This window comes from Bombina bombina, chromosome 6, assembly GCF_027579735.1.
Source record: "Bombina bombina isolate aBomBom1 chromosome 6, aBomBom1.pri, whole genome shotgun sequence".
Classification (NCBI taxonomy): domain Eukaryota; kingdom Metazoa; phylum Chordata; class Amphibia; order Anura; family Bombinatoridae; genus Bombina; species Bombina bombina.
This window is the reverse complement of record NC_069504.1, coordinates 1,107,228,370-1,107,372,548: the sequence shown is the minus strand read 5'-3', so window position 1 is coordinate 1,107,372,548 and position 144,179 is coordinate 1,107,228,370.

The window sequence follows — 144,179 nt, the reverse complement described above, 5'->3', positions numbered from 1 at the left end:
ATATGGAAGGGGAGGAAACCTAGAATTGCAACACATAGATTGCGCGCCTCCTTTTTAAACGGCGGTCTGGGCTTGCCACATATCCAGTATTACAACTGGGCTTCCCTTATACGAATAGTACTGGACTGGCAGCTAAACACAGAGCACTTCTCTGATAGGCAATTAGAGGATAACGTGATTGGTGTATGCAGTTTTAATTACCTTCCTTATTATCCCTGGGGAGACTTGCCCCAACATATTCGTAATAACCACCTGTATAGAGACCCCCTTAGGATCTGGCTGCAGGCACATAAAGTGCTGGGACCCTCGCACCCTTCACCCAAATACATACCCATTAGTGGCAACATTGACTTCCCGGGGGGGACTGATCAGGCTCCCTTCAGTATGTGGCACACAAGGGGACTACAGAGGGTGGGGGACGTTCTGGATCCGTTGTCGCACACCATCAGGTCATTCCAGGACTTGAAAACCGCCTATGAGCTTCCAAACCAACATTTTTACGCATATCTACAGCTTAGACACTATGTCAACACATTAATGGGTGCCAATCCAAAATTCTGGAGTCAAGCCCCATTCTCAATTCCCCAGCTTGCTTTTAAGATGGGGAGCTTTTCCATGTCAGGAATTTATCAAGAAATACTCCGAAAACATACCACCAAAGTTCAGGGAGAGTTACTGGAGAGACTGAACTCAGACACTACCCATGAGATTTCCATCCAGGATATCCAAACCAGTCTCACAAAAGCCAAATTGGCGACTTTGGCACTGACTTTGAGGGAAGCACAGATCAGATTGATCAATAGAGATTACATCACTCCTAGTAGAAGAGCTAGATGGAACCCTGAACTCCCTAACAAATGTGGGAAATGTCAGATTCCCGACCCCTCCTTAGCACATTACTTTTTTGATTGCCCTTTGATCAGGCGATTTTGGGGTCGTCTGCAATATTGGCTTAAGACCAACTTGGGTATTGAAATCTCCTTCGACCTCACAAATATATACTTTTTTACATGGTCCACTGTACCTAACAGAACACAACCTATATTGACACTTTGTAAACTACTAGCAAGACACTGCATACTAACGTTGTGGTGCTCTAACCGCGCCCCCACTATACCACAATTTAAGAAAACACTATTTAAACACCTATTCATTGAGAGACAGGATGTCTGTTGGGACACCAGACATAGATTATTACCTTTTTTAAAGAAATGGACATGCTTTTTGGAAAAGCTGCCCTCTGGACAACAGAGCCAAATTCTCAAACCATTCGCACATCATGAGATATTGCTAGAAGCAACACTTAGGGGTGAGTGGACAGCAGTGATAGCGGAGAGATCCTCCCAAAATAGAACTGGAGACGCGGAGACAATTCTCATTGAATCCTTATTCTGATCCTCTCTTCCCCTCCCTCCTGAAACCCCCGCCCTCCCTTTTTTCTTTTTTTTTTTTTCTTTTTTTCTCTCTCTCCCCCCCCCTCCCACCCCTGCAGATGTACCTGCCCAAATACCTTCTTCATATTTCACATAATTGGGACGTATCAGAAGCCACTGGGATGAAACTTCTCAACCTTAGTTTAGTTAAGTTGTTATAAGTTAGAGATTTAGGTTTAGGATTTTCTCTGCATTAAATTACAAAATTTACTGAGGGATACGTGCAAACCAACGGTAGAAAGGTGCACATTTAAGTTTACAGTCAACAGATCGACAACGCATCACTAATATGTAAGCAGCTTACTGTACAGGTTCAGATGATATATTGTATATTACTGCTATCTTAATTTTCTCTTTATTGTGAATTTCAAGATGACCGGAAGCATGTACTCATTTCTCTGCTGTAAGAAACATGGATGTATTTGTGGATTATGTAACATTTTGTTGTATCCTCAGTATTAATAAAAAGAATTTCAAAAAAAAAAAAAAATTAACTTCAGCATTAGTGTCCAGTTCCTAGTAATTAACACAAATTGAAATGCCAAAAAAACAAAACAAAAACAAATTAGGCTTATTTATGTGAAGCAGTAAAAAACATACCTAATAAATAAACACCTAAAACCCTCAGTTCTGCTGAAGTCTTACCCCTCCAGAAGTTGCTGTGCCACTAGCACAGAAAACCGGACACAACGGAGCAAAGATCACCTCCTTGTTACCGGAACAGCCCAAATCCACTTGAAAAACAACTGCAGTCAGAGGAAACTGCAACCTCCACACTCGCCGCGGCAAACTCCAATCTGAACAGAGAAGCCAAAAAAACGGAAGTGCGAAGGAGCAGTCACATGACCAAAATAGGACAAAAATTGGGCCAAACAAAAATGGTGCAAAAACCGGCAGCCACAGCAAAAAGTGATTGGGCCAAATAAGCTGAACTGAAAAGTGATTGCAACAAGTAAGAAGTAAAACAAACACCTGTCAAACACTTCATACACTCTCCATCTCTGAGCCCCAATAAAATATGATGACTCCTTCACATATAAGCAGTGCCCCTAAAACAGTATTCAAATGCTTTCCACAAGCATTTAACCCCTATAGTGCTGGTACCTTCTAACCTAGAAGGGAAATAACTTTCCTGTGGATCCTGCTCTGTCAGGCAGGAGATGTTTACTGAGGTGTGACAGCTTCTCCACTTCTACCAGGGACCTATAGAAAGGAAAGAACAGAGTAACCAACCCTGGCTTTCTATAATGGGGTTAGTAATAATGTTAGAAGTTAAGCAAAGATCACCTCGCCGTCTTCTAACTTCTATTAGCCACCATTACTCTTACTAAAGAGATTGATATGGACACAGCTAGACCCCAATCCTTTCTTGCAGGGAAAAGTACCCATAAAAGGATTTAAAAATCACCATCTTCGCCATCCTCAGGGCCGAATTGGGCCACTGGATTTAAGCAGCTCTTATTCTACCAATAGAATGAGATCTGCTTAAATCCTATTGGCTGATTTGAATACCCAATAGGATTTTAGCATCCCTAATTCCTATTGGCTGATTCAATTTTTTCAGCCAATAGAAATGCAAGGGACGCCATCTTGAATCACGTCCCTTGCATTGAGGATTCAGTGTACTGCGGCGACCGTATTAAGAAGAGGATGCTCCACGCCGGATGTCTTCAGGATGGACCCACTCCGCGCCGGCTGGATGAAGATAAAAAAGGCCATCTGGATGAAGACTTCTTGCCACCTGGATGAGGACTTCGCTGGCTGGATGAAGATCGAAGAGGCCGTCTGGATGAAGACTTCTTGCCGTCTGGATGAGGACTTCACCGGCTAGATGAAGATCCTTCAAGTGGGACTTCAACAACTGTAAGTGGATTGTCAGGGGTTAGTGTTAGGTTTTTTAAGGGTTATTTAGGTGGGGGGGTTTAGATTAGGGTTTGGGCAATGTAAAAAAGTTAAATGCCCTTTTAAGGGCAATGCCCATACAAATGCCCTTTTCAGGGCAATGGTTAGCCTAGGTTATTTTAGATAGTTTTTTTTTATTTGGGGGGGCTGGTTGGGTGGTGGTTTTTACTGTTGGGGGGATGTTTGTATTTGTTTTACAGGTAAAAGAGCTGATATCTTTGGGGCAATGCGCACTAAAGGCCCTTTTAAGGGCCATTGGTAGTTTATTGTAGGCTAGGGTCTTTTTAATTTTGGGGGGACTTTATTATTTTGATACGGCTATTAGATTACGTGTAATTCTTTTTTATTTTTGATAAATTGTTACTTTTCGTAATTTAATGTTTTTTTTTGTAATTTAGTTAGTTTTTATTTTTTGTAATTAGATACTTTTTTAATTTTTAGAGTAGTGTTAGAATTTTTTATTGGTCGTTTAGTTTTATTTAATTGGTAGTTAGTTTAATTTTAGTTTAATAATTACAATAGTTTGCTAATTTAAAATAAAAAAAAATAATTTGACAGGTAAGCTTTAAATTAAGCTAGGGAAATTGTAATTTTAATATAAAGTTAGGGGGTCATTAGGTTTATGGGTTACTAGTTTAAATTAGTTTATTTCGTTGTGGGGGGGCTTTCTGTTTAGGGGTAAATAGTTTATTTTAGTATATTTCGTTGTGGGGGGCTTGCGGTTTAGGGGTTAATAGGTTTATTATAGCTGCAGTGTGGGCGGACGGCAGATTAGGGGTTAATAATATTTAAATAGTGTTTGCAATGCGAGAGGGCGGCAGTTTAGGGATTAAGTTTATTATAGTGGCGACAATATTGGGGAGTTCTTGTGACCATGTATGGGTCACAGACAAGTTTTATTCATCAAATCGTTTGGAAGAATATGAGACAAGAGACTGCGTTAACTGCATGAGTAAGTTTGTAGTCTATCTAATAGAAAATGAAAAAAGGAAGAGAGGGCGCCATAATAGCGTAATATTGTCTAGTAGTGTAGGTAAAAATATACAGACAGGTAATATGCTTACCAGAGCAAAAGGCACTGTACTATGACCAGTGCATGACAGCTTGCTAGCACTTAACAGTGGCTAGTACACTGGGGAGAAGACGTTCCTTGGAGTCTTTTCTGATACCCCCTAGGCGAACTCCTCTTGGTGCTTGTAATTACAAATGGATTGATGGACTTAAAGTGTTGTTAGTATTGGAAATGGGATACCACAAACACAAACAACTTCTCTGTTAAAATAGCTAATAGAATGCACCATTTGTTTACGGCAGTACGTGGGAAGAACCACCCGAGAGGTGGGTATACGGATAAAGGAACATTTATCAAACATCTCAGGTGAGAGACCATGTTCAGCACTCTCCAAGCATTTTATAGAGATACATCATGGCAATGTCAAAACCTTTAGGTGGCAGGCTATTGAAAAACTAATGAGACCACCCAGGGGTGGAGATAAGCTACAAATTCTTAGTCGTCAGGAAATATACTGGATCCATAAGTTAGATATTTTGGTACCGAAGGGATTCAATTTTGAATTTGATATAATCAATTTTTGGCAGAAAAGGTGAGGTGTATTTAAACCTATGACATCTCTGTCGATAGATTAAACACCTAACAACTAGAATTATATATACACTTTTATATACCTCAATTGATTGTGTTTGATAATGTAGAGATATGAGATAGGACATTAGTATACATGGGAGTAACTGTCTCTCCTTGGCACGGCCGAGGTCAGGAGAGGAGACAATGTAACAATGCTCTCCTGGGACATAGTTCAGGTTCAAACAGTAAACCCCTGATATGCCCTATATATACACTATATAAATTGTACACCACAGAGTATATATATATGACATAGGATCAAATGACAATATATTATATATATATATATGTATGTAATATAAACACATACATGTATATAGAGAGTATTTACACAGGGTATGATTAAAACTATATTTATATGGTTCTGATATACTACTTTGTGCATAAATAATATAATATATGTAAGTCATCTAGAGTGTTAAATATGAACATGGACTAGAGATAGGGTTGCAGAATCACAATTGTCTGTTCAATATGTTCAATATGCTATTGCAGATGGTGTATTTATTTACCATAGAAATAGTTCTGTCAAGCTCTTTTAAGGGTTAATATTTGAAACAAACAATTAACTAATTAAGTCGAACAATCAATGATAATGCTTTTACTTGTCTTTTTAAACTCACTAATCAGGAAGTAATGTAGGTCTATGATTACGGTCGGAAAGACCGAAACCGGTCAGACCATTTTCACTTTGGCTGATCACCTTGCTGAGTTCAGCTAATCTTTTTCTGTGATGCCGTGTGTTGTTTCTTTTTTAATATTACTGGAATAAATTTAACTGTTTTAATTCTATTGGAGCCTGTTTCGTCTTGGTTTATTTCCTTTTCTACAATATCGGGGAGCGTTGGAATATGGGTTAATACATTTTTTTAGTGGCGGTGATGTTGGGAGTGTCAGATTAGGGGTTAATGAGTTTATTATAGTGTTTGCGATGCGTGAGGGCCTCGGTACGTGGGAAGAACCACCCGAGAGGTGGGTATACGGATAAAGGAACATTTATCAAACATCTCAGGTGAGAGACCATGTTCAGCCATTATTATAGTGTTTGCGATGCGTGAGGGCCTCGGTTTAGGGGTTAATAGGTAGTTTTTGGGTGTTAGTGTACTTTTTAACACTTTAGTTATGAGTTTTATGCTACAGCTTTGTAGCGTAACACTCATAACTACTGACTTTAGATGGTGGTACGAATCTTGTTGTTTTAGGCTGTAATGCTAGCTTTTTAGTCGTACCGCAAAACTCAAAATACTGGCTCTATGGGAATCCCATGAAAAAACACCATTTTTACGTGTGCGGGACTGACGTTGCGTTACAGGCTAAAAGGTGTGCAGTACAGCTATACCGACAATACTTGTAATAGCTGCAGTGCTGTTTTAACGCTGAAAATGCCATATTTTCAGCGTTAAAAGCCACAATGCAAAACTTGTAATCAAACTGATATACAGCTAATACTATTTAACTTATCCCTAAAAATGTTTAAATTGTAAACAATATTCATTTACTTCATTGTAGTAAAACAACACATTGCAGTACAACCATATAATATATTTTTTTATATTTTTAGACCCAAGCATAAGAAGTGAGCTCAGTTTACAAATCTAATACACTTCTTAAGTAGATACGTAACTATAGGGGTCTCAGAGGTCTCACTTGACTTGGCCCAGACCCCTAGGACATGACGCTGCTAAGAGTTGTATTGTCACTATACGTGGGCCTGTGTTGTCGCCTGTGCATCTTATGCACCATGTCTGGCTTCACTTAGTGTGTCCCCCTCCAGCAAAACTGGGCTCAGAGTTTAAGGATGGTGTATTGATTTGTCTTTAGTGTTTCCAAGATAGCCACCAAAGTTTAGCTGTACAGAAATATCTGCCAGCATATTCATATAGGAAGGCTACACATGTGCATAGACTAACCAATGGGGAAGGATGACTCACAGTTACAGATAAGCAGATCCCCTTGTTTATGTGGCTACTGGCTTAGCGTCTGCTGATTGTACTGTTGCAATAGGATACCCCACCACAACCTTTACCCTGGGCCCAAGAGAGGTCTAGTTATGCCCCTGTTCTTAGGAAATTAGAATTTGCTCTATGTGGTTAGCCTTAATATTCATTAAACACATTTTTTTTTTAAGCGTAACATTGTTGTGGTTCATGTTTCTGTGTTTGTTGCATATATTTGAATGATAAACAATGTTCCCTTTACAAAAAAACTAACGGCTAGATTTAGAGTTTGGCGGTAGCCATGAAAACCAGCGTTAGAGGCTCCTAACGCTGGTTTTAGGCTACCGCCGGTATTTGGAGTCAGTCAGGAAAGGGTCTAACGCTCACTTTTCAGCCGCGACTTTTCCATACCGCAGATCCCCTTACGTCAATTGCGTATCCTATCTTTTCAATGGGATCTTTCTAAGTGAGCGTTAGAAATCTAACGACAAAACTCCAGCCGCAGAAAAAAGTCAGTAGTTAAGAGCTTTCTGGGCTAACGCCGGTTCATAAAGCTCTTAACTACTGTGCTCTAAAGTACACTAACACCCATAAACTACCTATGTACCCCTAAACCGAGGTCCCCCAACATCGCCGCCACTCGATTAAATTTTTTTAACCCCTAATCTGCCGACCGCCACCTACGTTATACTTATGTACACCTAATCTGCTGCCCCTAACACCGCCGACCCCTATATTATATTTATTAACCCCTAACCTGCCCCCCACAACGTCGCCGCCAGCTACCTACAATAATTAACCCCTAATCTGCCGACCGCAAAGAGCCGCCACCTACATTACAGGGAGTGCAGAATTATTAGGCAAATGAGTATTTTGACCACATCATCCTCTTTATGCATGTTGTCTTACTCCAAGCTGTATAGGCTCGAAAGCCTACTACCAATTAAGCATATTAGGTGATGTGCATCTCTGTAATGAGAAGGGGTGTGGTCTAATGACATCAACACCCTATATCAGGTGTGCATAATTATTAGGCAACTTCCTTTCCTTTGGCAAAATGGGTCAAAAGAAGGACTTGACAGGCTCAGAAAAGTCAAAAATAGTGAGATATCTTGCAGAGGGATGCAGCACTCTTAAAATTGCAAAGCTTCTGAAGCGTGATCATCGAACAATCAAGCGTTTCATTCAAAATAGTCAACAGGGTCGCAAGAAGCGTGTGGAAAAACCAAGGCGCAAAATAACTGCCCATGAACTGAGAAAAGTCAAGCGTGCAGCTGCCAAGATGCCACTTGCCACCAGTTTGGCCATATTTCAGAGCTGCAACGTCACTGGAGTGCCCAAAAGCACAAGGTGTGCAATACTCAGAGACATGGCCAAGGTAAGAAAGGCTGAAAGACGACCACCACTGAACAAGACACACAAGCTGAAATGTCAAGACTGGGCCAAGAAATATCTAAAGACTGATTTTTCTAAGGTTTTATGGACTGATGAAATGAGAGTGAGTCTTGATGGGCCAGATGGATGGGCCTGTGGCTGGATTGGTAAAGGGCAGAGAGCTCCATTCCGACTCAGACGCCAGCAAGGTGGAGGTGGAGTACTGGTTTGGGCTGGTATCATCAAAGATGAGCTTGTGGGGCCTTTTCGGGTTGAGGATGGATTCAAGCTCAACTCCCAGTCCTACTGCCAGTTTCTGGAAGACACCTTCTTCAAGCAGTGGTACAGGAAGAAGTCTGCATCCTTCAAGAAAAACATGATTTTCATGCAGGACAATGCTCCATCACACGCGTCCAAGTACTCCACAGCGTGGCTGGCAAGAAAGGGTATAAAAGAAGAAAATCTAATGACATGGCCTCCTTGTTCACCTGATCTGAACCCCATTGAGAACCTGTGGTCCATCATCAAATGTGAGATTTACAAGGAGGGAAAACAGTACACCTCTCTGAACAGTGTCTGGGAGGCTGTGATTGCTGCTGCTGCACGCAATGTTGATGGTGAACAGATCAAAACACTGACAGAATCCATGGATGGCAGGCTTTTGAGTGTCCTTGCAAAGAAAGGTGGCTATATTGGTCACTGATTTGTTTTTGTTTTGTTTTTGAATGTCAGAAATGTATATTTGTGAATGTTGAGATGTTATATTGGTTTCACTGGTAAAAATAAATAATTGAAATGGGTATATATTTGTTTTTTGTTAAGTTGCCTAATAATTACTCACAGTAATAGTCACCTGCAAACACAGATATCCCCCTAAAATAGCTAAAACTAAAAACAAACTAAAAACTACTTCCAAAAATATTCAGCTTTGATATTAATGAGTTTTTTGGGTTCATTGAGAACATGGTTGTTGTTCAATAATAAAATTAATCCTCAAAAATACAACTTGCCTAATAATTCTGCACTCCCTGTATAGCTATGTACCCCTAATCTGCTGCCCCTAACACCGCCGACCCCTATATTATATTTATTAACCTCTAATCTATCCCCCTCAACGTCGCCTCCACCTGCCTACACTTATTAACCCCTAATCTGCCGAGCGGATCTCACCGCTACTATAATAAAGTTATTAACCCCTAATCCGCCTCACTAACCCTATAATAAATAGTATTAACCCCTAATCTGCCCTCCCTAACATCGCCGACACCTAACTTCAAATATTAACCCCTAATCTGCCGACCGAATCTCGCCGCTATTCTAATTAATGGATTAACCCCTAAAGCTAAGTCTAACCCTAACACTAACACCCCCCTAAATTAAATATAATTTAAATCTAACGAAATAAATTAACTCTTATTAAATAAATTATTCCTATTTAAAGCTAAATACTTACCTGTAAAATAAACCCTAATATAGCTACAATATAAATTATAATTATATTATAGCTATTTTAGGATTTATATTTATTTTACAGGTAACTTTGTATTTATTTTAACCAGGTACAATAGCTATTAAATAGTTAAGAACTATTTAATAGCTAAAATATTTAAAATAATTACAAAATTACCTGTAAAATAAATCCTAACCTAAGTTACAATTAAAACTAACACTACACTATCAATAAATTAATTAAATAAAATACCTACAATTACCTACAATTAAACCTAACACTACACTATCAATAAATTAATTAAATACAATATCTACAAATAAATACAATTAAATAAACTAACTAAAGTACAAAAAATAAAAAAGAACTAAGTTAGAAAAATATTACAACAATTTTAAACTAATTACACCTACTCTAAGCCCCCTAATAAAATAACAAAGACCCCCAAAATAAAAAAATGCCCTACCCTATTCTAAATTACAAAAGTTCAAAGCTCTTTTACCTTACCAGCCCTGAACAGGGCCCTTTGCGGGGCATGCCCCAAAGAATTCAGTTCTTTTGCCTGTAAAAAAACCACATACAATACCCCCCCCCAACATTACAACCCACCACCCACATACCCCTAATCTAACCCAAACCCCCCTCAAAAAAACCTAACACTACGCCGCTGAAGATCTTCCTACCTTATCTTCACCATACCAGGTTCACCGATCGATCCAGAAGAGCTCCTCCGATGTCATGATCCAAGTCCAAGCGGGGGGCTGAAGATGTCCATGATCCGGCTGAAGTCTTCATCCTATCCGGGAAGAAGAGTAGATCCGGACCAGCAACCATCTTCTTCCAAGCGGCATCTTCTATCTTCATCCGATGAGGACCGGCTTCATCTTGAAGACCTCCACCGCGGACCCATCTTCTTCTTCCGACGACTTCCCGACGAATGACGGCTCCTTTAAGGGACGTCATCCAAGATGGCGTCCCTCGAATTCCGATTGGCTGATAGGATTCTATCAGCCAATCGGAATTAAGGTAGGAAAATTCTGATTGGCTGATGGAATCAGCCAATCAGAATCAAGTTCAATCCGATTGGCTGATCCGATCTGCCAATCAGATTGAGCTTGCATTCTATTGGCTGATCGGAACAGCCAATAGAATGCGAGCTCAATCTGATTGGCTGATTCCATCAGCCAATCAGAATTTTCCTACCTTAATTCCGATTGGCTGATAGAATCCTATCAGCCAATCGGAATTCGAGGGACGCCATCTTGGATGACGTCCCTTAAAGGAACCGTCATTCGTCGGGAAGTCGTCGGTGAAGATGGATGTTCCGCATCGGCGGGATGAACACGGATCCTGAAGAAAGAAGATTGAATATGCTGTTGATAGAAGACTTCAGCCGGATCATGGACCTCTTCAGCTCCCGCTTGGATGAAGACTTCAGCCGGATCATGGACCTCTTCAGCCCCCCGCTTGGGCTTGGATCACGACATCGGAGGAGCTCTTCTGGATCGATCGGTGAACCTGGTATGGTGAAGATAAGGTAGGAAGATCTTCAGGGGCTTAGTGTTAGGTTTATTTAAGGGGGGTTTGGGTTAGATTAGGGGTATGTGGGTGGTGGGTTGTAATGTTGGGGGGGGGGTATTGTATGTGTTTTTTTTACAGGCAAAAGAGCTGAATTCTTTGGGGCATGCCCCGCAAAGGGCCCTGTTCAGGGCTGGTAAGGTAAAAGAGCTTTGAACTTTTGTAATTTAGAATAGGGTAGGGCATTTTTTTATTTTGGGGGTCTTTGTTATTTTATTAGGGGGCTTAGAGTAGGTATAATTAGTTTAAAATTGTTGTAATTTTTTTCTAATGTTTGTAAATATTTTTTTATTTTTTGTAACTTATTTCTTTTTTATTTTTTGTACTTTAGTTAGTTTATTTAATTGTATTTATTTATAGGAATTGTATTTAATTTATTTATTGATAGTGTAGTGTTAGGTAACTTAGGTTAGGATTTATTTTACAGGTAATTTTGTAATTATTTTAACTATTTTAGCTATTAAATAGTTCTTAACTATTTAATAGCTATTGTACCTGGTTAAAATAAATACAAAGTTACCTGTAAAATAAATATAAATCCTAAAATAGCTATAATATAATTATAATTTATATTATAGCTATATTAGGGTTTATTTTACAGGTAAGTATTTAGCTTTAAATAGGAATAATTTATTTAATAAGAGTTAATTTATTTTGTTAGATTTAAATTATATTTAATTTAGGGGGGTGTTAGTGTTAGGGTTAGACTTAGCTTTAGGGGTTAATACATTTATTAGAATAGCGGTGAGCTCCTGTTGGCAGATTAGGGGTTAATACTTGAAGTTAGGTGTCGGCAATGTTAGGGAGGGCAGATTAGGGGTTAATACTATTTATTATAGGGTTATTGAGGCGGGAGTGAGGCGGATTAGGGGTTAATACATTTATTATAATAGCGCTCAGGTCCGGTCGGTAGATTAGGGGTTAATAAGTGTAGTTAGGTGGAGGCGACGTTGGGGGCGGCAGATTAGGGGTTAATAAATATAATATAGGGGTTGGCGATGTTAGGGCAGCAGATTAGGGGTACATAGGGATAATGTAGGTGGCGGGGGTGAACGGAGCGGCAGATTAGGGGTTAAAAATAATATGCAGGGGTCAGCGATAGCTGGGGCGGCAGATTAGGGGTTAATAAGTGTAAGGTTAGGGGTGTTTAGACTTGGGGTACATGTTAGAGTGTTAGGTGCAGACGTAGGAAGTGTTTCCCCATAGCAAACAATGGGGCTGCGTTAGGAGCTGAACGCAGCTTTTTTGCAGGTGTTAGGTTTTTTTTCAGCTCAAACAGCCCCATTGTTTTCTATGGGGGAATCGTGCACGAGCACGTTTTTGAAGCTGGCCGCGTGCGTAAGCAACTCTGGTATCGAGAGTTGAAGTTGCGTTAAATATGCTCTATGCTCCTTTTTTGCAGCCTAACGCAGCCATTCTGTGGACTCTCAATACCAGAGTTATTTAAAAGGTGCGGCCAGAAAAAAGCCAGCGTTAGCTTTGCGGGTCGTTACCGACAAAACTCTAAATCTAGCCGTAACAAACCATATGCATGTAAAACGTTTAGCTGATTTAATTTACTTGATCAGGTTATATTGCAGGCAAGAGACTGAAAAAAATAAAATGTACACTATTCAATAACAATTTATAAACGTTATTGTCACTTGACTTATTCTGGTGTCAGCCAATAAGTATGTAAGCTACAGTTTTGTTCTTGGCCAGTCCTGACTACTTAAAAAAGTAAATAGCTTGTAGCAGTAGCATTAGCTACTAATTTAACTTTAAATTTAGCTGCTGTTTAACTGCTCCTCTGCTTGCCTGAAGACTCCCTTAATATCATGAATATCAGATGAAAGTCATTTTTTCATAAAAAAAATATGTATGGCTAAGCGCATGCTTTACAATTAATATATGAATTAATTGAGCGTATGAAATAATTGATGAATGGAAAACATCATTGACATCTGTAAAGCAATGGGAATTACAATTACTGACTCTCATGCATGGCTCATGAATATGATGTGCTGGATTATGCCTTAAAATACTGTTCCTTATGTTTCCTTTCTATAATTTGCACTTTTAATAAACGCTGTAATGTCTTCAATTAAACCAAGGTCTATAAAATAAACAATGCAGTTAAATTCAATTGAAATCAAACGGTATAATTTAGTGAATTACGAAATTGTCTAGCATGAATAACCCCTTAATGAATATTAAACTATACAAATCAAAATGTTGATAGATAAATGGATAGATAGATGATAGATAGAAATATAGATAATAGATAGACAGACAGGCAGAAGATAGACAGAATATAGATTGATAGACAGAAGATAGATTGATAGATATAGATAGATAGATAGATAGATAGATAGATGATAGATAGATAGATAGATAGATAGATAGATAGATATAGATAGATAATAGATAGATAGACAGACAGGCAGAAGATAGACAGAAGATAGATAGATAGATAGATAGATACATTTCCAGGTGTTGCTTGAGATTTCATTGTATTTACAGCTTGTTGACATTATTTCTTTTTTTATTCAGACCATGTTCATGCATTGAGTCAGTATTTTATGATGTATATAAGTACTGAAGCTATCACCTACACAGGTGGTCTACAGGTGGTATATTACTCATCTTCCTTGCTCAGAAGTTCTGATGCCTGATGATACATTGATGATTCCAGATGAAGAAATTCCAAGGTTGTTCTTTTCAAATTCAGATACCTTGGCAGCTAATTTAGCATTGCAATTGTCACCCTCTTGTTTGTGGACAGCGGGCTCCCCCAGCATACTCTAATGCAGGCTCTCACATTATTATCTCACTTATACCTCATGCCTCCTGCTTTACACTGTTTGAAAAGACAGTTTTCACTGTTTAACCTTTCATAGCACCTGTAAATATTCTTCTTATTGGTTGACTATAACGTTTTAAAGGGGTAGGGAAATAAGCAGTACTTTTGCAAGGCAGCTCACAATGTAAAGGTACAGTAAACAATTTGTACCTACAATTGTTTTTCTGCAACCTACCAATAGATTAACATGTCAGAGACTGAATGTTGTAAGATACATATTGTTTGCTGCAGTTGTATTTCAATGCTCAAACTACACCCACCACTTTTGGTTTTTCGAGTAGCAAATTGAGACTTGAGTCTAGAGAATACAGGGCTTGCCACTGCTATTGTGTTAACAAAATCTCCATTATTTATCTTCAGCAGAAAAGATCATATGTGGCAGGGTTAGGCATGTGAAGTCTTGTATGTGCTCTTTCAATTTTCTTATATTACACGAAAAGAAGGAAAAATAATAAAAGTATATTGCAAATTATTTGTACTGTGTGTAATTAGCATTTTATATTACAGCCTCTAAGTGTCCTTTAATACTTTGGTCTAAATTCCACTCTGTCACAAACAAAAACATTCCAAACTTTTTGTGCAGCCTGACTACACAAATTTTTCATGTGAGCTTACCAGACATGACTTATTAAGTACTGTTATATATTCATTAATTATAAAATACTGAAAAAATATTAATAATGAATGTATATAATTATAATAGATGTTCTTAAACATTCTAAAAAATCAATAGAATATATATGCATATTTTTTCTATATTTTATATTTAATATTTACTTACTGCACCCTTAAGATAACTATTTCTTCATGTGTGCTAAAACAACACTGCGTTACACCTACAGTGTCTATATACAGTATCTATACATGTGTATATATGTGTTTATATGTATGAATATATGCATATACATATATTAACACATAAATACACAAGTATATACTTATATATGCACAACCCCAATTCTGAAAAAGTTGGGATAGTATTGAAAAGGCAAAAAAAAAAAAAATTCAATTCACCCTGTACTATATTAAAAACACAATATTAACACATTATTTAAAGTTTTACTTTGTGAATTTAATGTATTTTTTAAAATATACACTAATTTCAAATCTGATGACTGCAACACACTCCAAAAAAGTAGGAACAGTCGACTGTTTACCACTGTGTAACATCACCTTTTCTTTTAATAACACTTTTGGGCACTGTTGGTTAAGTTAGCAAGCAAACTACACACAAACAGCATTGTGAGCTGCTGGTGCAACGCCGCCCCCTGCAGACTCATGGCCAATCGGCCGCCAGCAGGGGGGTGTCAATCAACCCGATCATACTCGATCAGGTTGAATTGTGGTGATCTCTATCGGCCTCTGTTGTTTCTGGCGAGTCTGAAGACTCGCCAGAAACACGGGCCCTCCATTCGGATCTTGATAGATAGGCCCCATAGATATACTATAGCCCTTTTCAGTCAAATACATGGCCATATACAAAATATATTTAAACCCTTATAAAAAAAAATATTAATATTTTTATGAATTATTTTTCTCAGATAGTGTATATATGATTGAAACTGTTTATTTTAATATATGTTTGTTATGTTTGGTGCACATTTATTTTTAAGCCTTAGCATATACGTAAAGTCTTCAGTCACGCTGACAGGCGTTAAATTCTATTGCCATCGATCAATCGTGTTTATGATTTTTATGAATATTAATAATTAATAAAAAAATTACAATTATTATGAAATATTAATATTTAATCCAGATTAATCATAACTAAGTTCTGACAGGTGTAATATTATGAACACAATTAATATATTTATACAGTAACAAGGGCTTAATTATGATTAAATATATTAGAAATGTATTACAATACTAAAGTGCAAAACAAGCTATAGAGATATTTAGGTTAATTCAGCTTTGACCAAATCATCTATTACACTATGAATATGAGCACAATATTGTATAGTGAAGCAAAATATCGATTAGAATGAAAATAACATTGAATACTACAGCTAAGATTTTCTAGAACAATTCAAATTAAACAATAATATTAACACATAGTCAGTAGTAGTCAGTGTATTGAAATGTCACCTAAAATGATTTCAGTGTCAGAGCAGGAGTGTAGTTCCGCAGCCTAGAAAAAGCAGGAAGCACAAATGCTCCAAAAGCTTGCCAGCCCATCTAGTACTGAAGACTTGCCCCCTCCTTTGCTCATCAGCCAATGAAATCATTAGGGTGGGGTTGACAGTTCTCATATAAACACATACATGTATATAGAGAGTATTTACACAGGGTATGATTAAAACTATATTTATATGGTTCTGATATACTACTTTGTGCATAAATAATATAATATATGTAAGTCATCTAGAGAGTTAAATATGAACATGGACTAGATATGGTTGCAGAATCACAATGGTCTGTTCAATATGTTCAATATGCTATTGCAGATGGTGTATTTATTTACCATAGAAATAGTTCTGTCAAGCTCTTTTAAGGGTTAATATTTGAAACAAACAATTAACTAATTAAGTCGAACAATCAATGATAATGCTTTTACTTGTCTTTTTAAACTCACTAATCAGGAAGTAATGTAGGTCTATGATTACGGTCGGAAAGACCGAAACCGGTCAGACCATTTTCACTTTGGCTGTTACCCTTGCTGAGTTGAGCTAATCTTTTTCTGTGATGCCGTGTTTTGTTTCTTTTTTAATATTACTGGAATAAATTTAACTGTTTTAATTCTATTGGAGCCTGCTTCGTCTTGGTTTATTTCCTTTTCTACAATATCGGGGAGCGTTGGAATATGGGTTAATACATTTTTTTAGTGGAGGTGATGTTGGGAGTGTCAGATTAGGGGTTAATGAGTTTATTATAGTGTTTGCGATGCGTGAGGGCCTCGGTTTAGGGGTTAATAGGTAGTTTTTGGGTGTTAGTGTACTTTTTAACACTTTAGTTATGAGTTTTATGCTACAGCTTTGTAGCGTAACACTCATAACTACTGACTTTAGATGGTGGTACGAATCTTGTTGTTTTAGGCTGTAATGCTAGCTTTTTAGTCGTACCGCAAAACTCAAAATACTGGCTCTATGGGAATCCCATGAAAAAACACCATTTTTACGTGTGCGGGACTGACGTTGCGTTACAGGCTAAAAGGTGTGCAGTACAGCTATACCGACAATACTTGTAATAGCTGCAGTGCTGTTTTAACGCTGAAAATGCCATATTTTCAGCGTTAAAAGCCACAATGCAAAACTTGTAATCAAACTGATATACAGCTAATACTATTTAACTTATCCCTAAAAATGTTTAAATTGTAAACAATATTCATTTACTTCATTGTAGTAAAACAACACATTGCAGTACAACCATATAATATATTTTTTTATATTTTTAGACCCAAGCATAAGAAGTGAGCTCAGTTTACAAATCTAATACACTTCTTAAGTAGATACGTAACTATAGGGGTCTCAGAGGTCTCACTTGACTTGGCCCAGACCCCTAGGACATGACGCTGCTAAGAGTTGTATTGTCACTATACGTGGGCCTGTGTTGTCGCCTGTGCATCTTATGCACCATGTCTGGCTTCACTTAGTGTGTCCCCCTCCAGCAAAACTGGGCTCAGAGTTTAAGGATGGTGTATTGATTTGTCTTTAGTGTTTCCAAGATAGCCACCAAAGTTTAGCTGTACAGAAATATCTGCCAGCATATTCATATAGGAAGGCTACACATGTGCATAGACTAACCAATGGGGAAGGATGACTCACAGTTACAGATAAGCAGATCCCCTTGTTTGTGTGGCTACTGGCTTAGCGTCTGCTGATTGTACTGTTGCAATAGGATACCCCACCACAACCTTTACCCTGGGCCCAAGAGAGGTCTAGTTATGCCCCTGTTCTTAGGAAATTAGAATTTGCTCTATGTGGTTAGCCTTAATATTCATTAAACACATTTTTTTTTTAAGCGTAACATTGTTGTGGTTCATGTTTCTGTGTTTGTTGCATATATTTGAATGATAAACAATGTTCCCTTTACAAAAAAACTAACGGCTAGATTTAGAGTTTGGCGGTAGCCATGAAAACCAGCGTTAGAGGCTCCTAACGCTGGTTTTAGGCTACCGCCGGTATTTGGAGTCAGTCAGGAAAGGGTCTAACGCTCACTTTTCAGCCGCGACTTTTCCATACCGCAGATCCCCTTACGTCAATTGCGTATCCTATCTTTTCAATGGGATCTTTCTAAGTGAGCGTTAGAAATCTAACGACAAAACTCCAGCCGCAGAAAAAAGTCAGTAGTTAAGAGCTTTCTGGGCTAACGCCGGTTCATAAAGCTCTTAACTACTGTGCTCTAAAGTACACTAACACCCATAAACTACCTATGTACCCCTAAACCGAGGTCCCCCAACATCGCCGCCACTCGATTAAATTTTTTTAACCCCTAATCTGCCGACCGCCACCTACGTTATACTTATGTACACCTAATCTGCTGCCCCTAACACCGCCGACCCCTATATTATATTTATTAACCCCTAACCTGCCCCCCACAACGTCGCCGCCAGCTACCTACAATAATTAACCCCTAATCTGCCGACCGCAAAGAGCCGCCACCTACATTACAGGGAGTGCAGAATTATTAGGCAAATGAGTATTTTGACCACATCATCCTCTTTATGCATGTTGTCTTACTCCAAGCTGTATAGGCTCGAAAGCCTACTACCAATTAAGCATATTAGGTGATGTGCATCTCTGTAATGAGAAGGGGTGTGGTCTAATGACATCAACACCCTATATCAGGTGTGCATAATTATTAGGCAACTTCCTTTCCTTTGGCAAAATGGGTCAAAAGAAGGACTTGACAGGCTCAGAAAAGTAAAAAATAGTGAGATATCTTGCAGAGGGATGCAGCACTCTTAAAATTGCAAAGCTTCTGAAGCGTGATCATCGAACAATCAAGCGTTTCATTCAAAATAGTCAACAGGGTCGCAAGAAGCGTGTGGAAAAACCAAGGCGCAAAATAACTGCCCATGAACTGAGAAAAGTCAAGCGTGCAGCTGCCAAGATGCCACTTGCCACCAGTTTGGCCATATTTCAGAGCTGCAACGTCACTGGAGTGCCCAAAAGCACAAGGTGTGCAATACTCAGAGACATGGCCAAGGTAAGAAAGGCTGAAAGACGACCACCACTGAACAAGACACACAAGCTGAAATGTCAAGACTGGGCCAAGAAATATCTAAAGACTGATTTTTCTAAGGTTTTATGGACTGATGAAATGAGAGTGAGTCTTGATGGGCCAGATGGATGGGCCTGTGGCTGGATTGGTAAAGGGCAGAGAGCTCCATTCCGACTCAGACGCCAGCAAGGTGGAGGTGGAGTACTGGTTTGGGCTGGTATCATCAAAGATGAGCTTGTGGGGCCTTTTCGGGTTGAGGATGGATTCAAGCTCAACTCCCAGTCCTACTGCCAGTTTCTGGAAGACACCTTCTTCAAGCAGTGGTACAGGAAGAAGTCTGCATCCTTCAAGAAAAACATGATTTTCATGCAGGACAATGCTCCATCACACGCGTCCAAGTACTCCACAGCGTGGCTGGCAAGAAAGGGTATAAAAGAAGAAAATCTAATGACATGGCCTCCTTGTTCACCTGATCTGAACCCCATTGAGAACCTGTGGTCCATCATCAAATGTGAGATTTACAAGGAGGGAAAACAGTACACCTCTCTGAACAGTGTCTGGGAGGCTGTGATTGCTGCTGCTGCACGCAATGTTGATGGTGAACAGATCAAAACACTGACAGAATCCATGGATGGCAGGCTTTTGAGTGTCCTTGCAAAGAAAGGTGGCTATATTGGTCACTGATTTGTTTTTGTTTTGTTTTTGAATGTCAGAAATGTATATTTGTGAATGTTGAGATGTTATATTGGTTTCACTGGTAAAAATAAATAATTGAAATGGGTATATATTTGTTTTTTGTTAAGTTGCCTAATAATTATGCACAGTAATAGTCACCTGCACACACAGATATCCCCCTAAAATAGCTAAAACTAAAAACAAACTAAAAACTACTTCCAAAAATATTCAGCTTTGATATTAATGAGTTTTTTGGGTTCATTGAGAACATGGTTGTTGTTCAATAATAAAATTAATCCTCAAAAATACAACTTGCCTAATAATTCTGCACTCCCTGTATAGCTATGTACCCCTAATCTGCTGCCCCTAACACCGCCGACCCCTATATTATATTTATTAACCTCTAATCTATCCCCCTCAACGTCGCCTCCACCTGCCTACACTTATTAACCCCTAATCTGCCGAGCGGATCTCACCGCTACTATAATAAAGTTATTAACCCCTAATCCGCCTCACTAACCCTATAATAAATAGTATTAACCCCTAATCTGCCCTCCCTAACATCGCCGACACCTAACTTCAAACATTAACCCCTAATCTGCCGACCGAATCTCGCCGCTATTCTAATTAATGGATTAACCCCTAAAGCTAAGTCTAACCCTAACACTAACACCCCCCTAAATTAAATATAATTTAAATCTAACGAAATAAATTAACTCTTATTAAATAAATTATTCCTATTTAAAGCTAAATACTTACCTGTAAAATAAACCCTAATATAGCTACAATATAAATTATAATTATATTATAGCTATTTTAGGATTTATATTTATTTTACAGGTAACTTTGTATTTATTTTAACCAGGTACAATAGCTATTAAATAGTTAAGAACTATTTAATAGCTAAAATATTTAAAATAATTACAAAATTACCTGTAAAATAAATCCTAACCTAAGTTACAATTAAACCTAACACTACACTATCAATAAATTAATTAAATAAAATACCTACAATTACCTACAATTAAACCTAACACTACACTATCAATAAATTAATTAAATACAATATCTACAAATAAATACAATTAAATAAACTAACTAAAGTACAAAAAATAAAAAAGAACTAAGTTAGAAAAATATTACAACAATTTTAAACTAATTACACCTACTCTAAGCCCCCTAATAAAATAACAAAGACCCCCAAAATAAAAAAATGCCCTACCCTATTCTAAATTACAAAAGTTCAAAGCTCTTTTACCTTACCAGCCCTGAACAGGGCCCTTTGCGGGGCATGCCCCAAAGAATTCAGTTCTTTTGCCTGTAAAAAAACCACATACAATACCCCCCCCCCAACATTACAACCCACCACCCACATACCCCTAATCTAACCCAAACCCCCCTTAAATAAACCTAACACTACGCCGCTGAAGATCTTCCTACCTTATCTTCACCATACCAGGTTCACCGATCGATCCAGAAGAGCTCCTCCGATGTCATGATCCAAGTCCAAGCGGGGGGCTGAAGATGTCCATGATCCGGCTGAAGTCTTCATCCTATCCGGGAAGAAGAGTAGATCCGGACCAGCAACCATCTTCTTCCAAGCGGCATCTTCTATCTTCATCCGATGAGGACCGGCTTCATCTTGAAGACCTCCACCGCGGACCCATCTTCTTCTTCCGACGACTTCCCGACGAATGACGGTTCCTTTAAGGGACGTCATCCAAGATGGCGTCCCTCGAATTCCGATTGGCTGATAGGATTCTATCAGCCAATCGGAATTAAGGTAGGAAAATTCTGATTGGCTGATGGAATCAGCCAATCAGAATCAAGTTCAATCCGATTGGCTGATCCGATCTGCCAATCAGATTGAGCTTGCATTCTATTGGCTGATCGGAACAGCCAATAGAATGCGAGCTCAATCTGATTGGCTGATTCCATCAGCCAATCAGAATTTTCCTACCTTAATTCCGATTGGCTGATAGAATCCTATCAGCCAATCGGAATTCGAGGGACGCCATCTTGGATGACGTCCCTTAAAGGAACCGTCATTCGTCGGGAAGTCGTCGGTGAAGATGGATGTTCCGCATCGGCGGGATGAACACGGATCCTGAAGAAAGAAGATTGAATATGCCGTTGATAGAAGACTTCAGCCGGATCATGGACCTCTTCAGCTCCCGCTTGGATGAAGACTTCAGCCGGATCATGGACCTCTTCAGCCCCCCGCTTGGGCTTGGATCACGACATCGGAGGAGCTCTTCTGGATCGATCGGTGAACCTGGTATGGTGAAGATAAGGTAGGAAGATCTTCAGGGGCTTAGTGTTAGGTTTATTTAAGGGGGGTTTGGGTTAGATTAGGGGTATGTGGGTGGTGGGTTGTAATGTTGGGGGGGGGTATTGTATGTGTTTTTTTTACAGGCAAAAGAGCTGAATTCTTTGGGGCATGCCCCGCAAAGGGCCCTGTTCAGGGCTGGTAAGGTAAAAGAGCTTTGAACTTTTGTAATTTAGAATAGGGTAGGGCATTTTTTTATTTTGGGGGTCTTTGTTATTTTATTAGGGGGCTTAGAGTAGGTATAATTAGTTTAAAATTGTTGTAATTTTTTTCTAATGTTTGTAAATATTTTTTTATTTTTTGTAACTTATTTCTTTTTTATTTTTTGTACTTTAGTTAGTTTATTTAATTGTATTTATTTATAGGAATTGTATTTAATTTATTTATTGATAGTGTAGTGTTAGGTAACTTAGGTTAGGATTTATTTTACAGGTAATTTTGTAATTATTTTAACTATTTTAGCTATTAAATAGTTCTTAACTATTTAATAGCTATTGTACCTGGTTAAAATAAATACAAAGTTACCTGTAAAATAAATATAAATCCTAAAATAGCTATAATATAATTATAATTTATATTATAGCTATATTAGGGTTTATTTTACAGGTAAGTATTTAGCTTTAAATAGGAATAATTTATTTAATAAGAGTTAATTTATTTTGTTAGATTTAAATTATATTTAACTTAGGGGGGTGTTAGTGTTAGGGTTAGACTTAGCTTTAGGGGTTAATACATTTATTAGAATAGCGGTGAGCTCCTGTCGGCAGATTATGGGTTAATACTTGAAGTTAGGTGTCGGCAATGTTAGGGAGGGCAGATTAGGGGTTAATACTATTTATTATAGGGTTATTGAGGCGGGAGTGAGGCGGATTAGGGGTTAATACATTTATTATAGTAGCGCTCAGGTCCGGTCGGTAGATTAGGGGTTAATAAGTGTAGTTAGGTGGAGGCGACGTTGGGGGCGGCAGATTAGGGGTTAATAAATATAATATAGGGGTTGGCGATGTTAGGGCAGCAGATTAGGGGTACATAGGGATAATGTAGGTGGCGGGGGTGAACGGAGCGGCAGATTAGGGGTTAAAAATAATATGCAGGGGTCAGCGATAGCTGGGGCGGCAGTTTAGGGGTTAATAAGTGTAAGGTTAGGGGTGTTTAGACTCGGGGTACATGTTAGAGTGTTAGGTGCAGACGTAGGAAGTGTTTCCCCATAGCAAACAATGGGGCTGCGTTAGGAGCTGAACGCAGCTTTTTTGCAGGTGTTAGGTTTTTTTTCAGCTCAAACAGCCCCATTGTTTTCTATGGGGGAATCGTGCACGAGCACGTTTTTGAAGCTGGCCGCGTGCGTAAGCAACTCTGGTATCGAGAGTTGAAGTTGCGTTAAATATGCTCTATGCTCCTTTTTTGGAGCCTAACGCAGCCATTCTGTGGACTCTCAATACCAGAGTTATTTAAAAGGTGCGGCCAGAAAAAAGCCAGCGTTAGCTTTGCGGGTCGTTACCGACAAAACTCTAAATCTAGCCGTAACAAACCATATGCATGTAAAACGTTTAGCTGATTTAATTTACTTGATCAGGTTATATTGCAGGCAAGAGACTGAAAAAAATAAAATGTACACTATTCAATAACAATTTATAAACGTTATTGTCACTTGACTTATTCTGGTGTCAGCCAATAAGTATGTAAGCTACAGTTTTGTTCTTGGCCAGTCCTGACTACTTAAAAAAGTAAATAGCTTGTAGCAGTAGCATTAGCTACTAATTTAACTTTAAATTTAGCTGCTGTTTAACTGCTCCTCTGCTTGCCTGAAGACTCCCTTAATATCATGAATATCAGATGAAAGTCATTTTTTCATAAAAAAAATATGTATGGCTAAGCACATGCTTTACAATTAATATATGAATTAATTGAGCGTATGAAATAATTGATGAATGGAAAACATCATTGACATCTGTAAAGCAATGGGAATTACAATTACTGACTCTCATGCATGGCTCATGAATATGATGTGCTGGATTATGCCTTAAAATACTGTTCCTTATGTTTCCTTTCTATAATTTGCACTTTTAATAAACGCTGTAAAGTCTTCAATTAAACCAAGGTCTATAAAATAAACAATGCAGTTAAATTCAATTGAAATCAAACGGTATAATTTAGTGAATTACGAAATTGTCTAGCATGAATAACCCCTTAATGAATATTAAACTATACAAATCAAAATGTTGATAGATAAATGGATAGATAGATGATAGATAGAAATATAGATAATAGATAGACAGACAGGCAGAAGATAGACAGAATATAGATTGATAGACAGAAGATAGATTGATAGATAGATAGATAGATAGATAGATAGATGATAGATAGATAGATAGATAGATATAGATAGATAATAGATAGATAGACAGACAGGCAGAAGATAGACAGAAGATAGATAGATAGATAGATAGATAGATACATTTCCAGGTGTTGCTTGAGATTTCATTGTATTTACAGCTTGTTGACATTATTTCTTTTTTTATTCAGACCATGTTCATGCATTGAATCAGTATTTTATGATGTATATAAGTACTGAAGCTATCACCTACACAGGTGGTCTACAGGTGGTATATTACTCATCTTCCTTGCTCAGAAGTTCTGATGCCTGAAAAGCATTATATTCAGTTCATGACATTACTGGGAACTGATGATACATTGATGATTCCAGATGAAGAAATTCCAAGGTTGTTCTTTTCAAATTCAGATACCTTGGCAGCTAATTTAGCATTGCAATTGTCACCCTCTTGTTTGTGGACAGCGGGCTCCCCCAGCATACTCTAATGCAGGCTCTCACATTATTATCTCACTTATACCTCATGCCTCCTGCTTTACACTGTTTGAAAAGACAGTTTTCACTGTTTAACCTTTCATAGCACCTGTAAATATCCTTCTTATTGGTTGACTATAACGTTTTAAAGGGGTAGGGAAATAAGCAGTACTTTTGCAAGGCAGCTCACAATGTAAAGGTACAGTAAACAATTTGTACCTACAATTGTTTTTCTGCAACCTACCAATAGATTAACATGTCAGAGACTGAATGTTGTAAGATACATATTGTTTGCTGCAGTTGTATTTCAATGCTCAAACTACACCCACCACTTTTGGTTTTTCGAGTAGCAAATTGAGACTTGAGTCTAGAGAATACAGGGCTTGCCACTGCTATTGTGTTAACAAAATCTCCATTATTTAGCTTCAGCAGAAAAGATCATATGTGGCAGGGTTAGGCATGTGAAGTCTTGTATGTGCTCTTTCAATTTTCTTATATTACACGAAAAGAAGGAAAAATAATAAAAGTATATTGCAAATTATTTGTACTGTGTGTAATTAGCATTTTATATTACAGCCTCTAAGTGTCCTTTAATACTTTGGTCTAAATTCCACTCTGTCACAAACAAAAACATTCCAAACTTTTTGTGCAGCCTGACTACACAAATTTTTCATGTGAGCTTACCAGACATGACTTATTAAGTACTGTTATATATTCATTAATTATAAAATACTGAAAAAATATTAATAATGAATGTATATAATTATAATAGATGTTCTTAAACATTCTAAAAAAATCAATAGAATATATATGCATATTTTTTCTATATTTTATATTTAATATTTACTTACTGCACCCTTAAGATAACTATTTCTTCATGTGTGCTAAAACAACACTGCGTTACACCTACAGTGTCTATATACAGTATCTATACATGTGTATATATGTGTTTATATGTATGAATATATGCATATACATATATTAACACATAAATACACAAGTATATACTTATATATGCACAACCCCAATTCTGAAAAAGTTGGGATAGTATTGAAAAGGCAAAAAAAAAAAAAAAAATTCACCCTGTACTATATTAAAAACACAATATTAACACATTATTTAAAGTTTTACTTTGTGAATTTAATGTATTTTTTAAAATATACACTAATTTCAAATCTGATGACTGCAACACACTCCAAAAAAGTAGGAACAGTCGACTGTTTACCACTGTGTAACATCACCTTTTCTTTTAATAACACTTTTGGGCACTGTTGGTTAAGTTAGCAAGCAAACTACACACAAACAGCATTGTGAGCTGCTGGTGCAACGCCGCCCCCTGCAGACTCATGGCCAATCGGCCGCCAGCAGGGGGGTGTCAATCAACCCGATCATACTCGATCAGGTTGAATTGTGGTGATCTCTATCGGCCTCTGTTGTTTCTGGCGAGTCTGAAGACTCGCCAGAAACACGGGCCCTCCATTCGGATCTTGATAGATAGGCCCCATAGATATACTATAGCCCTTTTCAGTCAAATACATGGCCATATACAAAATATATTTAAACCCTTATAAAAAAAAATATTAATATTTTTATGAATTATTTTTCTCAGATAGTGTATATATGATTGAAACTGTTTATTTTAATATATGTTTGTTATGTTTGGTGCACATTTATTTTTAAGCCTTAGCATATACGTAAAGTCTTCAGTCACGCTGACAGGCGTTAAATTCTATTGCCATCGATCGATCGTGTTTATGATTTTTATGAATATTAATAATTAATAAAAAATTACAATTATTATGAAATATTAATATTTAATCCAGATTAATCATAACTAAGTTCTGACAGGTGTAATATTATGAACACAATTAATATATTTATACAGTAACAAGGGCTTAATTATGATTAAATATATTAGAAATGTATTACAATACTAAAGTGCAAAACAAGCTATAGAGATATTTAGGTTAATTCAGCTGTGACCAAATCATCTATTACACTATGAATATGAGCACAATATTGTATAGTGAAGCAAAATATCGATTAGAATGAAAATAACATTGAATACTACAGCTAAGATTTTCTAGAACAATTCAAATTAAACAATAATATTAACACATAGTCAGTAGTAGTCAGTGTATTGAAATGTCACCTAAAATGATTTCAGTGTCAGAGCAGGAGTGTAGTTCCGCAGCCTAGAAAAAGCAGGAAGCACAAATGCTCCAAAAGCTTGCCAGCCCATCTAGTACTGAAGACTTGCCCCCTCCTTTGCTCATCAGCCAATGAAATCATTAGGGTGGGGTTGACAGTTCTCATTGCTTAATCAGCTTGCCCTCCACTTGTGAGTTAATATGAGTTAATTCCTTTAATGTTAAAATATAATAAAATAGTCTGTCGGCATTTAGCAATGTCAGGCGGACATGATTCACTACAGCGAATCATGTCCGTCCTCCGCTTGACAATTCGGCCCCTTGGTATCATGTACTGGGTATCAAATATACATTGTAATATATTGTATGGGAAAAGCAGGACCAGCACACACTTGACCAAATGTCCTGTATAGCTTAAATCGAATGGAGTGTGGTGCACACCTGATGGACCTCCCTTTCCAGGGTCCTGTAACATGCAGCAAAAAAGAACACTCAGGTGGCACTCAAACACACAATAAGGTCACGCCTGACCTAATGAACATATTAACCATTTCTAACATCTATTATAGAGTCTAGTTGACTATATAACTTTATTCAGCCCAAATAATGTAATAGGCTTGATACAAATGATATACTGTTTAGACTTTATTATATAGTATATATAGCAACTTGCTGCACTTGTTTTTAATCAGATGATTTTTTTCACAGCAGGAGGGTAAGGGGTTAATAATAGATGTTAGAAATGGTTAATATGTTCATTAGGTCAGGCGTGACCTTATTGTGTGTTTGACCCCTCCCCATGGCTTAGTGATTGGTTACCTACGTACATAAATGTTTGAGTTTTTTCATTATAGGTTAGCTTGATAAAGGGGCAGGAGCCCCGAAACGTTGCTCAGTTTAATAAAGGCACTGTTGCCATATTCTGAGTGCCACCTGAGTGTTCTTTTTTGATACATTATAATATAAATATATATGTAAGCACCACAAGTCTCTAAACCAGTTAGCCTCTCGCAACATAGTATTCAAAACATTACACTGTGTACAGTGCACGGTGAGTGGTGAAAAATATTGTATAAGAAAAAGAGCGCAGACCGCTCATATCCAGCAAAGGGCTATTTACTGAAATTTTCTACAAAAATGACAGTCCTGGGCTTCTTTCGGCTCTGATCTCAGTTAGAGACCATGCTTATAAAAGAGAAGCAAATTAGCACATTTAAATATTTTATGAATTAAAAAAGGTTAAAGAGATGAAACTGTCATGATTCAGATAGAGTATGCAGCTGTAATGTGTACATTTGCTTATAAACTGGATACCATTTTAAGCATTTATTTTTTGATGTTTAGTATCCTGGTCCTCTCTTGCTCCCACTCTCTTTTTTGGTACCTTGAATTATTGTAAACTATCAGTTTCTTTTTTGTTGCAGCACAAGATTTATGATTGATTATTCCATTTTGATGCATTAACTTCACCTGACAGTTTTGTTACAAATTTCAGTAAATAGCCCTGTGCTGGATATGAGGGGTCTGTGTGCTCTTTTTCTTTTACATTATAATATATACACACATTAACTATGGGTAGTTGGTTATCCTAGTAATCCTTATTGACTGGTACATTTATACAGCACTGATACAAATGCTAGAATGACCATTGAAACAAATAAAGGGGACTTTTATTCATGAGATATAAAATACTTCATACTGAAATCTCCTTTATTTGTTTCAAACATTGCTGCACTGAGCTGCTCAGGCAGCCCAAGGCAGATCACTGTTTGATGAGAGGTGACATTTCTACCTCTAAGCCAATAGCGTGCAAAAAAATCCGGTGCCACAGGGCAACAAGCCGGATTTCCTGCATGGCTATTGGCTAAGTGGTGAAAACGTCAAAACAGCATTCTTCTGTTGGCTGTCTGAACGCTTTAAACAAATAAAGGAACTTGCATCATGAAGTATTTTATACTTCATAAATGAAAGTCTCCTTTATTTGTTCCAATGGTCAATCCAACGTTTCACAAATGCTAGGATCGAGTTTCACTTTAAAGGTACAGTCAAGTCAAAATTAAACTTTCATTAATCAAATAGAGCATGCAATTTTAAACATCTTTCCAATTTACCTCCATTAACAAAATGTGCACATTCTTTTCATATTTATACTTTTTTAGTCACCAGCTTCTACTGAGCATGTGCAAGAATTCACAGAATATACATATATCAATTTGTTATTGGCTGATGGCTTTCACATGGTATAGGAGAAGTGGAAATAGACATAACTTTGAAATTTGTGGGATACTCATAAAAATCGACTTCTCATATGCACAAGTTATTTCATGAAACATCACAGTCCCCATGACAAGTTAAGAATTGTTTCTTAAATACAGAATAGTCATGGAGTATGGACTTTCATATACTGACCCAGCATGTGTTAATTAATTCTTGGGTGCAACATGGTTCATGGCTTCCTGTGAATATAAGTTCTCAAGACTTAATGTCTCCCTCACCACTGAGTTTTGGTTCTTGAAAACTGTTGTTCCCTAGACAGAAAACCTTTGAAGGTGATTTCATTAGTAGATCTTAATCTTTAGAAGATGAGTGAAAAAGGGGTCTTCTGAGGTAATTTTTTTTTACAATTTGAGCAAATGAATTCCCTAATAAATAAGTTATTTCATATATATAGACATGTAAAGTTTTACTCACAAATAGCGTAACACTTTAAATTTTTATAAACATAACAGGTTATGCAGTAAACACAATGTTTCAGTTTTACGTGGTATATAAACTGTATTTAGGTACACAGTGAGAGATTTTCATGAACATAATTGTAATTTTATAGGACACAATACTGGTCATTAGTAACTTCTTACATTTTTTTACCAGAAACTTATAACAAAAGATCCATAAGTAACATTGGCAAGCACCTATAAGTGTTTGTTATTTATTTCTTATAAGCGAAAAGGAAACTACATAAGAGCGGGTTTATATGTTGCTATTAAAGTATTCTTCCCAAATGAATGAATGAATGAGTAACTTGTATAGCGCTACACCGCAAACTAAATCTCCTCAAGGCACTTTTCAGCAAGAAGCAGCCTGAGCCTTCAGAAAAGGTGGGCCTTGAGCTTCTTCCTGAAGGCTAGATGATTTTCTTCTGAGCGGGTGTCCGTGGGTAGTGCATTCCATAGCCAGGGTCTTTGGACTGTGAAATTAATAAAGATCATATTAGGAAAATCCTCCATTTGTGTATTGTTATTATTATATTGGTACTTCTCTAATGATCTTGCGTTAGGGTTAAAAAGCAGCGTTAAGGGGTCCTAACGCTGCTTTTTAACACCCGCTGGTATAACGAGTCTGGTAGGTACAGGTGTACCGCTCACTTTTTTTCTGAGATTTTAGCATACCGCAAATCCCCTTACGTCAATTGCGTATCCTATATTTGTAATGGTATTTGCCTAACGCCGGTATTACGATCTCTTTAAAAAGTGAGCGGTACAGCTTCTACCTCCAAGACTCCTACCACATTTTAAAGTCAGTAGTTAAGAGTTTTATGGGCTAACGCTGTAACATAAAACTCCTAACTAAAGTACTATAAAGTACACTAACACCCATAAACTACCTATTAACCCCTAAACCGAGGCCTCCCCCACATCACAAACACTATAATAAAATTATTGAACCCCTAATCTGTCGACCGGACATCGCCGCCACTGTAATAAATGTATTAACCACTAAACCGCCACACTCCGCCTCGCAAACACTAGTTACATTTTATTAACCCCTAATCTGCCCCCCCCAACGTTGCCGCAATTATATTAAATTTATTAACCCCTACTCTGCCGCCGCCAACGTCGCTGCAACTATAATAAATATATTAACCCCTAAACCTAAGTCTAACCCTAACCCCCCCTAACTTAAATATAATTTAAATACATCTAAATAAATTATTCCTGTTTAAAACTAAATACTTACCTATAAAATAAACCCTAAGATAGCTACAATATAACTAATAGTTAAATTGTAGCTATCTCAGGGTTTATTTTTATTTTACAGGCAACTTTGTATTTATTTTAACTAGGTACAATAGTTATTAAATAGTTATTAACTATTTAATAACTATCTAGCTAAAATAAGTACAAATTTACCTGTAAAATAAACCCTAACCTAAATTACAATTACACCTAACACTATACTATCCTTAAATTAATTACATAAAATACCTACAATTAATTACAATTAAACTAAATTACGAAAAACAACAAACACTAAACTACAGAAAATAAAAAATAAATTACAGATATTTTAAACTAATTACACCTAATCTAATCCCCCTAACAAAATAAAAAATCCCCCCAAAATAAAAAAAAATCCCTACCCTATACTAAATTACAAATAGCCCTTAAAAGTGCCTTTTGCGGGGCATTGCCCCAAAGTAATCAGCTCTTTAACCTGTAAAAAAAAAATACAATCCCCCCCAACATTAAAACCCACCACCCACACATCCAACCCTACTCTAAAACCCACCCAACCCCCCCTTAATAAAACCTAACCCCCTGAAGATCACTCTACCTTGAGTCGTCTTCACCCAGCCGGGCACAAGTGGACCTCCAGACCAGCAGAAGTCTTCATCCGATCCGGCCAGAAGAGGAAATCCAGACCATCAGAAGTCTTCATGCAGGCGACATCTTCTATCTTCTTCCATCCGGAGCGGACCGGGTCCTTCTTGAAGACATCCGACGCGGAGCATCCACTTCCATCAAAGATGGCGTCCCTTCAATTTCCGATTGGCTGATAGAATCCTATCAGCCAATCGGAATTAAGGTAGGAAAAATCCTATTGGCTGATGCAATCAGCCAATAGAATTGAGCTCGCTTTCTATTGGCTGATTGGAACAACCAATAGAATGCGAGCTCAATCCTATTAGCTGATTGGATCATCCAATAGGATTGAACTTCAATTCTATTGGCTGATTGCATCAGCCAATAGGATTTTTGCTACCTTAATTCCAATTGGCTGATAGGATTCTATCAGCCAATCGGAATTGACAGGAAGTCATCTTGGATGACGTCACTTAAAGGAACCTTCATTCTTCAGTCGCCGTTGGATGGAAGAGGATGCTCCACGTCGGATGTCTTCAAGATGGATCCGCTCCGCTCCGGATGGAAGAAGATAGAAGATGCCGTCTGGATGAAGACTTCTGCTGGTCTGGATGTCCTCTTCTGGCCGGATCGGATGAAGACTTCTGCCGGTCTTGAGGTCCACTTGTGCCTGGCTGGGAGAAGACGGCTCAAGGTAGGGTGACCTTCAGGGGGTTAGTGTTAGGTTTTATTAAGGGGGGATTGGGTAGGTTTTAGAGTAGCGTTGGGTGTGTGGGTGGTGGGTTTTAATGTTGGGGGATTGTAATTTTTTTTACAGGTAAAAGAGCTGATTACTTTGGGGCAATGCCCCTCAAAAGGCCCATTTAAGGGCTATTTGTAATTTAGTATAGGGTAGAGATTTTTTTTTATTTTGGGGGGCTTTAGATTAGGTGTAATTAGTTTAAAATATCTGTAATTTCTTTTTTATTTTCTGTAATTTAGTAATTTTGTTTTTCGTTATTTAGTTTATTTAATTTAATTGTAATTAATTGTAGGTATTTTATGTAATTAATTTAAGGTTAGTGTAGTGTTAGGTGTAATTGTAACTTAGGTTAGGGTTTATTTTACAGGTAAATTGGTACTTATTTTAGCTAGGTAGTTATTAAATAGTTGTATATTGTACCTAGTTAAAATAAATACAAAGTTGCCTGTAAAATAAAAATAAATCCTGAGCTAGCTACAATGTAATTATTAGTTATATTGTAGCTATCTTAGGGTTTATTTTACAGGTAAGTATTTAGTTTTAAATAAGAATAATTTATTTAGATGTATTTAAATTATTTTTAAGTTAGGGGGGTTAGGGTTAGGGTTAGACTTAGGTTTAGGGGTTAATAAATTTATTATAGTGGCGGCGACATTGGGGGGGCAGATTAGGGTTTAATAAATATAATGTAGGGTTCGGCGATGTTGGGGGCAGTAGATTGGGGGTTCATAGGTATAATGTAGGTGGCGGCGGTGTCCGGAGCGGCAGATTAGGGGTTAATAATATAATGCAGGTGGTGATGATGTCGGAGATGGCAGATTAGGGGTTAATAAGTGTAAGATTAGGGGTGTTTAGACTCGGGGGTCATGTTAGGGTGTTAGGTCAAATTCTATGTTTCTATCTGTAAAGGAATTTAAAAATGCCTGGGACATGCATAAGGCTATCCTAAGGAAAAAGTAACATGTAATAAGGGTAGACTTGATGGGCCTTTTTGGTCAAATTCTATGTTTCTATGTTTCTGTAAAGGTGCAGACGTAAAAAGTATTTCCCCATAGGAAACAATGGGGCTGCGTTAGGAGCTGAACGCTGCTTTTTTGCAGGTGTTAGGTTTTTTTCAGCTGGCTCAGCCCCATTGTTTCCTATGGGGAAATCGTGCATGAGCACGTTCAGCCAGCTTACCGCTGACTTAAGCCACGCTGGTATTGAGGTGAGATGTGGAGCTAAATTTTGCTCAATGCTCACTTTTCTGAGGCTAACGCCAGGTTGCAGAAAACTCGTAATACCAGCACCGCACACCATTACCGACAAAAACTCGTAATCTAGCCAAAAGTGTTTGTGATTAGGGATTTCCATTCATTGAGAGAAGGTATAACAGCTGATTTCCAATGTTTTGGAATTAACCTCCTAGCACAATTTAACATAATTAAGAGTAACCTATATCTTAGTTTACATTTAATTTTTGGGAGATTGTTCATTAGGATAATAGTAGGGTTAAATGGTATTACTATATCCAAGGTTTGTTCAGCAGCTTTTTTTTAATCTCTTGCCAGTATTGCATGATGGTAGGGCATGTCCACCAAATATGTTGAAAATCCCCCACTCCTCCACGTTTTCTCCTGCATGGGGTATTTGTGTTTTTAAATATAACTGCCAATCTGGCAGGTGTGTAATACCATCAATATAGAAGTTTGAGGTTTGTCTCTAATTGGGCAATAGAGGAGGTGTTACTACTCATGTTTGTGAAGACCTTGGTCCATTCTTTTGGTGATATCTGTGTTTGTAAGTCATTTGGCCATTTGGAAGTGTAATTAGGTAGGCTTCTAGAGTGATGGTCAAGGAGTATTTTATAAATAAGGGACAATGAACCTTTAGAGCATGTAGTTGAGTTGCAAACTGTCTCAAATAACGTTAAAGGTCTGTGAAATTAAGTGTTGTTAGCATGTGAAGTAATATAGTGGTTAATTTGAAAATATCTAAACCAAGGAGCAAAATATTTACCATAATATTACTGTAAATCTGATTTGGTTTTGAGTTTACCATTTGATAAGGTGTATGACATGGGATTGTATCTTGTAATTTTAACATGTGCAAGAAAGGTTTGGTAGGAGATATCTGTATTTCTGGATTGTCTTTTAGTGGTGTCAATGGGGATGGGGTGGATGAGATGTTTGGGGATTTAATTATATATTTATCCCAGGTGTCAAAAGTTAATTTAGAGATTGTAGTTGTTAATGGGCCTAATGATCCATGTATTTCTCGGATCCAACAACTTTTTGAAGGTGAGCTTTATATGTGATGAATTCGCCTCTGAGTGTACATTTATGTGGATCCCACACTGTGAAGGGATTTGTTACCGAATTTGTGTTAATGTCAAAGCATTCTATCATTGTGTTGGATAGTTTATCAACAAAGGGTTTATGTGATCAAAGATATTCGTCCAAGTGCCATTGAAATGGGTTTGTGGGTGTATTGGGCCAATTAATTTGTACAGAGACAGCTGAGTGGTCTGACCATGCTGTGGGTATAATGACAGAATCCATTATTAGAGAGAGACCAGATTGATTAGTCAGGTCGTAATCTATCCTACTGTAGGAGTTTGATGGATGAGAATAGAATGTGTAATCTCTAGATAGTGGATGTACAAATCTCCATATATCGTACAGATTGTGGTCTTTCAGGTTTTTCCATAAATAGGAGGACGTACGTTTCCAGATTTTGGACACTGGGTTAGAGTTATCGATTTGTGGCTGGAATGGAAAATTAAAGTCTCCTCTTATATAAACTGGTCCTTTAGAGATATCCAGTATTCTGTGAAAAAGTGATCTAAAAAAGGGAATGTGATTGGTATTGGGTGTGTAAACATTAATCAATGTGATTGGTCTGCCATACATGAGACCTGAGATTCCTAAGAATCTGCCATCATTATCTTTCATTATTTGTGATAATGTGAAAGGGATATGTTTACAGAGTAGGTTGCTAACTCCACAATGTTTCGTGGTTGCAGTACTATGAAAATGCTGAGTATAGTGCATTCTAAAGTATTTAGGGATTTCAGTATTTTTAAAATGTGGCTCTTGGAGGAAGAGAATATCTACCCGTTTCTTAAATAAATCTGAGAGGGCTTGGACCATTTACATGGAGAGTTGAACCCTTTTAAATTCTGAGTTACATATGAATAGGATTCTTTTAAGATTCCATTTAAAGTTTTACAAATAAGTTTACCAGAAATAGAATAACATTGTGTCCATACCATAAGTATAGTATAAACATTGATTTGAGTAGGTTACAGCGTATGACAACAATAAACTTAACAAATAAAAATGAACAAAATAAACTTAATGAACATAAATAATAACAGCATTAAGAGCCCGGCACATTTTGCCAGAGGAGGCGGTTCAGGCAGTTTGTTTCAAACCTCAGTTACTGAATACACAAACAAACAAACAATGGGGGGTAAAGGGTAGGGAGCAAGTGAAGCATATGATGAATATAGGGTACATTATGATGAAGGGGCACATGTTCATCTAAAGTCCATTCCAGTATGAGAATAACAGAGTTAGGAAAGACAAACTTAAGTCTCAGGTTTATGGTTGAGTAACCTAACAAAGTCTTTGAGTTTTCAGTTTTCAAATGATTTTTCCATATCTAAAGTTCTTTCTAGGGGGACTATGAATTGTAGGCCAAATCTCAATAGGTACTAACATGTGTTTTACTAATGTGAGATGGTTGAGAATGTACGTTGATGTATTGTTACTCTCTGTTAGATGATCAGAGTTGAGTTTCAGTGTTGTCCTCTTCAAATCAGAGTTACCACCAGCATACGTACAGTAAGTATTAGTGGTATAACAGAATGTTCCTTTAATGTTTAAGGTTTGGATTAAGACTTCGATCAAGGAGGTTTAGGTTGTGACAGTCCTAGATTTGTATGTGTCATATCTTTAGAGGTTGCAGATTACTGTGTTTGTTTCATCGAAATTGTAGACCATGTATGGGTGTTATCTTGATTTTAGTTTCTAGGAGGTTCAGACGCTGATAATGTGTGCAAATCCAGGCTCAAGGCCTCACAAAATCTCTGTACATCTGATGAGTGCCTGCAAATCAAGCGTCTATCTTCATGCATAACCAATAAGTGCATTGGAAAGCCCCACCTGTATGGGATTTGTCTTTTTCGTAATAGCTGGGTGAGAGGTGAGAATTATTTCCTCTTTTGTAAAGTCCTTTGTGAAAGGTCTGCATAAATCTGGATAACTGTATCTCAAAATCTAATTGGTTGTTTTTTCCTGGATAAGTTGAGAAGTTCTTTCTTACCTCTGTAGTTTTTAAACTTGTTAATGATATCTCTAGGTGGTTCAGAATCAGGAGGTTTAGCTCTTAATGCTCTGTGAGCTCTGTCCCAAGGTATTTCATCTTGTGAAGAGTTGCCTTTGACGTGTAGAAACAGAGCAGGTAGGTATGTGGGCAGACCCGATTCAGGAACCTCCCTTATACGGAGGTTTTTCCTCCTACTTCTGTTTTCTAAATCTTCTATTCTGTTATGTAAGGTATTCATGGTTGTTATATGAATCCACTTGGGATTGTAGTTCATGGAATTCCTCTCTCATATTATCGTCTCCATCTTCCAAAGCTTCAACTCGAAAGCCCAGAGTATTAATGTCTTATTTTAGGTCTATTAATTCTTCACGGATACATGCTCTGACTATATCTGCAATCTCCTGTTTAGAAGGCAAGGTAAACAATATTGTAGATTGGATTTGTACCATTTCTTGCAGTGATATATTCGCCTGAGTATTTTAAGTTGGGGAAGGTATCTTTAAAGATGAAGAATTTTGAGAGGTAGATAGAGGAGGTCCTTCTGTGGTATGAAAAAAAGTTGCCACTGATTGTCGCACTGGCGTTGCTTTAGGTAATTTGTCTTGTTTCCCTGCCCTTTTTGAGGCCATGATAAACTTGGATTTCTTGAAGGGTATATCAGTATGGCTGTTTTGTAAAAGTTGGATCCTTTTAACTTTAAGTAATGTCAGCCTAGGGTTATTGTACCGTAGATAATATACCAAAATTATAAGACTGTCTTCCAATCCTAGTAGTTTTATAGGATGTGAGAATCCTGTATACAGAGAGGTCTGATCAGTGAGAAATTCCCTCTATGTAAATTGTGGCCTATTCCCTGTATTTGGCATTTCAGGCTCCTTCAGGGCTGTGTATGTACACTAGATATTGGTATTTATATAGACCCGGATGTATAATTGCTATGCGTTATTAATCTCTTTTGTGTTGGAGGGGACAGATTTATAGAGAGTCCATTAAATCTGTGTTTGTTGTATCCCTCTTTGCTAGGAGCGGGTGATGTAATATGTGCATGATGGCTATAATTTGTGGAACTCAGCCGAGAGGTTTACTCGCTCTGTGTCTATTGTACAGGAGATGCAGTCTATTGTTTTTACTTACGCATCCAAGTTGTGGCGAGTTATTCTCTGATGCGTCTGGGGAAATTCAGGCTGCACCGTTGCGTTCTTTCCTTTGATTAGGCTAGGCCCAACTCTCTCTGTTTGGGAGTTCCATGACATCTGATACTTTCCTAATCTCCCGTTTCACAGTGATGGGAGTGAGTGATACCGTTGCGTGCAGCGCACATTCCGGTTAACAGTGATATATTTTTTCCCCTTCAGGAGTCATTATTTATTGCTTTTGTACCCCTTTGTAGTGACTGCCTACATGGAGCTGAGGATTTATGCGGCCATCTTAACCGCTACCGGCTCCAACCCCCGCCCCCCCCGTAACATAACTGTTCCCCTTTCATTTCTACTACTATTTAAAGGGATAGGAAACCCCAAAAATTCATAGACAGAGCATGCAAATTATTATTTTTAATCAAATTGGCTTTGTTCCCATGCTATTCTTTGTTGAAGAGATATCTAGGTAGGCGTCGGGAGCACCGCATGGCAGTAAGTGGTGCTGCCATCTAGTGCTCTTCCAAATAGATAACATTCTTACAGACCTGCTGCCATCTAGTGCTCCAGACACGTGCACGCTCCTGAGCTTGCATCTTTGCTTTATTAACAAAAAATACAAAGAGAATGAAAATTTGGAAATAGAAGTAAATTAGAAAGTTGTTTAAGATGGAATACTTTTCTAGAGACCATGCTTATAAAAGAGAAGCAAATAAGCATATTTAAATATTTTATAAATTAAAAGGTTAAGATAAAGCGCTTTACACTGATATTGAAACTAACAACAAATTCTTAAGACCGATTTCTTACTGGCTGCAAATCTCACAGCTATACTGAGTGACCATGACTTGTCTTTAAAACCAAACAATAAATTCAGGGCATGAGCATTTGTCTCTCCAAAAAAAATAAAATATGATGAACTTTAATATACAACTTATAGATACAACAAAGAGAATAGTTAGACGTATTTACAGATGTGATGGAGATTAGAGTCAGCGGTGGCTTGTATGACACTGAGACGCTACACGCCATATTTGAGCTACGGTAGAGTTTGAATTATGGAGCACAGACCAGGCACAGCATATGTGCATATGCTGCTGAAACAGTGATTTTGCTAGAAGCATTTTTGATCATGAAAGTATATTGCAAAAAGTTTGAAAAGCAACCATGCACGTCTTAAGTTTGACTGTTCTTTCTTGATTAAGAAAATACAAACTATAAGATTCATTGCTGAAGGACTCTCGCCTAGATTACGAGTTTTGTGCTTTAGAGGGTGCAAAACGAACGCAACAAAAGTTGTGTTCTTTCAACCACCATAGTACTGCCATTACGAGTTTCTGAAAAGCCTCCTTGTGCATGCGATATGGTGGCGATAATCTCCATACCGCACAAAATCCAAGGGCTGCTTTGACGTGCTTGTGCACGCTTTCCCCATAGACAATGGGGAGAGAGTGTTAGAAAAAAAAATAACACCTGAAGCGCGGAATGAAAAGCTCTGTAACAAAACCCCACTGATTTCTATGGGGGAAAAAAGTTAAGTTTAAACCTAGCACCCTAGCATAAACCCCTAGTCTAAACACCTCTAATCCGCTGTCCCCGACATCTCTGACACCTAAATAAAGTTATTAACCCCTAATCTGCCGCTCCTGACATTGCTGCCACTAATAAAAGTTATAAACCCTTATTCCGCTGCTTCCAAGACATCTCTGCCACTAATAAATGTTATTAACCCCTATTCTGCCGCTCCCTGACAACGCTGCCACTATAATAAATTTATTAACCCCTAAACCTCTGGCCTTCCACATCACTGCCGCTAAATAAACCTACTAACCCCTAAACCGCCAGCCCCCCACATCGCAAAAAACTAAATTAAACTATTAACCCCTAAACCTAACAATCCCCTAACTTTATATTAAAATTACAATATCTCTATCTTAAAATAAATAAAAACTTACCTGTGAAATAAAAAAAAAACTAAGTTTAAACTATAAATTAACCTAACATAACTATTATACTAATCTATTATACTAAAATTAAAATAACTACCAATAAAAAAAACTAAATTACACATTAAAAAAAACCTAACACTGGCTAAAAAAATGTAAGTCTAAAACTACAAAAGTAAAAAATACTAAACTATGAAAAATATCAAACGAAATTATCAAAAATAAAAACAATTGCCCCTAATCTAATAGCCCTATAAAAAATAAAAAGCCATCCCAAAATAAAAAAAACCCTAGCCTAGAATAAACTACCAATAGCCCTTAAAGGGGCCTTTTGAAGGGCATTGCACTAAAAAAATCAGCTCTTTTACCTGGAAAAAAATACAAAGACCCCCCAACAGTAAAACCTACCACCCAACCAACCCTCAAAATAAAAAACCTTTTACATTGTCATGAAAAGAGCATTCAGCTCTTTAACTTAAAGCCCAAAACCCTAATCTAAAAAAAAAAACACCCAAAAAGATAAAAAAAAAACTAACACTAACCCCTGAAGATCCACTCATAGTTTCTGAAGTCCGGACATCCATCTTCATCCATTCGGTGCGAAGTCTTCACCCATAAACTACCTATACTATGTACTATGTAACGCTTTAGTTATGAGTTTTGTGAGACATTTTTGTTACACAAAATCCACAACTACTGCTCTCAGATAGCGGTATGATCGTGTCGGTATAGGCTGTAACGCAAGCTTTTTAGCCTCACCGCACAACCTGTAATACCAGCGCTATGGAAATCCCACACACAAATGTCATTTTTTTGAGTGTGGGATTGACATTGCTTTACAAGCTAAAATGCTTGCGGTATAAAGGTTGCGTTACTGTTTTTACGCTGAAATTGCCATTTTTTCAGCGTTAAAACCGTAACGCAAAACTCGTAATCTAGGTATATATGAATACTGACATGAAGGATCACATTTCATATTCTTATACTGCCACCTAGTGGATTTTAAAAGAATATGGCATCCCATTATATTCCAATAACATTCACAGTTTTTATCAGTAGTAATATTATTTAAACCTCTGTCCATATTTCCTTTTGAAATGGAAGCTTAATTATCCCATAGGATATCCGTATGCAAATCACAGGTATTGCTGAATTACAATATAGTTTCCTTGTCACTTCAGTTGGAACTTGCTTCTATGACTTAACCACCCTTTCTATACAGAAGTGATTCGGGAGATTATTGTTGAATCTTCTACCTTCCAGTTTGATTTCATAACCTCATTTTCTGAAGTTGCTCTTTTTGTAAATTATTATTATTAGGTTTTTATTATACATATTTATAAAATGGGTGACACAACCTTGTTCTGTGGTTTGCCCTATTTTACAGACTTTAATAGGTCTAATGATCAAAAACGCACTGGCATAGAGAGAGTTGAAATCCTGCAAAATCTTTGACGGCATTTTTTTTAGCATTTTATTTTTGGGGGACTTTCACAAAAAAAATTCTATACAATAATAGAGAATTTCCTTTTAAAGAGGCTTACATGTTATTTTTGAGAAAGCCTGTGTGACTAAACAACTGCTGTATATGTTTCATCTACTGGCACGTCACCACATGGCCTGGGGCTCTAGTAAGATACTGTGCTTACTATAGACTTGCTGAGTTAACAGCATTATGCTATTCCAGTCGGAAGTTACACACCAAGGAACTCCTTTGACTCTATATACTGAGCCTTTAAAGGGATAATAAACCCCCATTTTTTTCTTTTATGATTCGGATAGAGCATGCAATTTTAAGCAACTTTCTAATTTACTCCTATTATCAATTTTTCTTCGTTCTCTTGGTATCTTAATTTGAAAAAGCAGGAATGAAAGCTTAGGATCCGGACTATTTTGCTGTCTCCTACTATTTAAAGGAACACAAATTTAATACTATTGGCTGTATGAGATTGCTTGTTAAAAATATATACAACTGTTGTGAAAATTAACCCTCTCATTGTAAACACTTATATGCAATATAATTACATGGAGTCTATCTGTGATTTATAACCATAAACATTCTGCTAAATATGTGACCACACTAAGTGAACATAATAATTGAACAAGAGGAACGCCTTACAGAAATGTCAGGGATATAGATTGAATGATGCGTGATGTTAGACCAATAGAGATTGTATAAATAATAATACCATACTTTTGAATGCACTCACTTGTAACAATAAAACCGAAACAAAAAGGATAATTTGAATTAAAGTCTATACCTTATACATGTGAATACGCTCTGTAGCTAAGATCAAACAATAGATGTTACAATTTACCAATATAAATTACACCCAAAGCTACTCTGCACAATTGTATAAATTGCACTAGATATATTTCTTCTGTTAAGTGTGATCAGTCCACGGGTCATCATTACTTCTGGGATATTACTCCTCCCCAACAGGAAGTGCAAGAGGATTCACCCAGCAGAGTTGCATATAGCCCCTCCCCTCTACGTCACCCCCAGTCATTCTCTTGCACCCAACGACTAGATAGGATGTGTGAGAGGACTATGGTGATTTTATTTAGTTTATTTCTTCAATCAAAAGTTTGTTATTTTTTAATAGCACCGGAGTGTGTTATTCCTTCTCTGGTAGAGTTTGAAGAAGAATCTACCAGAGTTTTTTACTATGATTTTAGCCGGAGTTGTTAAGATCATATTGCTGTTTCTCGGCCATCTGAGGAGAGGTAAACTTCAGATCAGGGGACAGCGGGCAGTTTATTCTGCAAAAAGGTATGTAGCAGTTTTTATTTTCTAACAATGGAATTGCTGAGAAAATCCTGCCATACCGACATTATATCATGTATGTATAATTTACATTTTAGTATTCTGGGGAATGGTACTTCACTGGAATTACACTGTGTATATAAGATTTTAGCCTAATAGAAATACAACAGGCTTTTTAATAATTCTTAATTATGTTAAACGTTTTTGCTGGAATGTAAAATCGTTTTCATTTTCTGAGGTACTGGGTGAATAAAATGTTTGGGCACTATTTTTCCACTTGGCAGTTGCTGGATCTAATTATGACAGTTTTTAATCTCTCTCACTGTTGTGTGTGAGGGGGTGGGACCTTTTTTTGGCGCTTTTGCTACGCATCAAAAATTTCAGTCAAAAGCTCATTGTTTTTCCTGCATGTTCCAGTTTATCTCTACAGAACCTAGGGATCTTCAAAGCTAATTTGAGGGAAGTAATCTAACAGAGCTGTAAGATTGTAGTTGACTGTGATAAAAAACGTTTATTCTTTAACTTTTTTATGCCTCAGGGTTAGTTATTTCTTGCTACTGGGTACAAGCCTTTGCTAAGTTGCATTTTGTTTTACAAAGCTGATTGATTTCATCTGTTATATATATTCAGTGCTTTTCAAGCACAGTTCATTTTTTTTCATTGTATTTTACTTGTATAGTATTTCCAAATTGCAAGTTTATTTGCTAGTTTGTCAAACATGTCTGATTCAGAAGATGAGACCTGTACTATTTGTACTAAAGCCAAGGTGGAGCCCAATAGAAATTTATGTACTAACTGTATTGATGCTACATTAAATAAAAGTCAATCTGTACAAATTGAACAAATTTCACCAAACAACGAGGGGAGAGTTATGCCGACTAACTCGCCTCACGTGACAGTACCTGCATCTCCCGCTCGGGACGTGCGCGATATGGCGACGCCAAGTACATCTGGGCGGCCATTACAAATAACATTACAAGATATGGCTACTGTTATGACTGAGGTTTTGGCTAAATTACCAGAACTAAGGGGCAAGCGTGATCACTCTGGAGTGAGAACAGAGTGCGCTGATAATGTTAGGGCCATGTCAGATACTGCGTCACAACTTGCAGAACATGAGGACGGAGAGCTTCATTCTGCGGCTGACGGTTCTGATCCAAACAGATTGGATTCAGATATTTCAAATTTTAAATTTAAGCTGGAAAACCTCCGTGTTTTACTAGGGGAGGTGTTAGCGGCCCTGAATGATTGTAACACAGTTGCAATACCCGAGAAAATGTGTAGGTTGGATAAATATTTTGCTGTACCAACAAGTACTGACGTTTTTCCTATACCTAAAAGACTAACTGAAATTATTACTAAGGAGTGGGATAGACCCGGTGTGCCGTTCTCACCCCCTCCAATATTTAGAAAGATGTTTCCAATAGACACCACCACACGGGATTTATGGCAAACGGTCCCTAAGGTGGAGGGAGCAGTTTCTACTTTAGCTAAACGTACCACTATCCCGGTAGAGGATAGCTGTGCCTTTTCAGATCCAATGGATAAAAAATTAGAGGGTTACCTTAAGAAAATGTTTGTTCAACAAGGTTTTATATTGCAACCCCTTGCATGCATTGCGCCGATCACGGCTGCAGCGGCATTCTGGATTGAGTCTCTAGAAGAGAATCTTGGTTCAGCTACGCTGGACGACATTTCAGACAGGCTTAAAGTACTTAAGCTATCTAATTCATTCATTTCGGAAGCCGTAGTACATTTAATTAAACTTACGGCTAAGAATTCCGGATTCGCCATTCAAGCGTGCAGAGCACTGTGGCTAAAATCCTGGTCAGCTGATGTAACTTCTAAGTCCAAATTACTTAATATACCTTTCAAGGGACAGACCTTATTTGGGCCTGGTTTGAAAGAAATTATCGCTGACATTACAGGAGGTAAGGGCCACGCCCTACCTCAAGACAAAGCCAAACCTAAGGCTAGACAGTCTAATTTTCGTTCCTTTCGGAATTTCAAAGCAGGAGCAGCATCATCTTCCACTACTCCAAAACAAGAAGGATCTGGTGCTCGCTACAGACAAGGCTGGAGACCTAACCAGTCCTGGAACAAGGGCAAGCAGGCCAGGAAGCCTGCAGCTGCCACTAAAGCAGCATGAATTGAGGGCCCCCGATCCGGGATCGGATCTAGTGGGGGGCAGACTTTCTCTCTTCGCCCAGGCTTGGGCAAGAGATGTCCAGGATCCCTGGACGCTAGAGATAATATCTCAGGGATACCTTCTGGACTTCAAACACTCTCCTCCAAGAGAGAGATTTCATCTGTCAAGGTTGTCGACAAACCAAACAAAGAAAGAAGCGTTTCTACGCTGCATACAAGATCTATTGTTAATGGGAGTAATCCATCCAGTTCCACGGTCGGAACAGGGACAAGGGTTTTACTCAAATCTGTTTGTGGTTCCCAAAAAAGAGGGAACTTTCAGACCAATCCTGGATTTAAAGATCCTAAACAAATTCCTAAGAGTTCCATCATTCAAAATGGAGACTATCCGGACAATTTTACCCATGATCCAAGAAGGTCAGTACATGACCACAGTGGACTTAAAGGACGCTTACCTTCACATACCGATTCACAAAGATCATTACCGGTATCTAAGGTTTGCCTTTCTAGACAGGCATTACCAGTTTGTGGCTCTTCCATTCGGATTGGCTACAGCTCCAAGAATCTTCACAAAGGTTCTAGGTGCTCTTCTGGCGGTACTAAGACCGCAGGGAATTTCGGTAGCTCCTTACCTAGACGAAATTCTGATACAAGCTTCAAGCTTTCAAACTGCCAAGTCTCATACAGAGTTAGTACTGGCATTTCTAAGGTCACATGGATGGAAGGTGAACGAAAAGAAAAGTTCACTCGTTCCACTTACAAGAGTTCCCTTCCTGGGGACTCTTATAGATTCTGTAGAAATGAAGATTTACCTGACAGAAGACAGGTTAACAAGACTTCAAAGTGCTTGCCGCACCCTTCATTCCATTCAACACCCATCGGTGGCTCAATGCATGGAGGTAATCAGCCTAATGGTAGCAGCAATGGACATAGTGCCATTTGCTCGCTTACACCTCAGACCACTGCAATTGTGCATGCTAAGTCAGTGGAATGGGGATTACTCAGACTTGTCCCCTTCTCTGAATCTGGATCAAGAGACCAGAAATTCTCTTCTATGGTGGCTTTCTCAGCCACATCTGTCCAGGGGGATGCCATTCAGCAGACCAGACTGGACAATTGTAACAACAGACGCCAGCCTTCTAGGTTGGGGTGCTGTCTGGAATTCTCTGAAGGCTCAGGGACAATGGAGTCAGGAGGAGAGTCTCCTGCCAATAAACATTCTGGAATTGAGAGCAGTTCTCAATGCCCTCCTGGCTTGGCCCCAGTTGACAACTCGGGGGTTCATCAGGTTTCAGTCGGACAACATCACGACTGTAGCTTACATCAACCATCAGGGAGGGACAAGGAGCTCCCTAGCAATGATGGAAGTATCAAAGATAATTCGCTGGGCAGAGTCTCACTCTTGCCACCTGTCAGCAATCCACATCCCGGGAGTGGAGAATTGGGAGGCGGATTTCTTAAGTCGTCAGACTTTTCATCCGGGGGAATGGGAACTTCATCCGGAGGTCTTTGCCCAAATACTTCGACGTTGGGGCAAGCCAGAGATAGATCTCATGGCGTCTCGACAGAACGCCAAGCTTCCTCGGTACGGGTCCAGATCCAGGGATCCAGGAGCAGTCCTAATAGATGCCCTGACGGCACCTTGGGACTTCAGGATGGCTTATGTGTTTCCACCCTTCCCGATGCTTCCTCGATTGATTGCCAGAATCAAACAGGAGAGAGCATCAGTGATTCTGATAGCACCTGCATGGCCACGCAGGACTTGGTATGCAGACCTGGTGGACATGTCATCCTGTCCACCTTGGTCTCTACCTCTGAAACAGGACCTCCTGATACAGGGTCCTTTCAAACATCAAAATCTAACTTCTCTGAAGCTGACTACTTGGAAATTGAACGTTTGATTTTATCAAGACGTGGGTTTTCTGAGTCAGTTATTGACACCTTAATACAGGCCAGGAAGCCTGTTACCAGAAAGATTTACCATAAAATATGGCGTAAATACCTATATTGGGGTGAATCCAAAGGTTACTCTTGGAGTAAGGTTAGGATTCCTAGGATATTGTCTTTTCTACAAGAAGGTTTAGAAAAGGGTTTATCTGCTAGTTCATTAAAGGGAAAGATCTCAGCTCTGTCTATTCTGTTACACAAACGTCTGTCAGAAGTGCCAGACGTTCAGGCTTTTTGTCAGGCTTTAGCGAGGATTAAGCCTGTGTTTAAGACTGTTGCTCCACCATGGAGTTTAAATCTTGTTCTTAACGTTTTACAGGGCGTTCCGTTTGAACCCCTCCATTCCATTGATATAAAGTTGTTATCTTGGAAAGTTCTATTTTTAATGGCTATTTCATCGGCTCGAAGAGTCTCTGAATTATCAGCCTTACATTGTGATTCTCCTTATTTGATTTTTCATTCGGATAAGGTAGTTCTGCGTACTAAACCTGGGTTCTTACCCAAGGTAGTCACTAACAGGAATATCAATCAAGAGATTGTTGTTCCATCTTTGTGTCCAAATCCTTCTTCAAAGAAGGAACGTCTTCTGCACAATCTGGATGTAGTTCGTGCCCTAAAATTTTACTTACAGGCAACTAAAGAATTTCGACAGACGTCTTCCCTGTTTGTCGTTTACTCTGGTCAGAGGAGAGGTCAAAAAGCTTCTGCTACCTCTCTCTCTTTTTGGCTTCGTAGCATAATACGTTTAGCCTATGAGACTGCTGGACAGCAACCTCCTGAAAGAATTACAGCTCATTCCACTAGAGCTGTGGCTTCCACTTGGGCCTTTAAGAATGAGGCCTCTGTTGAACAGATTTGCAAGGCTGCAACTTGGTCTTCGCTTCATACTTTTTCCAAATTTTACAAATTTGACACATTTGCTTCCTCGGAGGCTATTTTTGGGAGAAAGGTTCTTCAGGCAGTGGTTCCTTCTGTATAAAAGAGCCTGCCTATCCCTCCCGTCATCCGTGTACTTTTGCTTTGGTATTGGTATCCCAGAAGTAATGATGACCCGTGGACTGATCACACTTAACAGAAGAAAACATAATTTATGCTTACCTGATAAATTCCTTTCTTCTGTAGTGTGATCAGTCCACGGCCCGCCCTGTTTTTCTAAGGCAGGTAATTATTTTTAAATTATACTCCAGTCACCACTACACCTTTGGTTCCTCCTTTCTCGTTGGTCCTTGGTCGAATGACTGGGGGTGACGTAGAGGGGAGGGGCTATATGCAACTCTGCTGGGTGAATCCTCTTGCACTTCCTGTTGGGGAGGAGTAATATCCCAGAAGTAATGATGACCCGTGGACTGATCACACTACAGAAGAAAGGAATTTATCAGGTAAGCATAAATTATGTTTTTACGTCAAAGTTACTTTTGAAACTTGGATACTTTTGGCCTAAACATCAACAGCAGGATCAAAACTCCCCTGCATGTTGAAAACTAAGCTTGAGTACTAGAAGTTTAATGACCAACACCAACCTTAGTAATATTTGTATACTCAAACATAGACTAGTTGTGGATATGTCACAATTTAATAAAGGACATGCTCAGTGACTGCTCATATTGCATGGGATGATGTATCCTAGCTTCGGATTAATGGAAATGTAATCGTATAGATTACACATGGGATTATTCCCAGTAGTTTATCATATCATAATGGGAATTTAAGCCTTTAGGTTATCTACTTTCCAATTGGAAAATCCAAAAAAATCTCTCTCTTAGACAATGTGTGGTCAAAATTCCCTAACCTGGGTGGCAGCTTTCTCTATATCACTGTCATGTACACCTCCATTCCACCTTAAGCAGCTCTATCTAACTTCGCATACCACCTTTTAATTCAATTATTGACTTTTCCTCCCCTATATAGTCTGAATTTTCCCATGGTACCTTGCTGGTTTATTGAAGTTGTTTACCGAAGAAACTCAGCTCAACTTGTTCCCTTGTGTTTCCAGAGACAGATCACTTGTCCTGTGTCTTTACGCTCACTTGCAGTCAGCCTTAGATTCTCGCTGCCACAAGCTGTGACGTCACTCCGGCACTGAACCTCAGTTCCTCCTACTTCGCAACAACCAGTGAGACTCAAGACCGCTCAGCTGCTCACCCTGTCACGCTTCAACGGCTTACAGTCGCACGCTCTCACACTTACACAGACTGGATCACAGTCTAGCACGCAGTACGGATTTCCTCCCTTGCCGTTAGACCGAATAAGGAACCGCCTGCAGTAAGCACTAAGTGGCTACCTACCAACAGCTGCAAGATCAGGTTCCGTATGTTAAGAGGATAAGTCTTATTTATACAGTGTGCATTGCCTTTGTTTATTTGTATCACATAAGCGAGTATTCTACTTAATCCTTTGAGTCTGTCACTGAGCCGTCTAACTGCTTCTCGCATAAAGTGATAGCTTCAGTATTCAACATCCAGCTTATTGCTGTCTAGCTGCTATCCTCCACCTAACGCTTCTGTGGTAAAGACGTAGGTACTAATTACTGTGATAAAACTTAAACTCCTCACTCCTGCAGTTAACTCCTAAGTTACCTCTGTGGTGGTTTCTAACTACTTCTACACTGTTGCGCCTATATTACTGCCCTCTAATACTTCTCATATTACTGGGATAGAACTACCAGGCAACACTATATCAAGTGATTAAGAGTGTGTTTACTCACTAGCAGACAATCTTAATTGCTTGTAACAAATAACATTTATAGATTAACTTTAGTGACTGAATGCTACAAACAGCAACTAACTGCTGATCCTTACTTAATAAACCAGCCCATAAAAATAAAATGGAGCCCTCTGACGTGACCCCTCAATTACACAGCCTTAACCAGCGCCTAGACAATCTAACCCAGGCATTCAGAGAGCTACAGGTTGAAAACCAGAGCCTCAAAGCCTGTTTAAGGGAAGTATTGTCAAACAGAAACACTGGAAATGACCATCAGGCTGAACCCCAGGTCTCTTATCCAGAGATGTTTTCTGGAGATCGCTCCTCTTTCAGGCAGTTTAGAAATGCCTACCTATTGTTATTTGACTTACATCCTAGGACCTATACAACTGATAGAACCAAGGTGCTTACCGTACTCTCCTACCTTAGGGGAGAACCCAGGGCCTGGGCAGACTCATTTTATGAGACCCAGGACCCTATATTGAATTCCTTAGATGCCTTCCTTAAGGCTCTCTCTACCCTCTATGACGACCCCTACCGTCAAGTAACTGCAGAGGGTAAACTCAGAAACCTGAAGCAGTTGAAAACACCGGTAGAGGAATATATCACTCGTTTCAAGATCTGGGCAAGAGACTCCCTCTGGAATGAGGTTTCCTTAAAAAACCAATATCGCCTTGGCCTAGCAGAAGAGATCAAAGACAAGCTCGCCAGGATTGGCATAGCAGATCGCCTAGAAGATTTGTACGCTCTCACGATTACTATAGACCGTAGACTTAGGGAGAGGAGGCAAGAAAAAAACCCTTCCACTGCTCCTGTACGCAGGGTACTTCCAACTCCTCCTAGTCCCAGTTCATCAGCAGAACAACCCATGGATATCAGTTTCCTAAGAGGACCCCTCACTCCACAAGAGAAGGCTAGACGCCGTACACTAAACCTCTGCATGTATTGCACAGGGACTGACCATGCAGTTAAAGAATGTCCTCTACTATTGAAACAGAAGTTAGGTAAGGTACATACTACAAAACACTGCTTACACACTAAAAGCACAACCACTGCATATCTTACCATACCCTTACTTTTCCGGTGGGATCGACACAGGATAAACTGTAATGCCATGATCGACACCGGCGCATGTGCCAACTTTATTGATTTACGTTTAGTTAAAGTTAATAAAATACCTTTTCTGTTTAAAAGCACACCTTTGCCTCTTAAAGTCATTGATGGTACACACCTAGCATCAGGTCCTGTCTCTCAACAAACTATTCCTCTGCTTGTCACCTCTTCTTCTGACCACCATCACCTTCGATATCATCACATCCCCAATATATCCTGTTGTTCTGGGTATTACTTGGCTCAAACAACATTGGGATACCCTCACACTTTCTTTCTCTTCTCCGTACTGTACTGCCACCTGTTTTCCTAACTCTCATTTGCTCACCACAACTTCTCCTACTATCCCTACACAATATCTTGACTTCTCTGAGGTGTTCAATAAGACGGAGGCTGAGTCATTGCCTCCACATAGGCCCTACGATTGCCCCATAGACCTGCTTCCCGGAGCAACCATTCCCTATGGCCATATTTACCCTCTTTCAAGACCCGAGCTACTTCATCTAAAAGCCCTCATTGGCGAGAATTTGAAAAAAGGGTTTATCCGACCTTCCACTTCCCCTGCCGGAGCCAGCATATTTTTTGTTAAGAACAAGGATGGGTCCCTACGCCCGATAATCGATTTCAGGGAATTAAATAAGCGTACTATAAAGAACAGGTACCCATTGCCTCGCATCCCAGAATTGATTGAGAGGTTAAGAGGCGCAACTATATTCACAAAACTGGATCTTAGGGGTGCCTACAACCTTGTTAGAATAAGGGCCGGAGACGAGTGGCTTACTGCATTTAGGACCAGGTATGGTCTTTTCGAATATACTGTTATGCCATTCGGACTATGCAACGCCCCGGCAACATTTCAGAATTTCATTAACGACATATTCAGAGACATCCTTGACACTTTTCTGGTGGTCTATTTTGACGACATCCTGATTTACTCTCCTACCTTTTCAGAACATGTCACACACGTCAGGCTTGTGCTATCCAGGTTACAGACACACAGACTTTATGTTAAACTTGAGAAGTGTCTCTTTCATGTTAGTGAGGTGTCATTCTTGGGGTATCGCATTAGCAAGAGTAAGATAATGATGGAAGACAGTAAAATCACAGCCATCACCTCCTGGCCAAGACCGTCCAATCTAAAAGATGTCCAGCAGTTTTTAGGCTTTGCAAACTTCTACCGACGCTTTATCCGGAATTTCGCAGCCATCACCAAACCACTCACTAATCTGACCAAGACCACAGCATCCTTAGTATGGACCTCCCAGGCGCAAAAGGCCTTTGATCTTCTCAAATCACTTTTTGTCACTTCTCCCTTCCTACATATACCCAATAGCAAGCCCCAGTTCGTTCTAGAGGTAGTAGCATCAGAATACGCCATTGGCTCAGTACTGTCTCAGAAATCTTCTCCAAAGGACTTGCTACATCCTGTATGTTACTTCTCCAGACTTCTGACACCAGCAGAATTAAACTATCCCGTCTGAGAAAAAGAGCTATTGGCGATTGAGTCATCATTTGACCAGTGGAGACACTTACTGGAAGGTGCAGAACAACCCATAGTGATCTACACAGACCATAAGAATCTGCAATACCTCCAGACCAATCGTACTCTCTCCGCCAGTCAGCTCCGGTGGAGTCTCTACTTCTCCCGTTTCTCTTATACCATCACATATCGTCCAGGATCAAGAAACGGGAAGGCTGACGCCCTCTCACGTAAGGATGTTAGACCCCAGACAGCCTCACCCTTCTCAACTATAATTCCCAAATCATCCATTGTTGGCTTTATCTCCAAAGATTTCGCAGAACTAAAGACTCAACTGCAATTGGATACAACAAAAACCTCTTATTCACTCACACCTGATGATAACGGAATCCTTTGTCGTTGTCTCATGACTCATCTTTAGCCGGTCATTTGGGTATGCACAAGACTCTTGACCTCCTCCAAAGGTATTTCTGGTGGCCATCTATGAGACTCTCAGTAAGGAATTACGTCAAGTCATGCCCCACATGCCAGACCTGTAAACCCTCACATCAAATACCTTTGGGTTTACTCCAAAACCTACCCATACCTGAACACCCATGGGCAAGTGTGTCCATGGATTTTATAGTCAATCTTCCAAAATCCGAAGGAAGTCTGTCATCTTTGTTGTTGTAGATCTATTTTCGAGAATGGCCCATTTCATTCCCACAGACTCACTCCCAACAGCACAAAAAACTGCTGAATTATTCATCAAAGAGGTGGTTTGCTTACATGGTCTCCCAACATCTGTTCTCAGTGATAGAGGGTCACAGTTCACCTCTGCGAGAGAACCAATCAATGGCTGGAGCAATACTTAAGATGCTTTTGCTCCAACAAACATGATTCCTGGGCTTCCTTCCTCCCTCACGCGGAATTCGCCTACAATAACACAACTAACTCATCCACTGGATATTCTTCCTTTTACATTAACTCTGGTCTCCATCCACGCTTCCATCCTTTACCTCCTACTGACACTCCCTGTCCTCAGGTTAACGACCTGGTCAATTCCATCAAACAGACTTTTTACCGTGATCCAAGATAACATCCAGCAAGCACAAGCTACACAAAAACGCTTTTATGACCTCCGCCATCGGCCACATCTGGGTTATAAGGTTGGAGACTTGGTTTGGTTAGCCACCAGAAATCTAAGAATACCTGCCCCATGTAGGAAATTTAACAAACTTTTCGTGGGGCCCTTTCCAATTGTCGCCATACGCAACCCTGTTAGGGTTACTCTACAATTACTTCTGACCTATCGCATCCATCCGACATTCCATGTCTCTCTCATCAAACCCTGTGATGCCTCTCATCACCTGCCTCTCCCTGCTTCGGCTTCCCCAACGCCGGATCCCGAATACGAGGTACATTCTGTGATAGACTCCAGACGATGTCATGGACAACTTCAGTACCTTGTCCATTGGGCAGGCTACGATTCCTCCGAGGATTCCTGGGAGCCAGCGACCAATCTTTCCACACCCGTCTGGTATCCCTGTTCCATAGACGGCATCCGGATCGGCCCGCACCTTGATACCCTCTTGGGGTCCCTTTGGGGGGGGGAAATGTCATGTACACCTCCATTTCACCTTAAGCAGCTCTATCTAACTTCGCATACCACCTTTTAATTCAATTATTGACTTTTCCTCCCCTATATAGTCTGAATTTTCCCATGGTACCTTGCTCGTTTATTGAAGTTGTTTACCGAAGAAACTCAGCTCAACTTGTTCCCTTGTGTTTCCAGAGACAGATCACTTGTCCTGTGTCTTTACGCTCACTTGCAGTTAGCCTTAGATTCTCGCTGCCACAAGCTGTGACGTCACTCCGGCACTGAACCTCAGTTCCTCCTACTTCGCAACAACCAGTGAGACTCAAGAACGCTCAGCTGCTCACCCTGTCACGCTTCAACGGCTTACAGCCGCACGCTCTCACACTTACACAGACTGGATCACAGGCTAGCACGCAGTACGGATTTCCTCCCTTGCTGTAAGACCGAATAAGGAACCGCCTGCAGTAAGCACTAAGTGGATACCTACCAACAGCTGCAAGATCAGGTTCCGTATGTTAAGAGGATAAGTCTTATTTATACAGTGTGCATTGCCTTTGTTTATTTGTATCACATAAGCGAGTATTCTACTTAATCCTTTGAGTCTGTCACTGAGCCGTCTAACTGCTTCTCGCATAAAGTGATAACTTCAGTATTCAACATCCAGCTTATTGCTGTCTAGCTGCTATCCTCCACCTAACGCTTCTGTGGTAAAGACGTATTTACTAATTACTGTGATAAAACTTAAACTCCTCACTCCTGCAGTTATCTCCTAAGTTACCTCTGTGGTGGTTTCTAACTACTTCTACACTGTTGCACCTATATTACTGCCCTCTAATACTTCTCATATTACTGGGATAGAATTACCCGGCAACATTATATCAAGTGATTAAGAGTGTGTTTACTCACTAGCAGACAATCTTAATTACTTGTAACAAATAACATTTATAGATTAACTTTAGTGACTGAATTCTACAAACAGCAACTAACTGCTGATCCTTACAATCACATCATTGAAAGGTGTTTAAATTTCCTCCATGTTTGCTGGAAAGTGCTGTACCAAAGGGGTGGAGGATTTGCTAACATTAATGGTAGACAGATGTTCCCTGATCCTTGATTTCATATCTCTAGAGGTTAAACCTACGTATTGTAACCGGCATTGTGTGCAAGTAATTAAATAAATCACATAATTGGATTTACAGTTTAGACAAGATTGAATGTCGTATTCTCGACCATTGACGGAGGAGACAAAGTTCTTGGTGACGTGTACAAACTCACAAGGTCTGCAGCGGCTACTACCACACTTATACATTCCCACATGTCTCAACTAGTGATGTCGCAAACCTAAAAATTTCGGTTCGCGAACGGCGGACTCGAACTTCCGCAACTGTTCGCGAACCGGGCAAACCGCCATTGACTTCAATAGGCAGGTGAACTTTAAAACCAATAGGGACTCTTTCTGGCCACAATAGTGATGGAAAAGTTGTTTCAAGTGGACTAACACCTGGACTGTGGCATGCCGGAGGGGGATCCATGGCAAAACTCCCACGGAAAATTACATAGTTGATGCAGAGTCTGGTTTTAAGCCATAAAGGGCATAAATCACCTAACATTCCTAAATTGTTTGGAATAACGTGCTTTAAAACATCAGGTATGATGTTGTATCGGAAGTCAAACTGGGAACCCCGGAGGGAACCAAGAAAGGGGTGCGCTAAATATTGAATATAGTCTGTACACAAACCATACGATATGCGTGTAGGCGGAATAAGTGTTTAAATTAATTTTGAAGTGGCGGCTCCTCTGGTCCTCGGAGTGGAGATTCTGAAATTTAGAAACAAAAAAGAGGGCGCCACATAGCGTAATACTGATGGATCAGGCTTCAAAGAGGATAAGATCAAAAAGGCTTACCGGAAAGTGATGCACCGTACTGTGACCGGTGCTTGCATGCGGACTAACACTCTCAGTGGTTAGCACACTGGTGAGTTGCTCATATGCTGCGTCTGGTCCAAGGCAGGTAAATCTCTGCGTGGCTTGTTTACAGGTGAGCGTGCGTCTGTGAAGATTTGTGTTGTATACTGCGATAAAAACCAGGATCAAACACCTTTTGGGAACGAACACCTTTTGGAGTTTATCAATAAAAGAGAAAGACAACTTCCGTGGAATAGATTGTTATCTTTAATCCATAGAATAACTGCTACGCGTTTCTCGACCGTTAGCTGGTCGTTTCCTCAGGCATAAAACAATGGATGGACATTGTTTTATGCCTGAGGAAACGACCAGCTAATCTGAGGAAACTACCAGCTAATTGTACACATGCCTGAAAAATTAGGTATTGTTGCAGCCGCTGTAGCAGCGGCCAGAAAAATTGATGTTTGTTTCCCAGGCAGAAAGTGCCCTAAAACATTGCGGCTTGAAGCGTAGTTGGTGGCGGATAAGTCACGCAAGTCATCCGGCATTCGAAGATAAAATACAGCAGCGTGTGGACCATTTTTAGCCCAAGGCAGCTCATCTCATCAGGCCTTTTTTACTCAAATGTATCGCCCAATGTCAGTCCCTTCGGGATCCATCCCTCATTCATTTTAATAAAGGTGAGGTAATCAAGACTTCTTTGACCTAGGCGACTTCTCTTCTCTGTGACAATACCTCCTGCTGCACTGAATGTCCTCTCTGACAGGACACTTGAAGCGGGGCAGGCCAGAAGTTCGATTGCAAATTGGGATAGCTCAGGCCACAGGTCAAGCCTGCACACCCAGTAGTCAAGGGGTTCATCGCTCCTCAGAGTGTCGAGATCTGCACTTAGGGTGAGGTAGTCTGCTACCTGTCGGTTGAGTCGTTCTCTGAGGCTGGATCCCGAAGGGCTGTGGCGATGCATAGGAGTTAAAAAGGTCCGCATGTCCTCCATCAACAACACGTCTGGAAAGCATCCTGTCCTTGCCGGCGTGGTCGTGGGAGGAGGAGTATTACTTTCACTTCTTCCCCTGTTAGAGTCCCTTTGTGCTGTGACATCACCCTTATACGCTGTGTAAAGCATACTTTTTAATTTCTTTTTGAACTGCTCCATCCTTTCCGACTTGCAGGAATTCGGTAACATTTCAGTCACTTCATGCTTATACCGGGGGTCTAGTAGCAAGGACACCCAGTACAGTTCGTTCTCCTTCAGCTTTTTTATATGAGTGTCCCTCAACAGGCACGACAGCATGAAAGACCCCATTTGCACAAGGTTGGATGCCGAGCTACTCATGTCCCGTTCCTCGTCCTCACTGATCTCACTGAAGGTATCTTCTTCCCCCAGCCACGTACAACACCACGGGTACCAGATAGGTGACAACAAGCACCCTGGGATGCCTGTTGTGCTTGGTCTTCCTTCTCCTCCTCCTCCTCAAAACCACATTCCTCCTCTGACTCCTCTTCCTCACAATCCTCTTCCTGCGTTGCCGCTGGTCCAGCAAGCGATGCTGATAAGGCTGTTTCTGGTGGTGATCGTGACCACAATTCTTCCTCTTCACGCTCATCTACGGCCTGATCCAGCACTCTTTGCAGGGCACGCTCCAGGAAGAAAACAAATGGTATGATGTTGCTGATGGTGCCTTCGGTGCGACTGACTGGGTTTGTCACCTCCTCAAAAGGACGCATGAGCCTACAGGCATTGCGCATGAGCGTCCAGTAACGTGGCAAAAAAAATTCCCAGCTCCCCAGAGGCTGTCCTAGCACCCCGGTCATACAAATACTCGTTAACGGCTTTTTCTTGTTGGAGCAGGCGGTCGAACATAAGGAGTGTTGAATTCCTAACGTGTCGGGCTGTCGCAAATCAAGCGCCTCACTGGCAGGTTGTTTCGCCGCTGGATATCTGACAAGTGCGCCATGGCCGTGTAGGAATGCCTGAAATGGCCACACACCTTCCTGGCCTGCTTCAGGACATCCTGTAAGCCTGTGTACTTATGCACAAAGTGTTGTACAATCAGATTACACACATGTGCCATGCACGGCACATGTGTCAACTTGCCCAATTTCAATGCCGCCACCAAATTACTTCCATTGTCAGAAACCACTTTGCCGATCTCCAGTTGGTGCGGTGTCAGCCACTGATCCACCTGTGCGTTCAGGGCGGACAGGAGTTCTGCTGCGGTGTGACTCTCTGCTTTCAGGCAAGTCAACCCCAAGACGGCGTGACACTGCCGTATCCAGGATGTGGAATAGTACCTGGGGAGCTGGGGGGGTTGCCGTTGATGTGGAGCAAGACGCAGCAGCAGAAGAGGACTCAGCCAAGGAAGAGGTTATGGAAGAGGATGGAGTAGGAGGAGTAGAGGAGGTAGCAGCAGGCCTGCCTGCAAGTCATGGCGGTGTCACCAACTCCTCTGCAGAGCCACGCATTCCATGCTTGTCAGTCGTCAGCAGGTTTACCCAATGTGCAGTGTAGGTGATATACCTGCCCTGACCATGCTTTGCAGACCAGCTATCAGTGGTCAGATGGACCCTTGCCCCAACACTGACATGCCATTACTTCCTTTTGCACAATCGAGTACAGTTTGGGGATTGCCTTTTGTGCAAAGATATTTCAGCTGGGTACCTTCCACTGGGGTGTCCCAATAGATAAAAAATTTTGGAATGCCTCAGACTCCACCAGCTTGTATGGTAAAAGCTGGCGGGCTAAGAGTTCAGACAAGCCAGCTGTCAGACGCCGGGCAAGGGGGTCACATTGGGACATTGGCTTCTTACGCTCAAACATGTCCTTGACAGACACCTGACTGTGGGCAGATGAGCAGGAACTGCTACGGAAGAGAGACGGAGTGGCGGATGGTTGAGAGGGGGCAAGGAGTACAGCAGTGGTTGACGTGGCTGAAGATGCTGGACCAGGAGGAGGATGGCGGCTTTGAGTTTGTGTGCTGCTTCTACTCATGTGTTCATCCCATCGGCGTTTGTGATGTGAGATCATGTGCCTTCGCAAAGCAGTTGTACCTAGGTGGGTGTTGGACTTCCCACGACTCAGTTTCTTTTGGCACAGGTTGCATATGGCATCGCTGTTGTCAGAGGCAGACACACAAAAAAATGCCACACTGCTGAGCTGTGCGATGACAGCATTCTGGTGGTGGCAACAGCATGCTTTGATTGGCATGCTGTCTGGCTGACCCAGGGTGCCGATGCATGTTGTCTGACTGTGCCACTAGCTCCTTGCGACAACCTCCCCCTGCTTCCAACTCATCTCCTCCTCCTCTCTGTCTCCCCATCTGAACTTTCCCCCTCTTCTTCTTCTCTTCTAGCGGGCACCCACGTGACATCCACGGACGCATCATCATCAACCGCTTCACTTGTATCTGACAAATCAACAAAGGAAGCAGCAGCGGGTACAACATCATCATCATCATCACACCGTACGTCCATGTCTGTAATGCTGCCTGACTGAGACATATCACTGTTATCTACATCCTCTGTCAATGATGGTTGTGCATAACTCATTTCTTCCAACTGATGTGTCAATAACTCCTCTGACAGATCAAGTGAAGTGGCTGTGGTGCTAGTGTTGGTGGTGGCGGCAGGCGGGCGAGTGGCACTGGTCACTTGAGAGGTGCCCAAAGCTAAGCTGGAGGTGGATGGTGCGTCAAGGTTCCGAGCGGAAGCTGTAGAAGATTGGGTGTCCTGTGTTAGCCAGTCAACTAGGTCCTCCTCAGAACTTTTCGTGTTCATGGTACGTGGCCTCTGAACACTGGGCATTATTGTAGGGTCAAAGGGAATCACAGCCCCACGACCACGATGGCACCTGCGGGGTGGCCTGCCTCTGCCTGTCATTTTTTTTTTAAATGTACACTTACACTACTATTAAACAAAATATGAGTGGTGCCACTGGGCAAGTGGGCACAGTATACGCTGTGAGCCTGACACAAAAAAGCAGACTGATGTTTCACAATCCAAAAAGTTTATTTTTTTTAAATGTACACTTACACTACTATTAAACAAGATATGAGTGGTGGCACTGGGCAAATGGGCACAGTATACTCTGTGAGCCTGACACAAAAAAGCAGACTGATGTTTCACAGTCAAAAAAGTTTATATTTAAAATATTTACACTACTGTTACAACAAATATTATTGGTGGCACTACTTGGCAAGTGGGCCTGGCACACACGCTGGCAGGCAGGCAACTGCAATTAGATTACACTAGCAGACTGATGTTTCACAGTCAAAAAAGTTTATTTTTTAAATATCTACACTACTGTTATAACAAATATGATTGGTGGCACTAGTTGGCAACTGGGCCTGGCACACACGCTGGCAGGCAGGCAACTGCAATTAGATTACACTAGCAGACTGATGTTTCACAGTCAAAAAAGTTTATTTTTTAAATATCTACACTACTGTTATAACAAATATGATTGGTGGCACTAGTTGGCAACTGGGCCTGGCACACACGCTGGCAGGCAGGAAACTGCAATTAGATTACACTAACAGACTGATGCTTCACAGTCAAAAAAGTTTATTTTTTAAATATTTACACTACTGTTATAACAAATATGGTTGGTGGCACTAGTTGGCAAATGGGCCTGGCACACATGCTGGCAGGCAGGCAACTGCAATTAGATTACACTAGCAGACTGATGTTTCACAGTCAAAAAAGTTTTTGTTTCCAATATTTACACTACTGTTACAACAAATATAAGTGGTGGCACTAGTTGGTGAGTGGACCTGGCACACACGCTGGCAGGCAGAACACTGCAATTAGATTACACTAGCAGACTGATGTTTCACAGTCAAAAAGGTTTTTATTTTAAATATTTACACTACTGTTATAACAAATATGATTGGTGGCACTAGTTGGCAGGCAAGTGGGCCTGGCACACACGCTGGCAGGCAGGCAACTGCAATTAGATTACACTAGCAGACTGATGTTTCACAGTCAAAAAAGTTTTTGTTTTAAATATTTACACTACTGTTATAACAAATATGATTGGTGGCACTAGTTGGCAGGCAAGTGGGCCTGGCACACAAGCTGGCAGGCAGGCAACTGCAATTAGATTACACTAGCAGACTGATGTTTCACAGTCAAAAAAGTTTTTTTTTTAAATATTTACACTAATGTTACAACAAATATGAGTGGTGCCGCTAACTTGGCAAGTGGGCCTGGCACACACACTGGCAGGCAGGCAACTGCAATTAGATTACACTAGCAGACTGATGTTTCACAGTCAAAAAAGTTTTTGTTTTAAATATTTACACTACTGTTATAACAAATATGATTGGTGGCACTAGTTGGCAGGCAAGAGGGCCTGGCACACACACTGGCAGGCAGGCAGGCAACTGCAATTAGATTACACTAGCAGACTGATGTTTCACAGTCAAAAAAGTTTTTTTTTAATATTTACACTAATGTTACAACAAATATGAGTGGTGCCACTAACTTGGCAAGTGGGCCTGGCACACACGCTGGCAGGCAGGCCAGGCAACTGCAATTAGATTACACTAGCAGACTGATGTTTCACAGTCAAAAAAGTTTTTGTTTTAAATATTTACACTACTGTTACAACAAATATGAGTGGTGGCACTAACTTGGCAACTGGCAAGTGGGCCTGGCACACACGCTGGCAGGCAGGCAGGCAACTGCAATTAGATTACACTAGCAGACTGATGTTTCACAGTCAAAAAAGTTTTTTTTTTTAAATATTTACACTACTGTTATAACAAATATGATTGGTGGCACTAGTTAGCAAGTGGGCCTGGCACACACGCTGGCAGGCAGGCAGGCAACTGCAATTAGGTTACACTAGCAGACTGATGTTTCACAGTCAAAAAAGTTTTTTTTTTTTTAAAATATTTACACTACTGTTACAACAAATATGAGTGGTGCCACTAACTTGGCAAGTGGGCCTGGCACACACACTGGCAGGCAGGCAACTGCAATTAGATTACACTAGCAGACTGATGTTTCACAGTCAAAAAAGTTTTTGTTTTAAATATTTACACTACTGTTATAACAAATATGATTGGTGGCACTAGTTGGCAAGTGGGCCTGGCACACACGCTGGCAGGCAGGCAACTGCAATTAGATTACACTAGCAGACTGATGTTTCACAGTCAAAAAAGTTTTTTTTTTTAAATATTGACACTACTGTTATAACAAATATGATTGGTGGCACTAGTTGGCAAGTGGGCCTGGCACACACGCTGGCAGGCAGGCAACTGCAATTAGATTACACTAGCAGACTGATGTTTCACAGTCAAAAAAGTTTTTTTAAAAATATTTACACTACTGTTATAACATATATGATTGGTGGCACTAGTTGGCAAGTGGGCCTGGCACACACGCTGGCAGGCAGGCAACTGCAATTATATTACACTAGCAGACTGATGTTTCACAGTTAAAAAAGCTTTTTTTTAAAAATATTTACACTACTGTTACAACAAATATGAGTGGTGCCACTAACTTGGCAAGTGGGCCTGGCACACAGGCTGGCAGGCAGGCAACTGCAATTAGATTACACTAGCAGACTGATGTTTCACAGTCAAAAAAGTTTTTTTGTAAATATTTACACTACTGTTACAACAAATATGAGTTGGTGGCACTAACTTGGCAAGTGGGCCTGGCACACACGCTGGCAGGCAGGCAACTGCAAATAGATTACACTAGCAGACTGATGTTTCACAGTCAAAAAAGTTTTTGTTTTAAATATTTACACTACTGTTATAACAAATATGATTGGTGGCACTAGTTGGCAAGTGGGACTGGCACACATGCTGGCAGGCAGGCAACTGCAATTAGATTACACTAGCAGACTGCTTTTCTTATATGAACATCTAATACCCTTCTCAGCAACTTTCACCAGTTTTTCATCAGCTTTTAGAATTGGAAAATGTTTCCTGATGATGTTACAAACTGATCCATATTGAGCACAGTATTGGGTAACAAAGTATGTTCCTTCAAACTCTCTGTTGGTATTTTCCTTTTTCCTTGCTAAAAGCTGTTCCCTAGGGGTGGACTCCACCACACTCATAGCTCGTTTGATGTCCTGATCTGTATATTTCCTATCCTTAAGTCTCTTACTCAGTTTGCTAGCCTTCAACTCAAATTCTCTGTCATTTGAGCAATTTCTTCTTATTCTTGAGAACTGACCTTTTGCTATTGCAAACCTGATTTGTTTTGGATGACTGCTTCTGCCATGTAACAAAGTGTTATCTGAAATAGGCTTCTGGTACACACCCATCTCAACTATCTCACCCTTCTTCCCAGTGAGTGTTAGATCCAAAAAATTGATCTTTTCAGAGTCGGTTTCAAATCTGAACCTCAGGCCCATATCATTGTCATTAAGATATTCTATGAAATTCGGTATTAATTTCTGATCACCTCTCCAAATGAACAGGAGATCATCAATAAATCTCCGGCACAGTTTGATGTTTCCTCTATAGGGGTTGCTATCTCCAAACATGAGGCACAGCTCCCACCAGCCAAGATACAGATTAGCATAAGATGGGGCAAACTTGGCTCCCACGGCCGTGCTGCTCCTCTGGAGATAGCACACCACATCAAACTTGAAAAAAATTTGTGTTAACAAGAACAAGACTGCTCTGACTATGTACCTTTGAAATTCAGGTGAAAAATCAGTACATATTTTTCATGGGTATGGAGGAATAGAGCGCCACAGCATCCACAGTGAGCCATGCACTCCATTCATCCCATTCCATATTATTCTAGATGTTGATCACATGAGTTGTATCCTTATGATATGCCGGTAATGATATTACCAGGGGTTGCAAGATCGAGTCAACACATTGTGAGAGGTGCTCTAATAGAGAGCCAATCCCACTCACAATGGGTCTGCCTTGAACATTTTGTAGTGACTTATGGACCTTTGGGAGATGGTGGAACCAGGGCATCATAGGATGTTGTAAATCCAAATAGTCAAATGTCTGATTGTCCAAAAAGCTCTGGTCCCTACCATTGTCCAAAATCTGCCTCAATTGTTCCTTATATTCATTGGTGGGGTCCCTTCTGAACATCATGTAATCCTCAGGATTATAAATCTGATGTAAAGCCTCAGCCACATAGCCCTCTCTGTCCATGACTACAACTGTGCCCCCCTTATCAGCTTTACATATCACCAGCTTATCATTTTCTTGTAAAGCAGTCAGGGCCTTTCTATCATTTTTTGCAAGATTCTGGATAGGTTTGTCTTTAATTTTTCTTAAGCATGACTGTGCATTGACATCGGGAAAATGCTCCATAACACTCTTTACTGATATTTATTATCTCTTTATTTTGTACTCTTGTACTTTAGCTCTTTGGGTCATTGTCTTGTTGCATCAGCCAACCTCTGTTAACCTGAAGTCAAGCCATTCTCCTGTGAAATTTCTTGATACACTTTTGAATTCTTTGTTCCTTCAAAGATTTCAAGGCATCTAGTTCCTGAGGCAGCAAAGCAGCAAAGCAACCCTAACTAGGATCCATCCTCTAACATGCGTCACAGTTAGGATGAGGTTTTGATGATGGTGTGCAGTGTCCTTTTTCTTACCAAACATAGCATCTTGCATTTTTTCCAAAGAGCGCACAGTTGGTCTTATCTACCTACATCATTTCATTAGAAGTATTGTGAAACATCCAGGTGGTCTTGGGCAAACCTGAGATGTGGTCCGAGGATTTTTAATACAACAGTGGTTTCCTTAGTGGTGTCCTTCCATGAATACCATTCTAGTTTTTCTGATAGTAGACACATGACCAAATACTTTTGCAGTTTGTAGAGTTTTCTGGTGGTCTTTTGCTGTTACCCTTGGACTCTATCTCACCTTTTTCAGGATTTTCCTTTGTGCTCTTGGAGTGATCTTTGCAGGATCTTTGCACTGTGTCTTACAGTGGATTGAAGAACATCTAGATATTTAGCAATGCTTTTGTAATCTTTTCTATATTTGTGCATCTCTATGTGTCTTCTAAGGACCTTTGAAATTAGTTGTGATGACATAGTTCACACTAAGCAATCTTTTTTGAGAAGAAATAATTAGTCAGTAATCTGTGCCTTTAAAGGACAGGGCATGTGTGCAAACCACACTCATAATCTAACCTCCTTAATTGAATCCCCTTGTGGTTGTTAATACAGAGTTTCACTTACCTTTTCGAGCCTGCACTTTGAATGATTACGGGATGTTTTCAATAAAAAGTACAACAGTTTGTGTATTAGTTTAGTCCGATTGTGTTTTTCTATAATCAGATCAGACCAAATTTTATAAGTAATCAATGCAGACATTCAGGCAAATCCGAAGGGTTTACTAGCGCTTTTTTTTTTTGCAGCTCTGTGTTTGTGTGTGTGAATATATATTAGGGATGTGCACTGCACTATTCGGTTTTCCTTTTATTTAAAACTAAATAAAAATCTAATTTTCATTAAACATTTACAATTGTTTTTGTTAAAACTAATGTAAATGTTTTGTAGGTACAGGTGACAAGTTCTTACATACTTACCTTAATGTGATCTGGAAAGCGCACTTACCTGATCCTCTTCTTGACAGGTCCCTGGCCGCGCTAACAGGAGGTTTAGTGCTCTCGGCACACAGGACCTGCAGTAACTTTAGTGCAGGTCCTGTGAGCCAAACGGCTAAACCTCCTGTTGCTGCGGCCGGGGACCTGGGACAAGAACTGCTGGCGCAATGCCGCCCCCTGCAGGCCGCTAGCAGGGGGTGTCAATCAACTCGATCATATTCGATTGGGTTGATTTCTGTCCGCGGCCTCAGAGAAGGCGTACAAGTTACGGAGCAGCGGTCTTTAGACTTCTGCTTCATAACTTCTGTTTTTCCGGCGAGCCTGAAGGTTTGCGCAGAATCAGGGGCATCAAGCTCCATATGGAGCTTGATAAATCAGCCCCTATGTGCGGTGGATCCTACAGGCTGCATTAAAGAAAAAGGTCCTGCTTAAGAGGTGATTAGACTTTTTCCCCTGTAGCAAAGAAACATTTACATTTCTTAAATATTCAGTATTCCTTTAATTTAAAACAAATACCCAATAGTGCAGCAGATGAATATTCTGAAAAACTGATTTTTCAAAATAATCATTCGGAAAGATTTGGACATATTGAATTTTTTGCTACTGCACAAGTCTAATACACACAGAGTTGCACAAAATGTTTGTGAACCCTTTAGAATACCTGTTTGACTGACATAGTGAAAATCCTGAGTGTATGTGTTATTATAATATATTGTTTGCTGTAGTTTATATCTAAAAACTAATGGCGAGATTACGAGTTTTGCGGTAACACGGGTGCTGTTCTAATGAACAGTTTTCCCTCACCGCTCACCTACAGACAACGCTGGTATTACGGGTTTTTACAAACCCGGCGTTAGCCGCAGAAAAGTGAGTGGAGAGCAAAATTTAGCTCCACATCTCACCTCAATACCAGCGCTGCTTACGGTAGCGGTGAGCTGGCAAAACGTGCTCGTGCACGATTTCCCCATAGGAATCAATGGGGGAGAGCCGGCTGAAAAAAAACCTAACACCTTCAAAAAAGCAGTGTAAAGCTCCTAACGCAGCCCCATTGATTCCTATGGGGAAATAAAATCTATGTCTACACCTAACATGAACACAGAGTCTAAACACTCCTAATCTTACATTTATTAACCCCTAATCTGCCGCTCCCAATGTCGCCGACACCTGCATTATATTATTAACTCCTAATCTTCCGCTACGGACACTGCCGCCACCTACATTATATGTATTAACCCCTAATCTGCTGCCCCAACATCGCCGACACTTACATTATATTTATTAACCTCTAATCTTCCGCTCCAGACATCGCCATCACCTACATTATATGTATTAACCCGTAATCTGCTGCCCCCAACATCGCCGACACCTACATTATATTTATTAACCCTTAAATCTGCCACCCCCAATGTCGCCGCAACCTACCTACACTTATTAACTCCTAAAGTTATTAACCCCTAAATCTAAGTCTAACCCTAACACCCCCTTAACTTAAATATAATTTAAATAAACCTAAATAAAATTACTACAATTAACTAAATTATTCCAATTTAAAACTAAATACTTATCTATAAAATAAACCCTAAGCTAGCTACAATATAACTAATAGTTCATTGTAGCTAGTTTAGGATTTATTTTTATTTTACAGGCAACTTTGTATTTATTTTAACTAGGTAGAATAGTTATTAAATAGTTATTAACTATTTAATAGCTACCTAGTTAAAATAAAAACAAATTTACCTGTAAAATAAAACATAACCTAAGTTACAATTACATCTAACACTACACTATAATTAAATTAATTCCCTAAATTAACTACAATTAAATACAATTATCTAAAGTACGGAAAAAAACCCCCACTAAATTACAGAAAATAATAAAATAATTACAAGTTTTTTAAACTAATTGCACCTAATCTAATTCCCCTAATAAAAATAAAAAAGCCCCCCAAAATAATAAAAAGCCCTACCCTATACTAAATTACAAATAGCCCTTAAAAGGGCCTTTTGCAGGGCATTGCCCCAAAGTAATCAGCTCTTTTACCTGTAAAAAAAAGTACAATACCCCCCAACATTAAAACCCACCACCCACACACCCAACCCTACTCTAAAACTCACCCAATCCCCCCTTAATAAAACCTAACACTAACCCCTTGAAGATCACCCTCCTTGAGAAGTCTTCACCCAACCGGGCCGAAGTCCTCAACAAAGCCGGGCAAAGTGGTCCTCCAGACGGGCAGAAGTCTTCATCCAAGCCGACCAGAAGAGGTCCTCCAGAAGGGCAGAAGTCTTCATCCAGGCGGCATCTTCTATCTTCATCCATCCGGTGTGGAGCAGGTCCATCTTCAAGACATCCAACGCAGAGCATCCTCTTCGTTCTTCATCAGACGACTGAATGAAAGTTCCTTTAAATGACGCCATCTAAGATGGCGTCCCTTCAATTCCTATTGGCTGATATCATTCTATCAGCCAATCGGAATTAAGGTAGAAAAAATCCTATTGGCTTATGCAATCAGCTAATAGGATTGAACTTCAATCCTATTGGCTGATTGGAACAGCCAATAGGATTGAGGTCGCATACTATTGGCTGTTACAATCAGCCAATAGGATTGAAGTTCAATCCTATTGGCTGATTGCATCAGCCAATAGGATTTTTTCTACCTTAATTCCGATTGGCTGATAGAATTCTATCTGCCAATCGGAATTGAAGGGACGACATCTTGGATGACGTCATTTAAAGGAACCTTTATTCAGTCGTCGGGTGAAGAACGAAGAGGATGATCCGCGTCGGATGTCTTGAAGATGGACCCGCTCCGCGCCGGATGGATGAAGATAGAAGATGCCGCCTGGATGAAGACTTCTGCCCATCTGGAGGACCTCTTCTGGCCAGCTTGGATGAAGACTTCTGCCCATCTGGAAGACCACTACGCCCGGCTTCGTTGAGGACTTCAGCCCGGTTGGGTGAAGACATCTCAAGGTAGGGTGATCTTCAAGGGGTTAGTGTTAGGTTTTATTAAGGGGGATTGGGTGGGTTTTAAAGTAGGGTTGGGTGTGTGGGTGGTGGGTTTTAATGTTGGGGGGTATTGTACTTTTTTTTAAAAGGTAAAAGAGCTGATTACTTTGGGGCAATGCCCCGCAAAAGGCCCTTTTAAGGGCTATTTGTAATTTAGTATAGGATAGGGATTTTTATTATTTTGGGGTTTTTTTTTTATTTTATTAGGGGGATTAGATTAGGTGTAATTTAGTGGATTTTTTTCCGTACTTTAGATAATTGTATTTAATTGTATTTAATTGTAGTTAATTTAGGGAATTAATTTAATTATAGTGTAGTGTTAGGTGTAATTGTAACTTAGGTTATGTTTTATTTTACAGGTCAATTTGTCTTTATTTTAACTAGGTAGCTATTAAATAGTTAATAACTATTTAATAACTATTCTACCTAGTTAAAATAAATACAAAGTTGCCTGTAAAATAAAAATAAATCCTAAACTAGCTGCAATGTAACTATTAGTTATATTGTAGCTATCTTAGGGTTTATTTTACAGGTAAGTATTTAGTTTTAAATAGGACTAATTTAGTTAATGATAGTTATTTTATTTAGATTTATTTAAATTATATTTAAGTTAGGGGGTGTTAGGGTTAGGGTTAGACTTAGATTTACGCCTTAATTAATAAGGCGTTAAAAGCAGCATTGGGACCTCTCAATCTAGTTTTAAGAGTTTTAGCCACTTTACTTAGATAATAATTATATTTTGTCAAAATTGTCATTTTATCTATTGAATAAAGAATACATTAGTTTTTATGTGCCTGCTCTTCCTCAGTTATACTCTAGATGGTGCTAAAGGCAAATACATAAGTTGCTATCAGCTCTGTGAATGCTTTGAAGAAACATCACTAATGCTGAGTTGACTGTAACCTTCTGTGCTTCAGCAAACTTGTGTTGCTATCTCTACCTGTTGTCTAACAAAAGAAAGTTGTCACTGTTGTAGACACTGCTCAGAAAATACAGTAGCCTTACATTATCACTGTTGTAGACACTACTCAGAAAATACAGTAGCCTTACATTATCACTGTTGTAGACACTACTCAGAAAATACAGTAGCCTTACATTATCACTGTTGTAGACACTGCTCAGAAAATACAGTAGCCTTACATTGTCACTGTTGTAGACACTACTCAGAAAATACAGTAGCCTTACATTGTCACTGTTGTAGACACTAGTCAGAAAATACAGTAGCCTTACATTGTCACTGTTGTAGACACTACTCAGAAAATACAGTAGCCTTACATTGTCACTGTTGTAGACACTAGTCAGAAAATACAGTAGCCTTACATTGTCACTGTTGTAGACACTACTCAGAAAATACAGTAGCCTTACACTGTCACTGTTGTAGACACTAGTCAGAAAATACAGTAGCCTTACATTGTCACTGTTGTAGACACTACTCAGAAAATACAGTAGCCTTACATTGTCACTGTTGTAGACACTACTCAGAAAATACAGTAGCCTTACATTGTCACTGTTGCAGACACTACTCAGAAAATACAGTAGCCTTACATTGTCACTGTTGTAGACACTACTCAGAAAATACAGTAGCCTTACATTGTCACTGTTGTAGACACTGCTCAGAAAATACAGTAGCCTTACATTGTCACTGTGATATTGTGAGAAAATTCCCATTGCCATCACCCAGCACAGCCAAGGGTTATATGACCAAATTATCTTTAAGTTACATTTAATTTTAGGGACTAGTATTACAGCAGTAATAGGGGCATATTTCTCAAGCTCCATAAAATGTCCGCCTGCTCTGAAGCGGCGGACAGAAATCGCCGGAAATGAACTCAATCAAATACGATCGGGTTAATTGACACCCCCTGCTAGCTGCTGATTGGCTGCAAATCTGCAGTGAGCGGTATTGCACCAGCAGTTCACAAGAACTGTTGGTGCAATGATAAATGCAGAGAGCGTATGCTGTCGGCATTTATCGATGTGCAGTGGACACGATCCGCAATATCGGATCATGTCCGCTCGCAGCATCATAAATATGCCCCATAAAGTCAAGATATAAATTTACAAGCACCCCAGATTGCTTCCGGCTGTGACAGCTATAACAAGAACATCCTCACACACCTATAAGTCTATAATCAGGCACTGGCCAACATGGCGGCTGCCTTTGTTATAAATTATTTTATAAATAAAAAGGCTTGAAAAGTAACTGCATCATAAAATGAGGAAACCTCAAAGTCAAACAATTAGATGCCTAAAATGTGGGAAAAAAATAATCCAAAGCAAAAAAACTAAAGCAAAAAAATTCCACATGGTTAAAAGATACAGGTGGCTAAAAGGAGGAATTTACATTTTTAGAATGGGTACAACTGCACCATTTGGGTGACAATAGTGCTACTAAGAATTTAAAATGGAGCGTAAATGAAATTTTTTAGAAAAATTTAAAACAACCACATATACCAATTACCTGACATAGATACCTGTACACCCTGTAATAACTGTCATCTCCCATATACAAAATAGAATCTGATATATAGAATTCAGTTTACCATTAGGGAAAGTAGGAAACTGTCTAGTGACACCGGGACAGCAGAGGGCATCTGATTGCCACTGGTACTGCAGAACCCTTGGAGTTCAGGAATTGTTAACTTTAATATTATAACCTTCAATGAGAAGATTATTCAGGTCAGCCAATCAAAGGGTAAATAACAATCAGATCAGTTAACCCTAGTTTTGCAGTATACATTGTTAGTGTAATCTCTGCATGTACAGTTTGCAAGATACTGATTTGTGGTAGCTCTGTCACTTTCTTTTATTACACATGAATTTCATTTGTTTTTGAGATCTTTATGCTACTTAGTTGTGGGTACAAAAGAACAAGCTAGTCTCACAGAAACACACGCAGCACCATATGAGACTATAAAGCAGCACACATTGCTGCTGTAACCTATAGTAAAGGATTTATGCTCATTAGAGTAAGCTTAGAGCCGTGTTATGTTAAAAAAAAAAGTAATGTAGACCTTTGAGACTTAAAAATAGATTAAATAAAGATTGTTTAATTATTATTTTGGTTTATGTACAAACAAATTTCAAATGATGAAGGAATTTGGCAGGGAGATCTTGTTTATTATTTATTTATACAAATTGTAGCTATGTTTGTAAAGGACCAAGAATCTGTTTCTCTATATAATATCATTATAAAACAGAAAACTGCAAAATAACTGACCAAATGGCTATATAACACAGAATATAGAGTATTTTACTGATGTCCTAGACATCAAAGGTTTTATGCTCATGCAAGGCAATTAGTATTTTAATTATCATGAAATAGAATAGAAAAAAAAAACTAAAACTAAAACCCCCCTTTTTTTTACTTGCTGTATGAGAGTTTGCTGATGCTGTACATTCCCAGTTTACTTCTGACATCTATGTCCCTTTAATTTTAATTTGAACAACAGCATTTTTTTGCCACTAAAACATAGTAAATTAAGTATTTGGTAGGTTCTAGAAATTTGGCACAACTTTGCAGAACATTTTAAACGGAGCAAAATATGTGAAATCTTGTACGAATATTACAGTGTGAAATATTAACTGCACACTAGGGGGAGCTGGAGGTAAAGAAGTAGCTTATACACTATATATAGAGAGATAGATAGATAGATAGATAGATAGATAGATATAGATAGATATACACACACACAGCAGTTTTGTGTGTGACTGCATATATGTTAAGGGGCCTGTTCCAAGCTGATTAGGTAAATAACTGTTCCACGTGTAGCAAACGGATATACTAAAAATAATAGTTTCCTAAACTGCCACGGCTCTGCTTAGCTGTTTTGTGACTTCTGAACCATTATAATGAAGATTTTTTTTTAAACAGACACTAATGAAAAAAAAAACATTCATGATTCAAATAAGACAATAACATTTTTTTTTTTTTCATTATCAAAATGCTCACCATCTTTGTATGCGCACACTTTCTGAGGAACCAGCTCCTACTGAGCAAGTGCAAGAGTGCGCACTGTATACAATTATGCATTTTATGATTGGTTCATGGCTGTCACATGATACAAGGGGCGGAATCTGTTGGCGCTCTACAAATAACCGATAATAATAATAAAAAGAAAAATGGATATAGCTTTGAAATTTGTCAGAAACTCTCCAGCATGGAACAGGATCACCAAAACCTTTGGTTTTTTTAGTATTAGATAAAATTTGCCTTTATAAAATTTTTGAGCTACTTTGCAGTGCTGACTTCTTACATATTCTCAAACCAACCATAGCTTTACCCACAGAACAATTGCAATTCTGCCCCAAATCTCCTTGCAAAAATAGGGCAAGATTACATATGCAGCGTCGCCGTTTTTTATGCGGTTTTGGTATCACATATACGGCGCCGCATGTAAATGCGTCGCGTTTATTTTACCCGTAAGCCTGCTAGTTTTACTCCCATAAGCTAACATACAATTGCGGCGCAAATCGGTATCACATATTCAACGCAAGGATTTACGCTGCGAAAATTGAGACATTTTACTCCATTTTCACTTCGCCACACATAGGCAGGCACAGCAAGCCTTGCGCTGAGTATGTGAGTAGCTCCCTGAAAATAGTAACTAACACCTAACGCATGCGCAATATCTATCTACCTGTCAACAGCAATCACCCACCGCAATAACTAATAAAGTATATTAACCCCTTATCCACCAACCCCCACATCGCAATAAACCTAATACATGTATTAACCCCTTTATCCACCATTAACCCACAACGCAATAAACCTAATAAAAAATGTAACCCCTAATCCGCCATTAACCCACACACAATAAACCTAATAAAACGATTAACCCCTAATCCGTCAAACCCACACAACGCAATAATCCTAATAAATTTATTAACCCCTAATCCGCCAACCCCCCACAATCCAAATAACGAATTAAATTACTAAGTCCCCTAACCTAACACCCCCTAAATTAACCCCAATTACCTAAATTAAAAAAATACTAAGTTACAATTAAAATAAAAAAACCTAACATTACTTTAAAATAAAAAAAACTAAGATTAAACTAATCTAAGATTACAAAAAAATAAAAAAGTCTAACATTACATAAAATAATAAACCAAATGATCAAAAATAAAAAAAATAAACCTTTCCTATGAAAATAAAAAGCCCCCCAAAATAAAAACACCCCCTAATCTAATGCTAACCTACCAACAGCCCTTAAAATAGCTTTTGTAGGGCATTGCCCTAAGTTAAACAGCTCTTTTACCTTAAAAAACACCCCTGTAACAGTAAAAATCCCCACCCACAAAATAAAAAAAACTAACACAAAAAAATCCTTAACTACCCATTTGTATGGGCATTGCCCTTAAAATGGCATTCAGCTCTTTTAAGTGTGCCCAATAAACCCCTAATTTTTAAAAAAACAAACCCCCCCAAAAAAAAAAATCCTAAATCTAACCCGCAAATAGGTACTCACCATTCCTTAAGTTCGGCGGAGAAGGTCCTGTTCCAGGCAGCGGTGAAGTCTTCTTCCAAGCAGTCGACAGCTTCTTCCAAGCGGGGACCACTTCCTTCTTCATCCAGGACCAAGCCGTCGTGGAGCGGAGATGAGCGCAGAGCAGGACCAGTGACTGTGGAGCCATGGAGCGTGGAGGATCCTCTAAGTACAATCGCCCCCGTACACTTAATAGTGAATTCAAGTTACGCATTTAAATATGACGTCCCTTGCATTCCTATTGGCTGATTTGATTCTTCAAATTCAAATCAGCCAATAGGATGAGAGCTACTGAAATCCTATTGACTGATTTGAATAGCCAATAGGATTTCTGTAACTGTTCAGTTTTTTAGATTAGGGATTTATTGGGCACTCTTAAAAGAGCTGAATGCCCATTAAGGGCAGTAAAAGAGCCGAATGCCCTTTTAAGGGCAATGCCCATACAAATGCCCCTTTAGGGGCAATGAGTAGTTTAGGATTTTTTAATGTTAGGTTTATTATTTTTGGGGGTGGGGGGTTTTACTGTTAGGGGGACTTAGTGTTTTTTAAGGTGAAAGAGCTGTTTAATTTAGGGCAATGTTTTTTTTTTTTTTTTTTTTTTTCATAGGGATTAGGTTTTATATATAGTTTAATCTTAGGTTTTTTTTATTTTTAAGTAATGTTATATTTTTTATTTTAATTGTAACTTAGTATTTTTTAATTTAGGTAATTGGGGTTAATTGGGGTGTGGCAGATTAGGGGTTATTAGGTTAATTAGGGTACATGGGTTGTGGTGGTTTGGCGGATTAGGGGTTAATAGTTTTATTAGGATTATTGCGTTCTGTGGGTTTGGCGGTTTAGGGGTTAATAGTTTCATAAGGTTTGTTGCGATGTGGTTAATGGCAGATTAGGGGTTAATAGTTTTAATAGGTAATTTCCGATGTCGGTTAATGGCAGATTAGGGGTAAATACTTTTATTAGGGACTTTGCAATGTGGGTGAATGGCGGATTAGGGGTTAATACATTTATTAGGTAATTTGCAAAGCTGGGGTTGGCGGATTTAGGGGTTAATATTTGTATTACGTAGATCGTGATGTGTGTGAATGATGGATTAGGGTTTAATAGTTTAATTAGGCATATTGCATTGTGGGGGTTGTCAGTTTAGGGGTTAATACTTTTATTATTAGTTTCAATGTGGGTTTGATGGCGGATATAGGGGTTTTACGTGTCAGGTTTTATTTAGGTGCCCGGCAGTTTCTAAAGTGCCGTAAGTCACTGGCAACTCCAGAAATTTGTATTTACGCTCATTTCTGGACATCGCTAATTTATCCGATTTACGGCACTTTATGAACTGCCGGTGCCGTATATGTGATACCCCGATGTGCGAGGTGAAATTACGGGTGGCGGGTTTCAGCAGTTGCACTGAAGCTTGCGCCGCATATGTAATCTCACCCATATTCTGTGGCAATATATCCCTAGTATAACTGGTGTTAATATATATATAAATATATTAAGTGTCACCAGATAACTTCTGCGCTTATAATCAATGTGGTACAATTGTTGTGGGACAGGCCTTAGCAAAAGTCACCTTCTCAAACAATATCTAAACTGATATTCTGCTTATGATTCAGCTGATATTTTGTAGCATTTGCCATAAAGATTAGCAGCATAAGCTTAAAAAGAAGCCAATTAACCACTGCAATGTTCCTTAAGGAAAGTATTGCACAAGCTGTATATTCTCATTACAATAACTAATGTGTGTGTGTGTGTGTTTGTGTGTTTATGTCTATGTATGCGAGTGCATATTTTGTGTATGTGTGTGTATGTTTTGTGTGTGTCTGTGTGAATGTATCTGGGTATTTTGTATGTGTGTGTGTATATGTGTGTGTATGCTTTGTGTGTGTCTGTGTGAATGTATCTGGGTATTTTGTATGTGTTTGTGTATGTGTGTGTATGTTTTGTGTGTGTCTGTGTGAATGTATCTAAGTATTTTGTATGTGTGTGTGTATGTGTGTGTGTGTGTATAGTAATATCCAGATAAAGAGGTAAAATAATGATCCTTGACACTTGCCGGGTTAAAACGTTTGAAGCTTTATTTACAAAGTAAAACACTCAGGGCTCCACCACTCCACACACCTCAGCTGCTATTCTGTGTGTGTGTGTGTGAATGTATGTATTTGTGTGTGTATGTATGTATATGTGTATGTACGTACAGTATATGTGTGTGTGTATGTGTATATATGTATGTGGTATGTATGTATATGTGTGCGTGTATGTGTGTACATGTATGTATGGTGTGTGTGTATGTATGTATGTGTGTGTGTTTATGTATGTGTGTGTATTTATGTATGTGTGTGTGTGTACATGTATGTACGGTATGTTTGTGTGTGTATGTATGTATGGTGTGTGTGTATGTATGTATGTGTGTGTGTGTTTATGTATGTGTGTGTGTGTGTGTTTATGTATGTGTGTGTGTGTGTGTGTGTATGTATGTATGTGTGTGTGTGTGTATGTATGTGTGTGTGTGTGTATGTGTGTTGGAGTTTATGTCTATGGTTTGTGTGTATATATATATGTGTGTGTATGTGTTCCTGTATATGTTTTCATGTTTCAATGGTAACTGTCGACCCAACATATAGTTCTGTAGTATAAACAATATGACCTGAGAGCAACACTCAAGGAAATCTTATTGTACCCCTAAACAGTACAATTACATAACCTTGTTAAGTAGTAAAGGGCACAGCATTTTTCAGTAGTACGTCTGTACCCTGTTTTCCCACTTCCCCCAAATGTTTACTATAATGTTTTTTATTTTACCTTCAACAAGAATATCACTAGGCATCAATTAAAATGTTTGTAAAGATGCCAATTTTTTACAAAAACCCACCCAAAGAACCAATAGCACATACGCAAGGACACCACAACGCTATTTCCAAAATGTTGTCAAAAGAAACTGAAAGTGATGGAGTGAAGTATTGAGAATGGCTGAGGGTCTATTACACTCAGTGATACAATGTTTGGAGCATCTTTTTCTCTGGCCTTTTCAGCTTCAAAAAAATCCATACTGGTAAATAATTAAGTTGCTCCTTACTCTGTGACGGCTTGCCCATATTAAACTGTGTAATCTGTTCTGGGATATTAATGGTTTGCAGGGGAATACCATTATATTGACGTATAGGTGGCAAAAAACCTGCATGGAGCACACATCTGGCCTGGGATCTAATGTTGTGCAGATATTTATGTCATTAAGGATCTGCAGGGAGTGAACTTTTGGTCTGGCTTCTTGACATGGCAATATGTATATGGTATAGAGGTCTGCAACGGAATTCATCTATTGTGTGGTCTTTAAATGGTTATATGTGTAGGCATAATAGGGTTGTACAAGGAATGTGTCTGGAAATGTGCAAATAGATGAAAGCTAAAATGCAGGAGTATTTATCTGGTTAGGGGACTTGACAAATACTGTCTGGAAGAGTATACATCTACACACCTGTCCTGGAGTCTTCATTTGCCCATATATATGTAATTAAGGGGCTGAACAGGGCATGTCTGCAGCCGGCATGCATCTGGTTTAAGCTCTGATTGTTTTTAGTAGAACTGGGTCTGTAGAAGTACTCATCTGCTCTGGGATCTTATATTGTTGTTATTTAGCTGACATAAAGGTCCCCATTTAGGATTTCCCAGCGGACAAGGTTTGCTCCAGTGAACCTCTCAGCCCAGCATTGCAGCAAGTGGGCAGTTTCTGCTGGCCACAGTTATCATTGCACAAGCAAATGCTCATGTAGCCATGCCCCCTGGTCTAGAGCACCCAATCATGTGAGAGCAGGACTTCTCAATCATCCTGATTGGATCTTATTTAACTCCATCACACCTGAGGTGGTGAAGAGGTTAAGTAGCAGTGGACTTAAGACCACAGCTACCTTACTAGCATTTCAGGACCATTTCCATATATTGCTGAAAACACGTGCACACTCCCAAGCCTATCTTAGTATAATATCAGGGAAAGGAAGCAAGAAATCAAGAAGGAGTGAATTAAAACTAAATAAAAATGATCATTTTATGTAAATCATGAAAGTTTTATTCTGACTTTTTCTTTGTCCTTTCAAACAAATTATTTGATAAATTTGTATTTTTAATTCAAACTAGGTTGTTTTAGTACAATCACTGTATTTAATCATTATTCTTTTAATCTTATACAGTAACCTTTACTGTAGTCACCACTGAAAATTGCGTATTTGGGCCAAAATAAATTTTGCACCAGGACTGTCTATTCTTTGTTTCCACTACCGGTAAGAAACATGGATTTCAGGAAGAGTTAGAAGCCTGGTACTTAAACCATAATCATCTATAGGAAATTACTACTCTGTCAAGTCATTCAGTTGTACTATAGGAAGAGACCAGCAAGGTTTGGGCTATATTTATTGACCACTTCCCATAATCGCTACCCTAAAAATGTGCGTTGTAGTCTGAAATGTATATAGCTCAACTTTATTGAGCAAATAAATCTGCCTTTTTGCTTGAAGCCTCTTGAGGCCCATATGATATTATTGCAGCTGGATTGATGCTAAAGAAGACATTTATATTTGGTCTCTATCTTTAGGATCAATTTAAACAGTTGTTGAGTTTGCGAATAATCTATTGATAGACATTAAATGCCCAGAACAGAACTTGTTAAAATAAATGAATGACTTGATTTTATTAGTTACAATATAATTAAAAATATTTAGAAAGTTCTCCATCTAACCATTTGTATTTCCTAGGCTCTAATTATTTCAAAGTGTTTTAAATTGTATTTGTAAATGTTATGAGCATGTGTTCAGTTTTAATTTATTGCTTAAGAAACCTTACTCTGTGTACCAATAAAATTACACAAATAAATTTGCCAACTGTCAAGATTTTCCCATGAGGTCCAGGGCTACGTTGGAATGAAAACACATCTGGGATAAAATTGGTACAATTCCTTGATTTAATAGTGAGCACATCTGTGTTATAGGGAACATTTGCACATCAATACATGGGTTCAAGTTAAAAACATTAGCATATGACATCCTTGGACTGATCATATTTTTATTTTACTTAGCACCATACGTCCTTAAATGTCCCTATATCCCTCTAGGCTTGCCTGGTACTTGGGAGATCACAAATCTTCTACTGTATCTACCAGCAATTAAAAAAAAAATTACAAATACATAACAGAATATAAGGAGTACCACACACAACATGTTTGTTTATCAGACTGTGACTATCAACAGAAACTTGCTATTGTAATTAAAATATAATTAATGAATTATATCTAATCTAAATAATTAACTGCCATTCTAAAACTTCCAAGATGATAACGTTTCAGTAGCTCATAAGAAATATTCTTTGATACAATTAAAATGACTAGAAAACATTAAAAAAAAAATATTATTTTGTGTTACTCTTAAATTCTGTATAATCCCATACATTTGTATCTCTCCCAGCTGTTCTACAAACTCATAATACAACCAAACACAGATTATTGCTGTAAAAGAGTTAAAATATATGGAACATTAAAATAAAATTAAAAATAAATATAGAATATTAAGTTAAAAAATATTTAAATTACTACTAAATCAGTGGAAATGCAGAGCTCCCAATCTCCCCTCATCTTGTTGTATTTGCATAGTCTGGGAGCACCTCTGGTTGTTCCTTCTGGAGCTTTCTCATTCTGATAACTGTCCCGGGTACACAAGTGAAACCAGGGACTACCCAGACTACACCCCACCCACTGACTGCCCATCCCGCCCAATCCTGTCCACGGAATACCTGTGACTCCCCTTGTCAGCTGTGGTTCCACAAACAGAATTCCCAAAACTCAGTGTACACCTCACATCACATAGCCCCCAGAAGTTAGCCAAGGAAATTAAAATAACAAATGACACCACTGTGCTGTTAATATTAGCCGCAAATAAGATGATCTTCAGCCACCACACCTTAAAAACTTAATCTGAAACATTTTCCATTTGAAGTACAATGCTTATTTTCTAAATGTAATTCTACAAGTTGCATTCAAAATATTATTGTGTGCCTGGTGGTGCTTAATAACTGCATCTGTAACTCACATATATAAACATTTTCTATACTTATTTGGTATATACATGTGCCATCACTATCCCTAGTTTTATTACAGACCATGGGGATATTTGATTCCCAAATCCTTCTTTGACATTTCCACCTACCGGTTAGTCCAAAGCACAATGAGGATCTGAAAAACCTTATTTATGGGAATATCATGTAAACCTAAAAAATAAAATCACACAAAAAGTGGTGTATTTAGTTTTTTTTGCTGTAAAATTTACAGCCCAACGAAACTCCTACCTCAACATGTCTTATATTTATCACAAATATTTCTAACAACTGGAGGACAGAGACACCTGTACTGGTCACGTAACCCCACAACCAGAGATTGGTTTGTAGTAAAATGAATAAATAAAATGTCTGGAGAACATTAGAGTGCCATTCAACTGCCCATCCATTAAAAACTGCTTCCCTAGTTGATTTAGACCAAATGACATCCCTGCCTGCCTGCTCTGCCTATGACCTATCAAATTGGAATGAGTCATAAGGATACACTCATGTATGCTCATTAGGCTGTCGTGGGCCCCTGTTGTTAAAGCGAGGTCATATTGGAAATTTGTAGGGCCTCATTAAACTCATCTTTTCCAGTGTTTTACTAGTGAGCATTCTTGCTATATTATATTAAAATATAATATTATATTTATGCACCAATACAGAACCGCTAGCAATGTAGAATGGCAGTAATTAAAGTGTGAGTCATAGGATATGTTCTTGCAAAATGAGATTTGTAAATGTTTGCAATTGTAAAATATTCAAAAGTCTGTTTTTATTAAGGTAAAGTAGACTTGCTGGATACAGAGAGAACTGTCTCAGAAACTACACTAACAAGGTGCTCATTTAAGCATGTAGACTTCATAAAGACTATTAGTTGACTTTTGAAATACATTTTAGATGAGGTTGACACATTTTTAGTTTTATTTATCTTTGAACATTTTCAAAGTGTTGTTGTGATACCGATATAATTAAAAATGGAATGCTTTCTATGGGACATGAAGTTAATGCTTGCAAGATAGATGCAGCTTCAACAATTTAATGGACCTGATCTCACAACTCGCAGCTGCTAAAAACCTCTGAATCTATTCTGTAATTTTCAAGTTACAATATTTTGGTGGAGTTTTTTCCTATGAGATTTCAGTTTCATAAGTGACATTTATTTAATCTAGGTCTTTGTCAAATTTCTTTACACATAGTTATGGGAACCATATTTTGGAGCCTATAAAAAGAAGCCACTATCCATGACATAACTGGTGGGCAACTTTATCCTGAATGCCTGTCTTAGACGTAAAGATGCATAAGTACACTTTTGTGCCTGTACCAATTCTCTAAGTCCATTAGGAACCAGAACAGAGGGAGACATCAGCTTGTTAGTAAATATTGCACACACAAAAAACTTTACTGGCATCTCATGCACAATACTGATAAAAATTAGTTAATTATAAAAGGAGCCCTTTGTGTTTTACAAATGAAGAGTAGTAGAAGTCCCTGGAAGGAGGGTACAAGATGGGACAGATACTGCTCCCAGTCTTCAACATTTGTCTAGAGCTTGCTTTTGGGAATACTCTATAAAAGAGCCTGCACTTTACCTTTTGTGCAACCTAGAGGGGTGTTTGACCCCCTCATTAGAGAGAGTAGAATCATTTTCACTAGATCTGGAAGATGGAGACATCAGCTTGCTAGTAAATACTATATTGACATCTCTCAAATAGAAAACAAGGTTGTCCCAATAAGCGCTAACTGAGGAAAAATTGTCTAAAATCTGTAAAAGAACAAATAATAGTATTGTTATTTTTCCATAATTGTAATCAAGCTAAGTTATAACACTGTAATATCCAATTACAAACCAACTTGCAGGGATTTGCTTTATAGACACCAACATAGTAGCGTACAACTATTTCACACCAGCGGCTCACATGCCAAGCCAGGTCATGGGAGGTGACATCACAATTTGCTGTTTTCTTTGCTGTGAACTTGCCTGTGCTAACTCAATCCAGAACAACAAAACAAAAAGGGCACACAGCTATAAAACTTACCTTTTATTTATATCCATGAAAGTTAAAAAAAGATAAGTAAAAGTATGTGTGATTAAGGAAAATGTCCATAGTCAACATTTTTACAGGACTTCACCATTTTAGGAACATACACATAAAAATATTGGTCAATGCTTAACCAATAAAAGATTGACCAAACATAATGCTAAACAAAATATCATTACAAGAATTGCTTAAAGGGCTATACTCCACAACTTGTTAAAGTGTGACAGATATTATAGATAGTAAAACATATGTACATGAAGAAACTATGAACATAGTACAAAATTCTTAAATATTATAAATATTAAATCATAAACATTTCAAAAATCTTTAACACAGTATAAAACTTGTAATATCACCATAGCTGCTATTTACTGTCAATAATTGATTAAATCATATTCAGAGTTTAGATCTTTGGGTACCGTGGTATTTAAATGAAAATTACAAAACATTTCTCGTAAATTTAATCTACTTAATTTATCTCCCCCTCGTCGATATCTGTAGACTTTTTCAATTGTACACCAAGAAACACTATCTGTAACCTTGTTGTGGTTTTGTACAAAATTCTGTACTAACGCAGTAGATGCTGTCCCAATTCGAATACTTGACAAATGTCTTCTAATCCTGGAGCGTATATCATGGGTCGTGAAACTCACATACTGAAGATTACATTGTTTACAAGTACATAAACCACAGTAGTAAACGCACAATTTAAACTATATTTAATAAGGAATCTTGCCCCTGTAGCCGCGAATGTGAAGCTATTACCCACAGTAACACTCTCACAAGTTTTACAGCAACTACTTCCACAAATAAACATTCCCTTGCATCATAACCAAGAACTTTTATTTTTAGCTTAATCTTGTAACTGGGATGGTGAAAGATGTTGCCCAGACTTTTATTTCTTCTATAGGAACATCTTATTCTATTCTACATTAAGTTGACAAGACTGTCATTTGCTGAAAGAATGCAGAAATGTTTCAGTGTAATTTTGCACGCATCATAATAGTGGTCAATGTAGTCTGTGACAAAAGTTACTCCCCCATAAGAAGACTCGCCAGAAACACGGCCCTTCAAGCTCCGTACAGAGCTTGATAAATGGGCCTGTTGGACTCTCATTTATTACATTTTTTAATGACAGGAGAGCACATGATTCTTGAAAAGAAACATTTTTGGTAAGAGGGGTCAGTCAGTAGGTTTAAATGTTCCAACAAAGTTGAGTTATATGAATCAAAATAATGTCTATGCAAGGTGATATTCCACAATAGGATTAACATCCAACATTGTTGTGAATATATTAAAACGCACCAAAGGTACAACATTCAGCCCATAACTAAGTACTTTTATTTCAGCATTAGTAAAAAAGTGATCAAATAGATTAATTGCACTCCGGATCTATACTTTGTGTTGTTGTTTTTCCTTAAAGAGTACCTCTGCTGTTTTACACCTCTAAACTCTCTTTCCCCCCCTCCCTCCTTTTATTTCCTTTTGTATCTGACAAATTCTCCTCTGATCTCCCTCCCTAGTAAACATAGAGGAATTAGTATCAGAATAAACATTACCACCTTGTCCTGTATAATCTGAGGAATAGATCGATAGTGTGAAGTGGGTAATCTTGTTTCTTTTGTTTGAACAGATAAAATAGAAAGATTCTCAACCCTTATGGACTCATTTTTATTAACTAAAATACTAGTAGATTCTTTATGACCATACCTGAAGTAGAACCATCTTCTACTAAATCTAGATCTATTTTTCAGACCTCCTCTCTGAATAACCATTGCCAGAGCTCTAATTAAAACCATACTTTTAGTCAGTAAAAGAGCCTGTAACTTGCCTTTCTTGCAACCTATAGGGGTGTTTGACCCACTCTTTGAATTTCCACTAGATCCTCTTATTATCATGTGATCTATTTAGAAATAATAACCTGAAACTAACACTTGACAATAAATGTGAAAATAATCTAAATTTGTGCCTCTGTATCTTCAAAAATAAGTAGAATCTCTTCTCTTGAATCTCTATAGTTGATGTAGACATTGTAATTTCCTAATACATGGAAACTAAATATAAATGAGACCCCCCCCCATGTAAAAGAGAAGAGACTCAAGGTGCTATATTGTTTATGAAATAATAGTGAATATTGAATTCACTAGACACAAGGGGGGGGGGATTTAATAAGCCGCAGATTTCTCCTCTCAAAGTTTCTGTATCGCTGGAAACGTAAGTTAAGAAGCAACGGTCATAAGACTGCTGCTCCTTAACTTGACCGCCGCCTTTTAGGTGGCAGACTGCAATAATCCTGATCCGATTGTGATGAATGACACCCCCTGCTAGCGGCCGATTACAGCGAATCATGTCCGCCCGGCAAATGATAAATTGACCCCTAAAGGGTTAATCACAATCTTGCTCTAGTCTAAAAAAACTATTAGTGAATGTCAGTCAGTATTGTCAGTGTGATCACAATCTTAAAATACTTCTGTCATTAATACCCCCGAAGTCATAAATGATTACCTCCTGAAAAAAACACAAAATCAGTAGGTATGTGTGTTTATTAGGTTAGTGATTTATTAAATGTTATTAGTGTAAACATGTTTATTACTAATCATTTCATTTAATTGATTGAGCATAAAAATTTGTATCTGGTGAGATTACTTTTTGATGTTAAATAATATGGCCGGGGAAATGTCAATGTTTCTTGTGCATGCGCAAAACTAATGTTAAATTTGTAGACTTTTGCTGTACTCAGTAATATGTAGTAGTGTTGCCTGGAGTAAATCTAGTCTATTTAGCACTTTTCCACCAATCAGTGAAAAAATAGCCCTAAAAATGTGTTTTTAAGTACTGAGAATTTGGATTATACTAATATTATAAGGAGCAGAGTATTTTTATTCAGGGTCACATGACACTTTAGATATCATATGGTTAATATAAAACTATAAATATAATGTATTTGTTTCTACTGATTTCTGCTCCCCCTATCCCCCCATACAGACAAACATTGGTACCTCTCCTTGTTTATATAAATGACAGAACTTTCTGTAGTTTACTGTCACATTAATCTCCCAACTGGACATATGACATATTGCTTTCTTTCATTTGGCAGAGGAAAAGGAAATGCATCCACCAGAGAATAGTTTAGCAGAGACATAATTTAATGCACAAAATCATCTTTATAGAGTAATTTATGTGCCAGTACTATAAAGTGCTGCCGGACAGGATAGTCTGGATATCCAATGACATTGAGGTGACCTCATATTGTGCATAAACTGGTCCTGCAGTGTAGCTTGGGGCTGTGTCAGGGCTCCAATACTGGATGATGACAACAGTTTGACATCATTGTTTATGTTATGTTTGTCCCTGTGATGTGTACGTGCTCAGTACATTACAGTCATATGAGTTGCTGCAGAAGCTGGAAGGGGTTTACACATGAATGACTATTTACATTTTCCCATTTATTAGAAAGTGAATATTATAAGAGCTAATTATAACTAAACTGTCACTGAAGAGTGGAACAGATTAACCATTTAACTGCTAGGGAAAATTCTTATTCATTTCTTGCAGAATGTTATCTCGCTTAACCACTGGATGTGTATATAGCTCAAATGGTCCCGGTATTTAAAAGCAATGTCACTGTTATATATAATGATTTATATGGTATTAAGATATTTGTGCTTCACTGCTCATTCAGTTCATTATAAGGCCTCTATTTAACAAAGTCTGCCGGACCTGATCCGACAGTGCGGATCAGGTCCGCCAGACCTCGCTGAATGCGGAGAGCAATATGCTCTCCGTATTCAATATTGCACAAGCAGCTCACAAGAGCTGCTGGTGCAACGCCACCCCCTGCAGACTTGCAGCCAATGGGCCGCCAGCAGGGAGGTGTCAATCAACCCGATCGTACTCAATCGGGTTGATTTGCGGTGATGTCTGTCTGCCTGCTCAGTGCAGACTCGCCATAAACACGGGCCCACAAGCTCACTACGGAGCTTGTTAAATGGGCGCATACGTCTCAGCCTATTTCTCACAACTCAGGTAATAGTGCATATGCAGGGAACCAATCTGCGTTTTGCCTCGTTGTTTGCCGCCAGTCCCCTAAACCAATCAGGGAGGTTGTAACATATACAGTAACCTAATAGTGAAAACTTAATTATCACAAATGTACAAACTACCTCAGTCCCAAAAAATTTAAATGGACACAGTATATATAAATTAATATTGCATTTATGTGTTGTCCATATACACTGGCCCATGCTGGGGGGATGAAGGGACTGCAGGACACACTTAAAGGGGCAGGAAACCCTAAACTTTTCTTTTGTGATTCAGAAAAAGATCACAATTTTATCAATTTATCAATTTTGTTTCATTCTCTTGTTATGTTTTGGTGAAGGAACAGCAAAGCACGACTGGGAGCTAGCGGAAAACATGACAAAAGGCAGTCACTAATCATCAGCTAGCTCTTCGCTACTGAGCCTACCTAGGTATGCTTTTCAACAAAGGATACCAAGAGAACTAAGCAAATTAGATAATAGAATTAAATTGGAAAGTTGTTTAAAATTCTCTGTTTTGTCTGAATCATTAAGGAAATGTTTTGGGTTTTATGTCCCTTTAAATTAAAGCATCCACAAGATGTAAGACATCTGATACTAATTTAATCAAAAATGTTCTATCAATTAATAAACATTGTTGCCTAATTTTTCAATTTTTTTTAATTATTACCCTATTTCAAACTCCTACCGAATAACTGCCATCAAACATTTTTATGGAAACACAATGTAAAAACCAGCTATTAATGTAAATTGTAATTTTCCTTTACTTCAGTAAGTCCAGTTTAAAAATGTAATAATAATTTATGCCGATTGTCTTGTAATGTTTGAAAACCATATGTTATATTTGTTTATGAAAGATGTAGAAGTGATCAAAATCGCATCTCATTAAGGTACAATATAAGGAGTTTCTACATGAGTAGATAAAAGATAATCGCCTAGATTTAGAGTTCTGCGGCCAAAGGGGTGCGTTAGCTACGCATGCTTTTTTCCCCCCGCACCTTTTAAATACCGCTGGTATTTAGAGTTCTCTGAAGGGCTGCGTTAGGCTCCAAAAAGGGGGCGTATAGCATAATTTACAGCCACTGCAACTCTAAATACCAGCGGTGCTTACGGACGCGGCCAGCTTCAAAAACGTTCTTGTGCACGATTCCCCCATAGGAAACAATGGGGCCGTTTGAGCTGAAAAAAAAGCTAACACCTGCAAAAAAGCAGTGTTCAGCTCCTAACGCAGCCCCATTGTTTCCTATGGGGAAACACTTCCTAAGTCTGCACCTAACACCCTAACATGTACCCCGAGTCTAAACACCCCTAGCCTTACACTTATTAACTCCTAATCTGCCGACCCCGCTATCGCTGAACCCTGCATATTATTATTAACACCTAATCTGCCGCTCCGTACACCGCCGCAACCTACGTTATGCCTATGTACCGCTAATCTGCTGCCCCTAACACCGCCGACCCCTATATTATATTTATTACCCCCTAATCTGCCGCCCCCAACGTCGCCGCCACCTACCTACACTTATTAACCCCTAATATGCCGACCGGACCTCACCGCTACTATAATAAAGTTATTAACCCCTAATCCGCCTCACTCCCGCCTCAAAAACCCTATAATAAATAGTATTAACCCCTAATCTGCCCTCCCTAACATCACCAACACCTAACTTCAAGTATTAACCCCTAATCTGCCGACTGGACCTCGCCGCTACTCTAATAAATGTATTAACCCTTAAAGCTAAGTCTAACCCTAACCCTAACACCCCCCTAAGTTAAATATAATTTTTATCTAACGAAATAAATTATTTCTTATTAAATAAATTATTCATATTTAAAGCTAAATACTTACCTGTAAAATAAACCCTCATATAGCTACAATATAAATTATAATTATATTGTAGCTATTTTAGGATAAATATTTATTTTACAGGCAACTTTGTATTTATTTTAACCAGGTACAATAGCTATTAAATAGTTAATAACTATTTAATAGCTACCAAGTTAAAATAATTACAAATTACTTGTAAAATAAATCCTAACCTAAGTTACAATTAAACCTAACACTACACTATTAATAAATTAATTAAATAAAACACCTACAATTATCTACAATTAAACCTAACACTACACTATCAATAAATTAATTAAATAAAATACCTACAATTATCTACAATTAAACCTAACACTACACTATCAATAAATTAATTACATACAAATACCTACAAATAAATACAATTAAATAAACTAACTAAAGTACAAAAAATAAAAAAAGAACTGTTACAAAAAATAAAAAAATAATTTACAAACATTATAAAAATATTACAACAATTTTAAGCTAATTACACCTACTCTAAGCCCCCTAATAAAATAACAAAGCCCCCCAAAATAAAAAAAATGCCCTACCCTATTCTAAAATAAAAATTGAAAAGCTCTTTTACCTTACCAGCCCTTAAAAGGGCCTTTTGTGGGGCATGCCCCAAAGAATTCTGCTCTTTTGCCTGTAAAAAAAAACATACAATACCCCCCCAACATTACAACCCACCACCCACATACCCCTAATCTAACCCAAACCCCCCTTAAATAAACCTAATACTAAGCCCCTGAAGATCTCCCTACCTTGTCTTCACCAGCCGGGTATCACCGATCCGTCCAGAAGAGGTTCAGAAGTCTTCATCCAAGCCCAAGCGGGGGCTGAAGAGGTCCATCATCCGGCTGAAGTCTTCTATCAAGCGGCATCTTCAATCTTCTTTCTTCCGGCTCCATCTTCATCCCACCGACGCGGAACATCCATCCTGGCCGACGACTTCCAGACGAATGACGGTTCCTTTCAGGGACGTCATCCAAGATGGCGTCCCTCGAATTCCGATTGGCTGATAGGATTCTATCAGCCAATCGGAATTAAGGTAGGAAAATTCTGATTGGCTGATGGAATCAGCCAATCAGATTCAAGTTCAATCCGATTGGCTGATCCAATTAGCCAATCAGATTGAGCTCGCATTCTATTGGTGTTCTGATCAGCCAATAGAATGCGAGCTCAATCTGATTGGCTGATTGGATCAGCCAATCGGATTGAACTTGAATCTGATTGGCTGATTCCATCAGCCAATCACAATTTTCCTACCTTAATTCCGATTGGCTGATAGAATCCTATCAGCCAATCGGAATTCGAGGTACACCATCTTGGATGACGTCCCATAAAGGAACCGTCATTCGTCAGGGAAGTCGTCGGCCAGGATGGATGTTCCGTGTCGGCGGGATGAAGATGGAGCCGGAAGAAAGAAGATTAAAGATGCCGCTTGATAGAAGACTTCAGCCGGATGATGGACCTCTTCAGCCCCTGCTTGGATCAAGACTTCAGCCAGATGATGGACCTCTTCAGCCCCCGCTTGGGCTTGGATGAAGACTTCGGACCCTCTTCTGGACGGATCGGTGATACCCGGCGTGGTGAAGACAAGGTAGGGAGATCTTCAGGGGCTTAGTGTTAGGTTTATTTAAGGGGGGTTTGGGTTAGAATAGGGGTATGTGGGTGGTGGGTTGTAATGTTGGGGGGGTATTGTATGGGTTTTTTTACAGGCAAAAGAGCAGAATTCTTTGGGGCATGCCCCGCAAAAGGCCCTTTTAAGAGCTGGTAAGGTAAAAGAGCTTTTCAATTTTTATTTTAGAATAGGGTAGGGCATTTTTTTTATTTTGGGGGGCTTTGTTATTTTATTAGGGGGCTTAGAGTAGGTGTAATTAGCTTAAAATTGTTGTATTATTTTTATAATGTTTGTAAATTATTTTTTTATTTTTTGTAACAGTTCTTTTTTTATTTTTTTGTTCTTTAGTTAGTTTATTTAATTGTATTTATTTGTAGGTATTTATATGTAATTAATTTATTGATAGTGTAGTGTTAGGTTTAATTGTAGATAATTGTAGGTATTTTATTTAATTAATTTATTGATAGTGTAGTGTTAGGTTTTATTGTAACTTAGGTTAGGATTTATTTTACAGGTAATTTTGTAATTATTTTAACTAGGTAGCTATTAAATAGTTATTAACTATTTAATAGCTATTGTACCTGGTTAAAATAAATACAAAGTTGCCTGTAAAATAAATATTAATCCTCAAATAGCTACAATAGAATTTTAATTTATATTGTAGCTATATTAGGGTTTATTTTAAAGATAAGTATTTAGCTTTAAATAGGAATAATTTATTTAATAAGAAATAATTTATTTTGTTAGATAAAAATTATATTTAACTTAGGGGGGTGTTAGGGTTAGACTTAGCTTTAGGGGTTAATACATTTATTAGAGTAGGGGCGAGGTCCGGTCGGCAGATTAGGGGTTAATACTTGAAGTTAGGTGTCAGTGATGTTAGGGAGGGCAGATTAGTGGTTAATACTATTTATTATAGGGTTTTTGAGGCAGGAGTGAGGCAGATTAGGGGTTAATAACTTTATTATAGTAGTGGTGAGGTCCGGTCGGCAGATTAGGGGTTAATAATTGTAGGTAGGTGGCGGCGACGTTGGGGGCGGCAGATTAGGGGTTAATAAATATAATATAGGGGTCGGCGGTGTTAGGGGCAGCAGATTAGGGGTACATAGGGATAATGTAGGTTGCGGCGGTGTGCGGTCCGCAGATTAGGGGTTAGGGGTACATAGGTAGTTTATGTACCCCTAAACCGACCTCGGTTTAGGGGTACATAGGTAGTTTATGGGTGTTAGTGTACTTTAGAGCACAGTAGTTAAGAGCTTTATGAACCGGCGTTAGCCCAGAAAATTCTTAACTTCTCGCTTTTCTCTGCGGCTGGAGTTTTGTCGTTAGATTTCTAACGCTCACTTCAGCCAAGACTCTAAATACCGGTGTTAGAAAGATCCCATTGAAAAGATAGGATACGCAAATGGCGTAGGGGGATCTGCGGTATGGAAAATTCGTGGCTGCAAAGTGAGCGTTAGACCCTTTCCTGACTGACTCTAAATACCAGCGGTAGCCCAAAACCAGGGTTAGGAGCCCATAACGCTGGTTTTGACAGCTAACGCAGAACTCTAAATCTAGGCGAATGAGATGATTAGATAAAAATAAGCCTTCTCTGACATTCAGGACTGTTAAAGAGACATTAAACACAAAATATAATACCATAAAAAAGGGCTAGATTACAAGTGGCACGCTAATTTGTTTTTCACTCGAACGCAAACTTTACGGGTTAGCACTTGAATTAAAAGTTTAGGACTTTGGATATTGTGACTGCATTAAATTATCCTACCCACGGACTTCAATGGAGCACGCTGTTACAAAAAATAATACTTATCTCTCGCAAGCTAACTTGGCACGCATTAGACCAACAGTGTTAAACCCAAAGTGAGTTATGAATATTTTACATTCCAATGTTCTTCACGTAGAATATTTTTTTTTTAGATATGTATTTCTATATATGTCTGTTAATTTTTTTGTAAATTATATATCTATACCTAAATATCTAAATGAATATAAACATGTTTAGATATAATAGCAGATTACATATATATATATATATATATATATATATATATATATTAAATATTCAAATACATTTTTCATCAAAGTAAAGAAAATTTTAATGTAAAATATTTATAATAAAACACAGTAAAACACTTTATAACACTTTAAAATGTAATAAAAATTAATTTCATTTTTAAAAGTATTTAACTGGCAATTGTATATACAGTGTGTACATGTGTATATATGTCTATAACTGTGTGTGTATATGTGTATATATGTCTATAACTGTGTGTGTATATGTGTATATATGTCTATAACTGTGTGTGTGGGCTGGATTACAAGAGGCATAATTATTAGCTCTCCTGTTTGAGCATAAACTTGGCTAAAAGTAAGATTTTTGCACACGTTGGGTAGCACACGTATTACAAGATAAAAAGATATAGGGCGCGCCCTTGGGTAGATAAGTTACGTGTGACAAATCTTAATGTAGATAATACTATATAGCTATATAATATACTGTAATACAATATATCTAAGGCAAAAATAAAACTTATGAAATACAATTGTCAAAACAGATCACAAATAGTAAAAATAAAAATGAAATAAATAGAAATGATAAAAAAAGTCCAAGTACCACATATGAAATGGAGAGGTTTAACATATACAGTCCTATTAGGAATGTGAAATCCAGGTCCAGGCAGCCATCTGTAGTAGGATCCAAGGCCAGGATCCAGAATCAGAAATCTGTAGAAAATACAAGCAAACAGAAGCGCCACATGGCCTAGCACTGTATGTACTCTTGTGAAAAAGTATCAAAGGTGTTTTTCACTCACATTTGTTGAAGCACCCCTTTGGTGCAAGTAAAGCAGGCTGGAATCAAACAGTCACCCAGCAGCAGAGGTGTAACTAGAAACCACAGGGCCCAGGTGCAAGAATCTAAGAAGGTCCTCCCCCTACCCCCCCAAAAAAGGTGAATTTGATACATATCTTTTTCTTTTCTTTTTTTACATTTAACACAGAAAAAAAAAAATGTGAATCAGATTACGTCTGCAAAAGGAGGTACCCTGTGCCCACAGTCTGTGAGATGGTCTGACCCCCCATTACTGTATAAAGTGACACTGTTTAACCCACCAGTACTGTATATAGTGAGTCAGTGACACAGTCTGTAATCTGCCGGTGAGTTGGCTGGCCTGACCCTACCCGCCCCAGTACATTAAACTTTATAGAGTGACCGCAGTAGTCTGTGACATGGTCCAGCCCCCCCGTGCTGTATATAGTGGTACTGTATCGTGACACTGTATACCCCCCGCCCCCCCATGCTGTAGTAACAAGGTCTGTAATTTGCTGGTTCCACAAACATACATACACACACACACACACACATACATGCATAAATACACACACAGTCACATACATACATACACACATACACACATAAATACACACACGCATACATGCATAAATATACACACAGTCGGGGGGCGGAGCTAACCATCAACAAGAATGGCTGCACAGATTAGGAGCTCCGGCTCAAAGCATTGTATAAAATTTTGATAATTGAGGGTGCAGCCTAATTCAAGAAGTCTAAGTGACAAGATAAGATGTGTGAGGTCTAGGAGGCTCTGTTTGATACTCTGAGAGCCAGGTGCAGCGCTTGATAAAGGGATTCTTACCTGGGATGCAGCCTGGGGCCTATCTGTAACTTGAGTCCAGGAAGAAGTGTGTGGCGTGCCAGCTTGCAACACAGGGATTAAGCTTTACGCTAGACCCAACATCACGCTTTGGTTTCTATCGATATGGCGTCTAGGGAGCAGATCACAGAGGAGTCAGCACTAGCCCTCCTGGAAGAACATTTTGCTACACTCAATGCATGGCTGGACCGCCGCATTGAAACACTAATCATCCCCTACGATGTAGAGCACCGAGACCCGGCTTCCTCCCCGCCTGGCCGAGTCGTGGCCGTTGAGTTCCAAAAGCAAGTGAGCGGGTATGAGAGGGGTCTTATGGATCAGGAGCGTTTGTCTCATGCCTTTCTATCAGAACTTCAGCGGATGTCCTTTTCTTCTCAGACCCAGAGGCGCATAATAGCTCCCGGAGGGTTGCGTGAGTTCCAGAGGGGGTATGCCCCTTCAGATTCTTGGCCATATGCATGCGATCCGAGGGAGCCCCTGCTTATGTCACCAGAGATCCTGCCAGCCGGATGTGCCATACAGTTGCTGGAGCGGGTATGCAGAGTGGGGGTCGGCTGACATTTTGGTTGATCTTGTTGAGGGGGTCACTCCTAGTTGAGAAACTCTGACTTTATAGTAGCCCCATTCCTGACAACCAGTAACTTCTGTGCTTTCCAACATGACTGAAGATTCACTGCAGGCCCTGTTCCTACAAACTTTTTGAGACTTATACATATTTTTCTACGTTTGGTATGTGTAGGTTCTATTGGCCCTCTATTTGTAGTGCTAACGCCATGCATATGTACTTTCAATTCAGGCTATGTATATAGGTGTAGCACACGTTGCAACTGTTATCTCCAAAGTTGGGCTTCTTATATCTATGCACGCATTCTTGTACCTAAAGTTAAGTAAACAATATATGTGTTAGTTTTGCTGCCTAATTAACGTGTTCACATAACCTTTCCTAGGAGTCACCTAAATAGGCTCTATTTGTTGCCGGGGAGCTCCCTTATGGCCAGTTCCTTGGAGTATTTAGCCTTTTGTGTTTTTCGCCATATTATGGAGGCTTGGTCTTCTACTCTCCTTCTGGCCGCATTATTAATCACTCCTTTGTCTGGACTTGCTATATTAAATCGCTATTAATGTTGATGGAGTAATATATGCATTTTTCATCCCACTCATAGCTAGTATCTGGGAATACTTAGTATATATTTTGGCTGGGTAGGGAGAGCTTAATAGTATATCCCATAGATGTTTCTCTCCTCCTCCCCCATAATTCATTAGTACACACAGATATGCTCTATCAGCGGCCGAGATGGGGCGATCTGTTCAGACTTTTTTTTGTCTTCTTAGGAGGGGTAGGAACTCATAGTCATAAGCATGCCCCCCCCCCCTATATCGATGCAACATGTTATAGATACTAGTTATACTTCTTCTCTTCTAGCCTCTTTATTTACCTAGGCTAGCTATGCTAATTTATTACTAATTTCGATGGCACAATATATGTATTTTTCACCTCACTATGTACCCCCCCCCCCCCTGTGTAATTATATACACCTCCTATATCGGATTATAACTGTATAAGGCCCACAAGGGGCCTCTAGGAAGTTAGGAGGCTAACATAAAGACCATTTTATTGAAACCCTCATATGATGTACATGGGTAGATAAGGCCCGAGAGCGGCCTGTAATATTTTAGAGGGCAAAACAAGAGGTTTATTAATTAGCACCTTAAACATTTCCTTTAGCTCTACTAAGTAAGGCACCCCTAATCTACTAGATGATATCTGCGCTGCATTATGTACATTTGAAAGGGTGTATGTTGCTGCAGCCATAGGACCCTCCTAAGACCGGTTAGTAATTGCCCAGGGTTGTTTGGGTAATCTTTGTATAGTTTGGAGGTCAAATTATATGTCTCTTCGCATTAGGGGTTTGTGAATTTGAGGCTCTCTAGAAGCCTATAATATTTTGAGGAATATAGTATTATAATGTATATCTCTCCTTACAGATGCTTAATTTTCAATTTGTTGGCGGATATGCGTAGTGAATTGTATTTATTTGGTGCTTATTTTGTCTTTGTATTGTTTAAACCTCAATAAAAACATTATTAAAAAAAAAAATATATATACACACAGTCACACACATACACATACATGCATAAATACACACACAGTCACATACATAAATACATACATAAATAAATACACACACACACATACATGCATAAATATACACACAGTCACATTCATACACACACACATACATGCAGAAATACAGGGAGTGCAGAATTATTAGGCAAGTTGTATTTTTGAGGATTAATTTTATTATTGAACAACAACCATGTTCTCAATGAACCCAAAAAACTCATTAATATCAAAGCTGAATAGTTTTGGAAGTAGTTTTTAGTTTGTTTTTAGTTATAGCTATTTTAGGGGGATATCTGTGTGTGCAGGTGACTATTACTGTGCATAATTATTAGGCAACTTAACAAAAAACAAATATATACCCATTTCAATTATTTATTTTTACCAGTGAAACCAATATAACATCTCAACATTCACAAATATACATTTCTGACATTCAAAAACAAAACAAAAACAAATCAGTGACCAATATAGCCACCTTTCTTTGCAAGGACACTCAAAAGCCTGCCATCCATGGATTCTGTCAGTGTTTTGATCTGTTCACCATCAACATTGCGTGCAGCAGCAACCACAGCCTCCCAGACAATGTTCAGAGAGGGGTACTGTTTTCCCTCCTTGTAAATCTCACATTTGATGATGGACCACAGGTTCTCAATGGGGTCCAGATCAGGTGAACAAGGAGGCCATGTCATTAGATTTTCTTCTTTTATACCCTTTCTTGCCAGCAACGCTGTGGAGTACTTGGACGCGTGTGATGGAGCATTGTCCTGCATGAAAATCATGTTTTTCTTGAAGGATGCAGACTTCTTCCTGTACCACTGCTTGAAGAAGGTGTCTTCCAGAAACTGGCAGTAGGACTGGGAGTTGAGCTTGACTCCATCCTCAACCCGAAAAGGCCCCACAAGCTCATCTTTGATGATACCAGCCCAAACCAGTACTCCACCTCCACCTTGCTGGCGTCTGAGTCGGACTGTAGCTCTCTGCCCTTTACCAATCCAGCCACGGGCCCATCCATCTGGCCCATCAAGACTCACTCTCATTTCATCAGTCCATAAAACCTTAGAAAAATCAGTCTTGAGATATTTCTTGGCCCAGTCTTGACGTTTCAGCTTGTGTGTCTTGTTCAGTGGTGGTCGTCTTTCAGCCTTTCTTACCTTGGCCATGTCTCTGAGTATTGCACACCTTGTGCTTTTGGGCACTCCAGTGATGTTGCAGCTCTGAAATATGGCCAAACTGGTGGCAAGTGGCATCTTGGCAGCTGCACGCTTGACTTTTCTCAGTTCATGGGCAGTTATTTTGCGCCTTGGTTTTTCCACACGCTTCTTGCAACCCTGTTGACTATTTTGAATGAAACGCTTGATTGTTCGATGATCACGCTTCAGAAGCTTTGCAATTTTAAGAGTGCTGCATCCCTCTGCAAGATATCTCACTATTTTTGACTTTTCTGAGCCTGTCAAGTCCTTCTTTTGACCCATTTTGCCAAAGGAAAGGAAGTTGCCTAATAATTATGCACACCTGATATAGGGTGTTGATGTCATTAGACCACACCCCTTCTCATTACAGAGATGCACATCACCTAATATGCTTAATTGGTAGTAGGCTTTCGAGCCTATACAGCTTGGAGTAAGACAACATGCATAAAGAGGATGATGTGGTCAAAATACTAATTTGCCTAATAATTCTGCACTCCCTGTATACACACAGTCACATACATACACACATACATAAATACACACACACATACACATACATGCATAAATACACACACAGTCACATACATACATACATAAATATACACACACACACACATACATGCATAAATACACACACAGTCACATACATACACACACACATACATGCATAAATACACACACAGTCACATACACACACAGTCACATACACACACACACATAAACACCAATGGGTAAAACAGAAATACTAACCCCTGTAGTCAGAGACACTAGTAAAGCATCATGTCACACTCACATGATATCAGTGCAGGCAGTGGCAGGTCAACGTTTCTTATTGAAAAAAAAATATATATATTTTTTTTTAAGCTGGGCCCCCACTCTCAGGGGCCCAGTTGCAGTTGCGTACTCTGCACCCCATGTAATTCCCTCTTTGCCCAGCAGACTGGCCTCCGGTATGGCTCCAACTCCAATTGCAAAGTATCTGATATTCCAGTATGCAGAGTCACAGGATACAGCTCAAAATCAAATCACACGGGACACAAATTCACAGCAAAGTGAGCACCAAATATCAGGTTTTTTAGTCAAAAAGATGGTGCTCTAAACCAACACCACGCTAAACCTAAATCGAGAAACACGAAGCGCGATACATATGGAATAAGATTGTTGTCAAAAATGCAAGCGTATGTGATTCTTTATCATTGTACATAAAATGTGACATACAAATATAAATCAAAAATTTCAAATACATTTTTTTTTTTTAAATATTTTTTTTTTTATTATTATACAAATCTTTAATTACATATACAATTCTTTTTTTTTTTTTTTTAAGTACACTTTTGTTTTTCGGAAGTCCAATCTTGTTTTTTGGAATTACCCTTTTTTTTGAAAATACAATACAATGTTTTGTTTTGGAAGTACAATTCTTATTTTTTGGAATTACACTGCTAATATGTGTTTCACAAAACTCATAACTAAAATGTTACAAAGTACACTAACACCCATAAACTACCTATTAACCCCTAAACCACCACCCTCCCTTATCGCAAATACTATATTAACTTATTAACCCCTAATCCACCACCCACCCACATAGCCAACATTATATGAAGCTATTAACCCCTAAACTGCCGCCCCCACATCACTAGTACTGTAATAAACCTATTAACCCATAAACCGTCGGACCCCCACATCGCTACTACTTTAATAAACCTATTAACCCCTAAACCACCGGCCCCCCACATCGCAAATCACTAAATTATACTATTAATCCCTAAACATAACACCCCCGTAATTTTAAATATAAATTTACATTCTAACTATCTTTAAATAAATAAAACCTTATCTGTGAAATAAAAAACATCCATCTTCATCCAGGCTGCGAGACGTCTTCATCCATCGCAGGGACATCTTCTATCTTCATCCCGGTGGTGCGGCGCTGTGGAGGCGCTGAGCTGTGGAGGCGGGGAGCATCGTCGCCGTCAGGGCAGACATCCAGCGTGGAGGATCCTCTTCATACGATCACCGCCTCCACCAGGTTTATTTTATTAGTAGCGATGTGGAGGGGGGCGGCGGTTTAGGGGATAATAGGTATATTTTATTAGTAGCGATGTCGGGGAGCCGCGGATTCAGGGTTAATAACTTTATTTAGTGTCAGCAATGTTGGGGGGGGTGGATTAGGGGTAGTTAGACTAGGGGTTTATGTTAGGGTGTTAAGTTTTAACATAACTTTCTTTTCCTATTCTATTCTATTGAATCAAACATCAATTGAAATTTTAAAATCCTTGTCTGAAATATTACACTGTGTGCCCTAATGTCAGCATCAATGTTTATTTTTAACACTAATTTCACATATACACACTTTCAAAGTATAATACACAATGTAACAAATGGCACTTACAAGTTCTGATGAGTGATGATCAATGACACAAGTATCAAGCAATTTGATTCGTTAGTGATAGTTTATAATGTATATTTGAATCAGATTGGCTGATGTCATAAATCATGTGATTATGCATATCCAATCAAAAGTGGTGGAAAAATTCAGTAGTGTGTGGGTTATTTAGGAGTTTGCGTCATAATTGGTGCGAAAAGTGTTGCGTCAAATATGGCGCAAAGTGGAGAGTGTGACTTATATTACATGGCTTAAACATGGTGCACATAGATTTTTCCAACAAATAAAAAGGAAGTTAGCTATATTATGTTGTGTATTTATTTCATTTGTATCTCTATATTTATTAGTGCGACAAGTTTGGGGCAAAACTTGGCACCAAATATGTAGAAATAATATTGTCCCCTTGCTTTGTGATGAGAGACAAAGTTGTAGCATAATCTATCAGTAGTAATGTATTTTTCATTTTTATCCCTATATCTACTAGTGCACCAAATGTGGAGCAATAATATTGTTTGATTTAGAAAGGGTATACAATTTTAATAAAGTTTCTAACTTACTTTTATTATGTAATATGCTTCATTCTCTTGTAGCATCGAACATAAGCTTTCTGTGTTTTCAGACTCCTATTGAGTTCTATGGCATCCGCGACCTCAATGGTGGCGGATTGAAAACCAGGTACGCTAAGACGTGAACGTAACTGTAGAAATTTTGATAACTTTGTGAGAGCTTCAAATAGTGTCAAATAGGAGGACGAATAAACATGTTTCCGCTTGAATTCCATGGATTTTCAACTTGCATCGATGTGCATAGGATTGAGATCGCGGGATCTAACGTTACATCACAAATTTCAACATTTGCCGATCTTGACGCTTTGATAACTATGGCGGATCAATCTTGCGACAATTACGATGCGGAATCCCAGCGTATTTTCAGTTGACGCTTTGATAAATATCCCCCATACACTTTACGCTAGTTTAACAGTTGGGCTAAAATCTGCACTTGAGTATATACGTTTACTTTCAACTTATAATAGGAGCACTAGTTAGCATGGTTGCGATATTGCTTATTGCGTCCCACACTAGGCCCATCACGCAACTTGCAATCTAGCCCAAATTAGTGGTGTGTCCTGGACAGCAAAACAAAGAAAATTGTGACAACAACCTTGCTTAAAGAATAGTGCACAGTAAGGTATTACAAGTAGATTAAAATATAGAAATAAGTGCAGACATCACCTTGTTGCAGATAAAAAGTCTATAATTTATTATTAGCAAAGTGCAGACAATACATACAATTATTTGTCATACCAACAGGTTGGATCTGACGCGTTTCCTGTGCCATCAGGCAAAATTCATCAGAGTTACAAGTAGATGGTAAAAAAAGGTTTACCAGAGAATCCTAACAATTATTATTATTTATTTCACACTGTACGTTAAATACATAGTGCCAGTTGCGTTATTATCGCCTCTATTTCAAATGATGAGTTAAGTGTTGCAATCGAGTGCAGCATAAATAGGATTGGAAAATGTAGCGCTTTTGGGAGACCTCAAGCAAAGTGTTAATGCTTTAAAGTGATGGTAAACTCTCCCCTTTATAAAAACAGATCCAGAATGTTAGCAATATTTTAGATGGAGTTTAATTAATAAGATGTAATGAAGATGAGCCTATGGGGACGATTTATCAAGGGCTGAACGTCCCCTGATGCCCCTGTTTCCGCGCGAACCTTCAGGGTCGCTGGAAACAGCAGTTATGAAGCAGCGGTCTAAAGATAGCTGCTCCTTAACTGGTTCGCGTCCTCTGAGGCTGCGGACATCAATCCACCCGATCCTATATGATCGAGCTGATTGATACCCCTGCTAGCACCGATTATCCGCAAATCTTCAGGGGGCGGCATTGCACAAGCAGTTCACCAGAACTGCTTGTGCAATGTTAAATGCTGACAGCGCTTGCCGTCGGTATTTAGTGATGTCTGGCGGACATGATACGCTACAGCGTATAATGTCCACCAGACAATGATAATTCGGCCCTAATAACTTACTTTTTATTGATGATATGAAATTCGAATCCCAGCGCTCATCCACCACCCACTTCAAAGTCAATTTTTCTGTGAACTAACGATTTGAACTGTTTTTCAATCAGTGGTTTCCCCTGTTGGCGCCTTTTCTTGCAGCTAGAGTGCTGATTAGACAACAATTTAAACCATTGTTCACAAAAAAAATAATAGGGTATTAGAATTTCATATCTACATTAAAAAGTAAGTTATAGCGCATCTTCATTACAACTGATGAATTAAACTCAATTTAAAATGTCACTAACATTCCTGATCTGTTTTCATAAATTGGAGAGTTTACCATCACTTTAATGTATGCATAACAAAATCTATGGCCTAGATTTAGAGTTTGGCGGTAGCCGTGAAAACCAGCGTTAGAGGCTCCTAACGCTGGTTTTAGGCTACCGCCGGTATTTGGAGTCAGTCAGGAAAGGGTCTAACGCTCACTTTGCAGCCGCGACTTTTCCATACCGCAGATCCCCTTACGTCAATTGCGTATCCTATCTTTTCAATGGGATCTTTCTAACTCCGGTATTTAGAGTCGTGTCTGAAGTGAGCATTAGAATTCTAACGACAAAACTCCAGACGCAGAAAAAAGTCAGTAGTTAAGAGCTTTATGGGCTAACGCCGGTTTATAAAGCTCTTAACTACTGTGCTCTAAAGTACACTAACACCCATAAACTACCTATGTACCCCTAAACCGAGGTCCCCCCACATCGCCGCCACTCGATTAAAAAATGTTAACCCCTAATCTGCCGACCGCCACCTACGTTATACTTATGTACCCCTAATCTGCTGCCCCTAACACCGCCGACCCCTATATTATATTTATTAACCCCTAACCTGCCCCCCACAACATCGCCGCCAGCTACCTACAATAATTAACCCCTAATCTGCCGACCGCCACCTACGTTATACTTATGTACCCCTAATCTGCTGCCCCTAACAACGCCGACCCCTATATTATATTTATTAACCCCTAATCTGCCCCCCACAACGTCGCCTCCACCTGCCTACACTTATTAACTCCTAATCTGCCGAGCGGACCGCACCGCTATTATAATAAAGTTATTAACCGCTAATCCGCCTCACTCCCGCCTCAATAACCCTATAATAAATAGTATTAACCCCTAATCTGCCCTCCCTAACATCGCCGACACCTAACTTCAAACATTAACCCCTAATCTGCCGACTGGAGCTCACCGCTATTCTAATAAATGTATTAACCCCTAAAGCTAAGTCTAACCCTAACACTAACACCCCCCTAAGTTAAATATAATTTAAATCTAACAAAATAAATTAACTCTTATTAAATAAATTATTCCTATTTAAAGCTAAATAGTTACCTGTAAAATAAATCCTAATATAGCTACAATATAAATTATAATTATATCTTAGCTATTTTAGGATTAATATTTATTTTACAGACAACTTTGTAATTATTTTAACCAGGTACAATAGCTATTAGATAGTTAATAACTATTTATTAGCTACCTAGTTAAAATAATTACAAAATTACCTGTAAAATAAATCCTAACCTAAGTTACAATTAAACCTAACACTACACTATCAATAAATTAATTAAATAAAATACCTACAATTATCTACAATTAAACCTAACACTACACTATCAATAAATAAATAAAATACAATTCCTACAAATAAATACAATTAAATAAACTAACTAAAGTACAAAATAATTCCGATTGGTTGATAGAATCCTATCAGCCAATCGGAATTCGAGGGACGCCATCTTGGATGACGTCCCTTAAAGGAACTGTCATTCGTCGGGAAGTCGTCGGTGAAGATGGATGTTCCGCGTCGGCGGGATGAACACGGATCCTGAAGAAAGAAGATTGAAGATGCCGTTGATAGAAGACTTCAGCCGGATCATGGACCTCTTCAGCTCCCGCTTGGATGAAGACTTCAGCCGGATCATGGACCTCTTCAGCCCCCCGCTTGGGCTTGGATCAAGACATCGGAGGAGCTCTTCTGGATCGATCGGTGAACCTGGTATGGTGAAGATAAGGTAGGAAGATCTTCAGGGGCTTAGTGTTAGGTTTATTTAAGGGGGGTTTGGGTTAGATTAGGGGTATGTGGGTGGTGGGTTGTAATGTTGGGGGGGGGTATTGTATGTGTTTTTTTTACAGGCAAAAGAGCTGAATTCTTTGGGGCATGCCCCGCAAAGGGCCCTGTTCAGGGCTGGTAAGGTAAAAGAGCTTTGAACTTTTGTAATTTAGAATAGGGTAGGGCATTTTTTTATTTTGGGGGTCTTTGTTATTTTATTAGGGGGCTTAGAGTAGGTGTAATTAGTTTAAAATTGTTGTAATTTTTTTCTAATGTTTGTAAATATTTTTTTATTTTTTGTAACTTAGTTCTTTTTTATTAGTTAGTTTATTTAATTGTATTTATTTGTAGGAATTGTATTTAATTAATTTATTGATAGTGTAGTGTTAGGTTTAATTGTAACTTAGGTTAGGATTTATTTTACAGGTAATTTTGTAATTATTTTAACTATTTTAGCTATTAAATAGTTCTTAACTATTTAATAGCTATTGTACCTGGTTAAAATAAATACAAAGTTACCTGTAAAATAAATATTAATCCTAAAATAGCTATAATATAATTATAATTTATATTGTAGCTATATTAGTGTTTATTTTACAGGTAAGTATTTAGCTTTAAATAGGAATAATTTATTTAATAATAGTTAATTTATTTCATTAGATTTAAATTATATTTAATTTAGGGGGGGTGTTAGTGTTAGGGTTAGACTTAGCTTTAGGGGTTAATACATTTATTAGAATAGCGGTGAGCTCCAGTCGGCAGATTAGGGGTTAATGTTTGAAGTTAGGTGTCGGCGATGTTAGGGAGGGCAGATTAGGGGTTAATACTATTTATTATAGGGTTATTGAGGCAGGAGTGAGGCGGATTAGGGGTTAATACATTTATTATAGTAGTGCTCAGGTCCGGTCGGTAGATTAGGGGTTAATAAGTGTAGTTAGGTGGAGGCGACGTTGGGGGCAGCAGATTAGGGGCTAATAAATATAATATAGGGGTCGGTGATGTTAGGGCAGCAGATTAGGGGTACATAGGGATAATGTAGGTGGCGGGGGTGTACGGAGCGGCAGATTAGGGGTTAAAAATAATATGCAGGGGTCAGCGATAGCGGGGGTGGCAGATTAGGGGTTAATAAGTGTAAGGTTAGGGGTGTTTAGACTCGGGGTACATGTAAGAGTGTTAGGTGCAGACGTAGAAAGTGTTTCCCCATAGCAAACAATGGGGCTGCGTTAGGAGCTGAACGCGGCTTTTTTGCAGGTGTTAGGTTTTTTTTCAGCTCAAACAGCCCCATTGTTTTCTATGGGGGAATCGTGCACGAGCACGTTTTTGAAGCTGGCCGCGTCCGTAAGCAACTCTGGTATCAAGAGTTGCAGTGGCGGTAAATATGCCTGTATGCTCCCTTTTTGGAGCCTAACGCAGCCATTCTGTGAACTTTCAATACCAGAGGTATTTAAAAGGTGCGGCCAGAAAAAAGCCAGCGTTAGCTACGCGGGTCGTTACCGACAAAACTCTAAATCTAGGCGTATGTAAATTATATGCAAAGTATGCCCCTCATATTTATAGATATTATATCTAAAATCAAGATTTATCATTGTAAAAAAAATTTTAATAGTGATTTAAATGGATATGGTCCTTGATCAGGTGCTGGACTCAAAAAAGCTCAAAGGTTTTTATGTATATGTGTGTATTTACTGTATATGTCTGTATTTATATATGTGTACGAATTTGTGTATATGTATATATATATATATATATATATATATGTGTGTGTGTGTGTTTATATATGTATGTGTACATATGTATGTATAGGTATGTACTGTATGTTTATATATACAGCCCTAATTCTGAAAAAGTTGGGACAGTATGGAAAATGCAAAAAAACTAATAAAAAGTGTAATTTGAAAATGCAATTCTCCCTACTGTATTAAAAACACATCGTTAACACATTATTTGATGTTTTACTTTGTGAATTTAATGCATTTTTTGAAAATATACACTCGTTTCAAATCTGTTGACTGCAAAACATTCCAAAAAAGTTGGGACAGGGGCAATTTAGGGCTAATATCGATATGACATGTTGAAATAAGAAGGTGATGTGAAACAGGTGAGGCAATCGTATAATTATAGTATATGAGGCCTCCAAAAAAGGCCTAGTCCTTCAAGAGCAAGGATGGGTTGAGGCTCGGCAATCAGCCAACAGATGTGCAATTGAATAATCCAACACTTTGAGAACAACATTCCCAAAGACAAATCGGTAGGATTTTGGGCATTTCATCTTCTACAGTGTACAATTTAATTAGAAGGTTCAAGGAATCTGTTCAAATCTCGGTACATAAAGGGCAAGGCCGAAAAACACTTCTGAATGCATGTGATCTCCGATCCCTCTCTGTCACTGTCTCAAAAACCGTCATGAGTTTGTAATGGATATCCTGACATGGTCTTGGGAATACTTTGGTAAACCTTTTTCAGTGAACACCATTTGCAGCTGCATCCAGAGATGCAAGTTAAGGCTTTACTCTGCAAAGCAGAAGTCATACATCAACACTGTTCAGAAGCGCTAACAACTTCTCTGCACTCAGTTTCATCTGAGATGGGCAGTAGTATAGTGGAATTGTGTTTTGTGGTCTGATGAGGCAACATTTCAAATAGTTTTTGGAAAAAACAGCTGTCGTGTTTTCTGGGCCAAAGAGGAAAAGGAAAAATCCAAGCTGTTATCAACGTCAGGTCCAAAAGACAGCATCTGTCATGGTATGGGGGTGTGTCAGTGCCCATGGCATGGGTAGCTTTCACATCTGTGAGAGCAAAATTAATGCAGAAAGATATGTATACATTTTGGAGCAACAGATGCTGCCATCCAGACGTCGTCTTTCCAGGGAAGTCCCTGCATTTTCCAGCAGGACAACACCAAACCACTTCATATAGAGATACAGAGTTTTGACCTTATAAGTTCACCTCACTTTCTTATTATCCCGAATATATTCACAAACTGAACTGTCATCTTGAAGACAAAATTGCTACAAAAAAATAGCCCTTAACTAAGAACGTCATAGATTTTCCTGTCAAAATATTTTATGGAATTCCTCAAATCTCTAGGTATTATCAGGATGACTTTTCTGCAAAGCAAGCTCCCTATACATGGGGAAGATTTTCCATTGTTCCTATCAAAATAAGCCTAAGTAGGACCCCAGAGGAGCCCATGAGTATCTTACCTTTCTGCATTATTATTTTGGGATGCTGTTGCTTAATCAGGCTGCTTCACTATTAAAGATCTTAGCTGTCTTGCTCCCTGTGCTGATCTCGCTGCTTCCACAATTTTCACCATTAAGGCAATTTCCTTCCTGATGTTGCTGGCTGGCTGTAGGTTATATCGTAAGAGACTTCTGGTCAGTAGTGTCACATCCAGCTTTAGTACCTGCAGTGGAGGCTCCTCCATTTGAGCACACTCGCACGTGCCCCCCCCAGCATCCCTGAAGAAAAAAAAAAAAACTGAAAAAAAAATATAATTTTTCCAATATCCCCCTATTGAAAAAATTATATTATTTTTACCCCCAGAAAAAAATACAATATAAACTTATTTTCTTTTTTTTATTTCATTTATTTAATGATGTACTTGTGTAAAAGTTACAGTATAATATTATTTTACAGTTTACACAATACAGTATTACAGCCTGTAGCCTGGCCCCTGTACTAAATTTTACTCTATCTAAGCCCTAACCGCACGTGCGATAGCTAAACTATGCCACTGTGCTTTGCGCATTCTAAAATTGCCTGCTGCGCAGCTCCCAGCCTCCCCATCCCCATAGTGAGCTGTTCGCACACTTCAGCCTGTGCGAGGGGTGGGAGGTGTTAGAGAGAGACAGGCAGCAGGCCAGCAGCAGCCAGTGACAGAGAAGAGCGTCATCACTCACAGTCACGTGATGACGCTCGACAAGCTCCTCCCAGCTCAACGGCGCGAAATCTCATTGCGGAGATAGTCATTGAGCTGAGAGGAGCTCAAACACTGTATGCACGAACCAGAGAGACCTAACATTCATGATAGCAGAGGACCAAGGTAGGGCAGCATTTTAGTTTACAATTTATTTCTAGGAACAAAGCTGTCTGCCAGGAAAATGTACACATGCTTCAGCTCAGCTGAATAAGACCGCAGTGAAAACTAACTCCTTTGCTTAAGTTAAACAGATTAACGATCTTGTATCTCCTCTCCCTCCGTTTAACACATCTGTTATAGTCTGCCCTAATCTAGCCTAGCAGGCGATACTTCAGCTGGTGAGCTTGCCCTGAGCGGTCGTGTCGTGCACGCACAATGCTGACAAGGCAGTCGGGGGATATCCTTGTGAGTACTGTCACAGACCGGCTCCTGCAGACCTGCAGACTAACACTGCCCTAATCTAGCCTAGCAGGCGATACTTCAGCTGGTGAGCTTGCCCTGAGCGGTCACGATGTGCACGCACAAAGTTTTTAAAACATTTGCTAAGGTAGGAAGAACCAGCTGTACATATGTATTTTTAGGGACTTTTGTTGCGCGCCAACACTGTCAGTATTTAGCGCGGCTCCATGTAACGTTCTCGGTTCACACAGCTGCAGTATGATGATAGGGCTTTGGATGAGGGAAATTAAGAACGTTTAGAACCTCTGCTCCAGTGCAAGCCATCCCCTCCTTAAGTCTGAGCTGCAGGAGCAGCAGGCACAAGCTGCTGAGGAGCGGCCAAACCCTGCAGAGAAAAAACGAAGTATATGCATCACTCCCTATGTGAAAGCTAGCTAGGACACTCCACCCCAGCGGTTACTCCAAAGATAACCCTGTGAGTGACACATGTAATAAAATTAAAAAATGACATCTCCATACTATAATCCAGCCAATCCTTCCTTTGCAGACATTGTCTAGCATTTTTTTCATTAAATTGCATAAAATCTTTTGAAAGTTATGACATGTTCCTAAAACGGACAAGAAACCCCCAAACAGTTTGAAAGCATTAGAAAGTATGAATCACATAAAAATGAATTGCTCTCTATGAGCAGATATTGTTATTTTTTTTTAGAATTTAACCCCTCCATTGGGCTCACTAAGGTCTACCTGGGTAGGATATTTAGCCATACACATACATCCCACACTAGCACAATTTGATGCCGGTTATGTCTTTGCAGACAGCTAAGGCAACTATGGATATGGGGCTGACAGTGTGTTGTATGAGTGTGTGTTTTGTATTAGTGTGTGTGTGTGTTGTATGAGAGTGTGTTTTGTATCAGTGTGTGGTATGAGAGTATGTGTTTTGTATTAGTGTGTGGTGTGTGTGTGTGGTATGAGAATGTGTTGTATGAGAGAATGTGTTTTGTATTAGTGTGGTGTGTGTTATGAGAGTTTGTTGTATGAGAGTATGTGTTTTGTATTAGTGTGGTGTGTGTTATGAGAGTTTGTTGTATGAGAGTATGTGTTTTGTATTAGTGTGTGGTGTGTGTGTGTGTGGTATGAGAGTGTGTCGTATGAGAGTATGTGTTTTGTATTAGTGTGTGTGGTGTGTGTGTTTTGTATGAGAGTGTGGGTAGTGTGGGTCATGAAGGTCTTGGGGAAAAAGTTTGAAGAACCTTTTGATTAAACCTATTTTTTACTTTGTAATTTTCCTGGCCATAGTGCTATAAATTAAATTTTATTTACACTAAAAGGTATGACTCAGCAAAATCACTCTATGGGTGGGCTGCTTTTGCCACAGTGGGTCAGTCATGTGTTCCTCATGGGATGGGCTTGTTTTGTCACTCTAAATTTTCGCACCAGGGCAACTTTCTAATTGGGTGAAAAATAGTCTGCTCTACTCCTTACATACAGTTCTAAAATTGCCAAGGCTAAAAGAACAGTTACTGCTGCCTTAGGTTACTTCCTCAGAATGTATGTATGCATGTGTGTGTGTTTGTGTAAATATGTGTGTAATATATGTGTTTATAAATGTATATGTGGTTGTGTGTGTGTAAATGTGTATATGTGTAAATATGTATTTGTGTGGGTGTAAATGTGTGTGTGTAAATAATGTTGTTGTTTTTTACGAATCAGGACAAGTAGATTGTCATGAGGGACAAGTAGATTGGGTTCCCGCTTTAGTCCCTTGGACAAGTAGTTTATTTTTAAATTTCCACACCCCTGGTGCTTTGTTTGTCAGTATTTTTTATATTTTTATATGTGTGTGTAAGTATACAAGTTTGTTGTGTCTATACCCATTTGTGTGTATGTGTTGTCTGTGTGTATAAATATGTGTAGATCTGTGTGTGTGTAAGAAATTTTATCATTGTTAACCCCTTATGTGAATGCATATTTACCAAACCTTTACACAGTTTACCTCCAGAATGACAGCAGGTTAATTGCACCATTAAAAAAACTAATAAAAACCCAAATAAATATGCAAACATAAATCAGAAAATGTGCTGCAGTCCAGTTAGTTATATGCCTTTACTATTAATAGAAACAATAATTTGTGTGCAACAGCAAAGCACACTGAAAGGAACAATGAGACTATCCTATGTGTGTGAATGTTTATGTATGAATGCATGTGTGTGCGCATGTATGTATATGTGAGAGTTTGTGTCAGTATTTTTATATGTGTATATATATCCTTGTGTCTGTATGTGTGTGTAAATATGTGTATATCTGTGTGTATCTGTGTATTTTTGTGTCTATATATATATCCATACACGCACAATAAAATGGGCGGAGCCATCTGAGGGGCGGGGCTAGTGCTCCCCCATCTTCAAAAGTCACCAGCCGCCACTGAGTACCTGTCTCCTGTAAAATTCCAGACTGATATTGCCATCACACAGGTGGGACCCAGGTGGCATTTGCAGATCTCCCAACTCTCCCTGAAGTTCAGGGAGTCTCCCTGATTGTAATAGCGTCTCCCTGATGCCAGCAAATGGAATGCAATCTCCCTGAAACTCCAAGTACCATGATCCAATGTGGCCCAAATCAGGAAAAGTGTTTCTTTAAGGAATGCCTTTAGTTGCTGGGACGTTATAGAACACTCAAAGCCTGCATCAGTAACCAAAAAGCCCCCACTGATTTTAATAAAATAGAACTCAAATACTACCTTATTTACTGCATATAATTAAACTTTGTATTCTAAAATATTTATGCTTTCAACAAGCGTACGGTCACTGGAAAATAGTTTGTTATATGTGGTTGTGCAATAAAGCTACTTTTTTTTTAATGTGAATGTAGCAGGAAGCTACTTTAATGATAAGTCTCTATCTTATTTAGGGTTTCAAGGTGTCCAATATATAACTGGGAGGGGGTGGGGGTGGCGGCACAGTACCGGGTGAAGCCACCTCCCTGAAATGTGTTTTTGCAGGTTGGAATGTCTGCATTTGACAGGAGTGAAATATTGGGAGAGAATATTTCAGCATATTCCAGCTCACAGAGTTTTAAGATAATAAATAACTTACATGGAGACCATCAGGTAACTATCAGCATGCTGGTGCATGAAGATTTCAGTACTTTAATTTTTGAGGCTGTTGACATTGGTTAGATTGGGACTGTAGTAGAGTGAATAGGCATAATTTCTTTTCTGGTCACAGACAGCACAATGACTTGAGATGAGCCTACATCCCACATGCATAAAGGAACACTTTACATTAGAAATGAGCATTTGGACTTCGGACAAATGCAAATTTGTCTGAATTTTGCTGATTTGTCAAGTCGACAGATGCATGAACAGCTAAATACTTATCCAAAAGGGGCCGGATTATCAAGCTCCGAATGGAGCATGATACCCCTGTTTCAGTGCAAGCCTTCAGGCTCACCGGAAACAGCAGTTATGAAGCAGCGGTCTAAAGACCGCTGCTCCATAACTTGTCTGCGTGCTCTGAGGCTGCAGACATCAATCCACTTGATCCTATACGATCTGGCTGATTGACACCCCCTGCTAGCGGCCGATTGGCCTGCGAATCTGCAGGGGGCGGCATTGCACAAGCAGTTCTGGTGAACTGCTTGTGCAATGATAAATGCTGACAGCATATCTTGTCTGCATTTATCGATGTGCGGTGGACATAATACGCTACATTGTATCATGTCCGCTTGCACTTTCATAAAACGGCCCCAAAGAACAAATGATTGTTAGATTAAATCAATGTGTTCATTCTTTTGTGCCGTTTGGGCCAACAAAAGTGCAGGAAGGGCAAAAGGGTGCTATATTGTTTAGCTAATCAGCTTATTTTTTTGTAATGGTGTCCCCTGTCCAATCCTGACATAGTATTACTAATGACTGATGTTGGACATTATTGTTATTCATATTATTCTTTATTTATAAAGATTCCGCAGTGCTGTCCATAGGTACAAAGATAAAAGTACAGTACAATACAATGTAAAAGACACCAGACAAAGTTTAACAAACAAACAAATACAGGGGGAATTGAGGGCCCTGTTCCTGTGGGAACTTACAATCTAGATACATCCACTCAGGCACTACATTTGGGATTTTAGTCATGCAGACTTGTCCAATCAAGCCTTAACCTAGCATAGGGAGGTAGGACACTGGAAGAGGCTCAGACATTTATAATCACTTTAATTAGTGCTATTGGAATATGCAGTTGTGTGACTCATGTTCCTCTGTGAGCTAGTCATTGACTCAAATTTAATCAGAGAGTTGTATGTTCTGCATTGAAAGATAGACTCTTTTAGTTGTTTGAATCCTATAGTGTAAGATTTTTGTTGACCCCTTAACCCCCTTAGATTAGTCCATGCCATCCTATAAGTGCTGGGCTTAAATGTCCTTAGGATGGTATGGGTTGTCCTAACTATTCTGGCATTCTGCTCCCCTCCTCAAGTAAAGACAGCTGGATCCAACTGGGGGACATGCCTAGCAATGCAAGCAGTCCTCCATGAGACAATCTGTGCCTTTTTTTGAGTCAGATAATTGCAGTGGCAATCATGTGACTTTTGATTTGGCACTTTGTTGATGTTCGAATCCAGGGCAAATGGGTTCATCCTGAAGGGGTTAATATTAGTTTTTTATATTTGCTGTTCCCATTGGAAATATAAATAACAAATCAGAATCTAATATTTATCCAAACCAAGCGCCCACACGGACGTAATTTGGCTGAACCGAACATTTGGAAACATCCATCTTTTGGATGAAATGACTTTTCTGCCTGTGCACATCTCTGCTTTACAGGATTAATGTATATAAAACCCAAAACAATTATTTTGTGATTCAGACAGAGCATACTAAAAAGATTCCAGTTTACTTCATTGCCATGATATTCTGTGTTGAAGAGATACCTAGGTAGTTGTATGGAACACTACATAGCAGGAAATAGTGCTCCCATCTAGTGCTCTTGCAAATGGATAACTGCTGCCATATAATGCTCCAGAAATGGGCTGGCTCCTAAGCTTACGTCTCTGCTTTTCAACAAAAGATACCAAGTGAACAAAGAAAAATTGATAATAGAAGTAATTTAGAAAGGTATTTAAAACTGCATGTTCTATCTGAACCATGAAATAATGAGTAATACGTGCTTCTATATCTACTTGTTATGTATCCTCCTAGTGCTCCTTGTATATTGTAAAAATGCTACTAATACTGGGATTTATCATAATTTTCCAGGAATCACAATACCAAAATGCTTTCGCTTTTAATCCAACTGAAAATCAAAATTTGTATCTGCTGAAAAGAAAACGAAAACATCTGCATCGTTAATCTTACGATTTCACGGTCTCTAAATAAAATACAATAAACTAAATGTCCGAATTCTGAGTTTAGTGATTACGTCACAGGGAGCAGGGTCTGTATATTGACTGATTCCTTTTAATAGTGTCAGGTGATGCTAATAAGTGACAATTTTCTTGTTGATCTCCAAATCCATAGACATTTGTGTATATGTCTCTTTAAGGGATTTAAACATTGGGAATATTTTTGTTGGGTTATTGATTTTGCTAATTTTTATTATTAACTTGTTAACTGTTACTGATCAGCGAGAACTGTGTATCTGCTGACGTGGTTCTTAACGTCATTTTGTAATGTGGGGGTAATGTCAGTGTTCTTTGCGCATGCAAAAAACAAATTTGTAGCACTCAATCAGCAAGCGCTACCCAGGTGCTGAACCAAAAATGGGCTGGCTCCTAAGCTTACTTTCCTGATTTTTCAAATAAAGATACAAAGAGAACGAAGACAAATTGATAATAGGAGTAAATTAGAAAGTTGCTTAAACTTGCATGGTGTATCTCAATCATGAAAGCAAAAAAATTGCGTTCCATATCCCTATAATAAGTCGAAAAGTGGTGTCCAGGGTTTATCAAGTCCCTTTAGCTATTGAATTCCATTGATGAAAAATGACCCCCATAAATGTGTTATTAAGTATTAGATTGTGATGACAAAAACAGGACTGTCACTTGATAGGTATATAGGCATTTTTGACCAAACCAATAATAAAGGAAATGCTGCCAATAATAAATAGGGCTGATAATGATCATATCTGCATTGAAAACAGTTCACTGGCAAACGATTGTGATCAAATTATAGATTGCGATCGACTCCTCTATTTTGAATGCACTACCGTTTGTTTTTCAGATACAAATTCTATGTCCCTTTAAAAATTACCCATTTCCCCCTATGTTATACATTTATAATATTTTACATTCATATCTAAATTATATTTGTATCATAGATATATAAATCTATTAAAGGCAAAATGAAAAGAATATGTTATTTTCTGGAATACTTTCTCAAATGCAATTATGATTTTAACAGCTTGAAATAAATCCAGTGCACATTTGTCCTTCCAAAAGTGAAAAAATGTGGAATCAGTTCTTTTCAATTATGGTAAGAAGCATTTATAAGAAATCACTGATGTACAGAGAGGCACATAGCACAGGCTGGGCGACTAAACAGTACAAATATAGCAGAGGTGCAGGAGGTTTATTTATTTATTTAATAATAAATGTTTATTGGAATGTGAGAATAGCAGCAAGTGCATCAGACAGACAAAGCCCCAACTCTGCAGCAAATAAACTGGTCCTTAAATATTCTCTGCAGCAGTGAAATTATTCTTGGCAGTGGATTTCTTAACATACAAAGTGCCAAGTAGCTCTATAGACTGAGCCATTAAACTAAGAGCCATGCTCCAATGAACTAGCAGTGCTGGGAAGCAAATAGTCTGCAAAGCAATCACATCCTATTGATAGGGTGAAGACAAGGAAGCCTGGCTAGTGAGCATATTCAGATAGCATCAGTCTTAACCCCTTCACTGCTACAAGGGAGAGTTAAATTCCCAGGCACTTTGTTAATAGAAAAATGTACAATGCATTCAAAATGTTTGTTTTATTTTTAAAGGTGAATTATCATCCAATGTGAAGCTGTGCAGATGTTCACTAGAATTAAAGTAGAAGTCATTAGCGAATAAGGATCATCATGGTAAGTTAGATCCTGCTGGGATCCTCTTGAATCATAAGACCATGTTCTGTTAAAAGCTGTCACTGCTAGAGTTAACACATGAAGGGTTAGATTACAAGTGGAGCGCTAATTTATTGTACACCTGCAAACGGGCACATTTTCCAGTTTAGAAATTATAGTAGAGAGATACTATAGTAATATAATACGTATTAGATCCCCAACACAATTATACCCAATAAACCAGGAGGAAAAAAGTTTTTTCCTTTACTAATTAATAGGGTGGGGGGTGCTCAATATCCTGGAAAAACATAGAAAAAATATAGAGAAAAAATGGATATAACAGAGCACTCAAATGGTACTAATAGTGAATAATTCTATATATGATGAGTTTGCAGGATTGGGTATGATATATAAAACTTAACTTTTAATATTTATTGAAATTAAAATTATATGTATATATTGTGACAAACATTCACACAATCAGGTGTATATAAAAACATTTAAAATAAATGATGAATGCTGAGATACCGGATAGTAACCATATAAAGTGTGTTAAGTGGGTAGGTCTGGCAAAGAAGCACCTTAAAATGCTCACGGATTGCACGGTAACTAGTCTAAAAAAGAGGATTGACCTCACACAATAATTAACTGACTGGTGCAATACTGGAGCGGTGCTATCACTTGTCAGAATCCCACACAATTGAATTAGCACAAAATTAGATTAAACACAAATTCCTATAGTTATACTGGTCTGTAGTGAGCCTAATCACAACTCAACAGCCAGAGATAGATACCAACGAAATAACTTGTATGTTAATATCTATTATCACTTATTACGGTTTTAACACACAGACAAATAAACACTCAGCATTTATCTAGGGCGCCTGATGCGCATTTCGCCACGTCCGTGGCTTTCTCAAAGGCTAACCCGTCCTGCCTCATCCTAAGGGCTTAAGTATCACTTGGAACCAATCACGGGTGAGTATTCGTACACACCCCTAAACGCTGGCCAATCACCTATAATCTGCCCTATTCGTTAGCCGTTCATCACATGACTTTTTCTCGACGATGACATGTTCAGATAGGCGTGACTTTTCACGCTAATGTCAATATAATTAAACGTAAATACTCAGGAGAATTAGGTCAGAGGGATATAAGTATTGCGTTTCTTATACTAGATTGTATTTATTCTGGTGCAGCGTGATGATCGATTCGCATGTCCAGTGTCCATACTATCTACAACAATATTTGCGCCACTATTTTCATATTGTTGGAAATGTATTGTCGTACTTTATCTAAATTACCAGAAATATCAGATCATGTAATCGCACTTGTGGTTAGGTCTATCTAAGAATTGTGGACAGTGGGTAGTCCCATCTTAATTTCAAGAAGATTATAGTTACAAGGAAAAGTCGTCAGGGTGTTGTTTATATGTCATACACAGTTATTAGGATTTTTATTCGAATAACACACATTGCTTTTAGGATTATTCCATTCAGAGCATAAAAGACACTATAAAGAAAATACTCATATATAGACAATTATTTTGAACTCCACATTGTATGAATAAAGATTATTGTAACGTACGTGCTAATTTATCATTCCGACAACGTTAAGTTCATATCTTGGTACCTATGATATCTGCACTATTGTCAGGGATTTATCTCTTTACCTACTGTGCCTTTAAGAATGTCAACTCACTTCCCCTATTTAAGGCTCCTCCCAACAGAACTCATTGCTTGGTAATTTGTTGCTCAGTGTGAAGCTGCTTCAGAAGAGACCTAGCCGTTTATACTACTTTGTATTTTCAACTTATTGCTCACCTTGAGTATCTGCCTACTCGAATCAACTTGCAGATTCTCTTTTGTGCTTGAAGATTTGCTCCGTTTGTTCACTAAGAGATTTCTCAGTCTCTCTCCTGTATTGAGGTTGTTCCCTGCAGCGTGTGACGTCACGCTCCACATTCTCCCGCCGCGGTTCTCAGCCAGACTCTCTGCGATACTCCTAGGACTTGTTGCTGTCTGGTAACTGTATCGCAATGTGCTAATATCATCTCCAATATTACTAATCTGTATATATTGCATTGTATGAACTGTGTGTATTGCTGCAACCTCATTTCACTTTCACTTGCTATATATTGTGGAACGCTCATTTGCTGGATTTTCATATTCGCTTCAGATATCAAATATGCACTAAACCTTTTTACTGCTATTTACCAAATTGCAAACAAATAACTGTGACAAAGATTATTACAAACTACCATTATTCATTATCGGACTGCATAAGCATATTTCAAACTTTACACAATTAACCTCTATTGTGCTTGAAATGAACTGTTTGCTTTAACTTAAACTATATCTGTTTCCTCAGTTAACCACAGCTTATATTACTCTGATTGAACAACTTTGGAAATTACTAATATTCATTATCAAAGTATGGTTTACAAAATGACCAGAGGTTGATTTATTCACTTATCAATGTACTGTGTTAATTTCAGTGTGTTTGCTAAAGCCTGCTGCATAAACTATTTCATTGCAACACTGTTTGAATTAAGGCACCTGCACTAATTAACTCTTTCACTACTGCTGAAGTCAATCCTATAAGATTTACTCTCTTTTCTGCCACAAGCATTTATTGTTGCGTGAAGGTTCCGTTTTCACTCAGCAACCCTGCTGTAGTGACCCTCAGATCAATGAGCATATCAGGGTTCCCTTAAGTTAAATCTGTGGGAATCCGAGGTAAGGTGTGAGACTGAGTGGTCCTGCATAAAGCAGAAGCTGTAATTGTAGTGTTCTCTAAAAACAACTAAACATATCCTTACATATTACCAAGCCTTAAAAAAGGAATACTACTAACAGCTAAAATCATGGATGTAAGTGAACTGTCCAGGAGAGTTGGATCTTTAGCTCAGAGTATGGATCACATGATTCAAGGCTTAAGGGATATACAACTAGAGAATCAGAGTATAAAATTTTTTATTAATGATCATCTTGCTAACAAAACTACTAATGTTGAGTCTACTCCAGAACCCATTGTTAGTCCACCTGAAAAGTTCTCTGGGGACAGAGCTATGTTTAGGGATTTCAGGAATTCCTGCACTCTGCTTTTTACTTTGAAACCTAAGTCATACCCAACTGACAGGATTAGAGTTCTAACTGTAATTTCATTTCTCAGAGGTGAGGCCAGGTCTTGGGCCAATGCTTTTTATGAAAAAAATGATCCTATCCTAAATTCACTAGAAGATTTTTTTTCTGCAATGTCTCTTTTATATGAAGATCACAATAGAAAAAATACTGCTGAAACTGCCATTAGGTCTCTAAGGCAGGGCAAAAGAATGGTAGAAGACTACATTACTGAATTTAAAAGATGGGCTCCTGACACCCTGTGGAATATTCCTGCTCTACGCAATCAGTTCCGTCTGGGACTCAATGATGCAGTTAAGGATGAATTGGCAAGGGGTGTGATTCCAGAGGACTTGGATGAATTTATGACTCTCTCTATTGGCATAGATTGTCGACTTAGGGAAAGGAAGTCAGAGAGATCTTATTCAGAGACTACCCCCAGAAGAACCCCCAATTATCATCACTCAACTCCTTCCACAGCATTCACTAGACCCATAGAAGAACCCATGGATGTTGCAGTTATTAGGGGTCCCTTGAGACCTGAGGAGAAAGCTAGGCGTAAGCTACTAAACCTATGTCTATACTGTGCTGAAAAGAACCATGCTGTTAGGGACTGTCCCTCTCTGATTCGACAAAAGAAGGGTAAGACTTCATCCAATGACCATACTGTTAATTTGGTTGACAGCATAAAATCTCATCTATCTATTTATGTCTCCTTACAGTGGTCCCATCAGAAGATAAACGTTCAGGCCATAATTGACTCTGGGGCTTCTGGAAATTTTGCTGATAACACTTTTGTTGTTAATAATCACATCCCACTAATAAAGAAGAGTGTTGCTCTAGCTATTCGTCTGGTTGACGGTTCATTCTTTAGCTCTGGTCCCATAACTCACCACACTATCCCACTTAAAGTGGTTACCCCTTCAGGACACACAGAGCTTATTTGTTTTGATGTTCTTCCATCTTCTGTTTATCCATTAATCCTTGGACTGAATTGGTTAATAAAGCATAATCCCACTATATCGTGGTCCACAGCATCAGTAGTTTTTGATTCAAACCACTGTAAACAATCCTGTTTTGGGGTACACACACTTTGTCATATCACTGAACATAAGTTACCAGAATGTTATAGTGAATTTGCTGATGTTTTTGATAAAAAGGAGGCTGAGTCTTTACCTCCACACAGAGACTATGACTGTCCTATTGATCTTATACCTGGAAGCTCCATACCATATGGACATATATATCCATTGTCACAGCCAGAATTAAATCATTTAAAAGAATATTTAGATGATAACTTGAAAAAAGGCTTTATTAGACCTTCCACATCCACTGCAGCTGCAGCAATGTTCTTTGTAAAAAACAAGGATGGCAGTCTTAGACCCATCATTGATTATAGGCAGTTGAACAAATGCACAAAAAAGAACAGATACCCCCTGCCCCTCATACCTGAACTTATTGAACGTTTACAAGGTGCCACAGTTTTTACTAAACTTGACCTCAGAGGTGCTTACAATCTGATTAGGATGAGGGCAGGGGATGAATGGTTAACTGCATTTCGTACTAGATACGGTTTGTATGAATACACTGTAATGCCCTTTGGGTTGTGCAATGCCCCAGCGACTTTTCAATGTTTTATAAATGATGTCTTTCATGATTTGTTAGATATTTGTATTGTCGTATACTTGGATGACATCTTGGTTTACTCAAATTCTCTACAGGCTCACATTGTACATGTCAAACAAGTATTGACACGTTTAAGGGCACACCATCTTTATGCAAATCTTGAAAAGTGTATTTTTAATACAAACACCATATCATTCCTTGGTTATTGCATCTCACCAGCTGGAATTTCAATGGAGTCAAGCAAAGTAGAAGCTATCACTAATTGGCCTATTCCACGTAATAAAAAAGATGTTCAAAGATTCCTTGGCTTTGCGAACTTTTATAGAAAGTTCATTAAAGACTTTTCACTTATTGTTAGACCTCTCACTACGCTAACACGTAAGCAAGTTAAGTTTGTATGGAATCAAGATGCTGATCATTCCTTTAATACTCTAAAAACTAAATTTGTTTCAGCCCCTATTTTACAGTTTCCAGATCCCACATGTCATTTTACACTAGAAGTCGATGCTTCTGAGTTTGCTGTGGGGGCTGTTTTATCTCAAAGACGTTCTGAAAAAGAACCTTTACATCCTGTCTCCTACTATTCTAGAACTATGAGTTCAGCAGAGATTAATTATGGAATCGGTGATAAGGAACTTCTTGCAATCAAATCAGCTTTGGAGGTTTGGCGACACCTCCTAGAGGGTGCAACATATCCAATCACCATCTATACCGATCACCGTAATTTAGAATATTTAAAATCAAACAAGACCCTTACTGCTCGCCAGGTTCGATGGAGTTTGTTCTTTTCTCGTTTTGATTACGTCATTACTTACAGACCAGGATCCAAAAATATGAAAGCTGATGCTCTTTCTAGAAAAGACCCTCGTCCTACTGATGTGGTTTCTCCTTCATCTATCATACCTCCGGATAGAATTATTTGTTTAACAACTGAGTTTAAAACCATCTTACAAGAACATCTGAAGGATGATTCATCTTTGGGTCATTTGGATGTACTAAAACATTCCGACAACTTATACTATCATGGCACTCTATTGTATATACCTCCTTCTCTCAGGAATGAGATACTTACCTCTGCTCACAACTCTTTATTGGCTGGTCATCCTGGAGTTCATAGAACTGCTCATTTGATTAAAAGGAATTACTGGTGGCCAAAGATGAATGATACTATTAAACAGTATATTGATTCCTGTATGGTATGTACAACTAAGAAACATCAGCATAAGAGTCCTTATGGTTACCTTCTCTCTTTACCAGTACCAGACAGACCTTGGGCAGCAATTGCTATGGATTTTATTGTTGATCTACCTTCATCAGCTAATTATAATACCATATTAGTAGTAGTGGACTTATTCTCTAAAATGGCTCACTTCCTACCACATAGAGGATTGCCTACATCTTCAGAAACTGCTTCACTATTTTTGAATCACATTGTAAAACTACATGGTCTACCTGAAACAATCATCACAGATAGAGATACGCAATTCACCTCGAGGTTTTGGAATCAATTGTGCTCCTCTCTTAACATTACTAAACGTTTGAGTACCGCTTATCATCCACAAACGAATGGTCAAACAGAAAGAACAAATCAAACATTAGAGCAGTACCTTCGTTGCTACTGCACTCAACAACAAGATAACTGGCATTCTCTACTTGCTACTGCGGAATTTGCTCATAATAATGCCGTAAATTCATCAACTAAAATGACACCATTTTACATCAATTACGGATTTCATCCCTCATACTACCCAAATCAGATCAACAATTCCGACATGCCTATAGTTAATGATCTTGTTAATACCATTGCTACCAATTTCACAACATTGAAACAAGTTTTACTAGAAGCTCAGGCTGTTCAGAAACACCATTACGATCTACGTAGATCCAAGCCTCCAGATTACAAGATTGGTGACAAAGTTTGGTTAAGCACTAAACATTTACGCTTACAAGTTCCATCTAAAAAACTGGCTTCTCTATATTTAGGGCCTTATCCGATACAAAAGGTCATCAATGTTAATGCTGTAACACTTAAACTACCAGATTCCCTGAAGATACATCCCACATTCCACGTTTCTCTTTTGAAACCTTACAGTGCAATCAGAGACACGACTCAGAATGAGATGGTGGATCCTTCAGTCATTGATGGCATGGAATATGAGATTGAGTCTATCCTAGACTCTCGTTACCATCGTAATCAACTTCAATATCTTGTCAGTTGGAAAGGATTTGGTCCTGAGGAGGACTCTTGGGAGCCTTCCAATAATGTCTCTGCACCACGTCTTGTCTCCTTGTTTCATCGTAGACATCCTGATCGTCCTGGTCCTTGATCCGCGGAGCGGCTCCTTGGGGGGGGTGTCCTGTCAGGGATTTATCTCTTTACCTACTGTGCCTTTAAGAATGTCAACTCACTACCCCTATTTAAGGCTCCTCCCAACAGAACTCATTGCTTGGTAATTTGTTGCTCAGTGTGAAGCTGCTTCAGAAGAGACCTAGCCGTTTATACTACTTTGTATTTTCAACTTATTGCTCACCTTGAGTATCTGCCTACTCGAATCAACTTGCAGATTCTCTTTTGTGCTTGAAGATTTGCTCCGTTTGTTCACTAAGAGATTTCTCAGTCTCTCTCCTGTATTGAGGTTGTTCCCTGCAGCGTGTGACGTCACGCTCCACATTCTCCCGCCGCGGTTCTCAGCCAGGCTCTCTGCGATACTCCTAGGACTTGTTGCTGTCTGGTAACTGTATCGCTATGTGCTAATATCATATCCAATATTACTAATCTGTATATATTGCATTGTATGAACTGTGTGTATTGCTGCAACCTCATTTCACTTTCACTTGCTATATATTGTGGAACGCTCATTTGCTGGATTTTCATATTCGCTTCAGATATCAAATATGCACTAAACCTTTTTACTGCTATTTACCAAATTGCAAACAAATAACTGTGACAAAGATTATTACAAACTACCATTATTCATTATCGGACTGCATAAGCATATTTCAAACTTTACACAATTAACCTCTAGTGTGCTTGAAATGAACTGTTTGCTTTAACTTAAACTATATCTGTTTCCTCAGTTAACCACAGCTTATATTACTCTGATTGAACAACTTTGGAAATTACTAATATTCATTATCAAAGTATGGTTTACAAAATGACCAGAGGTTGATTTATTCACTTATCAATGTACTGTGTTAATTTCAGTGTGTTTGCTAAAGCCTGCTGCATAAACTATTTCATTGCAACACTGTTTGAATTAAGGCACCTGCACTAATTAACTCTTTCACTACTGCTGAAGTCAATCCTATAAGATTTACTCTCTTTTCTGCCACAAGCATTTATTGTTGCGTGAAGGTTCCGTTTTCACTCAGCAACCCTGCTGTAGTGACCCTCAGATCAATGAGCATATCAGGGTTCCCTTAAGTTAAATCTGTGGGAATCCGAGGTAAGGTGTGAGACTGAGTGGTCCTGCATAAAGCAGAAGCTGTAATTGTAGTGTTCTCTAAAACCAACTAAACATATCCTTACAACTATGTGCAGTGTGTTGTTTGGGTTCCAGATTGCTGTTATTCAGTGATCCGCTCATAAGTAGCTCCATATTTCTATACAGATCATTTGTGGAGTAGTGTATTTGCCACTGATATACCTACATTAACCATATTTTCTCTTAGTGCCAAACACAATTAAAAATCTCAAGACACAAGAGAATTCATTCTTAATGATTGTATTAATTTGTATGCATTAAACTGTCTGTTTGGAGCAATGAGTATCACAGAAGCACCTTATTACGGAGGATAAGCACATATTCAAATCTTATTTCATGCTCTATCATCTATTAATATAGTAAATACATAGTTGCATTTATGTCTTTGTCTCTTTATTTGTTCTTATTGTAATCAATGTGTATGTCTTAGTGTTACTATAATTTCTAAACTGTTTATGTCTATCCGCTGTTTAGGACAGCATTCTGAGATTCAACTAGGTTGAATAAAGTGCTTACCCAGGGAGGTTATTGGCTGGCCAAATCACCTATATAGACACAGAAAAATGACGCATAGTTTGTCACAAGACTTTAAAAATAGACAGGACCAGAGACTTAAAGATATAGATAAAACCTTTGCACTGGCCTGTGACACAGAAACTACTCTTGATACTATAATAGACAATTGGGAACATGGTCTGAAATCTTTTAATTATTTAATTAGAAAACACACGCGCTCTTTTTGGAATAAGAGCGCGTATGATAAATACCTGGCTAAACATATCATTCCCAGAGGTCTTAGAGTACGCTTATTTCCTACCTTCTCTTTTCATATTGACACTTATAAAGACAGATGGGAGCAGGCACTAATTAACTGTTCCGAAATACTGGTTGCAATTTTATCGGACTATGAAACAGAAGTCATGTCTGAGTTAGATAAAGAATTCATTAAATATAACATAAAGTTACAAAAATTCGAAACACTGGATAAGTTCAAACAATCATACAAAGAGATGAGAGAGGAACTAGATAAAAGAGAGAAAGAGATAATACAGACTAAGTGCTCTAAAATGAAGAGAGACATTAAAGACTTCGAAAAGGGAAGGATATTTGCATGGGATGATAAGCAACCCAGACGAAGACCACTTAATAGTCTACCACCATCTAAGACTACACATCAGTCAGATTGTGAGTCCTCGGCGGTAGAGGACAGTGATTCTGAGAGTAATGCCAACAGACCAAGTACAAGTAGTTTTTTAGGGAGGGATACAACCCACCTAGACAAAGATACGAGAGACCAACCAGAAGGGGGAAAAGAAAACAGAACCCTACGAGATCGAGCGAGGTGGGGGTAAAGATCCGACAGTGGGTACAGGAGAAGGTAGGATTGGGGGAAGCGCCCAAAATGGTAAATGAGGATAGTGACAAATTGCAAGTTATAAACCTAACACAAAAAGTAATTACAGAAACACAAAATCATGTTCTATCAGAGGCCTGTCATTCTCACCCTCCCCTCCATTGAATAAATTTGACTTGGTAAAGGATTTACATCTTTACTGCAGGAAATTGATACTAAAGAAAATGTATAGTACCCATGAGGACAGTACAACTACTGATCTCCAAACGCTAGACACTTTGATTGAATTACTAAATGAAAGTGAAGAACCGTGAATAGGTATAAACGATAAGTTTCTTGATAGACAGATCAGACTTAAATCCAATTACATGCCACCGACATCTAAGGTACCACAAATTGAGGTCTTTTTGAGAATGGTCATGCATGACTTCCTCGAATTACCTGACACAAAAGTAAGAAATATCACAAAGAAAGAAGAGGAAGCACTAAAAGAAATCAGTTTGTGGGATGATGTGATCATCAAACCATCGGACAAAGGAGGAAATATTGTGATTTGGGAGAAGGATAAATATATTATTGAAGCAAATAGACAATTGAAAGATCGTAAATGCTATAAACATTTATTTTCAAATCCCACGTCTCAATTTCTGACTGACTATCTTAAACTGATTAATGAGGCCAAGGCAGATAATCTAATCAGCTCTAAGGAATGCTCGTTCTTACAAGTTAAGAATCCAAGGATTGCCACTATCTACTTTTTGCCCAAAATTCACAAAAATAAAGACTCACCTATTGTCTCCAGCATAAATAGTCTATGTGAACAAGGATGGAAATTTCTGGATCTATACTTGAGAGAGATAGTATGGGCTTTGCCATCCTATACTCGGGACACTATGGATGTCCTAAGCAAGGTAAATGACTTAATACTAGACAAAGATTCCTTTCTGGTCACCTGCGACGTAGAATCGCTCTATACTTCAATTAAACATGAATTTGGACTAAGAGCTGTAGAATTCTTCCTAAACATGCAATCTAATGACAGATCTGAGAGAAATAAGTTTGTGATTAGATTATTGCAATTTGTACTGACGCATAACTACTTTGTTTTTAATGATAATTTTTACTTACAAATTCAGGGCACCGCCATGGGGTCATCCTGCGCCCCTACATATGCTAATATCTACCTAGGGTGGTGGGAGAGTGAATTTGTTTTCAATGAGAATATGTCAAAATATACTGATCATATTAACATGTGGTGCCGGTACATAGACGATCTCTTCATAATATGGACAGGAAGTGTAGAGATGTTTAAAGAATTCATTGCGATTCTGAATCATAATGATATCAACTTGAAACTAACATACTGTCTGAATAGGAACAAAGTAGAATTTTTGGATATTACCATCTACAGGGATGAGAACGACCATATCAAAACTGACCTGTTTAGGAAGGAAACTGCAACCAACTCAATACTACAGTATGATAGTTGCCATACCAGAGGAACCAAGAATGCAATCCCCACAGGGGAATTCCTCAGGATAAGGAGAAACTGTACAGATTTTAAAGTGTTTAATGAGAGAGCCAGAGAACTAAAGACACGGCTCAAAAACAGAGGTTACAGTCGCAGTATAATACGTAAAGCTTATCAGAGAGCAAAGAGGACACCCAGGGAATCATTATTAACCCCAAAAACGAAGGTACAAGCTGTTGAAAAAGAAGTCAGATTTGTGACTACTTATAATAATAACCATGACAAAATCACAAATATTCTAAATAAACACAGTGGAATTCTCAAGTCTGACAAAGATTTATCACCATTTGTGGGTGAGAGAATAAAGACAAGTTGGAGAAGAGCTCCGACAATAGGTAACATGTTGGTTAAGAGTCATTTTACCAAGAGAAGAACAAATAAATACATATGTGGAACATATGCATGTGGTACATACAGTTTGTGTCATTATATCTCAAACGAGAGAGAATATGTGACTCGAACAGGAAGCAAAAAAAGGATGCTTGGGTTTGCTAATTGCAAAACCAAAAATGTGGTATATTGTCTACTATGTAAATGTGGCAAAAGGTACATCGGAATAACTACACAAGAGCTACGTACGCGACTGGGTGAACATATAAGTAGCATAAAGAACTGTCTGAAAGATCAAGAGAAAGGCAAGAATCTCACCCCTGTTGCCAAGCATTACCTAAAGAATCATGGTACCAAACCAGAACTTAAAGCATCAGTACTGCAAGTAATAAAACCCGGTATTAGAGGAGGAAATGTGGAAAGCATGTTACTCCAAGCTGAATGCCGCTGGATATTCTGGTTGGACACTCTAGCACCGTTAGATCTCAATGAACAAGATGGATATAATTCTTACTTGTGAAATTGATAATCAGAATATTTCCTGGAATATTATTATGACCAATAACAAGGGTTAGTCAGTGAGAATATCTAGAAATATAACAATATATGTTACAACTAGTTGTTATCTGCTTGACAATTTGTCTAACACTAGGAATATGAATCATCACTGATCCAATAACACTAAGACATACACATTGATTACAATAAGAACAAATAAAGAGACAAAGACATAAATGCAACTATGTATTTACTATATTAATAGATGATAGAGCATGAAATAAGATTTGAATATGTGCTTATCCTCCGTAATAAGGTGCTTCTGTGATACTCATTGCTCCAAACAGACAGTTTAATGCATACAAATTAATACAATCATTAAGAATGTATTCTCTTGTGTCTTGAGATTTTTAATTGTGTTTGGCACTAAGAGAAGATATGGTTAATGTAGGTATATCAGTGGCAAATACACTACTCCACAAATGATCTGTATAGAAATATGGAGCTACTTATGAGCGGATCACTGAATAACAGCAATCTGGAACCCAAACAACACACTGCACATAGTGCAGATATCATAGGTACCAAGATATGAACTTAACATTGTCGGAATGATAAATTAGCACGTACGTTACAATAATCTTTATTCATACAATGTGGAGTTCAAAATAATTGTCTATATATGAGTATTTTCTTTATAGTGTCTTTTATGCTCTGAATGGAATAATCCTAAAAGCAATGTGTGTTATTCGAATAAAAATCCTAATAACTGTGTATGACATATAAACAACACCCTGACGACTTTTCCTTGTAACTATAATCTTCTTGAAATTAAGATGGGACTACCCACTGTCCACAATTCTTAGATAGACCTAACCACAAGTGCGATTACATGATCTGATATTTCTGGTAATTTAGATAAAGTACGACAATACATTTCCAACAATATGAAAATAGTGGCGCAAATATTGGTGTACATAGTATGGACACTGGACATGCGAATCGATCACCACGCTGCACCAGAATAAATACAATCTAGTATAAGAAACGCAATACTTATATCCCTCTGACCTAATTCTCCTGAGTATTTACGTTTACTTATGTTGACATTAGCGTGAAAAGTCACGCCTATCTGGACATGTCATCATCGAGAAAAAGTCATGTGACGAATGGCTAACGAATAGGGCAGATTATAGGTGATTGGCCAGCGTTTAGGGGTGTGTACGAATACTCACCCGTGATTGGTTCCAAGTAATACTTAAGCCCTTAGGATGAGGCAGGACGGGTTAGCCTTTGAGAAAGCCACGGACGTGGCGAAATGCGCATCAGGCGCCCTAGATAAATGCTGAGTGTTTATTTGTCTGTGTGTTAAAACCGTAATAAGTGATAATAGATATTAACATACAAGTTATTTCGTTGGTATCTATCTCTGGCTGATGAGTTGTGATTAGGCTCACTACAGACCAGTATAACTATAGGAATTTGTGTTTAATCTAATTTTGTGCTAATTCAATTGTGTGGGATTCTGACAAGTGATAGCACCGCTCCAGTATTGCACCAGTCAGTTAAGTATTGTGTGAGGTCAATCCTCTTTTTTAGACTAGTTACCGTGCAATCCGTGAGCATTTTATGGTGCTTCTTTGCCAGACCTACCCACTTAACACACTTTATATGGTTACTATCCGGTATCTCAGCATTCATCATTTATTTTAAATGTTTTTATATACACCTGATTGTGTGAATGTTTGTCACAATATATACATATAATTTTAATTTCAATAAATATTAAAAGTTAAGTTTTATATATCATACCCAATCCTGCAAACTCATCATATATAGAATTATTCACTATTAGTACCATTTGAGTGCTCTGTTATATCCATTTTTTCTCTATATTTTTTCTACATTTTCCAGTTTGCAGGCATGCAATAAATAACCAGCCATTACAAGTGGCTTGTTATTGCTACAGCAAGCTCGCAGTAGCAATTAGCGTTTATAGAATTAACCAGAGATCAGATCTCTTGTTAATTTTATAAATTTGCCCCAAATGCCCCCAAAATACAGTGTAGTGTATTTTATTAAAAAATAAAAATTGTGCCATTTTTATTTTTTAATAAAATGACTGCACTAGGCAGTATTTTGGGGATAAAGTTGGCAGGAGTGAGGTGCTGAAAAAAAATGGCACTGAAAAGTGCCTTTACATTGTGGTCTATGGGAACTGTGTGTTACCAGTAAATATATATTTATATGCTTATATACAGATATATTTATGTTTTAGTATTTGTATATACACATAGTAACACATAAAAACAGTATATTCTGTATGTATATAATCTATACATAGATATAATATTGCTGCCATCGCTGCGCTACTTTCCCCCTGCGCCACATTTAGGTTCTGTGCCATCTCAGGCATCAGAACGGGGCTCCCATTGGAGCCTATGGAAGAGTGTATTGCGATCAGCTTGTAATACCAGTTCACATTAGCGTGCGCTGGTATTACTCAGTGGAGAGTTAATATCACTTTAGTGTCCACTTGCAATCTGGCCCATAATGGGTATTCAACAAGATAGCAACATTTGTAATGCCTCAGGTATGCAGAACATGTGTAGGTGACAAATTCATGTGCAAACTTCTGTTTCGAGATTGTGACATATGCATGTAATAGTGATCATAAGTATGTTTTCAAATCAAAATGCTTCTCATGGTATTTAAAATGCACAAACATTCTTTTCAAAGACCACTATCATTCATGTTTAGATTTGTGCAAAGCCAACATATGATGATGGTCTTTGCTGTGCTTGATTGGTTCAGGAAGTTTGGCAACAACATAAGTCATAGCCAAAAACTGGTTGGCTTCCTGCAAACGTTCTGTAGCATGGATGTGTTTATATATATATATATATATATATATATATATATATATATATATATATATATCTACATTGTATATATCTCTACATTGTATATATCTCTACATTGTATATATCTCTACATTGTATATATCTCTACATTGTATATATTTCTACATTGTATATATCTACATTGTATATATCTCTACATTGTATATATCTCTACATTGTATATATCTCTACATTGTATATCTCTACATTGTATATATCTCTACATTGTATATATCTCTACATTGTATATCTCTACATTGTATATCTCTACATTGTATATATCTATACATTGTATATATCTCTACATTGTATATATCTCTACATTGTATATATCTCTTCATTGTATATATCTCTACATTTTATATATCTCTACATTGTATATATCTCTACATTGTATATATCTCTACATTGTATATATCTCTACATTGCATATATCTCTACATTTTATATCTCTACATTGTATATATCTCTACATTGTATATATCTCTACATTGTATATCTCTACATTGTATATATCTCTACATTGTATATCTCTACATTGTATATATCTCTACATTGTATATATCTCTACATTGTATATCTCTACATTATATATATCTCTACATTGTATATCTCTACATTGTATATATCTCTTCATTGTATATATCTCTACATTGTATATATCTCTACATTGTATATATCTCTACATTGTACATATCTCTACATTGTATATATCTCTACATTGTATATATCTCTACATTGTATATATCTACATTGTATATATCTCTACATTGTATATATCTCTACATTGCATATATCTCTACATTGTATATATCTCTACATTGTATACATCTCTACATTGTATATATCTCTACATTATACATATCTCTACATTGTATATATCTCTACATTGTATATATCTCTACATTGTATATATCTCTACATTGTATATATCTACATTGTATATATCTCTACATTGTATATATCTCTACATTGTATATATCTCTACATTGTATATCTCTACATTGTATATCTCTCTACATTGAGAAGATCTTTAGATAGTTTAGATTTGTATATGCATAAAGGATCACATTACTATCAAAGTGAGTTTCTGGTCATCTGGCATATTTATCAATGTGTGAGCGGACATGATACAACGTAGCGTATTATGTCCGCTGCACATCGATAAACATTATTAAATGTTGACAGATTTGCAGATTTGCGACCAATCGGCTGCTAGTAGGGGGTGTCAATCAACCCGATCGTATTCGATAGGGTTGATTTCTGTCCGCCGCATCAGAGCAGACAAGTTATGGAGCAGCGGTCTTGATAAATATGCCCCTATGAGGCCTATTTATCATATGTCTGTCAGATGTGATCCGACAGTGCGGATCAGGTCCGACAGACATCGCTGAATGCGGAGAGCAATACGTTTTTCGTATTCCGCATTGCACCAGCAGCTCACAAGAGCTGCTGCTGCAACACTGCCCCCTGCAGACTTGCGGCCAATGGGCCGCAAGCAGGGAGGTGTCAATCAACCCGATCGTACTTGATCGGGTTGAATTCCAGTGATTCCTGCCGCCTGCTCAGAGAAGGTGGACAGGGTTTAGAGCAGTGGTCTTTAGACCGCTGCTTCATAACTGCTGTTTCTGGCGAGTCTGAAGGCTCACCAGAAACACGGGCCCTCAAGCTCCATTCGGAGCTTGATAAATGGGGCTCTATATCTCATCATAAATCCATTTGGTGAATTGTTTTTTGAAGGTAGCTGGGATTCAGCTTAGAACCTGTGATATTTAATGCAGTAGCAGGTTAATCTACACCCAGCAGTATCTAGTCACTTGGTGAATTCATTTGCAGTTGTCCATTTGTAATTACAGAGAACAAACTCCTGATTCATCAGATGAGCTACCTGTGCAACAGAGATTTCTTGTGCCTGCTCACAAATTACATTTAATCATCTAAACTGCACTTCCAATTCTCAAACTTTCACATTTCCTATTTTAAATTAAAAGTTTTTTTTTTTTTATTGGTGTAAAATAATCTATGTTCTTGCTGGTGTAAAAAATAAATAGATCCAATTTTAGGATGAGTTTTGTTCTCACAAAGGCAGACTAGCTGGGTGACTAATTGGGTGACTAGCTGGGTGACTAACTGGGTGACTAGCTGGGTGACTAGCTGGGTGACTAGCTGGGTGACTAACTGGGTGACTAGATGGGTGACTAGCTGGGTGACTAACTGGGTGACTAACTGGGTGACTAGCTGGGTGACTAACTGGGTGACTAGCTGGGTGACTAACTGGGTGACTAACTGGGTGACTAGCTGGCTGTCTAACTGGGTGACTAGCTGGGTGACTAGCTGGGTGACTAGCTGGGTGACTAACTGGGTGACTAGCTGGCTGACTAACTGGGTGACTAACTGGGTGACTAACTGGGTGACTAGCTGGGTGACTAACTGGGTGACTAGCTGGGTGACTAGCTGGGTGACTAACTGGGTGACTAGCTGGGTGACTAACTGGGTGACTAACTGGGTGACTAGCTGGGTGACTAGCTGGGTGACTAACTGGGTGACTAGCTGGGTGACTAACTGGGTGACTAGCTGGGTGACTAACTGCGTGACTAACTGGGTGACTAGCTGGACAGGCTTGGAACACAAAACTACGCAAGAATCACATGTCAACACAAAATGCTTAAAATGACAGTGTACTGTCACAGTTAGGTGTGAGAGGCTGTTAATGCTTGTCGGATGTAACGCTTGTACTGCAAATAAAAGTAGATGCAAACAGATGAGCGCAGTCGTGATTTACATTTGAATGATTACCGCAAACTAAGAAGGTTTAAGCTGATTGCAGCCTGTTCAAATCTTCAGTTTTTATTGTGTCCTTCAGTAGCCCTTTTTAGGTATCAGAATTCTTTTTAACTGTTTCACGAAACACAAAACACCTAAAAAATACATTACAAAGTACAATTACACTCATAATAACACCATCTAATAAAAATACATTACAAAGTACAATTTCACTCATAATAACACCATCTAATAAAAATACATTACACAGTACAGTTACACTCATAATAACACCATCTAATAAATATACATTACACAGTACAGTTACACTCATAATAACACTGTCTAATAAATATACATTACACAGTACAGTTACACTCATAATAACACTGTCTAATAAATATACATTACATAGTACAGTTACACTCATAATAACACTGTCTAATAAATATACATTACAAAGTACAATTACACTCATAATAACACCATCTAATAAATATACATTACACAGTACAGTTACACTCATAATAACACTGTCTAATAAATATACATTACACAGTACAGTTACACTCATAATAACACTATCTAATAAATATACATTACGCAGTATAGTTACAGACATAATAACACTGTCTAATAAATATACATTACGCAGTACAGTTACACTCATAATAACACTGTCTAATAAATATACATTACACAGTACAGTTACACTCATAATAACACTGTCTAATAAATATACATTACACAGTACAGTTACACTCATAATAACACTATCTAATAAATATACATTACGCAGTATAGTTACAGACATAATAACACCATCTAATAAATATACATTACACAGTACAGTTACACTCATAATAACACTGTCTAATAAATATACATTACACAGTACAGTTACACTCATAATAACACTGTCTAATAAATATACATTACATAGTACAGTTACACTCATAATAACACTGTCTAATAAATATACATTACAAAGTACAATTACACTCATAATAACACCATCTAATAAATATACATTACACAGTACAGTTACACTCATAATAACACTGTCTAATAAATATACATTACAAAGTACAATTACACTCATAATAACACCATCTAATAAAAATACATTACAAAGTACAATTACGCTCATAATGACACCATCTAATAAAAATTAGTAAAAAAAAATATTACACAAAAAAGTTATAAGTGCTCAAAAAAAAGGCAGGCAAAGGGCTTTAACATTGAGATACATATGCATGTCTAAATTTGTATATCTATATATATATATATCTATATATATATATATATATATATATATATATATATATATACACAATAGCAAAGAAGGCACTCTCCGTTTTATTAACTTCATTTATTCAGGTAAACGTTTTGCGGGGTCTCCCCCGTCCTCAGAAGTGGTTGCAGTATATATATATATATATATATATATATATATATATATATATATATATATATATATATATATATATGTTTATATGTGTATACATTTGTATTTATGTATTTATATGTGTATACATATGTATTTATGTATTTATATGTGTATATATGCATTTACATACATATATACACATATAAACATATAAATACATATGTATACATATATAGACATGCATATATAAGTGCATTGGAGCTCTTTGCAATCAAGTAGATGAAAACATGTAAAATTGTATTTTTGCAATATTCATATTTAATAAAGTGTTAATGGGGCAGAATTATCAAGCGCCCCTGTTTCCGCACGAGCCTTCAGGCTCGCTGGAAACAGAAGTTATGAAGAGCGCTGCTACATAACTGGTCCACTGCCTCTGGGGCTGCGGACATCAATCTGCGTCAATCCTATATGATCGTGCTCACTGACACGCCCTGCTAGCGGCCGTGAATCTGAAGGGGGCAGCATTGCACAAGCAGTTCTGGTGAACTGCTTGTGCATGTTAAATGGTGTGAGACTTGGGGATAGTTCTAATTTAAAGAGTTGCTACTACTATTTATATTGAGTATTTTTTTAATTTCAATGTTAAATGCCAACAGGGTATGCTGTCGGCATTCAGTGATGTCTGTTGGACATAATACGCTACAGCGTATCATGTCAGACAGACATTGATAAATTGGCCCTATAGTGTGTATTTACCTTTAATATGTGGCATTCCAATGTTCTTCACATAGGGAAAAAATTTCTATGTATTGATAAATAGATATTTTCCTATACAAGTTAATAGTAAAATGTTTGTGCACGACCAAAAGCCGACACAAGCTAACATCACGATTTTGGATAACACTTATCGCTCGCTAAACTGACATCATGTAAGACCTAAAGTGCTAACCGTTTCCCATAGAAGAAAATGTTCTTTTATTTTTAAATATATATATATATCTGGTGTATTTTTTGTAACATTTATATCCATACACACATATATACAGTATATATATATATATATATATATATATATATATATACACATATATATTTACATTTGTTTTAATCTATAAACTACTGACATTTCTCCCAGTTTCCAAATAAAAATGATATCATTTAGAGCATTTATTTTCAGAAAATGACAACTGGTCAAAATAACAAAAAACATCCATTGTTTTCAAGTAATGCAAAGAAAAAAAGTTCCTAATCACTTTTAAACAACACAATACTGTTTTATCTTAGCAAGCGTTCCGAAATCAGTATTTGGTGGAATAACCCTGATTTTCAGTCACAGCTATCATGCGTCTTGGCTGCTCTCCACCAGTCTCACATTGTTGTTGGGTGACTTTATGCCACTCTCCTGGCGCAACAATTCAACAGCTTGGCATTGTTTGACGACTTGTGACCATCCATCTTTCTCTTGATCACATTCCAGAAGTTTTTAATGGGGTGCAGGTCTGGAGATTGGGCTGGCCATGACAGGGTCTTGATTTGGTGGTCCTTCATCCACAGGTGTTTTGACCTGGCTGTGAGGCATGGAGCATTGTTCTGCCTACAAAAACAATGGTGAGTTGAGGAACATTGTCAGAGCAGGACAGAACAGGTTTTCTTCCAGGATAACCTTATAGGTGGCCTGATTTATGCGCCCTTCACAAAAATAAATCTTTGCTGAAGCACCCCCAGATCATCACCGATCATCCACCAAATTTCACACTGGGTGTGAGACACTGTGAAATGTAGACCTCTTCCAATTCTTGCAGTCTCAAGATTAGTTGTATACCCTATTGGAATTTTTTAAGTATGTTTTTGTTTTGTTGTTTTTAACTATGTATAGTAAAGGTTAAGTTTTATTTGTTTCCTCTGGATATAAAGCTCTGTTTGCAGAATTAAAATATTGTTCATATAGATTATTGTATTAAGTGTGTACCTATAAGTAACTTTAGTCCTTCTTTTTACGGAGGAATTGTTTGTTAATAATAAAACTTTGCCACAAAGTTTAATTTGCTTTAATTTCTGTTCATTCAACACAAACACAACTTAAAAAACAAGGAAAGCAATAGCTGATATGCATCATTTATTTGCATTTAGTAACAATTAAGTCTTTGCTTATACTGTAAAAAAAATAAAGTGATTCCTATTAACAGAGTGAAACTTGCAAACATAACATTGATAAACAGTCTCTAGTAGGATTTTACTCTCTTATGTCTGTATTTTTATGCAGACTATATAAATGTTCTATGATAGAGCTTTAATCATAAAATATGTTTGATCTGCCAAGATTGGATATCTTCAAACAACCATCATAAAGCTGAATTTCCTTTCAAGTCATAAATAAAAGCCCTGCTTACTTTCCAGAGCAACATATAGCGCAGCTGTTGTCAAATTAAAGGGCTAGAGCATTTTATTATTGCACTACTGCTTGAAGAAAACGATGGGACCAATTATCTACCTAGAAAGATCTAAAAAGATACATCACTGCTATGGGATCTATCAAAAGATTATCTAAAGGCACATTTTACATTGAAAGCTGTGTATCTTGCTTCAGAACGTACCCTACGTTTCTGTATGTAAAGAGAGACACACACGTCCAAAAATGAATTGAAAGTAAAAGATCATATTTATAGTACATATTAAAATGTGTATTACATATACGACGCAAAATGTAAATATAAATTATAAAATTGTTTTTAAAATAATCAGGGAACACTCCCGTACACACACACGTACATATATATATATACACACATACACATACACGCATATATACACACACAGTCAAATACACATATACACATGCATACACACACACTGACACATATACATACAAACACACACACATACATTTATAGTCACAAACACACTGTCATATATACACATACATACATAGTCACACACTCACACAAACTGACACATTTACAGTCATAAACACACACACACACACAGTCACACAGACATATACACATGCATTCACACACACACACACACACTGACACATATACATACAAACAAACACACACTCACACACACATACATACATAGTCTCACACACACACACATATAGTCACACACACACATATAGTCACACACACACACACTGACACATATACATACAAACAAACACACACACACATACATACATAGTCACACACACATATAGTCACACACACACACTGACATGTATGCATACATACACATGCACACTCACACACATACATACATAGTTACACACTCTCACACACTGACACATTTACATACATACACACAGTCACAAACACATACATACATACATACATACAGACACATATACATATACACACACACATACACGCATATATACACACACAGTCAAATACACATATACACATGCATACACACACACTGACACATATACATACAAACACACACACATACATTTACAGTCACAAACACACTGTCATATATACACACACACACATACATACATAGTCACACACTCACACAAACTGACACATATACAGTCATAAACACACACACACAGTCACACAGACATATACACATGCATTCACACACACACACTGACACATATACATACAAACACACACTTACACACACATACATACATAGTCACACACACACACATATAGTCACACACACACACTGACATATATGCATACATACACATGCACACTCACACACAAACATACATACATAGTCACACACTCTCACACACTGACACATTTACATACATACACACACAGTCACACACACATACATACATATACACACTTACACACAGTCACATACATACACACATATTTGGTCTTATGACATCAAAGGGACATAAGACCCCCAAAACAAATATATATATATATATATATATATTTTTTTTTTTTTATGTTGTGAGTGTGTGCACTCTCACCATCCGTCAACAGCTGCCAGGGTGCTATAAGGCGTTGCAATAATTTTAGAAAGGTTAAGCACTCACTGGACTTCGGTCATCTGTGTAATAACAATTTTATTAGTGACGTTTCGGGACAAAAACAGTCCCTTCCTCTGACAAAGAACAACACAAAATATCAAACTTTTAAAGGTGAACAAAACCCTCCCCTCTGTGAACAACCCAATCACTGTGATCTGCGTGTGTGGTCTAGAGAAACCAGTCTCCTGATAGGTTAAGGACCAAAGGTCAATTGAATTGATAGGATAAAAAAACTGTCCATCAATACTGTGTATTCGTCTAAGTGCTTTAAAAGTGAACTAAAGTGAAATAACCCCTTAATGACCACAATGTACCCTGTATGTCACTGGTCGTTAAGGGTTTTTTCAGGACATAATAGCACAAGTCTAGCAAGAACACGCTATTAATGCACTCCCTCCAGCAGGCTTTGTGGAATAGAGCAGTCTCAACGCTGGTGGCAAGATCGCGCTATAAAACAATCAAGTCCCAAAAAAAGGCCAGCGACATACAGGGTACGTCGCTGGTCCTTAAGGGGTTAAAATGCAAAGTTCAGGGTCAGCAACAGATATAAATGAAAATCCAGACAGCAGCTGGTGTAAAAAGGTCGAATAAGGCTGTGTGGGCAAGAATGTAACATAGTTCCCCCACCCAATGGCAATGATCAACACAAAAGGTGCTGGCTCAAACAGCCAATCACGTACATATATAATGCATCTAACTCCTCCCCTAGAGGCAACAGTAACCAACACACCACACATAGCGGAATCAGTCTGTCAATATGACTCTAAAACTTACTGTGTATATATAGAGAGGGTCTCATGTAATATCCCCTCTGTCAATCGACATTTGTGCCTAACTAATCATCCATGTCATCAGTGCGATCTTACATTGTTATCGCACAACATGAGGAAAATCTATGTCTGGCCAATGGCGTATCAGCATGAAGCCACGCACCACTCGTGCACCAATCGCGCGCTTTGTTGACTAGCTATTGTAATCGCGCGTCAGCAACCAGTGATGATGGAGTGTGGGGCCACACACCCCTGATCAGCCAATCCCATATATCAAAATCTTGTATGTCAAATATATGAGTGCACGCCCTATTGTCCGTATTTTGTGTATATTGACCTGGGCAGCAGAATCATTCACCAAGTCATATAAACCAATGAGTCATAATGCCTCCGACCCCACTAGCAAAATTATAAGAGTAAATCAATCACGGATCATGTTTATCGATCCGATGTTGACAGATATAATGTATAGAGATGGAGGGTCTTCTGTGCATCCCCATAGGGTGTGTTTTCACAGTTATTGTATATAAAGATGGATGGACTTCTGTGCATCCCCCCAAAACATCGATGTCTCTATCACGCATTATCATTATCATAAGTGCAATGCCACATTCTTGTTACACAACCAAGAGAGCAAGCAGGTTCCGAGTACGGGCAGTGTGTCTCCAACCAATAGGTCATATCGGCATGGAGCTACCCACCATTCCTACACCAATAACGCCCTTTGTTGATTAACTGCTGTAATGGCTCAACAGCATCCAATGGTATTGTAGTGTGGGGCCACATACCCCTGGTCCACCAATCACCTTCAGGTCACACTGCTCTAGACCACACACGCAGATCACAGTGATTGGGTTGTTCACAGAGGGGAGGGTTTTGTTCACCTTTAAAAGTTTGATATTTTGTGTTGTTCTTTGTCAGAGGAAAGGACTGTTTTTGTCCCGAAACGTCACTAATAAAATTGTTATTACACAGATGACCGAAGTCCAGTGAGTGCTTAACCTTTCTAAAATTATATATATATATATATATATATATATATATATATATATATATATATATATATATATACTGTATGTATATATATATATATATATACAGTATTTTTTTGTTATAAAAAGGTGCCAGTACTCAAACAAAACTCATTGATTATTTATTGAGATATTGTGCATTGTCAGAGCAGAAGGAAGTACGTTTTCTTCTAATATAACCTTGTACGTGGCTTAATTAATACGTCCTTCACAAAGATTAATCTGTCCAATTCCAGCCTTGCTGAAGAAACCCCAGATCATCACTGATCCTCCACCAAATCTCACAGTGGGTGCAAGATACTCTGGCTTATAGGCCACTCCAGGTCTCTGTCTAACCTTTAGATGACCAGGTGTTGGGCAAAGCTGAAAATTGGACTCATCAAAGAAGATGACCTGGAATCAGGCAGATTTATCATTGAGAAGGACCCAAGCATCAAGCCACATACAAGGTTATCTTGGAAGAAAACTTACTTCTGTTCTGACAATCTTCTTTAACTCTGAGGATTGGGTTTTTTTTTCCAGCAGGACAATGCTTCATGCCACACAGACAGGTCGATCAAGGTATGGATGGAGTTCCACCAGATCAAGACCTTGTTATGACCAGGCCAATCTCCAGACCTGCACCCGATTAAAAACCTCATAAGACATCTGACCTGTCAGACAGTGGGTCCACATTCCATCCAGCACCAGGTAGTACAATCAAGGGAGACTGAGCTGTTCGCTGCTTCTATCCCTGTATTTGCAGCAAAGCTCAGAAAATTTGGTGAGTTTTTTTTATTATTTTCATTTTACTTTCACATTCTTTTCATAACTCCCCTGCCTCCTCTGGCTGCACGTCACGGGAGGGTGAGGGCATTACTGTTTTGTGGGGGTTGTCATATTGGGAGCGGCGGGGTAACAAGTGTATAGTGGTTAGGATCATAAGCATGTCTGGTCAGTAGGTGGGCGTGTTTGGTGGTTTGTGGGTGTGTCTGAGCAGTCTGTGGGCAGACCTAAGGGAAATTCTGCAAATCAGGACATAGGGCTGTCTCAGACAGGCACAGAACTCAGAATTAGGGACTGTCCCTAATTCTTACCATATTAAACTGAGAATAAAACATTTATTATTAGCGTTTAAAAAGCTAATCTAAACAATTCTTAAAAGTCACTTTGAGGAAGCATCTGGGGGAAGCGAGAGCTTTTGGACTGGTTTTCCACAAACTGAAATATTGCAACAAAGACTGAAAATATTACTTTGGCACAGACTTTGGCACAGACTAATACTGGGAAAATCAGCAGTCAGCAATATGTATTTAACACATCAGAGAGTGAGACTTTAGTAATGATTCATGGCCAAACATTTGATCCATTGGTTAAAGCAAAGAAAGCCGCTTTTACTGTACCCAGCATGTGGAACATTCGTGACTCTTAACCATTTCATTCCCAGAGAAGGCTGCAAGTCATTGCTAAGAACTTTATTGTGCTTAAGACCTTAAGTTAGAAGAACACAATTACCAGCAAGCTTCTTAAAGCATCCTCTATTTGCACATTTTGGAAACACTAAAAAGGTAATAAAAAAAACAAAAAAACAAAGATCTGGTAGCCATAGCGTTAAAAAGATAAATTAATTCCATTCCCGTCAAGTTGTACAAAAAAATCACTTACTAGAACGCACAGATGTCCATAAATGAATATTACATTACATTATGTATTAAACAGGAAAATGTTTTTCTTTTTTTTTCATGCATGAAATAAATTACTTTTATGTTTTCTGAGAACTGGAACTGGATTACATGAATTCAGTCTAGTTACCATATGAGAACATAACCTGGTCATTTCAGATATTATTTCCTAATAATTTATGGGTAGTGTCATTGCAATATAATAAAATTATTTCATGACATTTGTAATATGCTCGGCAGCATTAGCAGTTGCCAAGGGCAAGAACAAAAAGATATTTGGACATTTCAAATTCAACAACTTGGATTTCGTTCTCTTTCCCACACACACAACACACACAATTTACACTTTGCAAGCACGTGCAAATGAGACCCATGAGTGATAAGCCTTGAATAATATTAATTTAAATGAAGTAAATAAGATTTTAAACTATAAAAACAGTTTGCATTGGTATCTAGAATGAGAAGGTCTTAGCCAATGAGAGTGGTAGTGCCTGTGAGAGGTTGAGTGAGAGGGGCAGTACCTGTAAGGGGCTGAGTGTAAGAGGGGCAGTATCTGTGCGGGGCCAAGTGAAAGGGGAAGTGCCTGTGAGATGCTGTGTGAGAGGGGCAGTGCCAGTCAAATGGCGAGAGAGAGGGGCAGTGCCTGTGAGATGCTGTGTGAGAGGGGCAGTGCCAGTCAAATGGCGAGAGAGAGGGGCAATGCCTGTGAGATGCTGTGTGAGAGGGGCAGTGCCTGAGAGAGGCTAATGAGAGGGGTAGTGCCTGAGAGAGGCCGAGTGAGTGGGGTAGTGCCTGAGAGAGGCTGAGTGAGAGGGACAGTACCTGTGAGAGTCCGAGTAATAGTGGCAGTGCCTGAGAAAGGCTAGTGAGAGGGGCAGTGCCTGAGAGAGGCAAGTGAGAGGGGCAGTGCCTGAGAGAGGCTGAGTGAGAGGAGCAGTGCCTGTGAGAGGCTGAGTAAGAGGGTCAGTGCCTGAGAGAGGCTGAGTGAGAGGGGCAGTGCCTGAAAGAGGCTGAGTGAGAGGGACAGTGCCTGAAAGAGGCTGAGTGAGAGGGACAGTGCCTGAGAGAGGCTGAGTGAGAGGGTCAGTGCCTGAGAGAGGCTGAGTGAGAGGGACAGTGCCTGAGAGAGGCTGAGTGAGAGGGGCAGTGCCTGAGAGAGGCTGAGTGAGAGGGACAGTGTCTGAGAGAGGCTGAGTGAGAGGGGCAGTGCCTGAGAGAGACAGAGTGAGAAGGGGCAGTGCCTGTGAGAGACTGAGTGAGAAGGGGCAGTGTCTGAGAGAGGCAAACAGAGAAGGGACAGTGCCTGTGACAGGCTTTGTGAGAAAGGGCAGTGCCTGTGAGAGGCTGAGTGAGAGGGGCAGTGCCTGAGAGAGGCTGAGTGAGAGGGGCAGTGCCTGAGAGAGGCTGAGTAAGAAGAGGCAGTGCCTGCGAGAGACCGAGTGAGAGAAGCAGTGCCTGAGAGAGGCAGAGTGAGAAGGGGCAGTGCCTGTGAGAGGCTGAGTGAGAGAGGCAGTGCCTGTGAGAGGCAGAGTGAGAAGGGGTAGTGCCTGTGAGAGGCAGAGTGAGAAGGGGTAGTGCCTGTGAGAGGCCGAGTGAGAGGGGCAGTGCCTGCGAGTGGCCGTGCTAGAGGGGCAGTGCCTGTGAGAGGCCGAGTGAGAGAGGGGCAGTGCCTGTGAGAGGCCAAGTGAGAGGGGCAGTGCCTGCGAGAGGCTAAATGAGAAGGGGCAGTGTCAGCGAGAGGCCAAGTAAGAGGGGGCTGTACCTGCGAGAGGCTGAGTGAGAGGGGGCAGTGCCTGTGAGAGTCTAAATGATGAAGGGACAGTGCCTGTGAGAGGCTAAATGAGAAGGGGCAGTGCCTGTGAGAGTCAGAGTGAGAAGGGTCAGTGCCTGAGACAGGCCATGTGAGAAGAAGTAGTGCCTGTGAGAGGCTGAGTAAGAGGGTCAGTGCCTGAGAGAGGCTGAGTGAGAGGGGCAGTGCCTGAAAGAGGCTGAGTGAGAGGGACAGTGCCTGAAAGAGGCTGAGTGAGAGGGACAGTGCCTGAGAGAGGCTGAGTGAGAGGGTCAGTGCCTGAGAGAGGCTGAGTGAGAGGGACAGTGCCTGAGAGAGGCTGAGTGAGAGGGGCAGTGCCTGAGAGAGGCTGAGTGAGAGGGACAGTGTCTGAGAGAGGCTGAGTGAGAGGGGCAGTGCCTGAGAGAGACAGAGTGAGAAGGGGCAGTGCCTGTGAGAGACTGAGTGAGAAGGGGCAGTGTCTGAGAGAGGCAAACAGAGAAGGGACAGTGCCTGTGACAGGCTTTGTGAGAAAGGGCAGTGCCTGTGAGAGGCTGAGTGAGAGGGGCAGTGCCTGAGAGAGGCTGAGTGAGAGGGGCAGTGCCTGAGAGAGGCTGAGTAAGAAGAGGCAGTGCCTGCGAGAGACCGAGTGAGAGAAGCAGTGCCTGAGAGAGGCAGAGTGAGAAGGGGCAGTGCCTGTGAGAGGCTGAGTGAGAGAGGCAGTGCCTGTGAGAGGCAGAGTGAGAAGGGGTAGTGCCTGTGAGAGGCAGAGTGAGAAGGGGTAGTGCCTGTGAGAGGCCGAGTGAGAGGGGCAGTGCCTGCGAGTGGCCGTGCTAGAGGGGCAGTGCCTGTGAGAGGCCGAGTGAGAGAGGGGCAGTGCCTGTGAGAGGCCAAGTGAGAGGGGCAGTGCCTGCGAGAGGCTAAATGAGAAGGGGCAGTGTCAGCGAGAGGCCAAGTAAGAGGGGGCTGTACCTGCGAGAGGCTGAGTGAGAGGGGGCAGTGCCTGTGAGAGTCTAAATGATGAAGGGACAGTGCCTGTGAGAGGCTAAATGAGAAGGGGCAGTGCCTGTGAGAGTCAGAGTGAGAAGGGTCAGTGCCTGAGACAGGCCATGTGAGAAGAAGTAGTGCCTGTGAGAGGCTGAGAGAGAAGGGGCAGTGCCTGTGAGAGGCCAAGTGAGAAGGGGTAGTTTCTGAGAGAGGCAGATGGAGAAGGGGCAGTGCCTGTGAGAGGCTGAGTGATAAGGGGCAGTGTCTGTGGGAGGCTGATTGAGAAAGGGCAGTGCCTGCAAGAGGCCGAGCTAGAGGGGCAGTGCCTGCGAGAGGCCGAGTGAGAGGGGCAGTGCCTGTGAGAGGCCGAGTGAGAAGGGGCAGTACCTGTGAGAGGATGAGTGAGAAGGTGGAGTGCCTGCAAGAGTCTAAATGAGAAGGCCAAAAAGTGAAAAATATTGAAGGCGCCTGAGAGCAGTGAGATCCAATTGTGAATCACACAAAGTAAATGAATAATATATAAGGTGTAAACAAATAAGTTATAAATAAATGCTAACTATTACTATATCACATTCTCTATCAGTGGACATGTGACAAACAAATCTAAACAATTATACGTGTGTCAGATGACCTTATTGATAAATATATATACCAGACAAACATATGACAATAGTATATACGTGTATACCGAAATGTATAAAATTGTAACACTGCGTGTGCACACAAGCAATTCCAAGTGTATCAAATATAAAAAGTGAAACAGTAAATGAAAAAAGTGTCTATAGTGAAATCGGTA